The sequence below is a fragment of the Sylvia atricapilla genome, chromosome 16 (genome assembly GCF_009819655.1).
Source record: "Sylvia atricapilla isolate bSylAtr1 chromosome 16, bSylAtr1.pri, whole genome shotgun sequence".
NCBI classification, from domain to species: Eukaryota; Metazoa; Chordata; class Aves; order Passeriformes; family Sylviidae; genus Sylvia; species Sylvia atricapilla.
The window spans coordinates 1,370,818-1,502,527 of record NC_089155.1 but is presented as its reverse complement, the minus strand read 5'-3'; the positions used below and the strand labels follow the sequence as shown (position 1 = coordinate 1,502,527).

The 131,710-nt window shown below is 44.5% G+C and overlaps 4 protein-coding genes, 1 long non-coding RNA gene and 1 other non-coding gene across 20 annotated transcripts; 3 read left to right on the top strand and 3 right to left on the bottom strand.

Moving 5' to 3' along the window:
• Nucleotides 1–9,000: 9,000 nt before the first annotated feature.
• Nucleotides 9,001–21,663, bottom strand: NFS1 (NFS1 cysteine desulfurase). Its single transcript, XM_066330529.1, has 13 exons — nt 21,398–21,663; nt 21,266–21,333; nt 20,404–20,520; nt 18,997–19,080; nt 18,192–18,344; nt 17,168–17,261; nt 16,147–16,281; nt 14,633–14,790; nt 13,327–13,432; nt 13,074–13,155; nt 11,626–11,709; nt 11,409–11,498; nt 9,001–10,765 (listed from the first exon to the last, which is right to left on the bottom strand). Exons 1-13 carry the CDS (start codon nt 21,543–21,545, stop codon nt 10,702–10,704), a joined length of 1,383 nt encoding a protein of 460 aa, XP_066186626.1. The 5' UTR covers nt 21,546–21,663; the 3' UTR covers nt 9,001–10,701.
• ROMO1 (reactive oxygen species modulator 1) lies at nt 21,592–24,047 on the top strand. Of its 2 annotated transcripts, none has more exons than XM_066330527.1 (3): nt 21,592–21,662; nt 22,232–22,362; nt 23,857–24,047. In XM_066330527.1, exons 2-3 carry the CDS (start codon nt 22,232–22,234, stop codon nt 23,963–23,965), a joined length of 240 nt encoding a protein of 79 aa, XP_066186624.1. In that variant the 5' UTR covers nt 21,592–21,662; the 3' UTR covers nt 23,966–24,047. The 2 variants fall into 2 exon arrangements, with proteins under 2 accessions (XP_066186624.1, XP_066186625.1); XM_066330528.1 differs by having other exon boundaries at nt 21,600–21,673.
• Nucleotides 24,048–25,525: 1,478 nt separating this feature from the next.
• Nucleotides 25,526–55,904, bottom strand: RBM39 (RNA binding motif protein 39). Of its 14 annotated transcripts, none has more exons than XM_066330520.1 (17): nt 55,597–55,903; nt 52,354–52,416; nt 50,440–50,493; nt 47,357–47,551; nt 42,483–42,548; nt 42,323–42,376; nt 40,780–40,897; nt 40,030–40,182; nt 39,352–39,489; nt 37,767–37,832; nt 36,547–36,751; nt 36,267–36,344; nt 30,710–30,742; nt 29,620–29,695; nt 29,367–29,472; nt 26,619–26,697; nt 25,526–26,525 (listed from the first exon to the last, which is right to left on the bottom strand). In XM_066330520.1, exons 3-17 carry the CDS (start codon nt 50,466–50,468, stop codon nt 26,425–26,427), a joined length of 1,497 nt encoding a protein of 498 aa, XP_066186617.1. In that variant the 5' UTR covers nt 50,469–50,493; nt 52,354–52,416; nt 55,597–55,903; the 3' UTR covers nt 25,526–26,424. The 14 variants fall into 14 exon arrangements, 12 of the variants coding, with proteins under 12 accessions (XP_066186617.1, XP_066186620.1, XP_066186611.1 ...); XM_066330523.1 differs by having other exon boundaries at nt 55,702–55,903; XM_066330514.1 differs by having other exon boundaries at nt 50,444–50,493; nt 55,597–55,902.
• Nucleotides 55,905–58,655: 2,751 nt separating this feature from the next.
• Nucleotides 58,656–58,727, bottom strand: TRNAE-UUC (transfer RNA glutamic acid (anticodon UUC)). Its single transcript has one exon. It is a non-coding gene; the product is annotated as a tRNA-Glu (tRNA).
• Nucleotides 58,728–67,530: 8,803 nt separating this feature from the next.
• On the top strand, nt 67,531–68,791 carry LOC136368276 (uncharacterized). Its single transcript, XR_010744816.1, has 2 exons — nt 67,531–67,693; nt 68,020–68,791. It is a non-coding gene; the product is annotated as an uncharacterized lncRNA (long non-coding RNA).
• Nucleotides 68,792–75,725: 6,934 nt separating this feature from the next.
• LOC136368360 (rho GTPase-activating protein 39-like) lies at nt 75,726–130,973 on the top strand. Its single transcript, XM_066330513.1, has 10 exons — nt 75,726–75,841; nt 103,559–103,957; nt 112,817–114,125; nt 116,689–117,235; nt 118,494–118,574; nt 125,188–125,261; nt 126,583–126,782; nt 127,811–127,902; nt 128,409–128,578; nt 128,782–130,973. Exons 1-10 carry the CDS (start codon nt 75,831–75,833, stop codon nt 128,974–128,976), a joined length of 3,078 nt encoding a protein of 1,025 aa, XP_066186610.1. The 5' UTR covers nt 75,726–75,830; the 3' UTR covers nt 128,977–130,973.
• The last annotated feature ends 737 nt before the right edge of the window (nt 130,974–131,710 follow it).

The following is a 131,710-nucleotide window of genomic DNA, read 5'->3' as shown; positions in this document are numbered from 1 at the left end:
TCGGTGTCCTCTCACATGCATCACCGCAACAGCCTGTGGCTTATGGATAGCTTCTAAAAGAGCTTTTACTTCTTCCCGGTGTTTAATTAATGATCCTTGGGAATTCAGCAGGCCCCTCTCTTTCCAAAGGGCACCATGTACATGTACCACCCCAAAGGCGTATTTAGAATCTGTCCATATGTTTACCCTCTTCCTTTGACTTAATATGAGAGCACGTGTTAGGGCCCAGACTTTAGCCTTCTGGGCCGAGGTCTCAGGAGGCAAAACTTTGGCCTCTATCACTTGTTGCAAGGTGACCACCGCATACCCAGCATACCTGGTTCCATTCTCCACAAAGCTTGATCCGTCCGTGAACAGTTCCCAATCGGGATTCTCCAAGGGCTCATCTTTTAAGTCCTTTTCGCTGGCATATACTTGCTCAATGACTTCCACACAGTCATGTGCCAGTCCTCCAGTTTCCTCTTCTGCTCTTAAGAATTCTGCTGGGTTAAGATGATTAGTCGATTTTAATTCAATATCATCCTGCTCTCTCAGCAATGCCTGGTATTGTAACATCCGGCTTGAGGATAACCAATGCCCCCCTTTTTGTTCTAAAACAGTCAACACCATATGGGGAACGTATACCTCCATTTTTCTTCCAAGAGTTAATTTCCTGGCTTCTTGTATCAATAGTACTGTTGCAGCCACTGCTCTCAAGCATCCTGGCCATCCAGCACTGAGTCCAATTGTTTGGAAAAGTATCCTACCGGGCGTTTCCATGATTCCAATTTTTGGGTGAGCACTCCCAATGCAATTTCTGCCTCTCGGTCACATAGAGTTGAAAATCTTTATTGAGGTCAGGCAATCCCAGTGCCGGAGCTTCTCTCAGTGCCTGTTTGAGGGCCTGGAATGCTTTTTCCTCAATCTTGCCCCATTTCAGTTCGGGATTTTTCACAGCCTCGTAGAGAGGTTTGGCCTTTAATCCAAAATCAGGGATCCACAGCCTGCACCACCCCACCATTCCCAAGAATGACCTCAATTCTTGATGATTTCGTGGGGTCGGGATAGCACAGATAGTCTGAATTCGATTGACCCCCAACTTACACACTCCTTGAGAAATTTCACATCCTAAGTAGATAACTTGTGGTCTTACCAGTTGCGCTTTTTCTTTGGACACCCGGTATCCAGCCTGACCTAGCATGTTCAGCAGATCGATGGTCAACTTCAAACAAATCTCCTTATCTGCAGTAGCGAGAAAAATATCATCTACATATTGCAAAATCACAAATGAGAAAGGTGACTCCTTTACCTGTGTTGTCTTCCATTCTTCTAATTCCCGAGCCAATTGATTCCCAAATATTGTAGGTGAGTTTTTGAACCCTTGAGGCAGACGACACCAAGTGAGTTGTTTCTTCCTCCCTGTCTCTGGGTCTTCCCACTCGAAAGCAAAATATTTCCTGCTTTGAAGTGCCAAAGGGATGCAGAAGAACGCGTCCTTTAAATCAATTACTGAGAACCACTGAAATTTTTCTGACACAGATGTTAACAAGGTATAAGGATTAGCCACCACTGGATGAATGTCCTTAGTGATATTATTAATGGCCCTTAGATCCTGGACTAACCTATACTTACCATTTGGTTTTCTTACTGGGAAAATGGGAGTATTAAACTCAGATTCACATTCCTGCAAAATACCTATGGTCAGGAATTGGGATATCATGGGGGCCACTCCTTTCTTTGCTTCCAATTTTAAAGGATATTGCTTTATTCTTACCGGGCTGGCTCCTTCTTTTAATTCCACTACTACTGGTTGTGCAGCCTTAGATTTTCCCGGAATACCTGTTTCCCATACCCAGGGGACCACAGCCAACTCTGTTTCTTTGGGGACTTCTACTGACTCCACTTCCCTAACCAAAAACAATTTAGATATGTTTTCTTCTGGTATTTCTAATTTCGCCCTTCCTTTTTCAAATGTTATTTTTGCTTGCAACACAGACAGCAAGTCCCTTCCTAATAAAGATTCAGGGCTATTGGGCATATACAAAAACTGGTGGTCAAATTTTTTCCCCTTCCAACTTTTGTAATTTCTTCCTTATATCCTCCTGTGACTGTCCTGTGAATATCAATGCCAGCTGTAACTTCCCTGATTCCTCCTCTACTTCTAAATTAGTAAATCGCCTAGCAACCTCTTTCAACCGTTCCAGGAAAGCCGATGGGGACTTGTTTTTTCCTGCCACACTGAATACAACTTTGACCAATTTCATGTTTTCGGGATCCCCGCCCATACCCCTTCAATCAATAATTCCTGGTAAGCCTTCAACCTCTGGTATCCTCTGGTCGAATTGGGATCCCACTCCGGATCCTCCCTGGGCACTAAATCATTTAAAGTGCCATCTGCTACTCGCAATCGTAGCATTTCCCGAGCCTTTTCAGACATTACTCTAAATACCATTTCTTTCTCGGTGGAGTCCATAACTGTATCTAACAATACCTGCAAATCATTCCAGTCAGGGTTTTGAGTTTTTATAACCATTTTTACCACTCGTGCAACCCGATCCGGGTCCTTGCGATATGAACCAGCTGATTGTTTCCAAATCATTAAATCATTCGGGGAAAAGGGCACTTTTACCATTATCCTGTCCCCCTGCAGTCCCACCGCTTCTCGCAAAGGAGCCATCAAAGAGGGTTGTACCATCCTCCCCCCTTTCCCTCCTACCCGACCTCTCCTGGTCCTTTCCGATAAAGGAGTTCTAGGCTTTTCCTTTTCCCTCATTTTCTCTCTACCATCCTCTTCCTCTGAATCTCCCTCGTCTGAAGATTCCAGAGGAGGAGCACTGGGTGCTACCAGCATTGAAACATCCTCCTCAGGTTCTTTGAATGTGACAGAACAGCACTTACAATTTTCCCTGCTTTTACAACCTAAACATTTGTCATCTGCAGTAACGTTCAGCACCAACAAACCACACTCTTTCTGCCACTCCGGCTTTCCTTGCAAATAATAAAACAAATCTAAATACGGTATCTCATCCCATTTCTCATTATTCCGCAAAAAGTGCATCAAAGGAGTAATAATATCAGAATTCAAAGTACCATTCCGGGGCCATTGCATTCCCCTAGTCTCATATTGTGGCCAAACATGATTACAATAGTCCATTAATTTCTTTTTGCACAGTTCTTGCCCAAAATTACCCACTTTCCAATTTTTCAGCAAGCATCCAAGCGGAGAATCATTGGGGATCTCCATACCTACGGACGCCAATGCTTTGAAGTTTTTAAACGGCATCATGACACACTTAATCAACAAACACTCACTCACAATTTTATTATCTCACTCACACAACTTGATTATTCCACCAATTCCACCAATTCTTGCCTTTTCTCATCACTACGAGCGGCAAGTGCTGGTCCTGCACAGCTTCCTTGCCGTGTCTTACGGCCAGCGCCTAGGCTTTTACCACAACCACAGACGTCTTTTTACCCAGCCCTGCGGGAATTACTCTCCCGTCTTATAGGGCGACACCCTTATTAGAGGAATAAAGCACTTGTCGGGCTTACCTCACAGTCGTCCATCAGGCGCGGGGTCGGGCACGGGTTGATGTCTCCCCAGAAATCACCTGGTGCCGGCGTGGAGTTGATCAGCTCGCGAACCGCCCCAGCAGCCTTCGGAGTCCTGCCGCGGTCGCCAGAAAACTGTTGCCCGGAACGAAGTTAAAACACAAACTAACAAGGAGTCAGTTTATGTCGTGCTTTATTCGGGGCCCGGGGACCTGGGGACCAACGTCCCAAATCAGGATTCCCAAAGACCCTCATCAAGACTCAGGTTTTTATACCTTTTTACAAAGATTACAAACAGAAAAATTTTTGATAAAGCAATGACGTTCAGCTACTAGGTAACAGGCTTCTAAAGTAATAAATTCTACATGCTTGTCTTATTTAAAACTATAGGTTAATTACCAAAATTTACCTTCCCCCGTCACTAGACCCCCTCCTAGTAATATTTCAAACTTTATCTTTAAGACGGTTTTCCCTTTCAGCATGTTCTTCATGCTTTGCTAATCCCTTTGATTATTGTTTCCACAGACCCAGCATATTCCCAGGCTACCTTCCCAAGGCCTAGTGCCCTAATGCTAGCCAAGAAGCCTTAGCATAACTACTGCTATACAATTTTCTGGTATTTTGGTAACATTTGGAGGAGACCCATCTCTTTTTGGAGCCACCCTTCTTGGTTGCTTCCCCTGTTCCTGGCAGAGGCGGCACAATTCCCTAACACCTTTATTTCTTGCACATAAATGACTTTATACTGTATCTTAAAATAAAACACGAATTAATTCCATAACATATATCACAAAAACCAACTATTTAGTCCTCTGCAAGAATCAGATAAAAATAAATAATTGCCTCCCTTTATAAACACTTGCAGTAAATGTTGGAGTTCAAAATCTCAGTTAACTTCCACCATGATTTCTGTTAAAGGGTGAAAACCAACAAATTGTCATGGTTGTGCTCTCCTAAGGTAGAGGAATCCAGCGTGGGGCTGCTCAGCAGTACAATAATCCTCTCTCCATAATTTGTTTTCCTGTATATCTCCTCTTTCTACTCCCAAATTCTACTTTACTACTTTCATCCTCTCCCAGGCAACAGCCCACACTTGCTTATCTTCTCCCTATTAACTCCAGTTTTTCAGATTTTGTATTCTATTTGGTATTTATATTAGATGGCCTGAAAATACCAGTTCTGCCAAGCTAATATCTCCTTGTCTTGTAAGTGTAGGCAGTATCCAGTAATTCACCTTTCTATAGCACTAGTGACAATAGACAGGGTTGGCTGTCACCATTCACCCTGACATAGACCAGAAAAGCAGGTAATTGAAGTTACCAGAGGCATCAACAGCCAGGTTTGCCAGCTCCCCTTGAAAGCTGGTTGCCTAAGACGTGTGAGGGGTAGCAGGAGCATCTGCAGCTCAGGGCTTTACTACTCTGCAACACCACAGCACTTCCCAAGCTGCACCGGCCACCCTGCAGTGGGGAGACAGTGTAGGATAACAAAAGGACAGTGCTGGAATACCACAAGTCAGATGAGAAATAAGACCTTTCAGCTTTTGTGCAATGTGATGAGTCACCATGTTACTTTTTGTTGTTCAAATAAAGTATGGTGAAGAGACTTGTAAGGTTTACTGTGTGGACCATTTAGGAGCATGCTAAGGGACCAAGGGTACCAAAGACAAGTCAGCAGCACGGTCAGTTACCAACAGCAGGAGGAAAGTATCTATAGAAAGCAAAACATTGATAAACAGAAGGTTAAAGGACAATGGATCATGTAACCATGACCAATGTTTTCCCTGTAACATGCACAGAGAGGGGGAAGGCAGACGGAAAAAAATAAAGCATTACAAAAGAATGAGATTTGTCTTTATTAGATACTAGGAAACCATTGGGAGTACACTCATTTATGTACCTCCTTTACCTAAACCAAAACTGAAGAAAGGTGTTAGGTATGCAACTAGGGGAAGAAAATTTACAGAAGACATTTTAAAGTAAAGCTTGAGCAAACCAGCATCCACTGTGGCAATTCCACATATGAAACAAATGTATTTCCCTCCTTGCAATATTAGTTTTGCTGCACCATTATTCTGGAAGTATTACCCCAAATCCAAGGTTCTTTGCTTCTCTAGACCCTAAAGGTACCATTCCAAAAATACACCCTCTGATTCTATTCCTTCATCTGTGATTCTATTCCTTCATCTGTGATTAGGATCACACAATTAGCTCAGTTTGCTAAATGATTCATACTACTTTGTATTTTCCTTTCCAATAATTACATGTCAAGCACAAATCTTAATTGTTTCCAGATCATTTAGAAAACTGTTCAACAGAAATAATCCTCACAAAGACTCCCAGAAACACTCTCTTAATTCCTCATCCCAGTCTCTACTTAAAACCTGTCAGTCAGATATGATGTGGCTTAATATCTTAATGGCTGTATAGTTACTCTTAGAATCAAACACTTTGTTGGTTTTACTATGCCTATGCCGCACAAGCCCACTCTGATTGTTCATTAGTATGAGCATTGCTTCTTATACAAGCATCTTGTACCTGCCTTTTTTATGACTCTGATCTGGACAAATCAGCGGAACATCAGCTGTCAGAGAGATCATTTCTCCCAGCCGATATTGACCACTTTAAAAACTTGCATTTTCTTCCTTCCTTCCTTCCTTCCAGTGCAGGACCTTATTCACCAGCCAAAAATTTCATCAAAGCTGTCGGTGGTAGACGTCTCAGGCCAGCTTTTTGGGACTCAGCATTGGGAAACTGAACCATTTCAACATATCGAGCATACATGTTAGCAGAAACAATTTGACTAGAAACAGCTCATGACAGATGTCACAGCAGAGAGAGAATTGCCAACCAGTCAGGCAGGCAAGTGTAGTTCCCCAAGGCTTCCACATTTCCCTTTTTAAAAATGGGGGATATTTTCCAGTCAGTGAAAACTTCACCAGACTGCCACGACTTCTCAAATGGATGAATTGTGCTTAGCCACTTCCTCTGTCAGTTCCATACACGCCTCTTAGGTTGCTGCCTGACTTTGTCTTTGTTGGGATGCATTGCTTCTGAGTTCAGAAGCACTGATTGTTTAATATCAACCAGCTTTCTTGGGCTCCTCTTCCCAAGTCTGCTCTCCTGAAGTCCAGCACCTGAGTGGGCTTCCTTCTCACCCATGTCATTCCCCAAGGATCACAAACTCAAGTTTGAGAGCCCAGGCTGCCCTTGAGCTTCACATTCCCCACTGGCCTGTCCTTGTTGGTGAGAATAAGGTGCCATAGCACTGCAGAAGCTCAGGACTTCTGGATGACCAACCAATATGATTAAGCAGAAGCCATTTACTATTTACATTAAGCTATATTTATACATTTGAAAACTATTCTTCACGCTATCATGCATTTCTTGATTGGTGCTTCTATCTTGTTCAAACATTCAGCATGCACCCTTCAGGAAATATGATTGGTTACATGTGTTCATGGCCCTCTTTTATCTAGTTCTCGCGGTCTTGGTATTGTGTTTCTCAGCTTCTTCTTTCTTATTTTAGAACAGTTTATGTCATAGTAACCTTGACATATTCCAAAGGGTTCTGATAGGAATGACTAAAGATGGTTTGGCTGAGCACACTATGGCCTAAGCTGTTCAAATACATTGCTACATAGCACCTCTCCTCCCACACTACTGCATCAAGGAAGCTGATGTCAGTGTATTCCATGAAGTTCCTGGATTGCCTGTGCCCTGCTGGGTTCTCCCCCCAGCAGATGCCAGGGTGGTTGAATTCCTCCAGGAAAACTAGGACTTGTAAACATGAGGCCATCCCAGTTCCTCTGTGATGACCCTCATTGGCTCATCTTTGTGGTCAGGTGGCCTGTAGCAGATCCCCACTGTGATGTGACCTGTCCCTGCCCTCCAATTAATCCTGACTCCTGAACTCTCAAGTCACCTCCTCATTCATCCCCTGGTGGAGCTCCATGCACTCCTGCTGGTCACTGACATAGAGAGCAACATGGCCTCTCTTGTCCCCTGCCTGTATCCTTCCATTCCAACCCTCCAGTCACAAGAGTCATCCCAACACATCTCCCTGTTGCTAACGAGATCACGGCCCTCCAGGCACATGGATGGTCCTAACTGAAATACTCACTTCAGATGCCTTTGCTTTTTTCACTGGGTGAAGGGCAGAGCCTTGAGGAGTGGGGAGATCGGCCCAGGATCCATCCTTCGGGGATTCTAGGAGTACAGCAAATGGGAGAGTTCCCAGCTTGAAGAGGCCCCAGCATAGGGAGGTCACTGCAGCCCAGGAGAGCTCCAAGGGTCTCTGTTTACAGGGCCACAAGGGATGGGCGTTTGTCACAACAATGTTTCGTCCTGGCCCCACTTCAAGTCAGGAACTTTCTTTGAAAGTGGGAGAACAAGAATATTATGCTATTCAGGGGGAAAAAAAAAAGTTTCCAAGGCTGTTAAAAAAAAAAAAAAAAAAAAAAAGGAGCTCATTGGATAGCACCAGTTCCTGGAGCAGTGTTTCTGATAAGCTCAAGAGGAGTTGAACCCAAAGGCTGTTAAAGGCCAAGGCCTAGTGAGCATTTTTCAGTTCATGGTGCAGCCTTGAAGGGGGGGATGGCTTCCAACTCGTAAGAGTGGGACACACTGAGGTTCTCATCCTCCAAAGGTTTTAACTGCATTCACTGAGGTACAGCTAGATGTTTCTTCTTGGCATTACTTCTTTCTGTCATGGGGGAAGTACCTGCACTATGTATTTTTCCTCATCTTGTCCTACAAACATTTCAAATAAACATTTGTTGTCACAGTACAGCAGATCTGTAGCTGTTAAGATAAATCTGGCTATAATAAGAAACCAAATTTGGCTCTCCTGGTTCGATAAACAAATCCTTAGGTGAACCATAGGATAGATTTGAACTCAGAGACCTCAACCAATCCCTTCCAACCCTAAATGGAGATGTATCACTGTCCAGGGAGCCGGGTGGTGTTAAGACCCAGACCAATCAGTGTCTAGATCCAAGAGTTTTGAACTCCCTATATAAGAAGGTTCTAAACAATAAAACAGGCTGTTTGTCTTATGATCAAGAGGACTCGAGTCATGATTTCTGTCTCCAACTCATGACCACATGTAACAATTTGTTAATAGTATGAATGTGTTTCCCTAACCTTTACAAGTAGAATTTTTATTTTAAATCTTATCAAATAAGAGGCGGTCAAAATCTTCAAGAATTGAAGCTCTCTTTTTTCAAAATAACCACAATTTAAGCTATTCGAGTTAAAAAAAAATAGCTCAGATCAGGCATTAAATTTGAGAAAAATGACTCTTCAAAAGTCAGATGTCAACTCAATGACAGTGAACTTCTAACAGTGTTTACAGAAAAGTTTACCATTTTTGGTTTCCTAATTAAAGCTGCAATTCAGCTACTTACCGATTGTCCAGCATGGTTCACCCAAGAAGGTGCATCCAAAAAGATTGACGGTAGCCAAGTTTAATTCTTATCTGTAATTTTTTATCATTCTCAAAACACAAAGAACAATTCATAAACATCTATTGCTATCACATGCTTAATCCAGAAAATATGTATGGGCCGAGGATGAAAAAGAGTACATACAACACTGCTAAAATGTATTTATGCATATGGTAGTTTAAAAATGTGATGAAATATAAGGTGCCAGCACTACAATATTCAAATTGATAAAGCTAGTCATTTCAAATAGAACAACCAAGGATTAGGTTTGCATTACAAACAACTAAATCTGTCCTTACTTACAAAACATGCACAAGCTTCTGTATTACAATCCATCTTGTGAGATTCAGCTTCAGTTTTTACATGCCACAGTTGACACTCGAGATAGATTCCATCCCAAACTGAAGGTGAACATATTGTCTATGGGGTATACCAAATTCAGCAGCTAACACACCATCCATTAATAAACACACTAATTTGAGAGCTTTTTGTTTATGCACTGAAAAAAAGGCACTTTGCTATACAGGGTTCAGTTTCTTATTGGAAAGATCACCAGAGGTAAGAAAGGAGAAATACTGATAGTAATGAATCTCATCAAAACCTTTTTTAAGAGATACTACCCCCAGCATGTGTAGGGAATGGACTGCCATGTGAATCTCTAGTCAGACAGTACAGTCTGTGAGACAAAAAAAACCTTCAGTGCCAAGTGTTCTTATCTCCCAGACAAAATATACTGGCTGGGCTGGGCAGACTCCTTGCAGCAATAGAAACCAAGGGCCCATAGGCAAACCAAGTAACAGCAAAGGTCTCATAACAAGGGGAGGAAAAAAAAAACAAAAAACACCAGACTGCCTTAAGACATTGCACTATATCTGCTCTCCCCACCACTGCTACCACTCACTCCCACCAAACTGGTGCTGCCACCAAAGCTGACATATTCTGCCTATCCCCTCCCCCAGTCATTCAAGTTTTCTTACCTCACTGACAAAAAATTGCATGGATAAAACCCGATGGAGGGGACAGCAAAGTACATCATGATTGTATCATAAACTCTAAAACACAGAAGAATCTTTTGGATTAATGCACACACACACACACACACAGAGAAGATGCATACACAAAAAAAACTCAAGGAAAACTGGCCAAAACCCACTCAATTTCAGAAAAAATTTTGTTCTTAGTTGCACATACAACTTATCACTGAAGGCACATAGCCACAATCAGGCAGCCATCTCTTCTGGAGATCCAAGTGTCCTCCTATCTGAGAATTTCTTGCAGTACAAGGCATTTGAGAGGCAAAACACAGCTGATGTTGCAGGATACCCACCTCAAACAGAACAAACTGGCAACAGGTCTGCGGTACAAACACGACAGTGACTTGGGATGTGTTACACTGAGAAGTAACCTCTTGCCAGAATTCACTGGCCTGGAAGTTAACATACTGATTTAATTTTCTCATCAGAAAATACATTTTTGAATAAATTATGTTTTACCATAAATTTCTGTGTGTCAAACAGAAACACAGTGGGTGTCAGATCAGCCTGTCTTTCTCCATGATAAAAACTAGTTTCATTTTTGGCTTCTTAGATTTTGTGATTTGAAAGGGTAGTTCTCTGGTCAAAATGCAAGTGTCAGAAAATGGAAGTGCTGCATAATTTGCTCAAGACTGTACAGAAAAATATGTTTTAATCCATCTCTAGTCCATGGATAGCCATGTTTTCTCAGTGCTGAGTCCATTTAATGCTTTTGAGGTCAATTCCATCCTGCACCATTTCCCAGAGAGGGCTGTAAAGAAAACGAGAAAACTGAGGAAAACGAGAAAACTAAAATGCACAGGGCATCGTCAATAATAATTAAATAGCTTTTATCAATGACACAATGAATTAGGAGATATCTATCTGCCTGTCTTGCCCTTCTGGAGGTCAGTGAGCTTCAGATGATCGACCCTCAACTGTGTTCTCAAGCAAAAATACAAGACATGACAGAGTAGCTGCTCCACCTCATTTCCTGCTTCCACTTTCAGCACAAACCACTGGTGTCTTTGAGACTAAACCCTTGAATTTTCACTGTCCAGATTAGTCACCAGTCTTTCAGTTTTACTAGAATAAAATGACTTATCAATACATTAACTCAGTAAAAGCTATCTGTGGTTTAAAACCTCCTAGGTACTGCCCTACGTGCCTGCCCTACTCATATTCTTTCTCTGATAAAGGCCAAGAACAGGGAAAAGGTTTGGTGTCAGGTTTGTTTTCTTAGAAATTTGCCACTAATGTTAAAATCAGGCTCCTACCTACTTGACACTGTTGCTGATATAGTGAAACACCATCTGATTTTTGAAGCAAACAATTACTTTCAACTAAGTAAGTGCAATTCTTTCCATGATTATCACACCTAAGCAGTCTTCGTGTTCAATGAGATAGTGTCTCACCTCATTTCCCTCAGCCTTTTCACATGCTGTATGCACTTCTGCACTGTATAATCCACTTCTTCTTCTGTAGTGAAACGACCAATGCCAAACCTAAACCAAAAGAAAATCATTAAGGAACTGAATAATGAGCATATGGAAAGGGTGGAACAAATCTACCATTTGCTTTTATCAAGAAAGAAAAATATTTGGAAGCATTAGGGCAGACCACATCACATACCTTATAGACGAATGAGCCAAGTCTTCATCTGTTCCGATTGCCCGCAAAACATAGGAAGGCTCCAGAGAGGCTGATGTGCAAGCACTAGGAACGGGAAGGCAGGGAAATGTCAGACTTGCTTTATCTCCTCCAGCAAAGAACAGGTCACTTACCTCTTTACAACACCCTGTATCAGCTTTCCCAGCATTCTAGAAACAACAAATAAATACAAGCAAGTAAAGTGATATTTCTGCTACTGGAGAAAAAAAGAATACAAGAGGGAGGCATTATTGCGAAATGAGAGTAATAAATTAGGAGCATAAGGAAAGGAGAGAGAATACAGATAATACACAAGAATAAACATAGAGGCAGCAGGAATGAAGATTAAGAGGTAGGTGAAGTAGAAGCTGCGAAAAAATGACAAAGAAAGAAACTATCCAGAGAGGGTAACACACCAGGAACATAAAAGAAAAAAAAAAAAAAAAAACCACAAAAAAAACTTCACAAGCTGCTGTTTGGCAGCAGAACAAATAAATGAAAAACAGTGCACAGAGGGATAGAGCAAGATGACTGCAGTTGTCAATGGAGAGCTTCTACCTTGGAGCAGTATACAGAATTGGTTACACACTGTGACTCAAGTTTTTACAGATAGCAATACAGCAGGTCCCAACTGAAGAGCTGTAAATAGCTCCCCAGTGCACAAAGGAGAGACTCAGAAGAGATCTTCACATTACAGAAGTGTTTGGCTTCAGGAACGCTCATGTGGAGACTTGTTCTTGCTGCTCATAGTGCCAACCAGTTTCTAATTAGGATATGCTGACCACTTTGTTCTCAAAGGTGAAGTGAAGGAAGGAGAGGAAGGAATTACACTCCATTCATTTCATCATGAACATCAGGTTTGTCTTGGTAACTGAAATATTACTTGTTACTCCTGTAGTCAGGAGAGCTCCAAAAGCACATGCGCTATTCTTTCTTGCTTTTGCATTTAACACAGGAACTATGAGCTGATTTAATTCAGATACATGCTCAGCCTCACTAGTTGCAGTTAAAATCTGCCAAAGGACAGAAGCTGTTCAAATCTTGGTGGCCTTTAGAATAAAAGTGTCACCAAGTAAAAGGCTACTCAAATAACCAGTTTACAAGGCTAGTAGGTAGGAATTTCTTGGGTTTTGTTTTTTTTTTTTTTTTGTGGGTTTGTGGGGATCTTTTTATTAGGATTTTTTTGGTTGGTTTTTGTTTAGTTGTGGTTTTGTTTATTGTTTTTTTCTTCCAGTATAAGTAAATTTGACCTTCAGTTGAAATGTGTGTCTTAAACACCACTGCAGAATGTAATCAATGCCAGGCTGACTCATTAACTAAATATGCAAATACGGGGCACAGAGCAGACTACTACTTAGATTTAACTTTCATTAGCACATGCTATTTTCTCTCAAAAACACACTGCTATCGCTCCCATACATTCCACATACCTTCCTGAAGACAAAGCCACATCTTTCAGAGCCATCAGAAGACTCTCCCCTTCCACATATGCAAAAGATAAATTGATGCATCCTACATACAAATAAATGAAATAGAAAAAAGAAACCATCAACTAAAATCTCAGGCAAATTGTCCCCTGCAAGGCAGGACTTTCATCATGTGCTCAAGTGCATTACTCAGCCACAGCCATTAACACCAAGGAGTCAGACAGTACTAACGGGCTCAGAATTTTGCCTGAGTTACCTGGATAGCGATGCTCTCGATCTCCATTCATCACCACATCAGGAACTTCATTCATTATTTTTGTAACCAGTCGTTCTGCCAGTTGTAAGATTCGCTTATGGTCATACTAGCAAAGAAACCAGAAAAGACACAAATAATAAACAGTGTAGTCTGACCTCACTTCAACTGCTTTGTGTCACCAGCTGCAAGCAGAACTAAGTAACTGGGTTTGGCCAGACAAGGTAAAGAACACAGCTGAAACTTAACTGTCAAACTTAGCCCACTCCAGCCACTGTTTTAAAAGAGAATAACCCCTTGGCTCCTAGCTAGCTCAGTCTTAACAAATGTGTCAAACCATTCAGAAAGATCTACCTACACAAGCTGCCAAACTGACTTGTGCAGTGTCTTGTTCTAGACTGAAAAATGAGGTCACTTATATCAAGAAAGCAGTAATGTCTGGGATCAGCTTTGGCACACAGAACTGGTCACATGCACACATGAATTCATGCTTGTTTACACTCGAAAAAGTTAAAGAAAACCAGGCTAGTTTCAACACCAGTTGGTTCCAAAATGCCATAGCTCTGCCAGGCAAGGAGAAGAATCCAGATCTGAGGCTTGTGCAGAATTCAGACACTGCAGGCTCCCTAGCCTCAACTTCCATAACCACACAGCTCAGATGGTGGAATTCTGCCTGTCTCCTGGAAAGAAGCTTGATTCTTTGGGTGCAGATATCTGGCCTATGCATCCTATTGTCACTGTAAGTATTTTTACTTCCCAACTGTAAGGAAGGCATTGGTGCCCACAAATCAATGTAGCAGCATACAGAGGCTAAGACACTAGACCTAGCAAACAAACTTTATTGTCCAAGCTAGGAAAAAAGAAAATAAATTCTTAGTTGCAAAGCTGCAGTAAACTTAAACTTATACTTAATAGGTACAATACATATAATAACAGACTGGGAAGTTTCAATTTCCAATATACATTACATAAACATAACGGTCATTTCAAAGATGCTGCTAATACACCTGTGCATAATGGAGAAGTAAAAACAAGCACATAAAAGCCATATTTCACTAAAACTGACTGTCAATTGTAGCCTTGTGACTCAGACCACTTCAAGAAAAAAGAAACTTTTAAACTTTAGAAAGCATTTACAATTACCCAAAAATATCCCTTAAATTCTTAAAACATTCACTTAATGCTAAAACATGAGAATCAAATTTAAATCAATTACATGGATGCAAAAAGACCAAAGGAATCCAAGACCTAAATGGTGCTGTTACACTATTTTTTCTGGAACCCAGGGCAAGTATCTTGTTGCACATACCTCCATCTCTTGCTGTGCCACTTCACATGCTGCCCCCAGTCCCACTGCTAGAGGTGTGGGCACAGTCCCAGACCGCAGACCTCTCTCCTGGCCTCCCCCACTCTGCAGGGGTTCTAGTCTGACACGTGGTCGGCGGCGAACATAGAGAGCACCAACCCCTAGGAAGCAAGGAGAGCTGTTTTACCATATGCCTAGAGTTCTGAAATTATGAACAGGGACTCCAAGCTTTGCTAACATTCCTTATTTCCACAGCAAACACACACATGGACACTTAACTGGAGAAAAATAAAGTGAACAAGCACAGTATTGTTTTCTAGGAAATGGTGTTTGTCCCCAGAGATCATGTTCAGGCTCACAGAGCTTCAGCCATGGGAGCTCAGCTTCTTCCACTCTGCTTCAGTCACTCAAGGACTCAGCGCTTCCCTTCCTTTCCACAGTTCCTGCACACAGCTGAAGTTCAGGCCCCTGCACTGAAGTTTTTATGTGCATTCACTAATGTTCTCTTACTGACTTCCAAACTCTTTCCCTGGATTACGAGGCCAGCACCGGTCCCAAGAGTCCTCTCCCTTTTTTCTCATTAGGAAGACCCATTAGTGGCAGAAATTTTCAGCAGGTGGATTAGATGAGCCAGTTTTGCTAGTCAGTTAATTGAATGCTCTACTCTCCTCACCTAGAACCAAATTTTCATATGTTCAAATGCCCCAGTACACTTAAGGAGTTACTGTCACCACAAGAAGGACTATTGCTACTTCCAGGCATAACAAATAGTGAAAATTAATGGCTGTCATCTGGCCAAAACTGCTGAAAACTTAGTTCCAGAGATAATGTCTTCAGCTCTCAGCAGAACTCATACAGAAAAAAAATGCTGAAAAAAAGAGAATTTTGCCTTTTGTTTCCAAATAGCACATAGCATACAGCAAACTTCATCTCTGGCTCTCTAACACTCATTGTCACAAAACAAATAATACAAATCGACAATAATAATAGCTGGATTTTTAGTATTTGTGAGTCAACCAGAAAATGCATAGCTGCATATTAAACCAAATTCAGCAAAGAAAATGCACAAATGGAGTTGGGGGAATGAAGCCACTGGAAGTAAAAAACAATCAAAAATCACCAATCAGTTACCTTTTGGTCTCCTTGTTGCAAGTCACACTCTGGTCTAAACTTTGCTCTATAACCAAGTGATTTCATTTCAATCATTTCAGCATCAGTTCTGCTCCACACCAAGCAGATGACTCCTGAAAACCCCACTGCTGTAATGTTGCCACCATTATACAACACTGTTTTTTGTTCCTTCAGTGATGCCTCCTCAACCCATTTAGCACTGAAGATCCACTTAGTGCAGCTCTACGCTGGCAGCAGTGCCTGAGCTACTCTGAAGTCTGTCCAACACCACACAGAACAATTTTCTACAGCTTAAGTAACTGACACTATATGACTTCATACCTTGTGTAGTTGCCTTAAGGTAGGTATGGAAACAACAATTCCCTATAAAGCACATCAGTGAGTACCTTTGGGCCCATAAATTTTATGGCCACTGATGCTCATTAGGTCAATTTTCATGTTGTTGACATCCATAGGAATTTTTCCAATCGCTTGTGCAGCATCCGTGTGGAAGAAAACCTTACGTGCACGGCAGATCTCACCTGTAGTAAAAACACCAAACCAAAACCAGATTATCTTAACTAATTGCTATGATCCCGAAGATTCCAGTGATGGATCTAAAGCAATGGTGAATCTAAACCAACAGCAAGCTATTTAGGTATCTGAGGTGACAAAGGCAGAAATTGGAGCTGCAATGTTGCTTTTACAGTGAAGTGGCTAAAGCTGTGCACAGGCTACTGTAGCTGACACCTTGGGACAGGTTTAGGCATGTAAGACTACAGTAATTTTCTTCAGCTGAGAAGTCAAAAAGTCTTTTACTGTTAAGAATTGAGATTACCAAACCCCCACCAAACAAGTTTAAGAACAAATGGTTGCATGAAACATCAGTCTCCACACAGGAATGACTCCACAGTTGGACAATGTTTTTTTCCTTGGTTCTTTTTCTTCTCAACATCCAGTACAAGCCAGCTTTCCTTTCAAGTTTGTATTTGCCATGTATTTTTATGTCATTTCCTCTATTTTCCAAGTTTTTCAACACTCAGCTTCAAAAACATTCTCAGAATTGTGATACACACACTTATTACTACCACCTGAGGTCAGCTGAGCCTGTCACCAGGCTAAAATATATGAAGAAACAAAATAACATATTGTTCATTGGCAGCAAATTTAACTTTTATTTTTGTAATCAAAAAAATCACAATGCATGTTCCACAGAATCTGCACAGCTGCATCCAAGACCTCTCATGTGCATAAGAGGTTCAACACAATACTTCACAGGATAAGTAACCCTCCTGTGGTCCAGTAGGCCACAGGCAACAGATATATTACACCTAATCTTTTGCATCAGTACCATTTGGGAATGAAAATATTAACTAAAATGAAGCAGAAGCAACCTTAGCTGGCATCTAGAAGCCACAGTGTACTTACCAATGTCATGAATTGGCTGCTTTACTCCTATTTCATTATTTACAGTCATTACAGAAACCAAACTTGTATCCGGCTGGAATGCAGCCTCCAGCTCCTGGTGAAAGATTCAGTGGAACAACAGTTGTGACTAACAGAGAAGCAAGACCCCTGTGCATATCTTCAATTTACCAGCAACTCAACCACCAGTCCCTCATTTGCAACAAACACCTGCAGTTCTGACTAACAGCCCTGGGGAGAACACTCACCCAGGAGAACATTAAATGCCTGTAGAAGAGGAGTGGATCAATTGTGTTTCTGCATGTTTTAACCCTTTGATGTACCTGCCACCCCACTTGATTAATCATATCTCAACAGGTTTTGCTATATCCCTGAATTTTTCTGAACTACTTTTTTAACGAATTAACCACCCACAGAACAGCTTAAGCCTCTTCTAGCCAAGGTGAGGCTGGCTGTAAAGGGACTCCTCTTTATACAAAAGTCACATCACACCTGCAGCAACATGCTCAGAAAACACGACTCATTATTGTGCCCACAGGCTGATCCATCGGTCCCATCACACACACCACTGCTCTTCATGGCAGGTGAGGGACTGGGGAGTAAAATTGCTGCTGCCCTGCCCTACAGGATGCCAATGATGAACTAAATATATACAACTTCTACATCTCAGGGCGGCAGCCAGTACATACAGAAGGGGTGGCTCATGGACAGCCATAAGAAGTAATGTAATCACTGAAACAATGCCTCAAGTACTTGGCTTCTTATAGGGTACACAACAGCTCCACCTGCACAGCAGCAGCTGAACGATGGGATAGGAGGTGGATGTTCTGGTTGAGAAAAGGTGTAGGACATCAGAAAGAACAGAAAATCCTTCTCCAGATCTGACAAACTTGACTATGATTCTCATTCTACGTTGTGATATTTGTAATTTTTTCCTCTTTTTCATCTAGAGGACACAAGGTTTAGAGCATCAATTTGAAGCAAAAACCTCTTTTATTTTTAGTTTCTTCTGTCAGTAACAACTTACCTTCAGATCTATGAGCCCATTTTTTTTAACAGGTAGATATGTGACACGAAACCCTTCTGTTTCCAGGGAACGACAAGAATCCAACACACACTTGTGCTCTGTTTGCGTAGTAATGATATGCTTTTTTCTGGATTTATAGAACCTTGCAACACCCTGTCAGGCATAGTCCATGAAAAAGAAATCAGCCACTGAAGAAAGCAGGCATTACACACTATGACTGGAAATAAGAAATTACTACTTAGATATAGGTCATTTGGATCTTTCCTGTTTGACCCAAGCTGTGAATCTAAAAGGTACTGACACATAATCCACACTACATATCTCCATCAGCACCTGCTTTTCAAAGCATCTCACTTCTCAAAAATTGTGAAAATGTTTATTGCTGCTAAGTTGTAGAAGCCATTAACCAAAGCACTTTTTTGAAAACTCTTGCAGTGGGGTCATTAACACTGAGAAGTCCGAACAACAACATACTACATACACAACCTAGTCTTCATCAGGAAAAAAATTTCTAATCCACATATTTCACGATAAAGATTTTAATTACATAAGCAAAAGTATTGTATTTGGTGTATGCAAGAAAAACATAAAATATTTTACAATGCACTCAAAATCATGTTCTGAGCACCAAAACATTCATTCATGTATTTCAGCCACATATGTAACAGAGTATCACAAAAAGTAAATCCAGAAATGCAAATATGTTATATTCCAACATATTAACATTTAAATAGTTGAGAGATGCATACAGTTTTTAATTACATAATTTTAACATAACAAATAAGAATCAGTATAAAACTTTTACCTTAATTGCCATATTGTTAGATTCTGTTGCACCACTGGTAAAGATAATTTCCCGTGAATCAGCTCCTATTAAATCTGCAACTTGCTGTTTAAAAAGAAATACAAATTTGACTTGTTAAGAAAACATACAGTGAATTCACTACAGCAAAATACATGTGAAATGTTTTCAAGAATACTACCTTGAGTTTCAAAAGGATTACAGCTGATACCTATCAAAGTAATGCTACAAATAGTCTAAATATCTGTATTATAAAATATGCAAGGAATCCACAGTCATTAGGAGTGGTATTAAGCTTTAACCTGTTATAAAAGAGATTAAAGCTTAAATAGACAAAATCCTATTACATATTACTTTAAAGAAAAATTACAAACACCCCTACCTAAGATTATAAGAATGATAAAACATGGAGTTAGTCCAATGACTGCAGCAACATGCTTGTGACTCCAGAAAACCAAAAATACTGAGGCACTTTTACTTAAAAGTATTAGTTTCTGCCATTTCAGTTGCTCTAATTTCACTGAAGGAGCAAGGGCTTTGCACCTGGGACTGATTAACCCTAGGTGCCCAGACGGACTGGGGAACAAGAGGCTGGAGAGCAGCACCACAGAAAGACACCTGGAAGTTTGGGCTGAGGGCAAGTGAACAGGAGCCAGCAGTGCCCTGATAGCCCCAAGGGCCAGTCCTGTCCTGGGGGACATCAGGCCCAGCACTGCTGGCCAAGCAGGGGGTGACCGTCCTGCTCTGCTCTGGGTTGGCCTCACCTCGAGTCCTGGGGCAAATTTGGGACAAATCTATATAAGGATATGAAGCTATTAGAGAACACACAGAGGAGGACCATGAAATGGTTAAGGGCCTGGAGGACAGTCTGTAAAAAAAACAGCTGAGGTCACTTGGTTCTTTTCAGTCTGAAGAAGAGGAAAATGAGGTCAGACTTCACTGGGGGCTGCAGCTTCCTCATGAGGGGCAGCAGAGAGGCAACTCTCTGCTTTTGGTGACTGACAGGGCCTGAGGGAACAGACAGAGCTGTGTCAGGGAACTGTAGGCTGGATATTAGGAAAAAAGTTTTTTTACCCAAAGGGTGGTCAGGCACTCAAACAAGCTCCCCAGAGAAGTTGTTACAGCCTTAAGCCTGCCATAGTTCTTTCAAGTAGCAAGTGCAATTGTTGGGGTATCCTGTGCAGGGCCAGAGTTGGACTTGATGATCCTTGTGGGTCCCTTCCATCTTCAAATATTCTACGATTCTATTTTTTTTCCTGCAATAAATCTACTAAAGTATAGCTAAGCAAAGAGGAAGCTACTAAATCCAGCCCACAAAGAAGAGGGTTTGGGGGCTTTTTAGGTTATTTTGACCCTGAATTTCCTCAGCAGCAGGAAAACCAACACGACCATGGAGAGACAAAGACTCACCCGCCTCGCATTCTCCATGGCGGCCTCACTCTCCCAGCCATAGGCGTGGGTCCTGGAGTGAGGGTTGCCATAGTAGGCTGTTAGGTACGGGAGCATGCTGTCCAGGACTCTGGGATCCTGTGGAACACAAACCACCCAGCCTTAAAAAAGGAGAAAGGAAACTATATCTGTTCCCTCTGGACATGCCCCCTTGCCATAGGATCAGCAGCACTTCTGTTGCAGTGACTTGCTTTAGCTTAGGCCTGATCTTGAAAACTTGAGGCTATTACATGCTGCAGGTAACACAAGAATTTGGCAATTATGTTCTGTGCATGTAACCGTGATCTGCACTGAAGGTCAAAGAACAGCATCATCTAAGAAAACTTAATCAGAGAACGGTTTGGGTTGGGAAAGATTTTAAAGCCCATCTTGTTCCACACCCCTGCCACAGACAGGGAGACATCTTTCACTAGATGAGGTCGTGCCAAGCCCCATCCAAGCTGGCCTTTTTCTGAGCAAAAAAAAATACAAGGTCCTAAAATGTTAAGAAAAATGTCAGATCAGTATTTTGGTTGAATTCACTTCCTGCTTCTTGCAACTGTCCCCACTCCCGTAGGGGTTGGTGCGAGCCCCTTGGCGGCTCCGCCACGCTCCCGCCCTGCTGCGCTGGGGCTGCCAATCCAGGGGGCTGCCCGGCGTAGCTACAGCCTTTCCGGGGGATGCTCGGGCTGTCCTGTGGTGACAAACAGCCTGCGCGGCTACAGGCGGCGCCGAACGCCGCCTCCGTCCTCCACGGCAGCTCGGGGCACACGCGACCGCTCGGGCGAGAGAACTGGGAGTGTGGGGACCTCGCTCGGTTTCCCATGCTCGGTGCGGCCCTTACCAGCGGGGTGGTGGCCTGGACATCCATGTAAAGCGGCCGAGGAGCACCGCTGCCATCGCTGGCTCGCCCTGAGGGGAGAAGATAGGGAAAGCTGCTGTCAAGGGCTGGGAGTAGCGGGGGAGCTGTCCCTGCCTGGACAGGGGCTCTGTCCGACTGCGGCCTCACCCGGTCCTGATCCCGATCCCGGTCCCGGTCCCGATCCAGGTTCCGATCTCCCCGCCCGAAGCCGCCGCGGGGCTCCTTGGCCCCTCAGGGCCGCCAAGCGCCGCCACAACAGCATGGCCCCGCACCGGGCAGAGCGTGTCCGTGCCCGCCTCTTCCTCTACGTCATGGCGCGCGTCGGAAGCGGGGCCCAGACAGGCGGAGGCGCGGTGCGGCCTAGCGAGATACGGGAGAGGCGCGGGAGAGGTACGGGCGAGGCACGGGCGAGGCGGGGCGGGGATCTGGGATCTGGGATCTGGGATCTGGGAACAGGGTGTGCCGAGGTGCCCTCAGCGCGCGCTCAGGACCCCGGTTCGCCCCCGAGAGCTCTTGCGCCGGACGGCAGGCGATGGCCGCCGTTCCCCGGGCGCCCCGTCCTGGCCTCGGTCTCCGTAAGGGTGGGTTAACTGTCCGCTCCTCTACCTCCGAGACCGGCGGCAGTCGGGAAGGACGGGCCAGCAGAGGAGGCTCGATCAAGTGCCACGTGCGCTGTAAATTAGGGGCTGATAGCACACAGGGTACGGCCCCGAAACAGCCTCGGCAACTACAGCGGCGCTGGCAGGAGCTTGTTGCGGGGAAACGAGGCCGTCGTTCCCTCCTTGTCCTTACTACCTGACAGGCAAGGAAACAAGGCCAGGAGCCAGCACAACCTCCAGCGCTGCACACGCGAGAACTCTGAGCTGCACGGGCCTGCCTGCCAGGCCAGTATAGAAGTTTGTTAAACAAAGCAGTAAATCGGTGTGGGTATTGTCCTTTCTTTTTTAGATGCCTGTGACCGTGGGCCCGTATGGGCAGTCGCAGCCCAGCTGCTTTGACAGAATAAAGATGGGTTTCATGATGGGCTTTGCAGTGGGCATGGCAGCAGGAGCGCTGTTCGGCACATTTTCCTGCCTCAGGTACGCCGAGGAAATGCCTTCTACAGACAGATGGTGACAGGGTGATAGCCAGAGAGAAATGGTCCTGCTGTGAGGTTGGAAAGGAATTGGGTCTGGTCCTGTGTCAGTCCCATGAGTGGAACTTTGTCTGTGAGTCCAGCTACTTCAGTAAGCTCTGGCCTCCAGCAGCTTAGTCTAGTGCTGGCAGGGCATCACCTCTGGGTGCCCCGTGTGCCAGGAGGTCACAGTTTCACAGACTTTTTCTTGCCTCTTGTAATGGAGGCTCAGTGGGAAGCTGAGGCTGTGGAGGATCAGCTCCAGGAGGAACTGGATGAATTGTGCAGATACATGTGCAGTCCTCTTCTGGCCCTAAATCTTCCTTAGGTGCTCTGTAAGCTCTCAGTGTCTGCATCATGGTCCCTTTGCGTGTCCCATACCCTGCACAGAGGCAGTTGCCAAACTGACCCCGAGTCTGGCAGGAGTGTGGGTAGAACCAATGGCTGGCATTGGCACAGGCCTACTGTGCAATGGAGAAGGGCAATATTCCACCTTCCCCTGCGGCTCACCAGCATGCTGACATAAAAACAAGCCGTGCTTGCTGCCCTGTGTTTGCTGACTGGCCTTGCACATCATCTATGACAAATAATCACTGAAGTCAGCTCTTTCATACTTTGCAGAACTCTTTCTGTTTGATGGTTTTTACCTGTGATTAAACATGGGCAATGATTTGGTAGTGAGATGAAGGAGGAAAAGGCACAAATCCTAATCCAGTGGGAGTTTCAAGTTTTTTAATATCTCTCAGTTTCCAGAGGGTAAGCAGCATGATGCTAGCAGATGATACGTATTATGGGCATTTAGAAGAACCAGTGAGAGTGTTTTGTTGTACTTGAGTGACACAGCTACAGTATTTCTGCTGTTCCATTTTTGTGGGAAAATCTCATGTTTAAAGAATAAAGTGCATGAAATTCCTCAGACCCTAAAGTCATTGCAGTGCTTAAAAGCCAAATATTACAAGAGCTTACAACAATTCTTTTTATTTTAGTTTGACCTCAGGCAAATGAAAACTGGAGAACAGAAACACCTTTTGAAGTTTCTAGGCCTTTCAAGTGTCCTGTATTAAAAAGTCAGTAGTAAGTAGAATTTTAAATTGGTGATATTAAAAAGAGTGCCACTGCAGCTAGAGAGGATGGCAGGACAATAGCTCAAGCAATTCTTTTGGTACTCTGGCAAGTGAAATACTTGGACAGCTTTTTTTTTTCCATATGAAGGGTATTTGGGAGACTGGGATACAAAGCTGTTGCTGCTAAAGGTGTGGCAGAAAGGTTCCACTGCAGGAAAAAATACACGTGGGTCATTGGTGAAGGCCCCGCAAGAGCTGTACAATTCCAGAAATTTAGACTGAAGGAGTGTTCAATTTGCAACCATGAGTTAATTGTCTCAGATGTTTTCTGCTGCATGTCTGTGACTTGTCAGGTTTCAGTTTTTATGTAACCCCTGTGGTTTTCTTTATCTCAGGATTGGCATGAGAGGACGAGAGCTGATGGGTGGAGTTGGCAAAACGATGGTGCAAAGCGGTGGGACGTTTGGGACATTCATGGCCATTGGTATGGGAATACGCTGCTAATCTGGAGTTTGGGATTTATCCCAGAGTCGCCCCACACAGCCATTCCTCCACTGTACAATAATAAAATCTTTAGATACCTGAAGTGAGAGCTCTTAATGATACAGCACAGTCCTACTCTTTGTGCTCTGCTGGTTAAAAGCATACTTTTTATAATATTTCAACTTTCTTCCCATCTCTTAGTCCCAAAACAATGAGAATTAATAATCATTTTTACTACAATAAAGTTCCTGTTTCACAGATAAAAGTACACCACACAAGTTTCTCCCTTTGGCACTTGGCAGCTCACATTTTCTATTGCAGGTGTGGAGCTGCTCTGTTCCTTCATGCCTTCCTAAAGCTAGGAAAGTCAGATGGTGGGTACTTCAGATTCATGATCAAATTTCTGTCCCCTTGTAAAAAATAGGTGAGGTGAAGCTGGTCCTCATCCTGAGTTCCAAGTGTCATAGGGCGGATGCCCTCAGCAGGGTAAGGGACCCCCAGGATTCAGGCAGGTCCCATGAGCTGCGGCTCCCCAAAACAGAGCCTTTTCTTACATTCTGGTTTAGCAAGGTGGTCAGTACTTCCCCAGGAGAGCAGGGGGCTGAATTCTTCTGCTTCCCACCAGGCTCAGAAGCACTGTCTTACAGGTGACCTAGGAAAGGGTTGTTGTTGGTGTTGTATTCTTCTATTACTTGCCTTTTGAAACAAGGCCTTTCTCTGCTCCTCCTTTAGTCTTGTGTAAGGAGAACACATGAGCAGCAGCACTATCTCAACTGGCACCTGTACAGTCTGGACATAGTACAAGTGCCTTTTCCCCAGGTTTTAAGGCAGAAACGCAAATTCACCATTCAAAGCCTATCCTCAGATGAAGCATACCTAGAGAACAGATCTACTTCTTCAGCTGTATTACTATTCCCAGGATCCTGCTGTATTCCCAGCCCCTCCCCACCTTTGCCTTTCACCTGCTCCCAGTTCCTTGATTAAGGACAGGCCTTTGCCCCTCTACAGCTCAAGCACAGCTACAGCCCCAGGGACAGCACAGCATGTTCTCTCCCCACAATACCACCACGGGGGAACACCAGCAGCATTGCTGCCTGCCCCACCTTCACCCACTCTGAGGAATTTTCTGTTCTCTCTACTCTCTCCACCTTGGTCATTTCTTAGTGGTTAAAAAGTCCAAGGAGATGGGATAGGGGTAGAAAGGACAAAGCACAGGGGCACTCTAGAAACCAGACTGAAAGCCAAAATAACTGACTCCTGCAGCCCCAGGACTCTTTAACCATTTGTGAAGGATGGGCGTGGAAGTGGGACAGGAGGGGGTCCTCTCTAGACTGAACTTTAAGCATGCCTGAGAAGGGCAAGAGTTGCACCCAGATCCTCAGCAACCATGCCCACACTGTACAGAGGGCTGGGAACACCTCCTGCACGTACTCTCTCAGCACATGGTATTCCCACAGCTACCTGGATAGAGCGCAGTGGGATCACAGACACTGGGCATTGCACATCATCTGTCAGCTCCAGGCCTAAGCACACATTGCTTAAATCAAACTGGGAGAACAGAGAAATAAAAGTTTCATGAAGGCCTTTTTAAGAGAATTTTATTTGAGTGGTTCTTACAAAGATTGTTGCAATATGAAAGTCTTTGATAGAAATATCAAGCTGTCTTGTCAAACACACTGAAGTAACCCAAAAATATATTTCAGAGCTCACAGAGCTTAAAAAGAGCAAAGATTATATGCAACCAGAACAAAACACATTTCTGTATTTCCTACCCATTTTCAGACTTGGCTGAAATCCTTCAGCTGTGCCCCAGCTGCACACACAGAAACTCATCTGGAAATGCAGAGATGTTTTGTTTGGAAACTTAGACACACCTCACACTATTTACAAAGAAACTTTTACAGATACAATAATCAAAAGTTACCATCAAGAAATAAAACCCTTCAATCCTTCTATTCTTACCAATTTTTCAGCACAAAGCAAGCTGAGTCACTGTCTGCAGTCAGCATTCAGTAGTTTTTTGGACTTTCCATTTATACAAAAACACTAAATATGTCCCTTCATCCAGTCCCTCTCTGATACTACCCCATGAGCAGATCACCCACATTTAGTGAAATGTAAAATGTTTTTGCTGCATTAAAAGAAAGGCTCATGAAACATTAAAAATGTCATTATGTCCCATCTGCCTTTTACACTGTACTCGTTATCTATGAGCTACTTCTCAGTTTCTATAGATGACCTTGGTCAATGTACAAGAATTACAAGGCAGAACAAGAAGTCAACAGCTTTGTATACAGTGGAAATGCTAGTTAGGGAGAATGAACACACTGCATTTCTGCTTATTTAATTTTATTTTTAAAGATAGCAGGAAGTGTACACAAAAAATGACATTAAATCCTTTCCTTTAGTTTTATCTAAATAAAAGATAACTCAATCTTCCTCCAAAAAATACCTATGTACAAAACTGACTAAATTAATCTTCATCGTCGAACAGGAACCAGTAGTTGGGTTGCAGTCATAGAGTCTGGGAAAAGGCTGTGGTATGTTGGAAGAGGTACATACGCTGCTGTAATCATTTTACCTTATCACAAGAGGGAGAAAAAAGTAAAAAAATCAGTGTTTGGTCATTTCTGTAATAGATGACTAAATGTAGGCATATACATGGAACACTCACCTGCAAACCACCTCCCATGCAAAGCATTGACAGCTGCGATGGCAGCAGCAATGGAGGGACATTTGACATACACATTGCCCTGCAAGACAGAACAGTGCGGCCTGTGAGGAGTTGGAGGTACTTTCCCTACTTTCCCCAAAGCTGTTCCTCAGCCAACCCTGGACCTGGGTGTGATGGGGCACACCTGCTCCATCAGGCACCCACTGGTAGTCATCAGTAACAGGATGAACACAAGAGAAGTGGACAGTGTACTTGCAGGCACTACTCCACTGTGGCAGTTACTGCAGCATTCCATTTTTCTAAATAGGATTTTGCAAGACAGCCCAAACATGCATTTAACGGCAATCATTGAGCCTTGCATGGATGGCTGATCTGCTCCTTAGAGCCTTTTAGAGAGAGAATCTAAAGGCTCACAATCATTAACACCATTGGAAAGAGAAGAGCACAAGGGGTCTGGCTGCCCCAAGGCAGCCCAGCTGCCAAGGTCTATAAGCCACTAACCTCAACCACACATGCTCCACTCACCATGCAAGCTCACAGCCTGGATTCCACAAGAACCAAGCACTCCCCCATTCCCCCAGATGGGAAAGGACAAGCAGCACTTCAAGGGAGACTGATACCATAAAAATTCTCCTACATAAACATCAACATGTCCGTCTTTACTTGAACAAGAATTGAGGCAAAAGGAAAATCCCATCCCAGCAGAGCAGAAAGAGCCTGAGATAGTTCTAAGGTGAATGACAGACTGATCTTTGAACTTCACCAGAAACACCTGAAGTTTCCCATCTGCAAATGAAGCATTGTGCCCTCCCTTTTCAAGAGAACTGCAAGACTCACATGAAACAAACAGATGCCCACATTATTTTTCTGGCTACCTGCTTAAAAATAGACCATTAGTATTACCCAAGAAGATCAATTCTAGCTGAAACAGATTTTTTAGGAAAACAGTGTATTAAAAAGCAGGCTCCAACCTTTCCTTAGCAGCTTTAGTCAGCCTGTATGAACTCTTCCCACTGCAATCCAACTAATTCCTTTCTCATGGGGTGAACCTGAGCTTAGGGGCCGGTGATTAAGGCACTAAGCAATCAATTAACACACACAAGACTTGATCTCAGCCTCCCCCTGCAAAGGCACCCAAGTTGCTTAAATGCCCAAATGAGCTGCAGGAACACAAAGCTGTGGTTTTCCTTTAACACCCAGCAGTACAGATAGGTGCAGTACTTGAGCCATGCACTCAGCTGGGACTCCAACTGTTTCATCCGCAAAAAATCACACCTTCATAAGCCAACCCCTGACAGTCTTCAGCACGGAAGTCTGTCTGGGACAGAGCCTTGAAGCTGCCCAGAATCTAAGACTGGAAAACAGAATGGTACAATGGAAACTCTATCAGTGGGTATTTTATATCTGGGTCACTGCTGTGACAAAACAGATTTCATTTTTTATGAAATATTCATTCATTACATAGTAGCTTGTAGTTTCTTCTTTTAAATTCACTTGATAATGTGAAACAATTTTCCAGCTCCCCATGTTCAGAACCTATGTGAGATACCTTGAAGGCTGCTGTAGTTTTGGGGGTGGTGTTTTTTTTGGGAGGTTTTGCAGTGATTTTTTTTTTTTGCTTGCTTGTTGGGAGGGTTTTTTGGAGGTGGGAAGTGTTCTGGGTTCTTTTGGGTTTTTTTCCTGTCAAAGAACACTTTGTTTTCTCTAAATAACAAACACATTGTAGGCAAGGTTTCTGCCCCTCATCAGTCCAGTGGTCCAAGATCACAGCTGTGATCTTGAAGATTACAAGATGCCAGGTAAGGCAGCACGCTGTTTTATGTGCTAGACTGCAGCTCCTATCTAACCTCTCTGTAACCCACAAGAAAGGGTCTCAGGTGACATTGGGGCAGCTGCACTAGACAACGATGGTTGGTGAGTGCCAAGTGGATCTCCACAGCAGAACAATCCTACCTAAGCACACCAAGAAGAACATAGGTTTCAGCCTTGTACCTTAGCATGGAACACAAGAGGACACTTTTAGGGTCTGATTAACCCAACTGTGAAACCATCTGAAAACTGAACTTCTGTTTGAACTATGAATTCTTTAAAAAAAGGATTCAAGAGAGTTAATCTGTTTACAGACCTTCTAGAGTTTATACATTCTAAGAGCTGAAATACAGAAGAGGTAACCAGTCTGGGAATTACATAAACAAGGTGAAGTCAGAAGAAAAATATATTCACCAGTTTAAGAGGCAGGCATGAATCTGGAATTGAGTCAGCAGCAGCAGTCTTTCTCTTCCCTGTTCTAACTCCAGGCCCTCAAAATGCCCGCCACTAAGTCTTTAATGTCATGAGTGACAATAACTGTTTTTAAGCATGAGATGAGGCACACATTTACCTGTACAACCTAATTCTGTTGGAGCAAGAGCCCTTTCTACTAAAGCCTATGCTCTAAAATGAGGAAACCAAAGTCCCTTGACATGTGGAAAAGGCACAGCTTAGGGGAAATGCCAAATGCCTGAACTGGTCACTTCTCTTCTACAGGAACTTCAGCTGGGTAAATAGAGCACCAGAAAGCTGCTTGTACATGCATCCAAGTTAGACACAATGATTTACAATAGGAGGGAACCACCTACATTCTGCACAAACTAAGAAATTTAGGTAGTTTAGGGAAAGCCCTATATTTGTAAATGCTCCCCCTAGACAAAAGATATCAAGAGAACCCCTAACATCTGCTCAGTGTGTCACCCCCAGAAGCAGGCAAACCTGAGCTGAGTTTTTGTCAACGTAGATGTGGATAACTCCTCCATGTTTGTTACATTCCTCAATCACATCGTCTTTAATTTCTGTGTCCCAGCCAGCTTCTTCTTCACTGTACAGGAAAAGGAAAAACAGGAGATATCATTTAGACAAAATCCACCCCCAAAACCCATTAAACACACTCCTGCAACATTCTGATTTCTTTCTTACATGCTGAAGTCATTGACAAATGCCAGACAGACAATGATAAATCACTTACGTTTGAGGATTAAACATGTTGGAAAGCTGGAAGCACTGTGTTGCAAGTGGTTGTACGGAAGCAGCTGCAGCCAGAACTGTTGTGATAGAAAAAAACCCCGATTACTTATGCATGAACCCGCTATGCATGGTTCTAATTTACTGAGCATAATAGAAACATCTCTGACTAAACAGAAATTGAAAGCAAAACTCAGAACCAGACGCTACTGATGATGGATACATTTAAAGTGATCAATCCAAAACCCAGCACATTATGAATCATTGTTGAAGCTGAAAAGTGAAAATATAATTGTGTACATTGATTTTGGCAGATTTTCCATTTAAACATTAAAAGGCATACATCTCATTTGCATCTAAGATTTCTGCCCAAGTTATATGTCAGCAGTCCCTTTAATGTTTTGTTTGTCATGGAAGCCTGGCAGCAGCTCAGGACACTACCCCAGCTGACTGCACAGCAAAGGACAGATGCCTTGGAGAATTCTTAAAACCTGTTTTAGGCATGCTGAATTATGCTTCAAAATGTACCTGCACTTTCATCCCTTGAAAATACAGATTGTATGAAACATTTGAAAACTGAAATTGCTCTTTCCCTCTAACTGTGAAATTAGTACTTGTCATTTATTGGTGTTCATCATCACAGTACACTGTAATAAACACTATTTCAGACTGCCCTTCCAGAGGCTTCAGGCTTTTGTCAATGGAGCTGCAGTAACAGCCCCCTTCCCCACACATTCCCAGACATTAAGAGCTGTGCAGTCAGACAATGAGCAACTCAGAGACAGTAAATTCAAACTCCTGATTATCAAATGACCCCTTTAAGCCAGGGAGAACACTCCTAACCAAACCACAAATACCAGCCCACACATTTTCTTGGACTAGCACATGGCTGGGGAATATTACCAACACTAGAGAAAAATGCTACAAAGAATTTTCAGTCAAAAAAATCAACCACAGCATGATTCCCCACAGACACTTAACCTAGCAGTACACAATTCCTCAGGCATGGGCAAACCCTACACCAAAACCATTTCCCCTACAGACACTGAAATAAATCCTACTAATTAAAAGTCAAATCAAATGCTAGTTTTTACCTTCATTCTGCTGAGACAATCTCGTTTGTAAATCTAAAGAAAAATACAGAGAAGTTAATTAGTATGCTTTCTAGCATCACAGTATCATTACCTGCCAGCCAAGTTGTTCACCTTGCATTTTTGTGGTTAAGAGCTTATTCCAGTATCCCTGTTGCTCTCTAGTAGTGAGTAGTTTCACTAATTTCAGCTTCTCTACTGGAATATTCTGTACTTGACACATTCCATGACAGCAAAGCATTTTTAAGAGAAACAATAACTTAAAATGACAGTCATGACCATGTCCTTTAAATCAATGTTTCACTCACAACTTGCTTTTGCTGTGATTGAGCTCTTTATAATACATGTTTACTCCATGACAAAAAATAATTACAGCAATTCTGACACACATTAGAGGTCTGATATCTTTACTACGAGAAAAGCAGTTAAGCATACAGCTATCCAAACTTGACATTCTTAAAGCAGTTATGAAATTTCAATTTATGCAGAATAAGGCAATACTTCATCTTGCTATCCTTTCATAGAGATGGCATGATACAAGTAACTTCGGTATTTTCAAATTCAAAACGTTTTCAAATGTTCAGAACATGTAGTTTGCCTAGAAAACATTATTTACTTGTTTACAACATACAGTTGTCTCAACTCAAAGTGGTGAGAGCAAACAAATGCAGACTTTCTAGCCATTTCCAAGTACATGACTTCAATACTTGACATCTTTGAAGTAACAGAAAACTTCAGAATTCAAGAACTCTAATATAAGCCCCCTTCCATCATGGTTCCATTTAACAGACACTAGGTGAGAAAATACTGAAACAAAACCATCACTTTAATTCACTCATTTAGAGAACAGCAAAGTGATGAGCACCGAGTAGGCTTCCAGGCTTACCTGGAAATACCTGAAGGCACCAGGTATCAATATACTTTTTCCTTTTCTAATAAAACCTCCTTCACAACACTGAAGAACCAACAGGAATAATTTTTTTTTTCTCTAGATTTTCCTCATATGCCTTTTCACTATGCAAGTGCCTTGCAGAGAAGAACACATATCAAGAATCAAACTGAAAAGCAAGAGCTGGAAGGAGCAAGCTCTGAAGGCTGAGTTGTAAAAAAAGCTGGCTGTGTTTGGCATGTTTTTCACCCAGATCTGAATACATAAAGTCCTCACCTCCACAGAATGAGAAATATCATAATAGCAAAGGCTGCCTCCACCTGTATTCTCTGCAGAAACTGCTTGGTTTTGGCCATATCTGTAACTAATTACCTAGTTAAGTAATACTCAGACTTTTCTGAAAACAAAGGCATTTTAAAGAAATCCACAAATATCTGAACTCTCTCAATTTAGATGAGAACAGACTTTTTCTGCCGCAATTCCAATCCATCATGTCCAGCTGAAATTGTGGGTCAGCCTGAGGCTCCACAGCCAAATGCTCCAGAATTCCTGCACCTAATGTGGTAAACCTGCACATATCATCAATGCAAATTGTGTCCAGGGCCAAGTAAGATCTGTTCTAAACACAGCCAAATCAGCTACCACTATCTTATGCAACAGTTTCATAAGTTAATTATCTACCATCTTTGAAACATAACCTGCTGTTCCCCAGATTTTTTTATCAGCTAACTGGATTCTCTTCTTGCTCATGACTGAAGAACTGTCCTTTCCTCTCACTTCTAAAATCACTGAGAATTAAGAAATTTATTGTCACTCTTCACTGACATGCTTCCCTACACACAGTTTTAAATAGTATGTGGAGACCACAATTATTACATCTGTCAAATTCATATCAAAGCAACTTTTTCAGTATGTTCTTATACATCACATGTAAGAGAGGCAAGTTTAGCATGATAGGAGTACATGTTTAGTGTACAGATAAAGCAGAAATACAGATATATCTATCAAAGCATTGTGTGTCTCAAAAAGTTTATTTTGAAATCCAGATGGCTTTAAATAGGCCAAAGTCTGCCAAGTATTGCCCAGGGTCCCAAGTCATTATTTAGAACAGAGATCAAATGGAGGTCCAGGATGATAATACCTATCCCTTCCTCTTTTGCAGCACACAATCTCAATTTTTTCCATAAACAGATAGCTCTTTTCACAAGTAATGAATGCTTTGTCCCACACAGCAGAAGAATGTTCTATAAGCTCAGAAACAGAACAGAGAGTACACAGCTACAACTGTTCAAATTCTTTTTCCTGTTGGAATCTTTTCCATAGGAATAATGGCTAAATAATAAGGTGTCCCCAAAAACTAATTCTTTACCTTCCCTGCTTCAGTCTCATTGACTCCCTCTTGAACATGGATTATGGGAAGTGTTTGTGGATGTATACATCATACTTCAGATGCTCAGGTGTACTTGCCTCTAGGAACACAGCTGGTATTTTAACAATGCATCATGCTGCCCGGTCATATTCTGGCACTGATCAACTGAAGTATTGATGTTTCTCTCCTCCATGGCCATTCTTCCACTGCTAAGCTCCCAGACTATGTGACTGAATTTAAGTTAAGTTAACTCTGAAGATATTAACAATATACAACACTCCAAGAATTTGTCAACGGCACCTATGCATTTATTCACCTCATTCCTACTGCTGACCATTTTTATTCACGCAAATATTACACAAGACCACCCCAATATCTGAACTTTGGCTTTAACAACCTCCACCTTTCCAAGCTTTCACCTGTAAAAAAATCCTTTTCTCTGAGTCAGCTTCTTCACACATCTTGTACTTCCCATATCACCCAGTTCTCCAGTTTAGTAACTTCCAAATGACAGAAGTCTAAAGATCAACAAGAAGCTGCCCCTCCTCTGCCAAGAAAAGGCATTTTTATCAAAGACTGTTGGTCATTAAATGCAGTTTCTGACAGTATGCTACACTTTCGTAATATTCTCCAGTTTACCCTTCTTTAATATGATTTCTGACAAGCAAAATCTAGTCAGTAATGGGACCAGAGTCTGTCCTGACCACATTCTTCTTCCTTCACATGTATGTAATTTAGTCACGTGTTTCAGCTATAACCACATGATCGACTTAAAATGTTTATTGACAATATCAGAGATGAGACCTCATGTTCACACATGTATTCCATCACTCATTTCATGGGAGTTTTACTCCTTTGAACTGTTTACATTAGCTCCTTACTTTTGCTTTGTTTCTACCTTGGAAGTAAATTGGGGTTTTTTTTTTCATTTTTGAACTACGTATTCCTAGAATACCTTCCTCAAATTCCAAACTTTATGACCAATATCCCAACTACAAATTGAGGCAATGAAATACATACAAGCACCTTGGAAGTAGTTTTTCATTCACCTGAGTCCTACTTCCTTTTTTCTTTTTTCCTCAAGAGTTGATAACCCCTCATCTATTACTTTCATGACTTTTACAACTCTAACTCAATCTGACTGTTGGCAGACAATTATCAATTATCTTTTTATCTGTTTCTCAAACTAAAAATATTGTTTTATTATCAAGCCTTTTTCCTATTCTTCATAGGCTGTGTGGTCATTCCTTATTTCTTTTGAGGTAGCTGATCACCCAGGTTTAGCGTAGGGCTCACACTAACAGGATTATTTACTTCTTGCTCTAGAATACAGATCCAACACAGCATTAACAATATGAAACAGAAGAAACTTTTCACATCCTGCCTGTTCAAACACCCAAGTTGCTCAAACTAGATGACTTAACTGCCTTGCTTCTTCAACCGTCAGTTAGACCTGTTTGTGTATCCTTCCATTTAAATGTGAGCAACTCATGATCCCTCCAGTAAATGGTCATTTCTATTCTCATCCATAATATCTTCATTACTTACCAAATTGAGTTTAAAATAGCATCCCCTCTTCATGAGTCAGTGAGTGTTTGATGAAGAAATTTGTCGGATATCACATCCAGGAATATCTGGGCCCCACCATTATTACTAGCAATTCTTCTCCAATCTGTATCGGGGAAGTTAAAGTCTCCCACAATGACATAATTCCTGGTAGTAATTTTCTCTAACAAGAGTAAAGAGATCTTTAATCCATAACCAAATCTCACTTTGGGGATAGCTCACGATTCTACAGCAGCAAATAGCTTTATCTTTTTCCAAAGTTATTTAAGTTGCACATGTCTGCATTATCTTTTTTGTACAATACAAGTGGAATGAACAATGCTACCCCTACCACCTTTGTTTATACAGCTGCTAAACATGCATCTTGTTCGAACACCTGTATTCAGTCTCATCATTTATTTCTCCACAGCCACATTTTCTCATGCTGATTCCATACTACCTGAACCATTCAGCTGTGTCACACTTTTTTTGCCATGTTCTTGATATAGCATGCTTGGATTTTTTTTTTACCTTCTTTGTTCCAAATGCAGGGGAGGAAAAAGACTGGTGTTTTTTTAAAACACTGTTTTGATTTCTAATTGCCTACATGTGCTTCTACACAACACTGCCACACCACTTTATAGCCTGCATTAATGTTGATCTAACTTCAGTGGTGGTTACCTTTTCTTCTCTTTCTGGACTAGATACACTTTTTCCTTGCCACCATACATTTCTCATCCTCCTCAAACAGAAAACTGACATTTTTCTGTCACTGGCCAGTTCTTTTTCCTTCCAAGGGCACATCTCTAGAACAACTCTATTATATGCTTTTAGCAGCTGTCTACAGCTTCATATGTATGCTCCTCTTAAGACTGCACCTGACCTTCACCAACATGATTCAGGCTTATCTTATCAAGGCTGAATCATTTCCATCACAAACTCTGCTAGAAGGCAAACAACAATGCCACCTTTTCTTTGCTACTTTCCTGAGACTTCCCACACATTTCAGCACCAGGTTCTTTGTGACATTCAGGTCTTTTCTACTGCTATGACAGTTTCATACCCTTTGTTTATAGTATTAATCAAAAGTAGGGAAAAAAAAAAAAAAGGTAACCTTCAGGGAGATTACTCTTTGTTCTAGCTCTGAAGACAGCATGAATAGTTTGCTTTTCAGGTCAGCTATGAACTAAGCAGCAGCAATCACATCCCTCAGCCTCATTCCAGCATACCCACCTGCAGAACAACCATACAACTATAGCCAAATCCAAGCAACACACATATATTCCCTGACATAAAATGTCTTTCCTCGCAAGGACATACGCTGTAAAAACACTGCTGCCATCTTTGTGATGTGTCCTCCATAAAGTCCTAATAATCTTCCTGCCCTTCATACAGCTCTGGTTTTTCTAAAGGGGTCAATCCCCTTCCAATTCTGAGCCTGCCATTCGTAACAGTCAACACTTACACTGCAGTAAAGCACAGAAATCCCCACTAGCACAGAGAATAGTAAAGAAATAAAGGTATGGGATGAAAAGCAGCAGATTTGGAAAAAATACGCAAAGTGAATCACACCCCTCCAAATTGTGATATACTGTCAGTATTTATTTGCCTATGGATTTGAAGTGTTTTACTGTTTGTAAAACATGCTGTAATACCTGTGTTCTCATTTTGAAAGACCAAAAAAACATAGTTAAGTATCTCCTGTCTGAAATTCATAAGGTAATTTTAAAAAATATACATAGGTCATAACTTCTTACCTGTCACAGCTCCAAAGGCCAAAGATCCACTCATCTGCAGAGCCTGCTGTGCAGCTGGAGGAATCTGCAAACCAGTACCTGGAACAGAACACAGAAAGACCTTGGACCCTTTCACTCCATTAGGGATGCAGTAACAGAAGTATCAGAAATCTTCCTGTTGTAAGATTAAAAATACCAGGCATATACAAGTTTCATACATTTATCCTAATAGTTCTGTGGAGTGTTTTAATTTAAATTCTGCAGATTTCTTCACACCAACGTTATCCAACACTGCACACACCTTCTGCAAGTCTTGCCATCAGCTGAAGGCGACCAGTTGTTCCCAAGTCAATTCCAGTCCGTTCCAACTCATCACTATCCAAAAATGAGCTAGCACTGGAAGCATCAGTACGCTCAGTTACATGTCCAACTTTCATTGGCCTCCCAGCCAGTTCAAATCCATTGAGTTGTTCCAGGGCCTTTTTGGCACACTCAGAGTCTGAGAACTGTAGATTGGAAAAACACAAATTCAGTAATACTTACCTACAGGATTCAGCAACACTTCTCCTGTATGTAATAGCCACAGTTATGCAAATAGGAGAAACTAAGACAACAGCAACAAGCTAATGTAAACGTGCTTGGTATTTTTTATTTAAACCAAACATATACGTATTTTGGTATTTGCTTTCTCATAGTTAGGTACTATAAATTTAAATATATTGTTGAAATTACAGCATCTAGATACTGCAATCAACAGAAGTCATGGCTGTGGTTCTCTTTCAAGAGTAACACTCAATTCCTCTGCAACCTTACAACTGCCATGGTATTTACTGGTTATTCCTAACAGATGTTCTGCTTTATGCTGTGAAACATCAAAATAAACATACAAGCATTTTATCAGTGTTAAAACCGTCAAGTATGAACTATATAATAAGTTTGGTTTCATTTGTGTCCACGTGCCAGAGGTCCCAGCCGAGACTTTTTTCCCCATGACAAATTGCCAGGTCAGTCAAGAAACTCAAGTTCACAAAACTGTGTACCTGAAGGTAAAGAGGAAAGATGTTTTCAACTGAAAGCTTCAGCCTCTAAATTTTTATTTCCCCTAAAAAGCTCAAATTCAATTATTTTCAGCTATAAAAAACACGAGTCTTTACTAGTGCCTTTGTCTGCAGAAGACAGCATTTGCATTTGCAGACACTGACTACAGAGGAAACTATTCCCATCTACACACATTCATTGATTATTCACAATACCTAGACAGCTGTCAGAAACAAAGAAAAAAGCCAGTACGGCATCCTGCAACATGACACTTCTACAATGAGATACACAGAGTTATCAAGTAGCAATTTAGTCCCTCCAATTCACATGTAACAAATTTAATTATCTTTAATTTATTATGTTTAGATTGCTACTATATAACTACACAGATATACACAGGAAAGTTCATATATAGAGAGATTATCCTACATGGGAAGGTTACACGCAGGAATTGTCTAAGAAACCTGGCAACTCTAGTCATACCGTAATGAATCCATATCCTTTTGAGCGTCCAGTTTCACTGTCCATCATGAGCTGAATACTTTCAATCTAAAGATAAGAATAAAGTTATTTATTATCAGACATTTTGGAACAAATCCCAAGATACCAGAACATGAAAACAGCTCAGGTCAAATACACATATATCCGAATGTGAAACTATTATTTTTATTTTTTAAAATTAGTTTCTCATTCCTTCTTCATTTCAAAATTCGCATACAGCCAGCTAAATAGGTACTTGGATAGTAAGACAGAAGCAGGTGAATGTACAGGTTTTGAGTTCATCTACAGGTAGAACCTTGGTCCTGATGCAGAATTCTAGCAGAATGAGCATGCAGACATGATGAGATCATAACTGAAACACGCTCATCATGGCACCTCTTATGCAGAGAAACTGTTTTACAAGCTAAGAACAGCAGCATGCATTACTGATTTAAGAAAAAGTTGCGTATTTTAAGAACTGTTGGTACATGGGAACACCTAGAAGTTTACAGCTACTGAATTTAAAACACATCACTGAATTATGCATTAGCCATGAAGTAGTATCGGGAAGGACTGGAGTATATGGAATAAGAAGGAAAGATCTTCACAGGTCTCCATACAAGCCCCCTAAACTACCTTAATCCTACTGCCAGATCTTGATGGAAAAGAAAAAACCCCAAACCACCCTAAGAGCAACCATATGGATTAAATTTAATCAACTGTATCCATTTTCCAGGGTTTTGCACAAGAGATTTAAAGGGAGATGCAGAGAGTCTGAATAAAGCATGTGAAAAACATTGCTACTATTTGTATGAGGCAGAGTTCATATCCAAAGACAGTCAGCAAAAACCTCAAACATTAACAGACTTCTTTCTACCCCTTAAGAAGCATATTCAATATCTAACTTTTCCCCATCTAAATTATATATATCCCAGCACACTAGGGCTAACATATTGTAACTCCACGGGAAACTTCAGGTTTTATCTGCTTACTTCCAGAATTCTCTCCACATAAACTTCATCCTTCTCCATGCTGCATCCTGCTGCCCAAAGCTCAAGAGTGAAAATGGGCCTATGTCAGAATTGTACAGGACACAATGCTAGTTCAAAGTCTTAGTATCAGCTAAAGATGCTGCAAAAAGTCACCAGAAACATATGACAATAGTACTATTTTCAGAGACCTCAGCCCCAGTTCTGTGTTTAGTGCTTTAACCCATGAAATGGGGCTTCCATTCACAATCCTGGAAGGGAAAGGTACTACAAATTGCTGGAGAAGGACACAAGAGAACTGGTCTGGTTCCAAGGATTTCTTCCCCTGTTCTCTTATTTCACGTATTCATTTAATTCTGAACTTTTTAAGGCCTGCCATTCAAATTCACTGGATATCAGCAAAAATCCAAGTTGTCATCTGCTCTCCAACACTACCCACATACCTAAGGCCTGTGGATGCATGGGCAGAGGAGTGCAAGAAAGCCACAAGTGTTTTCTGAGTATGAAGCTGAATTATTTCCAGAAGCTGCCAGTGCTCTACAACGAAGCTAGGGTTTCAAATAAACTACTCTAATGCAACATGCCAAATTAAAGCTTACCCTGCCAAACGGCTCAAAGATTCCTCGAAGCATATCTTCAGTTATGTTGAAATGTAATGATCCCACATAGAGCCTCATAGGACCAGCACTGCCCTTCTGCAGATTATTTGCCATTGCTGCTGCTCTGTTTTTCTCTGCCTAAGAAGAAAATAAAAATTCATCTTTAATAAAAAAATAATAAAAGCCCCTAATGTAAATATCTCTCACACCCAAACTAGAAGATTCACCAAACATGCAGAAGCTGCTGTATGATCTGCAGTCCATTCATCAGACTTGAACATAAAAGCTACAAAACCCAAGACTATGACCAAGTACAGAAACAAGAGATTCCAAAAGCCTTCAAATTTAATACCTTCATGCAGAATTCTGGCTTCTACCTCATCAATTATCTGGAAAGCATACACAATATAGCCTTCTCATCTGTAACACTATTAAGAATTTTTTTACTATTACTTGCTTAAGATCTGTTTTTCCTAATGCCTTTACACAACTTTAAATCACTTTAATTAGCCAGCTATCTATGGGAAATGTAAGTCATTATCACCAGCTTTAATAATCATCCTTGTTAAGGTTTTCCAAACATTCAGTGGTAACAAAAATTTTAAAACATTAAGTTTCTCATCAAGATACAAGAGGCATAACTCTGCATGAACAAAAATGAGGTTTACAATTCCCTACCTGTGATGCCTGTACAATGATAGGTACACCCAGGACTCTCTGTCCAGTCAGTCCTATTGCAAGGGGCACTGAACTAACATCAACAAATTCAACATAAGCAATTCCCTTTGAACGTCTGGAATTTCTATCTGAAATCATTCGCACATCACGAACCTGAAAAGCAAGAACACAGATGAAAATACTTTAAAAGAAAAAAACCTAATGCAGCCTATTTCCCAGACATGTATTAATACTGAGATGTATTTGCCAAGCCAGCAGCTTTAATTCTACAGCAGCATACACCGTTTTTAACAAACATATCCCAGAGGCAAGCTGGCATTAAAGTGGCTGTTTTGTTTTTGTATGTGACAGAACTTGCAGCACTTTAATGCTTTACACCAGAGCCTTACAGCTGATAGAACAAATTAGGTTTTCCCAACTTAGTTACATGAATTTTTGAATTGCACTATAACTGACAGACCTACCTGAAAAAATAAGAAAATTTGAAAAATAAAGTTGTTTGAGTTAGAACTGCATCAACATGTTCTGCCTTACATCACATGAACAATGAACAGAGAAACTACATTTTTGTGTTCAAAGCTTTTAATCATCATTAGCTTTTAGTTCATCATTAATCCCCCTTTGCACAGCTACAGAAAGCTCCAGAAAGCCACACGCTTACAATTCTGAAAAAATACTGAACCTGTACTCAGTTGTACTAGGACAGCTTGAAGTAGAATTCAGAACGATTTTAACCTCCCTATCAATTACCTTCCCTACTGTAGAGAAAAATTCTTCCAGGTCTCTTGGTCGAATTCTTGCAGCCAACTGCATACAGAACACTGTTCGAGCATCCCTCTCTTCAGGGGTAAGATTATCAATAGGTTCTCTGGAAGAAGTGAATTTCAGTTAGAAAATCAACTGAGTTAAGATGACTCATCTCCAGACCACACACGAAACATTAAATAATCAGTACTTCACAGTCTGATGGGAAAAAATATGCCTGCTGCATTTACAAAAAAAAAAAAAAAAAAAAAAAAAAAAAAAAAAAAAAAAAAAAAAAGTGAAGAACCGAAGGGAACACTAAACATTAACATGGTAAGATATAACACGATTGAATACCTTATCTCAACCATGAGCATCCAATATTACTGGAATATTCTATTTTATGTACATAAACTAAACAGAGGTTTAGTTTTGCTACTGTCCAGAACTGGTACCAGCTACCACTATGGAGCTTACATGTTCCTTTTATCAAAAAGATGGAAGGACAAGAACACAAAGGCAAACAGGGTGAACTAGCACAGACCAGCTGCCTGAATTCTCAGACAAGTAGTGGTGATCCAAGCTTTGCCAATTCACATCTTGCATTTACGCAGTCACTTAGGAGCCACTACAGCCACCACATAACACAAGACCGACATCCATGTAAATAGAACTCCCAGCCCTCGTTTCATAGTTTCAGCTTGTTAACCCAGGAAGAAGTATGACTAGTGAATTACTTTGATCCTTGACACATTAAGAACTAGAATAATCTTATCTCAAGACTGAGCTATTAGCTGAAATTAGATATGCCATAATGTCTATTTTAATATTTTAATGTATTAAAACTTTGAATCTAAACAAATCTGACTTGTATTTAAGTACAAGTTACACAAGAAGTAGTATGGTGGATTCCTGGACTAAGTTTCCAGCCATGTAGTATGTATTTTTATTAATATAATCACAGAGATGTTAATCACTGAGAAAACACTATAAAAATTTAAACCTAATTATCTCGGTAAGAATTTGCCAGTCATTGAAAAACAAAATGAGATTGGTTAAATTTAACTACATTGTAGTAAGAGAATAATCTCATTAGCAGCTATCTAAATCCCATTCCTTTAAATGAGAAGCCTAAGAATGGATAAGCAGCTCCAGACTGCAGAGGCATACAGCCTCTCAACAAATAACACAAATAAATACTGGACAGCAAAACTAAGCATTTGTACTTTCCCAATCCATACTCTAGATTATTAGAGTACAATTCAGCAGACAGCTAATTTGAGTTATGATTAATGGGGAAAAGACTGAGAATACAGAAACTCAACAAACAAACAAATCGACTTGTTTTGCAAACTGACATTATTTACAACCTTTTATGACATGGGGAGAAAGCAACATATTGTCAGTGCTCTTCTCACTGGCTTTCTGAATGAATTCCAGCATCACTTATGCGTATAAGCTGGAGAGCAAGTAGTCATACATTACTTCACCATTACTTTTCCAACTTAACTGGACAAAACCAAGCCCAAACACACGAGAAGATACATACCTAACAGGGCTTTTGTCTTTTCTGAAAGGGCTTTTGCTTCTGGAGCGACGTCTGCTAAAAAGAAAGATCAACGAGATTACAACAAAACCTTTCAATATACCACACCTGGTTCTAAATAAAACCTATTAATGATGCAATGAAAAACAGAAAAGTCAAAAACCTTAATTTGATGCTGTGAGGCAGACCAATCTTCCCTCTGATGGCACTGTTGAATTTTGGACCAGAACTACGGCAGAAGAAAAGATAAGACACCTGAGTACTTGAATTCAAGATTTCTGTACACACATTACACTGCAAGTGTTCACCCACCCTTGCCTCTGAACTTGTCAGCATTTCCATTACCAGCACCCACAGCATGCATAAGATTATCAACTAGTTATCAATATATGCAGCACTTCAGACCATAAGGCACAGAATACGATCCTCTCTCACTTTCACCTACATCACAAAATCCCAGAATATGCAGGACCCTTCCATGGGCCGTCAGACATGGCACATTTGTATGTGCAAATTATTCCAAGCTACAGTTAATGTTATAACCATTTTCACCTGTTTTTTTGTCCACGTGCAAGTTCTACATAGTGATACTGCAAAGCATAATATTCAGGGCCTGGAACTCAGCCTCAGAGCTGTATTCCAAGTGGCACTGGCAGAATTACTTACTCAAGTGTAACACTTGAAAAAATCAGAAGTTCCATGAAATTTAAGGTGCCAAGAGCAAACCAAGTGGCTCCTTGCAGACACCTGCAAGGGTCACATTCACTAATGTTGTCTTGGCTCTCACCACTGAAGTGCTGCAAATATGTAAATGAAGCTTCCTAAAAATTCCTAATGGCCATCAAACCACAGAAGCAGTGAACCCAGCAGCCAGCTGTATACAGACACGTAACCACAAAAGGAATCCAATTTCTTGACTGAATCTAATTTAATACTCCAGGCATCACAGAGTCTTTCAGAACAAATTGTAATCTGCCCTGTGCTTCCATGTTAAGGACAGTCCTCTTGCTAGTTACTGAGGCATCCAGGAACTGACTGTGACACAAGCAGTAAGATTCATCCTATTGTGTTCTCCCTGAATTTGATCTCCTGGTAGAGAGTTGTTCAAAAGGCAAAGAACAACACCTGTTAACATTCTTCCTGTATTTCCACCAAGCGCAGAGGCACTGCTGCACAGACTGAATGCTGTGCACTGGGCTTTGGCTTTCCATCTGTACACAATTGATTCTTTCTGCTGTGGCTACAAATTGATGTGTAACACCCTGAAAGACACGGCAGGCTGAAGACATTAAGTAGTCTTTCACTAAATCCATTTGGCCACGCAATTTGTCTGAAAAATGTCTTCTTGCTCCTCAGTGGAGCAGTAATGCTTATAGTTAAACTCAGCATCCACCACAAGGAGGAGGATGCCCATTTTTAAACATGTCAAGACACAGGTGGAAGTAGTGGGCCAAGATCCAAAACCGTGCTGGCCAGGTTAAAGCAAGGGAAATATGGCCCTGTACAACACTGGAAAAAAAATAAAAAAAAGACCATTTAGAAATTACTTATTAAGAGAAGATAGCTACTTATTAAGAGCAAATAAGACATAAAACACAGGCATATGTTGAGATGAGATCACTATTGATCAAAACCAGACTTTTTTGCCTTAAGATAAATTACTCCATTTCTTGTTTAAGTCCAGACAAATTACTGCTGGGAGTGTCCATTCAGGGTCTTCAGTATCTATGGCACAACTGCCAAAAGCTACATCTAGAAATACCGGCACTAATTTCAGAGGCTACCTTCTTATCACACATGGGATTACTTTGCACCTTCACATCATTGTAAAACATGGTGCTCTCCATTTCAGTGCAAATGCAGCCAGACAAACCAATTACAGTGACTCCAGAATACTAACATGCAGACCAACTAAAGGATAATAAATAATTAAGACCACGAGTTTTCAAGGAAATGGTTAAAGAAATATTGTAGGTAAATATTTGTCTAAACCTAATGAATAACATTATTCAATCCAAACACAAACAACTGAGAAGTAACAGTTTTCAAATACATGCACAAAATGGGGAGGGGGGGGAAGGGAAGAAGAAAAAAGGCCAGGGAAAACCCACAACCCACCACAACTCCAAAAATCTCCATTTTTACTCTTGACTAGTACTATCTTATATACAGAACTCCATGGGATCAACACTAAGAAACCCCAGACCACTGAACAGACCAAGCAGAAAGCTGCCTAGGGCAAGGTGAGAGCCCAAGTTACCTTCTCAAAATCCCTTTTCAACAGTATTCTCCCCTGTGTTTTTTTAAGGAGACTTGCTTGTAAAGCTATAGGTGTCAAGTAAGAGTTTCTTCTTTGTTTCCATTGCCTCTACAATTGTTGCCCAGTTCCTGCTAACCTGTATAGAAGCACCATGTCACAAGCCATTAATCTCTACGTCCAGGAGTTAACTTCTTTGTAAGCCAAAGTCCCACGTGCAGCCAAAGTACACACTTGCACAAAACCTACATGATGCCACTTGGCCCAACAATTAATTGTCAGGTCAGATGACAGCCAGCAAATTATCAGCTTTTATGTGCTCATTCACATTCAAAAATTTGACAAAATAATGTTGGACAAGGCAAACTTTGACTAACAAAGTCCAGGAGAATCTCAAGAAACTTTCAGTCATCATTGTAATAAACCTGTTTTCCTAACAGCTTTGTCTAAATTCTTGGTTTCAGAACAGAAATAGAATGGTCTAAATGACTTCTACTGTACGTTAGCAGCATGTGGGATTTGCCTGACAGATGTCTAAGCAAGACCACTCAGTCAAGTTCTTTCTCCTAAGAGACCTTAAGATACAGCTATGCAACATTCAAGGGACAACATATGTGAAAATAACATGAGAAAAAAACCCTGTGAACACTAAGCAGTGCAAACCATTCACAGCATTTAACCACAATTTCAAGCCTAAATTTAGAAACTCCAAGTTTTCAGGCTCTCTCTAGCACTCTTTTCTCCTTTTCCTTCAGAATTACCTATAATAAATTTTTTTCTCACTATTGTTGAGATGCCTCCTAATTGCTTCCAGCCGCAAGACATTTCAGTTTACAGATATCAGCTTGAAAATGAGCCTTTATAAAGCTCATGAGAAAGATCACAAGGAGGAGGAAGAATAAAAAATAAGATCAAATAGAAGCCATAAAGCAATTTGATCTAGATGCTGCAATCAGCTACAACTCTGTCAGCAGTAACTCCAATCCCGAACCACCGGAATAGTCTCACACGGAGAGATTCCAGAAATAACTCTCCAGCCAGAAAGAGTACTGCAGCAGTCAGTGTCAGGATAGCAAAAAAGACCCCTTGCAACAACTTACCTTTCTGGCATAACGTATCTCAATTCCTTAAAACAGGCATGAGTTATTGTAGTAATATCAATACTTTCAATCTCTACTTGCGGAAATTATTCTGGAAGACCAGAACACTGGAACTCCCAAATTTCTCCAGGTGAAAAACCTTCTCACCCAGTGACAACAAGAAAAATGAAGAATAAAACCCTCCAACACAGCTGGAAGCATGCAGCATCCCAACTACAAGATGATGCAAAGGACATTCTCTCTACACAACACTGCACTGGAGGGAAGGAGACCAGCAGACTCCACATACACAAGGCTGAAGTTCTTGATCAAGGTCTTCCGTCCCTTGAGCCACAACAATTGCGCCTGCATAACCCAACCAGCTACTGTAATCTTACACGTGCAGAGGAGTTCTAGGAAAACAACTCTGCGCTGCTCAAATCTTTACAGCTGAAGCCCAGAGCAGTGTACAGAGGCTCTGATACTCAAGACAAAGGAAAAGCAGGGCTGATATATTATGATCCCCACATACACAGGACTGATGATGCACAGGATGCTACTGCAACTTAGAGGACCCAGGAACTGAAATGGGTTTTCTTTACAAAAATGCCAACATTCAGGTGACTTAGCACAAAATGAGATCCTGAGACCTCGGGAAATTTTGTTTGCAGTCCACGAGTACAAAAAGCCCCAAGAAAAACATCTACGTGCACAAAATTGCAGAAGCCTACAGTTTATAAGAAGGTAAACACTGTCTGCTCAAACGTCTTGAGATATTTCTCTCATGGATGGCATTACATGTCATGATTAAAAAACTACATCCTTTACAAATGCCTTCTTTTTACATGAACTTGCATTCCAAGATTTGACAATGGTTGAGAGGAGACCCAGACAACAGCAGAGACAAAGACCAGACTCAGGTAATCAATGACAGTCAAGCATACCAGCCTAGCTCTCACTGTGCTTCTGCAGAAAGAGGCAATGGGAAGCAAAGGGGAGAGCTGCAGTACAAACAATCAGAAAGGATAGTGATGAAAAAAATATTTTGAGAATTGATTTACAAATACCTGGAATTACCTATTGCTGAAGTTCTATCAAGCTAAATATCTCAGAGGAACAAAAGAATTCTTGTCAGCATCTAAACAAGTCTGAGAAAAAAGCAGGGCAAATATGCAACACATGGGCACTGCTAACACAAGATGCTCCCCAGTCTGGATGCATGAACATGGAGTATGTTTGTGTGAATGCCCATTTATGGAGTTAATGTTCAAGAACAGCAAGATAGTAAAAATCTTTAGTAATAAAAAAAAAAAATAAAAGGGGGAGTATGACCCTGTAACCAAATAAACAGACTACTACTAAATTTCTGACAGTTAAACCATCAAGTTCATATACTTCAAGTAGTTGAGACATGGAGAGAATTTGGTTGTTACACTGATTTTGTGATAAAATCTGTTCTCCAGTCAGCAGTACACGTCCTTTCACTTGCTTTTCCATCTGTGTTTGGCTAAGAATTAAACTAGAAGATGAATATCTCCCTCCTCCACCTTTTCACTCTGTATTTATTGACATTCTTCAAACTTAACCTCTCACCTTCTTTGAATGATAATATTGACCCATCTAGAAAGCAGAGAGCAAAACTTTAACCTTCCATATTGTAACACTGAAGCAGCACATAAGCAATTCTGAACAAAAACCTACTAGGGACTTCTATAGCGGCCTCTGAATCTGCGATCTCTGCTCCTAGATCGGCTGCGTCTGCGTTCCTTGCTTCTGCTCCGTTTCCTTTCCCGACTTCTGCTCTTTTTCCGTTCCCGATCTCGGCTCCGTTTGCGTTCCTTGCTTCTGCTCCTCTTTCTGTCATGGCTTCGACTTCGGCTCTTGCTCTTTTTTCTCCTGGCAAAAAAAAAGTGCAACTTCAGTTACACACATAATTCAGTGTTATTTACCCCACATTCCAGTTCCTCTGATGTCACAGACACTAACAGGAAAAGCTTCTACCTGTTGGTATCTATAGTTTTTTTTGTTAAATGAGTGGCCAAATGAGTCAGCAATCTTCTATCGTAAGTCACATGAAGTCTGTAATAGCACATTTTTATTTTACATTTTTTAATTGCTAGAGAATGCTTCCAGAAGTGTAAATGGACTAAAAACTCATTTCCCGTGTTAGACTAGTACATGGCAGTTGCAGTACTTCATGCGCCATTCAAACACACTTTAAACACAGCTTCATGATTCTAAGAATAAATTATTTAGCAAAGTAAAACAAAACACAACAAAAATAGAAAGGAAGAGGCAAGTCTGGGAGAAAGGAAGGTTGCTTCCCCTTAATATGCCCTGGCAATGATCTTGACATGCTGATTAAGAGTTTTGCTTCCTACTTGCTACCCTCACTCATAAGCCACCTGCTTTTTTAAGTCTATGGCTGTTACCGGTTTGGGGCAAACCGCAGATTTTTGTAACTTCACCAACTTACTTAGAAAATTTAATCTTCTAAAACCTGTATGTTAATTATATCCCATATTTGAAAAACAGTGAGCAACTGTTCCATTATAGCATTTGCATTGTTTACAATTTTTCTCCTCCATCTCAGCCTCAGACAACCAAAGCTAAGCATCTCCTAGTTTCTAAAATATATCTGCAAGTATACATAAGACACATGTTAAACAGATGCTCAAGCTATTACCTAAGACAGCAAAATAATCAGCTTTGCTGCTAAACTTCTGAAGTTCAAAACATCCTTTGTCATTGATTTTTTTCCTCTTCCTCCTTTTGGGCCTTCTGATTCCATATCTATCATCTTTTTTTAACATGACCACTCATACTCTTAAAAACTCTTTAAAAAAAAGGGCATGTGGATCAGAAAAAGTTCATCCTTGTGGCTATGTATAAACTAAAACTTCTAGTTAGTTTCAACTTCTGAAGTAAAAAAATCTCTCACTTGCCTTATCTAACTGAGCCTAATTACTAATAGCTTTTGCTCTCCAATGTCTACCCAGGAAGACCCATTCAAACTATCTTAGTATTCATCTTTATAGACAGATACTTTACAATTACATTTTAAACACTAGAACATTTAATTTTTTTCTTATTTGTGATAGTCCATTAGTTTTTTTTAATATTTCTGTATGGACACAGAAGCTGCTGCATCAAAACCTGATATTCAGAAGCTTCACAATTTCTGATAGTCTCTATTTCTGGGTGGTGCCATCAGCATCACTTAACCACACTTCCTAAGTCCTGCAGTTTGTGATGGTTAGGCTCATGTTGTCCCTCTCCTCTAGGATCCATATTTTACCAACATTTCCTCAAGATAAAACTCTACAACATTCACTATTAAAATAGCTCTGAGAAACACTCCCTGGAGCTCACTATACTGGCCAGTACCATTAACTGCAGCCACTCTTCACCAATGACAGCAGTTATTCCCTATCCAACAGAGTGAACCTGCTTTGCAGGGAAGGACTCCCACCAGTCCAGATCCATGCTCTGCCTTCAAATCATGATTGAGCTGGACCTACAGAACAGACATCTAGTAAAAACGCAGATCCTTAATTCTTCTAATCAATTAAATGGAGATGTAAATATGATTTGACAATTACTGAATGCTACACGTTCTTTTTCCAAGTTTTTGATGTTTGCTGTGGATTTTCCTGACAGTTTGAATCTTATTTCAGTATTTGCCCAACTGAAGGAGATAAAAAAATGCCATTTCGACCCAATTTGATTGTTTTAAAGCGAAGCAAGAAGTCTTGCAAACTCTACATACACCTTTGTCTTCAGCAACAGAGTACACTATCACACATCACAAACAAAGTACTTCTTAAAAGATTATGGAGGACAAGAACTGTATCAAAATTAACTTCTAGGGCTTAAAAATATTGATAGCAGCTGCTTTTGATGGGGTTTTAGAGGTCTCAGTATTTCGCATGAAAATTATTTTCATGGTATTATTTGGAACACAAGTAAAAGGTACAATCAATTTTGGATAATTTGATTCCAACCCAAGTCTGACTTTGGAATGGGATTTATAATCTCCCAAATATTTATAGATCTGAGAAGAAACTTTCTTCGGAGTCCTTCAGCACGTCATCTGTATGATTTCAGAAGGTGACAACAGCATTAATTCTGACTTCGGTGCACTTCTCTAATACACAGCTAACTTGTTACTGTTTAGTCAACTATCAGCTTTGTAACTGTTCTTTTTACATCAATTACCTCTTCACCAAATGATGCTTGTAAGATAAGGAATTTATTTTACAGACTTAATTTTTTTTTTGTATCAGCAGGTGTTCACACCCTGGAATTACACTTGCTGAACAAGGTGAGCTTGTACTCTTGTCTTTAAAAAACTTTGTATTATAAATTCCGAAGTTTTCAAAAGGCAGCGATGCAGAGAATAGAACAAGGTGATTCAACACCCTAAACCTTTTCAAGAAAGCACTAGTCTCTTCAACTGCTTTAAACTGCTCCAAATCACAATTCTACAACAAATAATTTTTAAAATGCAAAATCTATTGCAGGTAAAGTAACAAAAAGAATTTAAATATGCTGAACACACCAAGTGTCTATTTTATCTGATGCTACATGAATGTTTCCGCAATTTTGATCACACCAGTTGCAAAGCGTATTAACTACACTCGCAAACAAAACAAAATTTCCAAATTGCTGCAACTGCAAATACCAAGCTTTTTCAAATTATTTCCTTAAACACTACTGACATGGAATCACAAGTCCACAAAAATCAGCAGCCTCCACCCAAATGTAGAAAACTGAGAAAATACTTACTTCTTGCTGCGCTCCTCATGGCCATTGGCACTGCTCAGTTTGTTCTCATCCTAAGCAGGGTTGATAGAAGAACATCGTGAGGACGAAGCGGAAATATTTCAAGTGGTCAAAGGGTAATGGGAATAGGAATAAGAAAATAAAAAAAAAAACAAAAATTTTAATACTAAATTACTTGCTTACAGTTTAATGTGGAAAGCTTTAAAAATTTAGGTAGGCGTATTTAACCACTTTGCTGCTTAAATTTAAGTCATACAATTACAAAACACAAGACTTACATCATTAAAAAGTGTGCATTAAATTGTAGATACTTCCTTACATGGTTTAGAGAGCAAGTTATCCTGTAGAATTCAGCACTCAAGTGGCTAAATGTTATCTCTATAAAATTTAAGAGGAAGTCTGAGGTGTTTGCGAGCCCCTCTGATTAGTACCAAGGCTACATCTCTGCCTAAGCCCCGTGGCTACACTAGCAGCCAGCCACTATGGATTTCCTGTGACCGATGCCATTCCCGAGATCTTCGCTCATTTTCGTTGAAGGGTTGTAAGAGCTTGATGTCACCTCTGTCACACATCTCGCCCTGAAGCAAACAGGGATTCACACTGCTTTAGTAACGTTGACTCCCAAGAAAGCCATCAATAATCCACCAGTCCAGCCTAAACATTCCCTATTTCCATACCTGTTTACATGGAAAATATCCATGTTAAGCCAGGACACAAGAATTTTAACACAACAGTTCACAAATATCTCTTCAAGATGTAAATGTAATTGCTAAATATTACATAAACTAAATACACCACTTTAAACTTACAAATGCTCATCCAAAATTCACCACATGGTTGTAATAAAGACTGCAAAACAGACTAACAATAGCCACTACATAACTTATATACTGGCTTTACAGTGTAATCACATTAGTTACATCAAAAATACAATTCCTAGGCAACTTAAACTTCTATACATTTCTTTCAAAACGGGTGCTAAATCATGCAGTCTGTTAACACTTCACCACCACCTGGTGGAAAACAAAAAAAGACAGTATTCATTTGCTGCTGGTTTAAGTGAAAGACATCACTAAGCTAATTAATAAAAATTTACAGAAAAATTTGCATTTCCTAATTAAACAACTAGGACAGAAGGATACAAGAGCTTGTATTAGAATGACACTGCAGACTGTGATACTGTCTTTTACTTGCTAAGAACATTCTATTCAGGGATCCAAGAATTTCTGTAAAATTGTTCACTCAGCAATTGATTTTCATCTGCCCTGTTGAAAGATTAACCGCCAGCAACCTTCTGCATTAAAAGCAAGTCCCACTCTTCTCACACTGAGCAGACTGTTCAAATATTTACTTGCCATGGGACTGGTGAAAAGGTTATTCTTGGAACCCTGCTGTTTTTCCAAATCACTGCATTCACCTTGTTGCTATACCAAACTAGACTTCACAATTTTAGAGGAAAAGTTTAAGGATTTTGGTTTCTGGGGTTTGTTTTGGTTTTGTTCTGGTTTTGTTTAGTTGGTTTTTGGGTGGATTTCTTTTGTTTTGTTTTGATTGTGTTTGGTGGATTTTTTTTTACCTAGGGGACCACGGTACAGCGATACGTCACTCAATTACTACCTTATGATTGACAGTTCACACTGGAATCAAAGGTGAATTCATGGGAGTAGAGGTGAGATATCGTTAGGCAAGTCTACAAAGAGAGATAGATGGGCATTTATTCATCACGCTGAAGTGAAACTACTGCACAACATAATTACATTAACAGTATATATTAACTTGAAAGTTACATGTAATGTATGTCCAATAAGATAAATCATGAGGGCTCCAGGGATGTTAGTTTACAGTTCAGCAGTAGTTTCATGAATAATGCTAAATTAAGGTAAACAGGACCTCACTGACATATTTTTTCTCACCTTCTTGTAAGGAGCTTCAAGCATTGCTTCAATATCAATATCATCGGCCATTTTTCAGGACACCTGAAAGAAGCAAATTCCACCTGAGTCAGAAAACACCCTTACACTTCATATTCCAAAAGCTTTTATTTAAGCAGTCATTGCTGCATTGGCTCAAATTCACACAACGGTGCTTCAGTAGATACTTCCCAAAAACTGGAATGAAGTTTTGTCCAGTGAAATGATAATAAATGTGTGCAAAGTAATTACAGCTGCAAACAACAAAGTGTGATTGAACACCATTAGTCAGAGGAAACCCCAGAGGTATTCCGTCAATTTCTTTCAAAACAAAGAGGACAGCATATTTATGACACAGAAACACAGCTCTGGTGGCCATCTTGAGAAGTGCTAGAGCTTCACCAAAGGACACCGAATCAGGCAAACCTATTCACAGGTCCTAGCCTTTGCCACCATCATATACCAATCCCAGCATGTGGACATCATGGTGCTTTAACAAAGGCTGCCTCATGCATAACAAGGCATCACAGGAAAATGGATAAAATCCCAGCACTAAGAGCTACTAAAGCATGTAAAAAGTCCATCCAGTATGGAACTTCAGGTCTCAAAACAAAAAGATCAACCACACCAGGTAACACTTGAGACCACAGACATTTTGGTTTTAGCTGCCCCTCTTATATTCCAATTTCAAGCTCTTACATAATTTTATGTTCCCTATACTCTGAATCACTTTGACACTTTATTTCTTCTCCCTATGCAGCTTTGCTGTTAAACACCTCTCAAGACTCTTGGCATTAAACTTATATATTCAACTTTCTCAAATCTCTTAGTGGAAGTTGTTTTGTTTTTGTGGGGTTTTTTTGGGTTTTTTTCTTAAGAGCAAGAATGGCCAGTCCTCAAGATCCAAGTCTTACAGCCCAACACTTAAGATTTGCATGTGCACAATGAAATGGCTTTTTAATCATACAGGTTAGTTCTTGCACCTTGTCTACTGGCACTGCTGCAGAACTGTGCTATCCAAAGCCCTGGGCAGAATAATGAAAATGCTCCAACACATCAAGACCCTTTACACTGGTCACTTATAATGTCATAACTGACACTGCTTTACAGAGCTGAAGCACATCTGACCCTGGCTCAGGTATACATTATAGTATAAAACACCATCCTCAAGCAGGATCACAGCACTGGCAGTACACACTCAATTACTTAACTGAGGCACACTAACCTCATTTTCAAATTATTACCTGTTGGGCTATAGTGCTATCACTTACAGATATGACCATCCTTCGTTAAAGTGTAATGGTTAAATTTTATTTTTTACACAGTATTTATATTCAGCTTCTCAAGCCAACTACATACATGTGATTTAATTCACAGCTGTTCTACCAGTATATAGTATAAATAATACATCAGTATAATCAAGGGCCATGAAAAAGGCAAATCCAGAAGTCTACAAAAATTCCCACCAGTGACAATTCTCACCCAAAACTACATTTTCAGATGTGTAATTTAGCCAACATATCCAGCTACACTTAGGGAGGAATTCAACCTAAAGAGGGGTGGCTGTAATAGGGATCATCAAATCCTGAATGGCATGGAAAAGTGCAGAGGGAATAACTACTACTGCATTGACCCAAACACTAAGTGAATGAACTACCACACAGTGGATTCAAAACAATGGTCATTATTCACAAAGCATTTAGCCATTGAATTGAATTCACTGTTGAAGGGCACTGAGGATGCTAACAAAGAAAAAGAAGCACATGCACTGTTTAAAAGGAAAAAAAAAAAAAAAAAAAAAAAAAAAAAAAAAAAAAAAAAAAAAAAAAAAAAAACATAAAAGTTTAAAGAGAATGGTTTGCATTAAACAAAGGCATGCCTCGTGACGCTGAACCACAGCTGACAACTAAGCGCACACAGAAAGAACTATCAATGTGTGACTTCGCTGTTCGTTCTTTTTTTGGCATTTACTGCTGGCCACCATGACTGACAATTTCCTGAGCTGCATGGACCTTTGGCCTCACCTCAGCAATCTCTACCCTTTGTACTCTTTACACTTCCACTAGGACAACACCACGTTATCAGAGTACCTTCTCTCTACGTGCAACACAGTCTTGTTACCAGCCCTGCAATGCATACATGTAATGCACATAATGCTACACATGAAGCTGAAACTATTAAAAAAAAAAACACCACAAATGAAAGCTCATAATAATTTCAAACTACTAGAAGCCCTAACGGATTTTCAAGTATCTTTCATTAAACACCGACGCTCCAAATAATTTTCCTAAAGGCCTTTCAGCTTTCTCAAAAAGGCTACGTATGACAAACTTGTTTGTAGAGAGGGAAAAAACAACAACAAAAAATCCCAAACCACCAAAACAAAAAAGGAACTAACTACACTTGGAACTTTGTGGATCTACAGAAAACGTAAAGGGACAGAATATTCACGGCAACTGAGCTAGTCACGATTTTGAAAGAAAACACTCTCTTTGTGCCGCACTACATACAATAAAAGGAATTTAAAAAGGGTCTCGTTCTCAAAATTACTTGTTCTAGAAATCTCGTGAATGACAATTCGACACGTTTTGCATGCAGCGTCCTGAAAAAGCATCAGAAAACTTTAAAGGGGACTCCGACGCCTCAGAACGGAAGCTCGCCTCTCAGCAGGACCCATCCATCTGCGGGTAGGTCCCCAGCCAGACTTCTCACATGTTCCCGACACGATCGAGCGGAGCGAATTCGGTTTCCCAGAAACAGTGATGCGCAGCGCTGCCTGCCCCACCGTGGCTACCCTAACACCTCGCTCCTTCCAAAGGCCTCCCACTCCCCGCCCGCCCGCGACGGCCGGCGCTGCCCCACCTCCACCACTTTCCGCCCCGTCTTCCAGCGCGGACAACCCCACACAAACCCACAGCCGCTCCCACCCGGTCTCTCCGCACAGCGCCATCGCGGGAAGAGACGAGGGCTGGAGCGGGGGGAGCTGGGGCGGGGCAGCGCCGTGCCGAGGGCAGCCGGGCCTGCCCGCGACGTGGCCAGGCCACGGGAACAAACGAAACGCACAGGGCTGGGCCGCGGGGCGGGGATGGCAGGGCGCTCTGGCCCCGGTGAGGAGCAGAGCGGCCCCGCGGGCACGGCCGAGGCGGCCACGGCAGCTGGAGGGACGCAGACGCCCAGGCCGCAGCACTCCCCGGACCAAGCTGTTGCTCACCCGGCGGTGAGGCCCAGGGCCCACCGACAAGTTACCTGCGCCGCGGGCAGTGCGATCCTCGCTAGGGCCCCGAAGTCCGGCAGCGGCGGCTCCGGCGTCACTGCGCTGGCGGTAGGGACTGGGCCCGAGGGCTCAAGTACCTTCTTCAGGCGTCCAAATCTTAAATGGACGGCGGCGCTCAGGCAGCCCCGGGGAGCGGGCGACGAGGGGCGGCGCGGCCGTCAGTCGATCCCAGTATCGGTCCGGCCCCGTCTATGGCTCGGCGGCTACTCCCGAAATGGCGCCCGGCCGCTCGCGGATCCGCGCACGGCACGGGGGCGACCAACGCACCGCGCAGGGGCTCTCGCGAGACACCCGAGCAAACAAGCCCCTACACGCCCGTGCTCGCCGTCTCTCGCGAGGTGTCGCGCCCGGAAGTAGTGGCTCAAATGGTCGCGAGATTTGAATAGACAGGTGGCCTTATCACGGGCCTTTGCGGTCTCGCGAGGGCTTGCACGCCTGCCTGAAGGGGTCGAGGGCCGGGGGGTCCAATCTGAGGCTTTTATGGTGGGGCTGCGCCTGCCTTCGGGGCCTGGGGCCCAGCGCGACCGCCGCGGTAGTCCCGCGGCGCGGGTGCCTGCGGGCTTGTGGAACTCCCGTGCGTTTGGAGTACCTGTTCCTTTCCTGGCTCTGGAAGAGCTGTGTCCCAGATCCTTCAGGACATTTTGAGCCCCATGCCGAGGCCTTGTCATAGGCACTTGCTTTCCCGCAAACTAAAGTGGATTAGGTTATGGAGTGGACAGGAGGGTTAAGTTACTGTGTTCCTTCACCAAAAATTGTGCTGACGTGATCATTTAATGAAATGAATAAAATGTAAGAAGCTCCCATTTTTGACACAGTCTGTCATTTGTTAGGAAGGTTATGCTGTTTAAAACGTTATGCCAGTTGTACCCGGTCTGTTAAGAAAGTTATGCTGTTTGTACCAAAATTTGTACCCTCAAAACCTTACTCCAAGTTCTACATCCCCCTAAAACCCCAGGTTCCCTTCCCCTTCCGTCGGGCTAGGCTATCGCCGTTCCCCGCCGGCTCCTCAAACTGCTGGCCCCACCTGATAGGAAAATCCGACGACTTCCATGGTGCACCGCTCCAAGCGGAAGTGCAGTTACTGGCAAAAGGACCCAAAAGCCGCGACCCAGCACAAAACCCAGATAAAAGGTAGAACTACAACACTGAGAAGACCCTCAGCTACCTAGAGACTGAATTCTGCTTCTGCCGCCTCGCTATGGACCACAAAAGACTGAGCAAAGGTGACACTCCTAGACCACACGCGCCAAGTGAGTTTATGGGGATTCCCGCGAGGCCGGAACTCCCGACTCTGCAGCGAGAGCAGCAGATTCGACTGGCACCTCGTCGTCAGCGGCGGCCCGAGCGGGAGCAGCGCCGGTGCGGGCGACTCCTCGAGTTCCCCCTTGAAAGAGCTGACTAATAATGGCTTTTCGAAGGAGCAGGTTTCCTGGCCCATTTTTAACATTTAATAGTGTCTGTGGTCTGATCTTCGTACTTTTGGCTGAGAGCTTGATATGTTTCAGTGAGATTAACAGTGTCCGAAGGTGTTTTGCCTTACTCTTCCGCCAGAAACTACACCTCCGTCGATGGGCCAGCAGTATCTTGCAGATTTTTTTAGCCACTTCAATCCCAAGTAAAACAATCAGTCAATGACCTGCCTTTCTAGTGCGGCTTTTGGCCCAAGCCGCTGCAGATTGCTAGAGCCTTGAAGCTGAAAGTTTATCTCAGAAGAGAAGCAGTGTTTTGTGAAAAAAGTCCCTCTTGTCTCATTAACAGTGTTTTGTTTTCTTCAGAGCTCACAGAATGGCTCCTTTGTATTTAAATGTAATAATATGTAGTAAGTTTGGGGTAATTGTTCCAGGTAGGACAGATAAAGTGGGTTTCCTGCTGGAATCAGCGTGAAATAAATTGTTGCTGAGGAATTTTAGGCTTCGTTGTTGTTGTTCTACTAATAAGCAACAATGTAACAAGAAAATCTAAACAAACTTTCCCTCTTGAAATGATAATTTTTCTGAAAATCCCAGGCTACTACCTCACTTAATGTAATTTCTAACAAAGTTCCTGAAATGTTAATAGCAGAAAATGATCCTGGGGCCCTTGCCCAGAGTGTCCAAGTCTTTCTAAGATGAAGTGGTCAACCAGTAGAGTTTGGAACATTTTGGAAAAATTATCTGTTTAAAATAAAGAACAAAGCATGACTATAATAGGGTGTCTTTTCAAACCAAATAATTTCTGCATCATTTGGTTGCAAAGAAAATTACTAGTCTTCTCAGACAAAACGAGGTTGATTATATTTGTTCCTATGCACTGCTCTGGCTGCCTGTCCTTTACCCCTCAGCTTCCAGTCAGCCACCAGGTCTGGTCTAACCACCTCCATGTTCCTTGTTCCCTCAGCTTGTGATTATGACTGAAGTATGTGCATAGGCTCATATTCTTGTATTTGCTTAAGGCTTTTCTCTATCATAATTCGTCTGTGGAGCCAGGCTCTGGAAGGAGTACACAGACATGGGATTTTTTGTCTACTCCACTAACACACCCCTTGCCTGTGGCTGGTGCCCAGGCAGTGTGGGAGAAAGGATGCACCCCTACGCTTACAGTACTCACAGAGAGGTGAAGGTGGCTAATAAGGGGTCTGGAGTAGAAAATAGCTGCACAAGCTGCGTGTCCAGCGCTGTTGCCAGACTTAGCATATCACAGCAATGCCCTGGCCTGTTGGCTGTCAACGTTCAACTCCGCAGGGCTGTTGTTGTGGTCACTACGCACTTGGCCGGATTCACGTTTGGAGCTGAGGGGAAGCTCTCAGTAACATACTTCCAAAATAAGTTTTCTTGCTTGTGAGATGGCTTCATCCGGAGGAGAGACTGGTCCTAGAGTGCTCTGAGGCATAATGCCAACTTATGGCGAGTGTTCCTTCCTCTGAACCTGGCTCTGTACGCATGCCAGTGCGCCGGGGTTAGGAATTCGTTTGTGCTCGTAGGGGTAGGAAGGATCGCGAAGAATTAACAACCAGAAGGCAAGTAGGCGAACGAAATGGAAAAATAGTACTTTTTTCCCACACCGGGAGTCGAACCCGGGCCGCCTGGGTGAAAACCAGGAATCCTAACCGCTAGACCATGTGGGATTACCCATCTGGTCTGCCTTCCTGCGCTAGCTGATTCCTGTACTTCGTTCCTGCGCCGTCTCCGGGCCGCGCTGCTTTCTCTGCATTGCCTGCCCGCGCTGCGCGCTGGCCGCCGGTCACTGCTCGCTGACCTCAGCCCACACCGTTGGGCAGGATCAGGGCGTAGGGTGAGGCGTGCAAGGCCGCTCGCTCACTTAGTTAAAAGACGAGGTTGGAGGTTGACAAAACCGGAGAAGTAAGAAATGACTAATGGGAATATGAACAAATGAAGTCTGGCCTAAAAAGGCACAGAAACTTGGTAACAGCCACCAATGTACTCCAAAACAAATTTGAGCAACCACAAAACCAGGCAGAACAACTGCACGGTATACCGGGTTTTGACTGAGAACAACGTTATCATACACTGGCACAAGGCAGGTAATAGGTGACACACTGCAGTAGCTAGCCATGCAGGAAGAACTCACTATTGAGCATGTGGAGGCATAATGTTGGATATTGAAGAAACTTCAGAATCAATGTGCCTGAACCATTTTAATCTTCCAAGATGTAACACTTTCCCTTTACGTGGAAAATTCGCTCCTAAATAGGCAAAGGAGAGAATTAGGACTATTGTAGTGAACACAGTGTAAAACCTGTGGTGGGTGACACTGATGTATTTAGGAAATCAGAGTGGCAACCAAGGCAGAAAACATTATTATGATAAGTCTCCAGCCCCCCACACAGAGTAAATGTCACATCAGCATATCATGTGGTTGCTACATTTAGATACCACAAAGGCTTGATTTTTGGAGCAGCTGGTTGGACAACATAAAAGAAGCAATTTGGTTTAATGCTGAGTTGTGTGAGGGGCTATTAGAACAATCATGCATAGCAGTGAGTATAATGTATTCAGTCTGGTGATACTGAAAGAACAATATCCACGAAGAAATTCCTCCCTCAAGAGGAATTATAAATTAATAAACTGAAAGGATAAGATGGTTGTAAGAAGCATGGAGTTTCTAGAATTACTCAGAACCATTGTATCACCACAAATAAAAAACTATGGCTACAAAGCACGATAAAAAGGCTATATATACAGAAATATTAAATTAAAGATAAAATACCATTCAAAATATGAAGGTGGTGTAGACCTTGTCCATATGCCAGCACAGAAAATCCTAAATAGGTTATAAACTATCAAATTAATGTGACAGTAACTACACAAGGAAGATTTGAGCATATTCTGTTTATTCGCATGGATCTCAACTGCAGCCCACTGACCTGCATGAGGTTTCTGAAGACATGGGCAAGGACTGGCTGACAGCCACAAGATCGAGCTCTTTTGGCACACAATGATCTTGGTCCATCTCTGACATGAGGGGGCTCTTTGCTCCCCAGCGACTCTACGCCACTGGTGGAGAGATTTGAGCTTCTTCCATGTATCAAACTCCCTATCCTCAGCATCTCTTCTAGTTTTAGTACTGGATGAATCTCTCTTTCCAGAAGGCCTGGTGACATGTCAATATGAGCAGCAGTGCCAGAATCTATGCCCCTCCACTTTTTCTTGCTTAGGGATTGCATGTGAGGGAAGGGTGAAGGTTTTCCTTTGTCAAACATCCCTGAAGATGGGGACCTGGGGGAGGCAGACCTTTGGCTTTATTTCAACTGGCCATGCTCATGCTGTTATCTCACTGCCTGTGAAGCTGTTCCCAGGGTCCTAAGAGCACTAACAAGCCCTTAGGCCAGCCTCACTTTAGAGCTTGCACCCCAGTGCTGCCCAGGAGCCCAGTTCATCTTAGCCCTTGACCCTCAATCCCCATCTGAGCTGCGCTGAGATGTGCTTGTCTGCAATGCTCTCACAAATGTGCCTATGCCCATGGCCATGCCCAGCCCTGAGTCTCTCTGACCCTGACCTGCAGCCTGCCTGCCTAACCTTAACTCAGCTCTGCCTTGTTACTACAGACCTGACAAGGGCTGGGTCTGTCTCTGGTCACCATCACTGGCCTCGTGCTGATCCCAACCTGCAGACTGACTTTCCAGGTTGACCTCAGACCTGCCTCATCCCTATGAGCTGCTCAACAGTCTGGGCTGCCCATGAGACATGGCCTCCTGCAGATGTACTATTCTGGGGGACTACCTGCAGGTTGCATGGGGTGGTCCACTGAGACATTGCTCTGGTGTAATTGCAAGTGTTTTCTCTCTCCTCTAACAGCAGCTGTTCACAATGAGCAGCCCTAGAGGAACATGGACAGAGATGCACAAGTCAGCACTCAAATTAAAAAATAAGAACCTATTTGTTGAGTTGATCTGCTTAGTAGATGTCTGAGATGCTTAAAAAACTAGCAAAGAATGCAGGGGGGAAATGGGTCACAGAATAAATGAATCAATATGATTCCAACAGAAGGTGTTTATTGTTTACAATTCATGGCAGATATAGATACTAGGTTTACTGTCCATGTGGACACACATCTCTGGGTTGGCTAAGCTGCTTCTTCATGAGACTGGCACACATCCTTCAGGACATCCAATTGGTCAAGCGTCCATCATCACACTGTGCTTCCCCTATCTAGGGTTTGTTTCTTGCAGACAGTTTCTCAGGCTCTCTGCTCCCATCTTTGATCCTGTTGTTTTCCCAGTAACTTTGATGAATTCCTGAGAGCTCTAATAACAAAATTGCAGGTGGTTTGGTAAGATTACTCACAACCAGTTTGGCTGGTGCATCAGAATGGCCTGTTATACACATACATTGCTACAATTCTCCCTTCATTTTTTTTCTTGCACCAGCCAATCTCTCCCCACTGCACTCTGCGCCAAGCGAGCCACCAACTCCACAACGCATAAAATAATAAAAAGCAGCAAAACAATGACTACTAGTAACAACAAAGCTCCCTTTGTAATGTTTTTCCAACATCCAGTGATTTCCCACCCCTTAAACCATTCATCCAAACCCCAACCATCAACAATCAACCTCTTCATGTTATCCTGTAGTTGCTCAAGTTTCCTATGAATGGATGCAGAATGGTCAGAGCGGTTCAAGCAACACGTTCCTTCAAAATTTCCACACCCATGCCCATAAGCTAATAGCAAAACTCTACAACAGCTCTATTTTGCAGTTGTGTCTAATACTATCTACATCAGTGAGCATCCAATTCAAAACAGCTGAAGTTATATTCAACTGTTTAGCTGTCCACCATCCTAACTTATTAAGTGTAGTCAAAGTCTGAGCAGCAACAACACCTGGAGTAAAGATTGATGCCACCATTTGTACTGGAGCATCCTAAGACTTCATGTGATTGCCACAATCAGGTCCCAAGCTTGTGATCACTCCTTTAGTTCTCCTGCCATGTCCCACTCTCCGAATTGACCAATCCAGCAACTCGCCCCCTCTAGGAACAAACATAGTTAGTCTCCCCAAGCAACATGGTTCACCAAATGCACTACTCAGGATTGCGCGCCATGCCCCATCTCCACAGATTGAAAAGACACCTGGTGGATACATTCTTACAGTTGCATTCTCACCAGCACTTCCAGAATAACTCCAACTGTGGCAATACACATTCTGATACCATCAAAAATTGGGGTCAAGGATGATACTACTACCCTTGGGATGTGGGACTAGTACATTGCTCATATGTTCTGCTGTTAAAACAATTTGCATCTTATTAAGGCTATTACTGGTTATCTATTAAATACGGGACAAGATACGTAGAAAACCACCTACAATCAACCAAACTTACTAAATCAAATCATGTCACTGATACAGGGTCTTGCAGCATGAGAAAAATAAAAATAATTTCCAATATCCCTAGGGGAAATTGAGATAAATTACAACTATTTTAAAGTCCAAGTAGTTGAGACTCAAGAAAAAGTCCACTAGCTGAAAATGTTGATTCTTGACATCACTAAATGTCTTTTTCGGAACTTAGAACAGGAAGCAGCTGAAGAAGGTTAGTAGGAACACTATACCATGATATTGATATAAGGCTTTTGTTGACAAATTTCCTCTGTAAGTCTCTAGACACAGCCATCTTCTGGCAGTCCTACTTTTGTTCCTGTACGAAGGCTGGGTGGTGGTGAAGTCAATTCTCACTGGACCTCATTCTTCTCAGAGGCAATTCATGTCTGATGAAACTAATAGATGACTATTTTTAATCTGCTAATGATAAAAACACATGCACCTCTTCTCTTTAAGTTAATGAATCAATTGGAAAAAATATTCTGAAAAAAATTGCTATATTGATAAAGTGGATTTTCCCTTAAAAGCCTGGAAACTCTTTTGGGAAACTATGCAGCTACACATAGGACTATGTGTAACTATGCAGGTTACACAGTGTTTTTTCACTTACTTGTTTTCCAATTACATGTAGATTACAACTAAAAACTTGGTGGATCTGAACACACAGAGCCTCTGGCAGATGTGATCTGAGCTCAAAATTGAAATTTAAGTTTGATAACTCTTTTTCCAAATTGCTAACATAACTATTACATTATTCAAAATTACCTGTTGTCTAAAGTTCTGATGCATATCTTGCATCATTCAATCTTCTCAAGGCACTAAATTCCCCCTTATTCCCCTGGTTTTGGTGTTAAAAACAGCATGCATGTCTCTTGCTAAGAACATGAAGGGAATAACAAAACAAAACTATGTATGTAATGAAACAAAAAACTGATAGCAATCAAGAATAAGTCAGGTACAACCCTTAGAAATATTTCAGATAATACACATAATCAGTAACACATGTGAAAGTAGGTAATTAGCAATCTCTGAAATACTGTCCCATCATCCCAGAGTCTGTAACAGGTGGTAACCCATAAATCAGTGAAGATTTGGACAATCATTCTCTGGATAATGATTCTCCAAGCTCTTGTCGAAGATAGGTTCAGCTGTCATATCCATAGGGTCAAATAGCCAAGTCAAGGCGACTTAAATATTGTTTTAAGGCAGAAAACACCTGGGTCTGCAAGCACCTGGGTTGGCAAATTTCTCATCCACATAGAGCTAAGGCCTGCCCACTGCCTGAGCTCTAATTGGAAGAGAATTCCCTAGACATATTTCAAAACAAGGCTCCTAAGAATCTTAGGGTGAAAGACTAATTGAACCATCTAATAACTGGTCTCCTCCGGAATTCCCTCAGGACAGGGATGCCTTAAACATGGCAAATTGTCAGAGTGCTTCTGTAACAAGAACTAAAGGTCACAACATCATCAGTTCAAAGGAGGTTTTTCACAAAGTTCAGATATCATTTCTTGGAACTCTAAAAAATACTTAAAAATCATGAGACAGCACTGGGTCAAACCATGGAGCTAGTGGAGAAACTAGCATAAACAGATGGAGAACAATGTAAGACATATCTAAAACAAAGTCCTGAACAATAGTAGTTACGAAATGCTGAAAGAAATTAAAGAAAAAAATAAATAAAATCTTGAAACAACACATTTTCTAAGAAGCTGGCTATAACACAATAATATAAAAAATAATATCTGAATAACACCTATCATCATATCAGTAAGTTCACACCATACAATTAATATTCAGATCTCATGTTTGAGATATAAATGGTCAGGCCACAGACTCTTGTCCAAAAGTGTGAAAAGGCCCTGGCTTATTCTTTTCTATAATTCAGCCATCCTGATCCTAACTATTCAATGACTTTGACTGCAGTAAACTCACACCGTAGGGTTCCTTTTGCAGTCTCTGACTGCTGGTTATTTCTTACTTGAATATGTTCTGTACTAGACTGTGTTCTAGTAGGACTATGACAGTAGAATACAGTATGTATTCCCTTGCTGCCTCTGACCATAGGCCTTCACCTAGCTCAACTATGACTGCAAAACTCCTACTGCAGGGTCTAACTGCAGACCCAGACTGACCTCGCAGCAGATTCCTCACAGCAGTAAGTGTCTCTCCCATTTGGTTAGTCTTCTAGTCTTCCCAAACCATTCTTGCAATACCTTCAATTCCTTTTTCCTGAGGATCTTGTCCTGACTAAGCTATCCCATTCCTTTATCACACTCAAAACACAGCTGTGACTTATCAGGGGTGAAGTCCACAGTTCTCCAGACCATGGCCCACACTCGGATGCAATACACTTCCCGACTCTTGGCTGTTCCCCATGGCTCAAGGCTGTGCTCTCCCATGACTCAAGATTGTTTCCACCTGTAACCTTTTCTCTTAAAAATATATCAGTTGTAACTGTCTGAAAAAGTTGAGATAATACATTCCAAACATTCATATATTTATAAGAGTAAAATGAAACAAAAGAGGAGGTAAAATTATTCCCACCAAATGAGTTGGAATCTGAAAAACAGGATGGAAGCAAAAAGAGACTGCACTGACAAGCCCAATCCAAAGCTGAAAAGACATACAGCATCCCACAGCAAGGATGGACAACAACACTCCAAAAAGAAAAAAGATCAGAGAGTCTCTCTACCATTCAAAATAAGGTCCCCAAAAGCTTTCACCTTCTGCCCAAACTCAAAGACATCAAGAGGCCCAAAGAACCCCTGGAAAGCCCAAACAGTCCTGCCTCCTGCACAGCCTTCACAGCTACAACCCATAGGTATCAGGATGCATAAAAAAGAAAACACTGAACAGTTGACCAGGAAAAGCTATAATAACTCAGACTGAATAACACTCAAGCCTGGTATAAACAAATTTTGACAGCAATAACGCTTAACAAGACTAACTCAATAGAACTCTGCCATAAAAGGGCTTCAAATTAATAAAATGTAGCTCAATTATTACTTCAGTAAAACACAAGGTACGCTTAAGAAAAGTCAAGTCAACCATCATATTCAATACAACTATAAATATGACAAGATGTAGCTTATTCTACTATTACCAACAAAAAATAAATTAAAGAGTGAACAATCCATAAGTAGAATAACAGCATGATGGTATACTAGAGGGATAAAAGTCTCAACAAGCAGATTAGATTTATAAGTAAATCAGTTATGAGAAAAACCCATGGCAACTGCAAATTTCACCAAAACAAGAATTTGGTAAACTTCTTAAAGTGCAGGGTTACTGAAAAACAAATATAATAATATGTAATTTGGCAGACTGTGGAACAGATGAGTAGCTTCTCACAACTGTACCCTGTGTTTTCATCTGGCAAATTTGCCAACATTCTTGTTTAAGAAATCAAATTATGTTGAAATCTTTGATAGGTAATAAGGCATTGCATTTGTTGGCTCTTATCTCTCCAGCAACCTTAAAACTGTAAAAATTTAGAATTCATTCAAAAAATAAAATTAACTTAAAAAAACCCCCAATATCAATGTGTTTCAAGGCATATAAAGAAACTGCATCCTCTTCCATCTACAAACAGGTGTTCATTAGTAGGTCATCACAGTTCCTTCAGTCGGAGTTGCCCTTTGTCTAAAAAAAAAATCATACTTTGAAATTTAGAGAAGCATCTTTTAACAAAAGTTAAGAAGAATTTTGAACTAAACGTCTCTTAAACTTGATAAAAATTAATCTGAAGACAACTTAGCATCCCAATACTAAAGCAATAACATACAACTTAACAGTACTCTAACATAAACATAGTGGAGCTTAATCATGCTTAGCTCTATCAACCCTTAATTTATATTAAAATATAAATACAACCTAAAGTATAATTCATAGTAACTGCAGTTTTACTAAAAAAAAAACAAAACCCAACAACTTAAAGTTTGGTAAACTGCTATTCAACTCTGCAGCATTTTGCAAATGCCTGTACAATATATTCAAATTTCTTCTATTTCCTCCTGTATTTCTTAATAAGTTTTCAGATTGTTGGAATTGCTGTTACTCTCTTCTCTGAGATTTCTGACAAGGTCTTTTTATTTTCCTGCAAAGCTGTCTGCTCTTGGCTCTTTTCTACCCAGATATACCTAAACAGGATTAGTTGTCTCCCAAGTTAGTTTTAGAGTGGTAAATGCATCCATGACTCCAATTAAAAGTTTTGCTTCTATTTTTACTATGCATTGTGACAGCAGGTCTCTTCCTCACACTAGTGATAGGGTTTTGCACTACAAGGGGATAAATCGCTGCTACTTTCCTTTCTGGCCCTGTAACAGTAGTCGTATATTCACTTCGCAAACGCAACGCCTCTCCTCCAGTTCCTGCGCCGGTATTCGATATGCCTGTAGCTGCAGTCATCCTCTCGTGCTATGCCAAGCGGCAGGTTATGTGCGGTCGGTGAGGCATGTTTCCCTAGGCCCGGGAGGGACGGCAGGCAGGGCCCGGCCCGGGCTGGGCAGGCACGGCCCGCGGGCCCAGCGCTGCCAGCGGAGTCGGCCCGGCCCCGCTCCGGGTCCCTGTCTCTGGCCACCGCGGAGGAGGCGAGGGGTGTTTTTTGAGTTTCGCGACAAGGCACAATTAAAAGCTGTTCATTTACTACGTCAAAATCTCTTTCTTTAATCCTCTTGCACCTTACTTCGGTCCAATTAACTGATTTTCAAACTGTTTCCTGAAATATTACGTGATTTAAAATTTGAGGGGTCTGTTTCTGGGTTCAGTGAGCCTGCATCGTGCAAATCTGTCCCTTTTGCCGGGATAGAAAAATTTCCTCGCTGTTGTATGCCTTCATTCGTGTATAACTTTCCGTTCCGTTCTTCTCCCCTACCTACTTAAAATAATAGAAGCGGCCAGAGGTGTCACTCTACTCGGAGGCTGCGAGTCTCGGTGGTCACAAAACGGTGTCAGTGGTAATGCGCATGCTTCAGATAGAGCGCGTCGGCATGTTGTTGTACGGAAAGGAACAAGAAGCAGCCCTTCTGCTGTACGAAAGGTCTTCGAAGGGTTCCGCCATTTTGTTATTCGGACGGCCGTGCTGCACATGCGCAGCGCTACTGAAGGACACCGCCCGATTCTGCCCCGCGTTTAAAATGTGTTACCTGCAGGGGGCAGCTGCCTGGGCCGCGGCGCCTCTTTATATGACCGAGGGGAACCTCTGCAGGACTCAGCGAGCCACGCGCGGGGGCGAGGGAGCCCGGAAAAGGTTCGCCGGGACTTGGCGCGGGGTTGGTCATGGGCTCAGCGGGGCCGAGCGCGGCTCCAGTTTCAACGGGACTACCCGCGGTTTCTGCGGGGGGCGGGGGCAGTCACACGATTTGGCACTGGAACCTCTAACTTTCTCGTAACTTCATAAAATACGTGGCACGCAGGAGCAAAGAAGCTGTAACTTCATCTGTCCTTATGTAGATTCTGGGAAATTTTTTAATTACCCTGAGCAATAAATCTCTTATTTCTTGCTTGGAAACCAAATGAGAGTGCAATCCTATCAAAATCTTTACATTACAATAAACTTCCCGTTGTTATTTTTAGATTTTTGGACCCAGTCTCACTTCCTTCGGTGCCTGCAGAGCCCTACGGACAGGGCCCGCTCCGGCAAAGCTGCCGAGTCTCTTGAAAATGTCCGTGCACCGAGACTGGGAGGGAAGGGCTTTGGAACTTCAGCTGCGGGAAAGGAGTTGCATTTCAGGGAATGTTGTCCTGTTCCTGCCGTGTTCAGCGCCCCGCATGGAGCCGCAAACTGATCAGTGCCCAGAGCTCCAGGTTTTCTGGGGGATAAAACTCACCTGCGCGGAGCACCTGGGGGTGGCAAAAATCCTCTCTCCCGGCCCTATTTTAATAACCTCTTTAAGACCTCCTGGTGATATAAAATTCCGTTCTCAGAAAGGATAATTTGGAGGAGGCATAACGTGGCTTCCACCTCCTTGGACAAAGCCTTCCCCATCTCCTCTAGCCCCAGCCTCTCACCAGTTTTATCCCGTGAACTGGCTGCAGCATTCTGAATTTTTGTTTCTTCTGGAGCTTTTCCTCGAAAGGTTTCGTGCTTTCATACTCCGAGTTTTCTGTCCGGAGTCTTTCCTCGAGAGGCTTCATGCCCCGTACTCCGAGTGGAGTCCCGCGGCGAGCCGCGGAGGCGTCAGGCCGGGCCCGGCCGCTCTCCTCCTCTGACCCTCTTCGCACCCCAGCAGAGTTCAAAGAGTCCTCGTCTGCTTCAACATCACGAGCTTGTAGAAACGTCGTGGTCACCATTATGCAGAGGATAAATGGGTCACAGAATAAATGAATCAATATGATTCCAACAGAAGGCGTTTATTGTTTACAATTCATGGCAGATATAGATACTAGGTTTACTGTCCATGTGGACACACATCTCTGGGTTGGCTAAGCTGCTTCTTCATGAGGCTGGCACACATCCTTCAGGACATCCAATTGGTCAAGCGTCCATCATCACATTGTGCTTCTCCTATCTATTGTTTATGTTTTTTGCAGACAGTTTCTCAGGCTCTCTGCTCCCATCTTTGATCCTGTTGTTTTCCCAGTAACCTTGATGAATTCCTGAGAGCTCTAATAACAAAACTGCAGGTGGTTTGGTAAGATTATTCACAACCGGTTTGGCTGGTGCATCAGAATGGCTGTTATACAGATACATTGCTACAAAAGAACAGCTTTCAAAGGGGTTTGCCTGAAGCCCAATACCTCCATGCTGAGGGGAACTCAGCTTGCCTGCACAGGAGGACATTGAGCATTGCAATGCTGGCAATAACCAGTTTGGAAACTTCACTTCTACAGTTACATGGTAGAGGAAAGAATTTGCTTATGTTCCCCCTCAGTTCAGCAGCAACATGGCTGGTCCTCAAACCCTTGACTGTATAAGGATACCAGATAAAGAGTTATACTTCTAGTGGTCATTATAGGATTTCTGGTTTCAGTATGTATTAGTAAGCAGGTGGTATGCAGGGAGAGCTCAAGACAATACCTGATAGCAAAAGGGGTTGAATTTTTAAAAATGAAATCTGTTTTATTTTATAGAAAGAAATAACAACAGTAAGAAATAACAACATACAAAAATTTCAGATCAGGACGCCAATAAACAACAAAATGGAAGATTTTTATTTTTTACTTAAGAAGAACAGTATGAAAAACGAGGTTCACTTTCTTAGAAAAAATTATAAGTTTAATAAAAAATAGACAATTAGGAGACAGAATGAAAGCAAATACACTTTCTTGGCTAAGGGTGCCTGGCACTAAGCCAGCCAGCACACCCACTCCTTCAAAATCCTTGCTTTTAAGGATTAACCTTTTACATATGAATTTTTCTAACATTCTTTTGAGTCCAGATGTTCCCTTGGACTTTGGCCCACCTTTCTTCTAAACTTGCCCCACTGTACCAAATTAACATTTTATTAGGTAAAGTCCTTGTTGGTGCCTGGTAGTCTTTCTTACACCAGGAGATCAATGAATTCTTTCTTGTAGCTTTTGTTCCACCACTGCCTCCATCTAATCAATTCAGGAATGTAGGAGGATTCTCTCCCTGTATCTTCTGGTGAGAGTTTGATTCAGTTTTGGTCAACTGGTTTGACTGGTTTTAAATGTTACAAAAAAATCTTACAACTCAAAAAGAAAATATAATATTCATCACATTTCTAAGACTGTTTGTAATAAAGGAAAATACGTAATAATAGAAAGTAATAAAAGAAAGTTAAACTTTCTACATTATACATATAGCATTCGTTTTACTATTTGTGAAAAGCCAACTATATAATATGCATTTATAACAACAGGAATAACGGGATGAAGCTGAGAATACTTAGGAAAAACACCTTGGTGGGATTTCAGATATATGTCTGAATGGTCACCCCAGAGACAACAAGGCCAGAAAGAAATACCCTCAGTGGCTACTCTCCTCATTCTCATTCCAGTGCTTGCCAAATCATCCATCAGGCCAATACAGGTTCCTAACTGTCAAAACACCACTCACTTTTGTTCCATGCCAATTTAATGAGCTGATGGGGTCCATCCAAGCTCAGATGAACAGCAGAGCCAGAACTCAGAGCAACAAGAGAAGCAGGACTTGTTGCATGGGGGGCCCTTGTCTCAGTTCAGTCATTTCACCCACTGCACCCTTCCTTCCCATCCAAGGGCATGTTGACATTGTATCTAATGCCCTTCCTCTCTTGGCAGCTCTCCTCAAAAGGACACAACTCTCCTTTGCTGTCGGGAGATGTTACCCATGCTATCTAATTCCATGGCTGTGTCAGTAGCCAGGGAGCCACCATAGCAGGGAAGATGGCAAAAACTCCCCTGTATGTTTTTACTCACAATCTGTTTTGGAAGGCAGGAGGGGAAACAAAGAGCATTTGCTGCTCCATCTGTTTCTGTGTCCCATGCTGCACAGTTGGGTTACAGCCAGCTGCTGCATTGCCAAGCAGTAACGCGATAGCACTGCTGCTTACTCTGCAAAGGAGCTAAAGATAGTAAGGCAGAAAAAATTAGGACAGGATGATTTTTAAAAGGCCCCACTGCAGAACACCTGGCTAATTATATAAATTTACATCATGCCTGCAATTAAAAAAAAAAAAACCAAAACACAACAACCTGCTGGTTGGTGCTTAAAAACATGTATTTTTACAAATGGCCAAATACCTCCAACTATTATTTTCCAAAGGACTGTCCTGGGCTATTGAATACCATCATCTTCACAAAACAGACAGGATTAATGAAGAACAGGGGTGTTTTTTCTTTTCCTCATACTTCCTAAGACCATTTAGCAGAGAAAACTCTCACAGCAGACAATCCAAAGAACTTCAGCCATCAACACCTGCACCCAGGTCAGCCTGGTTCCATTCAATAAGGTCTTTGAGACACAGATATAAGATGTCTGTGCTGAAATACTGGGGAAATCACCACATATGTCTGCCCAGCTTGAACCTCTAGCTCCCTGATATGGAGTTACAGACATGTTGGTTGGGAGGGACCTTTGGTGAGCATTAGCCCAAACTCTTGCTTGAAATAAGACCGTCACTAATACTAGATCAGGTAAATCAGGCTTTGCATTGCCACACCCTGAAAATCTCCAAGGACAGAGATCACCCATCTGAGTGAACTGTGCCCCCCAATCAGCCTGGCACTTTATCTTTGTTGCAGCAAAGAGCTCCCCATGGTGAGCCTGTATGTAAACACTCATAGGAGTATCTGTGTAATAGCTTGACCTATTTAACACAGGGCTTTCACAGAATGTCTTTTGGTATTCTTGCCTCCCTTATCACAAGAGCACTCTGAGCTGCTCCTGTTCTTGCTCCCCCTTCCAGCCATGGGGGCCTTGGGTGCTGGATGCAGGAGAGGATTACAGGTGAGCTGGAGACAAGGTGACAGCATGACAGCACCATACTCACCATGCAAGAGGAGTAGAAAGTTTGGTGTCAGTAACCAGGGTCAGCCAGGGTCGAGTGACTGCTGACCCAGTGAGTGGGCCTGGCAGAAGCTTCATTGGAGTACAGCTGAGTTGAGGTCAAGGCTGAGGACCTGAGCTCAAATGCAGCTCAGGAGTAGCACAAGGAATCCTCAGTGAGACATCTCCCATCTTGTCCTCCCACCATTGCTGGTGCCCTGGAAGGTGGATCCAAGGCTATAGCTGTACTGGGGCAGTGCTAGCTGTAAGCCTAGCCACATAGACCTTGCCAAGCATTTTAGGCATCTCCTCCCAGTATCACCAGTCTCTCAACAAAAGGCTGTCGTTCCTGACTGGAGCTGTTACTCCACTCCTTGCTGGGTATGGAGACAGTTACTGTGGGTCTGGTGCTGGACTGGACTGGTTCCAAGCTGTGCAACACACTTTGTAAACAGAAGCAGAGCAAGGGCAGTGCCTGCTGGACCAAACCTCAAGGCCAACGTTCTGGCTGTGCACACACCTGTAGCATATCTGCCTGGGGATTGTTACAACTGTCAGCCTGGGACATAGGAACAGGACAGCAGCACTGCAATATTAAGTTCTCCATAGCTTTAGCATCACTGGTTCTTCCACATCCCCACATGAGGAAGACCTCTCATGCCAGGACCTCCACCTGCCATTTCCTGACATGGAGCACAGGAAGCTGTGTGATCAGATGAGCAGCTTTATGAAAGGGTGTATAACTCCAAATGCAGTTACTTCCACTTGGGAGCAGTATCTGAGGAGCAATTTGAACAAGATCTCAGAGAGCTGCCTCATTTTGCAGTTCTGCAGTGACAGTTATACAGTATATCCTTCAGCCAAGAATAGGCAACAGCAGGATGATTTGGCCTGGAAACATTGATCATATATCTCTTACCTCATCTTACAGTGGGGTCTGGTGTTCAAAGCCTTACAATTCAGGAAGGCTGTTTCTTCTTTTATTAGCAAAAGAACCAGGGCCCTCTGTTCACAGAGACACTGCAGTGTCTTTTCCATGCTCTCAAGTTATTTCACATTCATCTCCTGCTGCCACTTTTGGTGTATTGATAACAGGCCTTGTGACTAGTGGGCTTCATCTCCCAAGTATGTGTTACGGTGACCCACCTGTATCTCTGGAGGAGAACTGCCTGGTGTTATTGCACCAGGTAACACTAACAGAAGTTTTCCTTAGCCCCTGAATGTCTGAGCTGTGAAGGTCTCTGAAAAAGTTCCCACAAAAAGAAGCTTTTCCTTTAGCTGCTTCATTTTTCCCCTCTGGAATTACTCACCCCTCCCTGAGTCACTAGTGTGCCTTTGTGCAAGGCACAGTCTCAGAGCTGACTGTTGTGCCAGATAATTGAACCGCCTATCACCCAGCTTTCCTCCCGCAGCAGTGGGGATCTCTACTCCCAAGAGTGTCCTTCACGTCAGCAGGTGTGTTACCCTTCTCTAGTGGGGAGGTTCTGCCTTCAAGGTGGCTTCCTTGCTTCCTTCCTTGCTCTGCATTCTGATGCCCTCCTGCTGTGCGACCTTTGTGCAGGTCAGCACAGAGCTGCCAGCTCATGAGTGGGACTGACCTGAAATGTCATGTCAGTGTGTCCTCTGTGTCCTTGAGACCCTCCAATTTGCCTGTTTTGGCCTGAAGAGAGACAGGATCTCTTAGTGCAGAATAACATCCCAGCTTGAGCTGCAACAGCCAAGCAACGATGTTTAGGTTCTTCAGCCAGGCCTGACAGAGGTGTAGGTGGAAAACAGCCTACACATTATCATCAAACCCTGAAATACACACAAAAAAATGAGAATGTTGCAAAAAAATTGAATATTTTGTCTGGTCCTTCCTGCAGCCAACTTCTCACTTATTGTGTCAGGTCACTCGTTTTGGGGGGCCCCGAACCTTGGGCTTCCAAAACCTCCCATGTTCCCCAGTATCTATTTTCAGCATGTCCAAAGGACCTTGCTAGGACAGAAAAGACAATCAAGCTGTTAAAATTCTTACACGGTAAGTCTGAGTCTACTGAAGCCCTTGAACAGAGACTATTGAGTTGCTATAAGCATTTTCCCAGTATTACGATTTCCCTGAGGACAGGTATAGCCTGTATTGGGAAAGGTAAGCAATATCTGTATCTCCACAAGGAGGGATGCCAATTTAACCATGGTAGAGCTACACCAGCAAATTTTTGTTTTCAATGCAGACCTGGTGTAACTCCTCCTTTCCTTCCCTGCTAGCCTGTGCCTCAGTCCCTGAGCTTTGCAGTCCCACAGAACTCAATTTCTCCATCCTGCTTTCCCACAGCACCTCAGGCATCTCCAACAGCTTCACAGCCCCTGTGGGGGCCCCACTGGCCCTGGCTGCAGGGACACACTCTCCTCCTCTCTGCCCTCCCATCCCGTAAGCACAGTGCCACTGTGTGACCAGCCCACAAAAACTGCGGCCATGATCTCACTGTCTCTCTATTTGCTGTTTAAAAATGCAGTTGGACTTTCATGAAAATGTCTTCAGATTAAGTTACCCTCAATTTCTCAATAGTGCCAAAACGCCATTTCCAAAGTGAGCGCAGTGTTGCACTGGGTGGGATCCTGACCATTGGCTTGCATGGGGTCATTAATAAGCTGAATGGTCTAATTTCTTACTGTAGCAGACATTTCCTCCCTGGTGTGACATGGGCCCCAAACCGTTCTGTTAGTGGCAAAATCCACCAAGTATCTGTCAAGTCTTGCACCCTCAGTTATAAAGTCTGAGGAATCTGGGCAGCTCAACCCCCAGGATTTGCTTCCAGATGGGAATGTTCCTATTCTGGAATAACAGGACCGATTAAAAGATTTCTTGGGAGTAGTGCCACATTGCAACAATTACTGAGATAGTAATAGCTCTTCTGTGCCACCATGCCAAATGACTTACTTCATAACAGTGGCTGACAGAAGCTGATCTAGCAGGGCTGACCTTTAGAGCATCACTTGTTTATTCAGACTACTTATGCTGGCCGAGGAGCAGAGCTCTACTTGTTCTTTAGGTCTCTGAACCTATGCTGTTTGTACACCGCTGGTGGATCTGTGCATCTGCTGGAGACTCAGCTGATGTTCCTGCACAGCTTTGACCAGTCTATTATGTGTTCAGGATAGAGAAGAAACAGAAAGTCCACAAAATCTGTCCAGACAAAGTTGCTGGGCAGAAAAGAGAACACATCTGGGCAAACCAAGAGCATGGCAGCCTTACAGCTCAGGCTGACCCAAATGTCTGTACTTTCCCACCTGGAAGCCACGACAGCATCCAGCATTGGCAAAAGAACTTTTCCTCTCTCAATGCTCCAGGCTGGTTCAAGTCCCCCTTGCCACTTTCCATCCATGCTCTTGAAAGATGTCGGGAGTACCAGAGGGCAGACCAGAACCAATAAAGCCCCACGTGCTCAGGGCAGCGGGAGGCAGCGTCGGTACAACACCGTTCACCGGGGCAGCTGAGATCCAGCGGCGCGCGCAGCCCGCAACAGCAGCGCTGCCAAAGGGTCCCCAAGGCGAGGGCAGGATGTGACATGCCTGACTGCAGTTTTCCTCACAAAACAGATCACGACCGCTGACTTTTACCATTGACTTGTAGCTCAAATAAAGCTTCAGCGGCTCCAAAACGGATGTCCCGGCTCCGCTTCCACTCTCCTTGTTTCCACCCCTCGGGCCGGAGCTCCGCGACGCCAGGGCTCGGCGGACTCGATCGCGTTCTGGAGCGGCCGCGCCCGCCACCAGGGGCTGCCCTCGGCCCGCGGCTCCGGCCTTACCGCCGGCATCGCCCGTTCCGCCCCGCCCCGTCCCGTCCCGTCCCGGCACAGCAGCCCCCGGCAGAGGGACCCGGGGAGCGGCCAGGGGTCCCGGGTCGGGGCGCACCGCCCCCGGGCGGGGCCGGCATCGGGTTTCACATCCTGCCCCGCTCGCGGGCAGAGCGGCCATGGCGGAGAGGTGAGTGCGGCCGCTGCGCACCTGTTGAGCTGCGAGAGAAGGGAAAGAGGCTTTGCTGCTCCGTGGGGCAGTGGGCCTGGACAGGGGCTGGGGCCGGCAGCCCCCCCCCCCCCCCCCCCCCCCGGCTCGGGTGGACGCGGGGCCGGGCAAGCCGGCGTAGCAGGTGAAATGCAGCCCGGCCGGGCCGGGCCGAGTCGAGCGGCCAGATTCGTGCGGGTGGTGGTCCCGGGCCGCCTCCCGTCGTACCGGGCTGTCTGTGGAGGGAACTCCCTCTCGCACCGTTCTAACTCCCGCCGGGGCTGCCGCCTGGGGCCGGGACTGTGCTGTTTGCGGCCTCCGAGCGAGGCCGGCGTCCGTGAGCTCGGCCGAGGGAAGCCGGCCCGGCCCTGACTCGCGGTCCTCCCTCCCGGCGCCTCCCCGGAGACCGCGGCCCGGCTCTGTCGGCTGCCCTCGCGGCCCCGACGACGGGCGGCTGGTCGGGAGCACGCCATGGTTTTGTGTCCGTCCTGGGCCGGGCTCGCTGGCACTGGACTGGGTGCCCCCGTAGCTTGTTTTCTTTCGCTTAAAAAATAAGCGTTTTAACAGAATGGTGGTGAAAATACCATCGAGCGTGGCTGTTTTACTGTGACAAGGAGAGAGTTCGGTCGTCTCCTGGAAGTGGCTAGGGAGCCAGGATCACCTGTTGGTAGTGAAAATGGAGGGCCGGGTAGCCAGGCTAGTTTCCCAGGCTGCATCCGGCTTCCGACAAACGCAGGCAGATTTTACGGCTCGGATGAATAACCCAATTGAAGGAGAATTCCTCCTGGTCTCTCTGCACCTGGGAAGTGTCGACCTGCAGTCCGCCAGAAGTGGTTAAATTAAGTTTGGTTCTGCCAGGAGGAACGTGCAGAGCCTGGCAGAGGCACCGTCCTCGCTGTTGCCGATGCCAGTTGCTGTTGCGCTGGTTTGCCGGTCTTTTTTTTTCATCCTAGGTTAAAAACTTGCCTGCTTTAAAATTCCTGCAGTGTGACTCCGTACAGGGATACCAGATTTCAGCTGGCTTCTCACATTCTCGTTGGCTGGAGGAGAGCTGCACTGTCATTTTGCTCAGTCCTTCATTGATGATATAAGGTGTTTGGAATAATTTTTTTATTTCTCCTATTTGAAGTTATTTATTTCTTTTTCCTTCTGTGTCTCCTGTAGCAGACCAGGGTTTGAGTTCATCTCTAAGGAGCATCTTGGGAAGGGATGGCAAATCTCATTGAGGGTGGCCCTAGAATACCAGAATTCAGCCAGAGCAAAATGATGAGCAGAGCCAGCATTCTCTCATTTTGTCAGCAGCAGCAACTCATAGCAGCTGCTTCTGCCTCCCTGCTTGTGGCAGCTGAAGGTGCTTGGAGAGCGAGGCTGTAGGTTCCTCATTTTGGCATAAACTCTAAAACCTGACAAAATCTTGTAGATTTGAGGCTATAATTCTGCTAGCTGGTGCAGAGTAGTACAGAGCTTTTTGTGCTGGATTTCACTGAGTTTTACCTGTGTATCCCTCACTGGCTGTCTCTTAAGTGCTTTTGAATTTGGTTTTGCTGGGTTGATGAGACAGCTCTTCCTGTCATTTGGATGGAGGCTATTTGGAGGGATGCTGAGATTGTAGCAGATTATAGGAATGCAGATTTAGAAGCCAGGGTTTTGGTCAGATAGTTCATGCGCCTTCTGTATTCACAACAGGTTTGCGTAGCTGAAACTGATATCTTGGCCTTAGCTGGGAGAACATAAGCTACAGTTCAATCTCAGTCCACAGGTCTGGTGCATTTTGTAACTGAGAGAATTTTATGATTGTCTTTGTGATGCAAAAGTCTGCTTTCAGTCTGATGCTGACTGGATTTGCAGCAGAAATCCTCAGGAGAGACATGCATGCATAACATGCCATGCAAAACTGGGCTTGCAGAGTGCTGTCTTACTTTAGGAAAACAAAAAGGAAGCCTCCCATTCAACTGATTACTTGATTTCTAGAAAATATAATGTGCTGTGGTGCAAAAATGAAAGGAGAGCCTGGAATTCCTGTAGTGAGGTGCCTATGGGGTAAGAAAATTTTGTGGATTTCATTGTCTTAGTGTCTGAGCTTTGAGGCATTTATAAAATTAATTTTGCCATTCTTTGGGGCTGCATTCACAGGTTTGGGGTAACTGTCTGATAGCAATCAGGTAAAGTTTTGTAAACCAGGGAACAAGGAGTTTTTTTCCCCTGAGAGCCATGGTGGGGAAGAGTTATTGTTGAGGGACTGTGGGAAGAGCTTTTAGATACATAGAATCGACTTTAATGGAATTACTTCTGCAATTAAAGGCAACAAAGCATAAACACCTGTAGGATTCTGACTTCTTTGGCCTGTGAGGCTGCGTTGTTTTTCTCTGCTGGCACTGCCATTTAATAAATATTATTAACCATTTTTTGAAGTCCTATGTGTCATATCTATATTTCCTGATTGGTAAATGCTTTAATAATGACACTACTTGGTTGGCATTTTACTTACAGAGGAGAAAGCTTTTCAGTTTGGACTTGCTGTTTTAGCAGCATGCTTTTGGCTGTTTGAATTAAACAGCCTCAGGATGGGTGCAGAGGGAGATCTTCCAGCCTACCCAGAAATACTGAGGTTGAAGTCATGTTAGCTGGGTGGAAGGACTAGGAATGGTACTGAATGTGCTTGTTCAGCAGGAATCTTGCTGTTCTGGCTGGCTATTTTAATTTGATTAATAGAAAACGCAAGGGTTTGATGTGTTTTGTTGTGATTACAATGAGGACTGTTATTGAATCTTGAGTTATTTTAGTGTAGTTTGTTGTTTTTAGTGAATTCAGATTAATTTAGGCTTTAATTTGTGTTCACATGATTACCACTTTCCATATTTATAGCAACTTTAATTTAGGAATGAGTGAAAACTTTGACACTTCGTCAGCCTGTCCTGGAACTGCTGATGGGCTCTGTGTGTCTGGACTCAGCCATGGCTTTGCAGCAGAGGGGTCTGCTGGTTTTGGCAGGGCACCCAAGCCCCTCACTGTTGTGCAGTGCAGAGCCTTCCACATCCTCTGAACTGGATCCATGCTTGCTATTCTGGTTTACTGTCTTCTTAGCTGGCTTAAATAAGGCCATGAATAAACATGTCTTCTCTGTAGCTAACTTTGACTGCCAGAGAAGCCCGTGCCCCCCAGCAGGTCATCTCACTCTTGTCTCTGCTGGATGAGCCTTTTCTTGGGTGGGCTGGATTGTGGTAGTTCACTTGGCAGTAAATTACCTGCGATAGCAAAGGTCTCTGTTAGCTCTGTAAAATCAGTTGAAATAGGTGCAGGTGAGAGAAGTTACTAGCAGGCCTGATCTCTGCCATATACTTGTTCCTGTCATCACCACTCCTCTAAATATGCCACTGAGGTGGTAAGTTTATCAGGGAAGATACTTTAGAATGAAATGGTTTATGGGTGACTGGCTTTAAGTGAAGCCAGGAGTTTGTTTTCCTCCAGTAGCTCTTCTGGCAGAAGGAGAAGAGGGGCTGTAGAGACAAAGTGGTTGTCCTGTCTACAGTCACTACCAGAACCTTTTCAAGCAGCTTCCATCAGCAGGTCCAGCATGGCCTGGAGCTAGCTCCTAAGAGGCAGTTAAGCCTTCCAGTGTTTGACTGTGCAGATAAAGCTTGGTGTCTGGGAAACACCTTCAGACATATCAGTCTTCTGATGGAAACTAATCAGAAGTTCAAAGGAAAGGAGTGTGTTCTCCTTCCTGTAGTCTCTTTTTCCAGTGTTTCCATCCATTCCTGCTGTACTCCCCAAATGGCTTTCTCGGTGCATGATGCAATTAGGAGGAGATGCTTGCAAGCATCTTTGCATTTTTTGCAGAAATTGCAATGTTTCATTTAGGCTCTATCAGTCCTTCCCAAGAGGAGTGCAATTATTTGTGCTTTGTTGTGATGTGTATATGCTTGTGTTTCTATGAAAAGCCCTCAGGCAGATTCAAATAGTTCAGGAAGTGCCTCTTATTTGTAATAAAAAGAAATTCTGGAACAGACACTGGAATTTGGTTTTAGTTGGATTCATAGAAGTTTTCTGAATTCTGTTGTCATTACTTACATATTTGATGTTAATTCCTGCCTTTGCCAAGGAAGGCCATTACCATGTAGGAAAGACACCTTTAATGAACAAATAATTTCTTGTACTTTTTATTAGCTCAGCTGTGAATATCCATTGAAGCAAGCTGTCTGATGGGTTTTATGCTTTTCATGAGGAAGAGTAATCTGCTTTGGACAGTTTCTTAAAGTGGTCCATTCTTGGAGTGGCAGGAAAGTATTGACTAAAGCAGCAGCTGTGAGGTCCATCTGGCTTATACATCTGGAAGAGGCATGGTAGGTCAAGAGAAAATTCTTTTGCAATTGGTCCTTGTCTCGTGGGATGTTGGAAATACCATTACTTGGCATGTATTCTCTCATACTAATTACTTTCCAAGAGTTTGAGGTTACTGCTGTAAGGATTAAGTGTTTTTTATTTCCAGTTGAGCGTAGCCCACTAAATTCCAATGTAGCTGGTGTCAGCTATCTTCCAGCTACTCTCCTAAGCTTTTTTCTTTGTGCATTGTTGGCTGCCATTTTTTGTTTATGCAGCTCACCCAGCCAAGAGATATTTGGAAAACTTAAAATGAGGATGCTGGAGGTCCAGGTCGTTTGCTTGCAGCAAAGCATGGGAGAGGGAAAGGACTCTTGTGATTCCCAGGCCGAGCGTTGGCAAGGCAAGGAGATGTGGCCTCCCCCTGTTACATGCTTTAGGCAAAACAAAGGGCTTGAGTTAGACAATACCAGCTTTAGAAAATTCTTCCTGAAAAAGGTACAATGGAAGATCAAAGTGCTTGAGATGCTGATTTTTTTTTTATTCAGGCTCTTTTGTCTCTTTGCATTTTAGGTCTTACCTGAAATTCCAGCAAAGGGTCTATGCTGCACAGTGCTAGAACTTCTGAAACAAAGAGGTCTTAATAAAATTATTTGCTGGCATCTTCATAAACCACTAGAGGCAAATAGAAGTCTGCTTTTACAAGGAGGGTGTATTTTCTTAGCCCCCTTGTATTCTGCTTGTGCCCAGCTCCCTGAGCCAAGCCAAAGCTGCACTTTGCCTTCCTCAGTGGCAAGTGCTTGGACACGGATGAAGTGAAGATGAACAGGGAGCACCCCAGACTTGCTGTGTGTTCCTGTCTCAACTTGAAGCAGAACAGTCCTGGGCCTCTTTAAACCAATGGGTTTTTTTAGCTGCAGGGTTTATGATCTACCAAAACTAAACAAGCCTAGAAGGAGGGGTCCCCCACACAAACCTGTGCTGGGTTCACTTGTGTGTGTATAACTTCACAGCTGTGGGACACTGCCTTGAGGCACTTCGCTGTGACGCATGGGGCTGTTTCCTGCCTGGGCAAACAAGGTTGCTGCTTTTTGCCTGGAAACCTGTTATAGAGGCAGAAAAGACTCAATATAGTGGGATTTTGTGTTGTCATGGACACCATAAACTTGTGGCCCAGAGCCGGGTGCATTGTAGCAGGGATAGCCTCTTTGTTCTGTAGATCTGTTTCTTGTGTTTGCTTTTGCTTGTGTCATTCATCTGGGAAAAAAATAAACAAAGAGGCTTACTGTCTCCATCACTAGTGATACCAAGAAAATCTCTGCACAGTGCTGCCTGATGAGCTGAAACTGAGCTGAGCGAATCCCCTTTAACTACATGGAGTTCAGCTGTCTTGATTTTTTTCTGACTCTGAGGTAGTGCAGTGTGTTGGTTTTGAGCTGCCAGGGCTCAGGTTAGAAGGACAAATTGGTGTAAAATACTTCGAGTCACAGAGAAAAGTCAGAGCAAAACTTACAGGAGACTTTATAGCTGAATAATTAAATACAGGCCCAGAGAATGCAGTGGATGAGCTGTGCTGTGTAGGCTTGCTTGGCAAGGTTCCTCTGCACTGGCTGGAGTGCCTCGCATATTGTGGGAACTCCTACCTGGCCATCTCACCTGCTCCAGCACCTGCTTCTCATGGCCCTGCTAATCTGCTGGCACAGTTGTGCCCCACTACATAGTCTTATCTGGCTTGTCCCCTGTATGCTGTTGGTGCCATATCAAGTTGCTGTTGGTGGGAAATATCAAGTGTAGGGCTGTTTCCAGACATAAAGTAAGGTGTGAGTGGTCACATAGTGATCTAGGCACTGTGTCTTCCATATAGGTGTTTCAATAGTAACCCAAGGTTCAGCTGTTAGTTTCAACATGGTCAGTTTGCTGTAAAATGATAAATGCCGTATGTGGGCCTCTTCTGGTCCTGAACCCATTTCTTGCTTGTGTATATTGTACATAGTCCTTTGATATCTACAGCTATCCAGCTTGTATCAACTACATTGTTTAACTCTTCTTGGCTCCCTAAATCAAGTAGTTATGTTTGGGATTTTTTTAGTAGACCTTCCAAGTATTGCTTTAAACTGGGGTGAGAGGAGAAGCTCTAAGTGTTTTATGAGTTCTTGATCGTCACCAATAGACATGAAGTGAAGCAAAGAGAGACGGTGAAATAGTAGCTGTGAGCTGAGGTGCAGAGCCTGGAGTGTAGCCAGCATGAGGAATGTTTAATGTAGGTCTGCAGACGGATGCTTAGCACGTTGTAATGTAGAGGCATGTTATCTTAACAATTTATACCCTTGTGATACAATGAATAGTCTGGCTGGGGTATGGCTGAGCTGTATTTAATCAACCCAGTAAAAAGAGTGTGAAGGAAGTAGCACTGGGGCTTAAAGGACAACTTTGTTCTTGGGTTGGTGCTGCCCTTGGGCTTTCATCTGCATCAATCCTAAGTTAGAGTACAAATGGCCAGAGAATTGCAGTTTTGGCTTGGAAAATCCTTAGGGAGTTTGCCCCTGAAGTAATCTACTCTAATTTTCATTAAATTAGTTTTAAAATCTCTGAAAAATGACAGTGAAAAGCAAATAGGCTCCTATTTGTGTAGAGGGTTTAGAAGCTGCTGAGGAAATGCGTGGTGGTGGTATGACAATCCAGCCTAAGTTCACTAAAGCTGTAATTTGAAATTAGTCTAAGACACAGGTTTAAGATTCTGGAGACTTCCAGAGTAGAAGTCTGTTTTGAGATGGCAATAAGCAGAAAAAATAAAAAGACAGTGATGATCTGGAGGTAAAGCTGTGCACTGCAAGAGAAAATCATCTGCTGTTAATTAGGAGGCTGAGATATCTCTGGGGGATTTGAGAAGCTCTACTGTCCTTGTGTGGTGAGTGCTAGGGGTGGGGAAAGAACGGGAGGGGGTCATGGAGACATACATTTTATCTTGGAGGGACGAAATCACTTACTATTTTCTCTTTAGAAAGCAAAGCTGCTGCTGGGCTGTGAGAGGTGTCTGTGTGTGGGGAAAGGCTTTTTGATAACCTGGTGTTCAGTGAAGTTGTACTTGCTTCAGGACTACAGGGAAGTTCACCTTGTGCTGGTTTGTCCACCTCACTTTCCCTGGAGCAGGAAGCAAAGACTTCAGGTGGGGAAGAGTGAACAGCACGGTGACCACCAAATGGTTTAGTGAAAGTACTCAGAGTTTAGCTTGAATTGCAAAAATGAACGTCTTCCAGTAGTTGTGCCCATCCCTGCTTGGCTTGGATGGCTCAAGTGGTGAGCTGTGCTTGAAAGGTGTTGGTTTTGAGCTGCTGTAGAGTCTCATTGGGGAGGAGCAAAATTTTCTATTTTAGAGTGTCTCCTGATACAAGGTACATCTTGTACCCTGGATGGGAAATAAAATAGCCACTGCAGCTGGCCCAGATGGCTCTGTTACCCTGGTCTTGGCAGGGCACCTGGCGCCAAGTCCAAAGTGGAGCTGAGCCCCCAGGAATGGCACCTGGTGGGCCCTTGGCACCAGCAGAGGAGGGCATGCAGTTAATTCCTATTGCCTTGCTCCAGCCTCTGCTGTTTGCAACAGTAGCCATTTCTTCAAGCAAGGGCATGCGGTTGGTCAGAGAGCGGACAAATTTTTCGTGGAGCTGCCAGCAGTTCAGCTTTCTTGCCTTTCAAATTCCAGCTGGACCTGGCTTAAACCCAGAGGTTTTACGGACTTCAGAGATTTGAGGACTTTACATGAATTAACAGTATTTCCCAGAAATTACCATTTTGAGTCTGTTTCTTATGATAGGAACTTGTACAGCTTTGTCTATAAGTCTGTAGTTGTAAACCCTCCTGAATGGAGTGACTGTTTACCCTGGGAAAGGCAAAGTGAACTGTGGCATGAAGAGCTTTAACACTGAGATGTGTGATGTGTCTGTGGTAGAGCTTGGACTGCTCCATTGGTCCTCAGGGAAGTGCAGCCTGTCATTAGGAGTATGTGGGTCCATGGACAGAAAGCAGTATTAGGGTGGCTGGCTGTGAAAACTGAGTGCTGCTACAGGGCGCATTCATCCAGCCCCTCCTTGGGTGTGGCTCTGCTGTAGCAGAGCTCTCTGTGCTGCTCAAGTGCAGGACAGTATTGGGCTTCATCTTTCAACTTTACACCTGCTAAGCTGTGAGAGGATGAGAGAAGGAATTAACAGCTGAGAGATGCAATCATCATTTTTACTGTGCTTCAGGCAAGGATTGATCCATGTTTTTATTTTTTAGATTAAAACTTGTTGCTGACTGAACTTGTTTTGCAGTTTGTTAGCCATTGAGCCCAGCCTCTTGTCTCTTGCATGTCTCCTGCCAAGGTCCTGCTGGTCTCAATCTTGGCTACAGCTATGCGCTCAGTAGTGCTGAAAATAAACAAGGGAGAAGGTCCAAGCTGTGGAAATTCTTTGGAAGGGAAATGCTGTTGGAGGGTGCTACTCTCCTGGTATCCTGGTTGCCTTTTGATGTCATCCTGTATTCTTCCCAGGAAGGAGTAGCCTTGACCCCTCTACCTCTCACCTGTTGGGTGCCTCAGGAGGCGATTTGTTTGTGTAACGTGTTTCCAGCTGGAAAAACATCTAGGTTTGGGCATCTGGAAACTGTGAATATGCAGTTACCTGTGAAAACTCAGTACATATGTGCTGAATAGTCATAATAATGTGAAGCCTGGGGTTATGATGGGATCTTGATGACTGGCAGCATAAAAACAAAATAGACTTGTCTCTCTGGCCCAGAGCTGCTGTTTACTCCTGAGTCTGCTAAAAAGGGGCTGTCTGCTGTCTTCTAAGAGCCTTGAGATCTGTTCCTCCGGCTAAAGAGGAGTTGATAAGAACAGATGTGGCATGGGAATTATTTAGTGATGATATTGCCAGCTCAGAAGGAATGGTACCTCCACCAAGAGCAGATTTTTTGCTTGGCCTTTTAAAAAAAGACACAAAAAAAGGGACATGTGCAGGGGAAGGGCAGGACAGTGGAATGAGAAGGATGTTGACCAAAAAGGGAAAGTGGTATCCAAGCAAGAAGACCAAAAAACCTATCTATTTTAGCAGATTACATGTAAAATCAAAATAAGGTGGGCCAGATTGAGACTTTTGAGGAGTGAATTTGCCAAATATAATTGATTTTCAAATGCATCAGAAGCCTTTTGGAACTGGCAGCAGAAGATATTAAAGTGTGAGAGGCACAGAAGATAAAGCTATCACAAAAATTCTAAATCATTATTGGTTGTCCTGTCTCTGTGGAGGAGCTTTGCAAACTACAAGCTTGCTACAGAAGAACTGTCTGAGAAGTTGTCTTGCATTGAACATCAGTTGAAATAGCTTTGGAGCAAATAGAGGAACTGATAAGAAACTAAGGAATAGATAGCGTTTACTCAAGAGTGCCAAAGGATCTTGAATCTGAAATTGCTGAGATACTTTTATGTGTATCCTGCTGCTAAAGTGCTCTTCGTCCTCACTAAATTGGTGGTGACAAATGGAATCACATTTCAAAAGTTCAGAGTTTTGAGGAAATTGGGGAAGTAGCTCAGTGTTTGTCCAGGTGTGCTGCTAGGGAAGGGCAATGAAGAAGTCAGGGTTCTGAAGCTATGGCCAAGCACATCTACTTGGAGCAGTGTTAGCAGACCTATTGTAAAGGCAAGCCCTGCCTCTGCTTCATGGGCCTGCTGGAGGTGGAGTATGCTGAGAGCATCACCACTAGGCTTCGTGTATCTGTGTTTTCAGACAGCCTTTGGCAAGTTTGTCTGCTAAAGGCTTTTAAAAAAGAGTCTCCATGGGCATGGAGGAAGGATCTTGTTATGGACCAGGACCTGGTGAAAGCATAGACTGCAAAAGGTAGGGCTTACTGGTCGTTTTTCAGCCTAGGGAAGTCAAACAGCAAGACCTGAGAAACTGGTGCTGGGAGTATTTTGTTTGCACCTTATGGGTAACTCAGGTATAGAGCAATGCAGTAAATTCCCAGGTTTGCAGAGGATCCTCAGTTCCTTCAGTGGGTTGAATAGCTCACTGAAGGTGAGGAAATCCATAAGAATCTCACAGAACTGAGGAAGTGGACTAATACGTGACAGATAAGCTTCAGTGCAGGAAAACATGGTGAACAGGGGAAAATTACCTGTACTGGGCCTGTTTGATACTCAGCCTGGAACTAGTGGTTATAGCTTGAGAAGGAGCTTGGACTCATTGACAGTTCTCTGAAATCATCAGTTCTGTCTGTCCTGTTAGCCAAAGAAACCGGTCAATTTTGGTCACCATCAGCAAGTTAATACCAAAGCAGAGGGCATCAGTTTGGCCCTCTCTAACACTGTTCTGATTGCTGCACTGTGAGAAGAACAGTGGTGTTAGAGAGACTGCAGTAAAGATAATTAAAATTACAAAGGGGCAGAACAGCTGCCATATGAGGAGAGAGCATAAAATTTGTGACTCATTTGTTTAGAAAAGACTTGCATAGCAAGATCAAGGTATGCTTGATCATAGTCATGAAGATCATAGAATCAGAGAACTGGTTTGGGTTGGAAGTGATCTTTAAGATCCCTTCCAATCCCCTTCCATGGACAGGGAGATCTTTCACTAGGCTGGGTTGCTCAGAGATCCATTCAGCCTGGCCTTGAACAGCTCAGGAAAGAGGCATCCACAATTATTCTGGGCAAACCATTCCAGTGCCTCACCACCCTCACAGCAAAGAATTTCCTTCTAATATTTAATTTAAACCTACCCTCAATTTGAAATCCATTCCTCTTTGTCCTGTCACTACATGCTCTTGTAAAAGTCCCTGTCCATCTTTCTTGTAAGCCCCTTTTAGGAACTGGAGGGCTGCAATTATGTCACTCCTAAGCCTCCTCTTTTCCAGGCTGAACAAACCAAATTCTCTCAGCCTTTCCTCCAAAGAGAGATGCTCCCTCCCTCTGTCAAGTTGGTGGCCTCCTCTGACTGGCTCCACCAGGTCTGTGTCTGTCTGGTGCTGAGACTCCAGAGCTGGATGGAGCACTGCAGGTGGGGCCTCACCTGAGGGGAGCAGAGCAGAACCCTCTCCTTTGACCTGCTGCCCACTCTTCTTTTGATGCAGCCCAGGACGTGGTTGGTTTCTGGATGCCAGCACAACACAGGGCTGCTCTCATCTGTTCCTGCCCCAGTCTGGATCAATTACAGGGATTGATACCCAACCCAGGTGCAGCACCAGCATTTGGCCGTGTTAAACCTCATGAGGTTCCCATGGGCCACATCTCCAGCTTGTCCAGCTGCCTCTGGGTGGCCCTGTCCTTCATGTGTGTCATCTGCAAACCTGCTGAGGTCCGCTTGTTCCCTTCATGTACTAATGAAGATATTAAATAACATGGCCCAGTACGGACCCCTGAGGGGCCCACTTGTTGCTGATGCCCATTGGGACTCTGAGCTGTTGAGCACTACCCTCTGGATGTGACTGTCCAGTCACTTTTTTATCCATCTAACAGTCCACTCATCAAATCCATCAGTCTCCAATTCAGAGAGAAGGATGTTTTGGGGATTTGTGTCAAAGGCTTTACTAAGTCCAGATAAATGTCATCTGTGTCCCCCTCCCTACTGAGCTATGCCATAGTAGAAGGCCACTGGGTTGGTCAGGGAGGGACTTGCCCTTGGTGAAGCCATGCTGGCTGTCCTGAACCACCTCCATGTCCTTAGCAGAGCTTCCAGGAGGATATGTTCCATGATCTTCCCAGGCACAGAGGTGAGGCTGACAGGCTGGTAGTTCCCATGGTCCTTCTTCTACCCTTTAAAGGATGGGGACAATTTCCCCCTTTTTATGGATAAGTTGAATTTTTTCTACCAAGTCTTGTGGTCCTAGAACTACGGGCACTTGGTGAATCCTAAAGGAGATTAGTTTATAGCAGATAAGAGGAAGGCCATTTATTTACACAATCTGTATGACATCGATTTCAGTGTTCTTGGGGGTTGTGGCTGCAAAAGGCATCATCAGGTTGAAAAAGTATTTGGGTAAACTTAAGACAGCCAGTCTCAAATAGTTACTAGGAAGAACAGCCAGCCATGTGCCTTTAGCATCTAAAATACACATGTTGATTTTTGAGCAATGAGGTAGAAGATGGAGAAAGGGCATGATCAGCCTTATGTGTTTTGCTTAACAAAACCATTTGAGTGTTTCATCTGTAGGCAGAATGGAAGGGGCACTTGGTTTTACCAAAGGTACATGTCTTAGGCTCTTCAAGTTTCCAGAAACCAGTATTAAGTGGGAACATAAAATGGATGTGACATTTTGAGGACGAGCCAATATAGCTTTTGTAAACCAAAACTGAGTTACGTGACTCCACTGGTATTTGGAAGGTGTTTCCAAGTACATGGCAGGGGTGATCAAGTGGGGTGGTCTAGTGGACCTCACTGAAACATTTCAGCACAGGGTATCAAGGAAAAGTCCATCATGAGTGAATAAATGATTAAAACGTTGGCTGTAAAGATCAGGAGTAGATGGTGAAGACTTTATTGAGGGGGGAAGTCCTGGGGGAGCCAGGCTGGGATCTCTGCTGCTCACAGTGTTTGTAACCTATTGATAATGGGGATGAAGTTGTTGGCTGGGGAAGAGCAAGGAGGGAAGAAATCCTGAGAACTGAAATTCAAGAATGAGTTGAAGGTAACAGGTGGTTCTGGAAAGTATCAGCACCCTGTGTGTGCTCGGTGTTCAGCAGTGCTGTGGGAAGGGAGGTGGAGGCTGGGAACTGCAAAGAGGGAAGCGAAGGACAGAATAGCACAACACCATTGTGATCTGCTGCCATGTTGGATATTGAATGTCAAGTCATGCCATCTTGGAAGAGGCCTTGCTTTAAGTGCCTCTACAGTTTTTTGCTCTTGGTTGTTTGGTTTTTTGTTTGTTTGTTTTTGTTTTGTTTTGGTTTGGTTTTTGGTTTTTTGGGGGGGGTTTTGGGTTGTTTTTTGTTTTGTTTGTTTGTTTTTCAGTAGCAAATACTATACATTGGGTACATAGTATTTGGCAGATGAAAACTGTCTAGATGGATATCAAATAAAAAGCCACGTTGAATGTGGTCCAGGTTCCTGCCCCAATCCATCAACCATGCCATTGCAGAAGGACAGAGCATGGTGCCTGCTTTGATGTCTTTCTGAGTTTTTCTCTTTTTTGCTATCTTCCTTGCCACTGCTGAAAGTGAAAAGCTCAGTTTTGGACTGAACGCAAGCTAATAAATGTGTGGGTTTTGGTGGGAGAAAACAAACTTGTTTTGGGCACCAAATCAAGGAGTGTATTGTTCTCTCACCCCACTGTTCACTGTTACCATGTATAGCAGTTACTGCCATGGCAGCACATATTTTCATGAACCAGCCAAGATCTTCCAGGGCTGCAGCATAACTTCTGATACTTGCTCATTGTGATGCTATTAATAACTGTGTTTCCCCCCATCGTAGCCAGGAAGCTGCTTCTTCCTTATGTACCAAGTGCAAGGAATAAGCTCATTTTAAATCAATTGTGGGGAGAAGTGACACTGCGAATTTCCTTGTTGTTGTTGTTATTGTTCTGGAGATCCTGTCTAGTGCTGCCAGCTCTGCAGCCACCCACTGAGCTCTTTTGTCCCATTTATAAGAAAGTAAAGTCTCAATTTTCTTTTAAATTCCTTTTCTTTTTTTTCCTTTTTTTTTTGTTTCCCTTCCTCCTCCTTTCTTTAAACCAGGACAAACAGATGACACATATTTACTTCTCCAGCTATGCAAAGTAGCTTAAGTGTTTATTTCAGACTGACTTGGTCAAGGGAGGAACCTGGCGCAAATCAAACATAATCTGGGCCAGGCTCTGGTCTTCTGGTCTACATGATTTCTTTACTTATCTCCTGGTTATTTAAACAAGATAAACCCTGAGTATTTAAAATTGCAGCTCAACTGTTCTTGGCACTAGTTGAATTTATCTGTGTTTAAAACCTTAGAGTGCATTAGCATGACTGCATGAATCTGCTTTGAGTTGGAACTGTGTCAAAAATACCATCACCAGGATGGTGTTTTGGCCCCTTCTGAAGAGCTGTGGAAAAGGCAAAACCTGGGCTTTTTCTTAAGGTGATGGTTCCACTTGAGCCTGAGCATCTGAAGGGCTGCAATGGGTTCAAACTAGGGTCCTGAGTCTGTCCCCAGTTCTGGTTCTGGATGTACACAAGTCACAGCTGCAGTTCTCCAGTTTCATCTCTCCGGAGGCAGGAGTTGTTTTGCCACACCGGTCTCCTTTCATTCAGTGAGTTCACTTTCCTTCTGCTGAAGTGTAGTTATTAACTGTAAAACCTCCTTCCCTTTCCTTACCAACTTGAAAGTTTTTTGGCAGTCTTGAAACTTGCAGCTTTGGATGTTACTGTCTTTGATATTGCACTTTCCCTGATCTCCCTGACCTGCTGGACTTATAGCCTACTGTCATTGACTGAGAGAAAAAGATACAGTGAAAACAGGGAATTCTTCAACCTCCTTGGGGAGGCTGAAGAAATGAGCGTATGCCCTGCAAAAGATTTGTCCAAAGCAAGGAGTAATTGTGATGTCCACAGTGAGTGACTGCATCCTGCTTTTATTACTGCTCTCCCCATTTCTTGGGAGGGTCTGTTCAAGATAGTACCTCCAGAGGTGCTGCCAACGGCTGAGTCTTCCTGGGGAGATGGCACATGCTATACAGGACTATCTCCTTCTGCAGGCCAGCTGGTTTTTCCTGGGTATCTTCAAGACTGAGACTCTTTTTGAGAGCCTTTGGTGCTTGACAGAGTTATTTGTGCAAACTGCCTTCTTGTGGACTCTTGGTAATCATAGAATATGCTGAGTTGGATGGGACCCATCAGAGTCACTGAGTCCACCTTCTGGCCCTGCATAGGACACACCAGTTATCCCACCCTGTGCCTGAGAGTGTTGTCCAAATGCTTCTTGAGCTCAGACAGGCTTGGTGCTGTGGCTGGTACCCTGGGGAGCCTGTTCCAGTGCTTGGCCACTCATTGGGTAAAAAACTTTTTCCTGATAACCAACCTAAACTTACTTACTCTAACTCAGCTTCTTGCTGTTTCCTCAAGTCTGGAGAGAAGAGATTGGTACCTGCCCCTCTGCTTCCTCTCGTGAGTGTGTTGAAGACTACAGTGAGGTCTCCCTTGTTAATCACACCTTTGTTTCTATTACATGGTAAGAGCAAAGGTGAATTTGGGGCTTTCACTAATTGCGCTTTGTTTTGTGAAGTCTTACATCTCTGAGATTGAAGAGATGTTCAGTTTTTAAAAAAGCTGTGACTGCATTTTAAGGCAAGGTCAAGCACCTAAGTCATGATTTCTCATTACATCAAGCCAGAGCTTGTTAGTGACAAAGCATTGGAACTATACATTACTCGTACTTAAGTATAATTGGAGTTCAAGGTGTTATTGTAGTCACTGCTGGTCTTGCAGATGCAAGTGTGTAGCAGACAAAGCAAAGGCTAAAATACAGCTCACGGGGTGTGACTCCTACTCACACTGTAATTTGTAGAGACAGGAAAAGAATGTCAGTTTGGGGCAACAATTAAACATGCCTTTCCTTTTGGAGGAAACTTTTTTCAGGGTTTATTACACCAGAATAAAAACAATATAAAATAGTCAAACACGGGCTGTGTTTTTCATCCCAAACTGAGAATTCACTCAGGGATAGGTGAGCTTTTCAGATCTGGAGCTGTGCACAGAGCAGGGACCCATTTGCTTCCCTGTGGGGGAGACATTCAGGAGAGGAGGTTCTGGGGCTGCAGGAGGGACCAATGCTGTGGGTCCAGTGCATTGGCATTGCAACATCCTGAATCTGTTGTGTCTGAAGTGCTTGTAGTTCAGCAATTCCTGTAGGCAAAACAAATGGAAGGACCTCTTTTCCAGGAGATATTTTCTTACTTACTGTTTTATGAAGAGTTTATGAACTTTCTTGTGCCTGAAATTTTCAGCTGTTTACCTACTACTTCTCTGTCTTTGTCAGAGGAAATTGGTGTGCTTTGGGCTGGAGAAGATGATGACCCTGACGTGGCTACTCTGCGCAGAGTTGTGTTGAGATGAGTTTCCTGATGGCAGCTCACAGTATGAGAGAGAGTTGTTTGTTTGCAGATGGTTATTCCTTTGACTTGCTTCCAGTTCACTCCTATTTTTTGCCTTTGACTTGCCACCAAATTCCTCTGCCAGCCTGACCTTGTTGTGGTGGTTAACTTGACTCACATGTAACAAGCTTGGACAGCTAATACTTTCAAGAGCCTCTGCATTTCTTTCTTCATGTTTTTTTCAGTGGAGTTGGCAGAGACAACTGCAGTTGAGAGATTTACTGAAGAGTGAATCAGCCTAAAAAAGTTGTGATGAAACGCTGTTAATTTTTTTTTTTTTTTTTTTTTTTTAGCCCCCAGTGTTTTGTGGACACTGCTATCTGAGAAATTACTTGGTCTCTTGCTGTGGTTGTGTCATGCATGAGTTTTCAAGCAACCCTGTTTTTCAGCTCATAAATGACTGGCTGCCCTTTAAATGAACAGAGAGAGGGGGCCATTATTTTGCTAATGTCACACTTCTAGGAATGTACCTGCCTCAGGTATCTAGCTTTGCTGAGTGGTGCTTGAAAGCATTGTACTCTGTGATCTGGGTGTTTGTAGGGCATCCGCTGCTGGCACCTGGGGTGACACTGTCCAGTTATGCATGGCCTGGCGGTGCAGGTTCTCCACCCTGTAATTACAATCTTAATCTGCTCCTGTTCCTTACCAGCTCATGTACTGCATTTAGAAAAGCTAAAGTTACTATGTTTTTTGATGGTCTGGTGGAGTTATTTTAGGTCAGAGGTGGGTGTCTTGAGAGGTCCTTAAGTCCCCAGCTGCATGCTTTCACTATGGTGAGAGCATATGGCCATTTAGTTCTGAGGACCTGGCTGATGGGTTTCCCTTTGCTGGTTCTGGAAGTTTCTTTCCTGTTCCTGTCTTGCCCCTCTTCACCCTCTGACACTGTTCAGAAATCTCTGCAAATATTTTACTGTCCTTGCTCAGTGCTGCCTTCTGCAGCAAGAAAACATCCCTGTGCATGATGCAGATGATCCTTGGGAGTTGGCTATTCACTTTGTTCTGTTCTGGCTGCTATGGGCTCTCTCTTCCCTTCAGTGAGGATGGCACAAAAATTGTTGGTTTTTTGCACTCCTGTATGGGAAAACTGTGCTGCACTGCAGTGTGTTTATTTCTGTGCTGTGCTCGGCTTCATGTCACTGAGCCCAGGATAATCCATGTACAGAAATGACGACGATCAGTCACTGCTGAGTCTTGCTCCTTGCACAGTGTGCAGGTTGTGGGTTGCTCCCAAGATTATGGAGTAATTGCTGGATTTATGTGGTGATGCAGCTTTTGTAAAATAGCTTCTGATTGTGGAGCCTCCTATTTCCAGACTACTTTCCTTGGCATGCTGTCTGGGGCAGCAGCTGCTGTGTTGGGCCCCTGGCTGCCAGGACTTCGTGGCAGTGCTGAGAGGAATCCCTGAAACTGGTAGTGGTGACATAGGAGGTGGTGAAGAGTAAATCTCAGTTCTGAAGCAACTGGGCAGCAAGCTCAATAAATCAAGACCTTTGTCAGTAATTGTAAGATGACAGGGCAGCAGGTACTGCTGTGTCCTCAAAATAGCAGGCATATCACTGTTGTGACATTACTTGCATTGGCCCAGGGAGAGCACTTGACATGCTGTTTCTCCAGGGCTCTGGGCTCTTGCCTTGTGTCATTCTGTCAGAGCAACTTCTTGACCTCATTCTTGCAGCTTAACAGCACAATGCTCTCCCATCCAGGGCACAGCTTTGTCAGCATTGGGAAATGCCATCCTGTTTAGGTGCAGTTTACTTCTGTTGAGATGTGAGGGTCTTACAGGTCTGTGGAACCATGTTCAACTTTCTAGTCACTGACCAGGGTTTCAATCAGCAGGTAGTGCTAATCAGCAAGTGCTGGGGCCTATTCAGAAGATGCGGGGGTTCTATCTCCATCCTTTTCTTTTACTTGTATACACCCCCCTTAAAAAAACCACAAACAGCCCAGGCCTGATTTTAGAGTTTCATTCATGCTGGAAGGCTCTCAGATGCTTTGAGTGCCATTGTGGGCAGATCCTGTATGACTTGGTGCCTGCACACACAGAAGAGGTTAAAGCTCAGGTCTGCTTCAACTGGCATCATTTGTCCTAGCTTGGTGTGTCCCAAGAAGACGTGGAGAAAGTACATCTATGACCTTGGATACCTGCCTGTAGAGATTTACACTCCTGGAAGGATGTGGCTGGTGCATCTGGTCATGACCTTGCATGAGTCCTGCCCCCTTTGTGGGGGGACCTGTACATGTGGGATGACCATGGTGATGCTCATCGAGCCATGCTTGCAGCGTGCCTGCACAAGTCCTCCCTGAAACTAGGGGCATTACCATGGGGGTAAAGGGAGGGCATCTGGCTACCTCCTTGGAGCTGAGCCCAGCATGCTCCCTTGGGGGAGCACCAGGGGTCAAAGGTAGGCAAGATGCATCCCAGCCATGGTCATCATTTGTTGCTGAGCTGGCAGGTTGTCCTGTAATGCCTTCACCTAAGCAGCTGTGAAATATTTCCTCTCTAGGATATTGATGAAATTGAAGTTTTCCCATGTAAATCCTGTTTGCTGGAGACAAAGTCTAGTTCTGAGCATGTTGAGGTGGGATGCAGTCACTGTCATTTGCTAGTATCGGTCCTAATCCTGGTACCAATCCAATGACAGACCTGACCACGTATCACAGTCGGCAGTGTGATTCTGGGTCCAGTCTGGTGGAGCGTGGCAAAAATAAACGGGACTGGAATGATGGAGTGCCCAAAAGTAGAACTTTAACGGTGGTCTGATTGCAAACACAGTGACCATGTGGTTTGGGAGGCAGCATCCAGAGACCAAGGGGCATGGTTAACTTAATGATATACTTGGTTATCTGAGGGCAGGGTGCAATCCTGAATAGGAGATAGGGGCTTGACTTCATATGTCAAAAGACCTAAACCAATGGAGCACTAGGACTAGAGACATGACCTATTTTGGAATGATGCCATCAACATCCTAATTTCCATATCCCGCCTCCCATGGTCTCCGGTTTATCGTTTCTGCATTGGCTACCTGGATTAAGGTATTATCCATCTCAGCTAGCCCATTTGCAACAACCACATGTCCTGGGATTGATGGAGCCTAAGGCTGTGCAGGTAGGAGGCCAGCACTGAGCTGTGCCATGTCTCAGCTCCCTGCCAGGGTACCTCATGTCCTGTCCTGCTGGCACTGAGCTTCCCCCCAGATCTGCCTGCCTTCCAGTAGCTGTGATTTGGGTGCAGCTGTGGATGCATGCAGCACGTTTTGGGAGGAGAGGGGATGAAAACTGTCAGGTTTTTTTTTTTTTTCCTTCTGCAACTTGTTCTTAAATGCTCAGCCCCTTAAAAGGAAAAACAACTCTGCTGAAGCTTTCATTGAGCCTAGGAGGTGCCACTGCATCTTGGCCAAACCAGAGCTTTGGGGAGGCTGTTTAAGTACAGGAGTATGTATCCCACCCAAGGCTCAGGTACTGGTCTTGGGCTGTTGGGCCTTATGCCTTTGAGACTGTTCGGGACTTTATTTTGATCTGATTATCATTGGGGCCTGGTTAGTCATGGTGTCTGTCCTTCCTTATGCCTCTCCTCTCTCCTTTTGTAGAGACCCCAGGACATCTCACCTGTGTTCTAAAAGTCCTTGTTTCTTACTTCTTTCTCTCTGAGGCAGGATCTTGGCGAGATTTGCTGGTAATTTTGGTGTTGCCCTAACTCACTTCTGTAGAATGAGCTACCCCTTTGGTGTCTGTTCTGCTCTGGATTTGGGGTGAATCGAGAGGCTGACAGCAGCAAGGTGAAGCCAGCAGTGTTGGTACCTCGGCTGGGGGCAAGTTTGGGAAAGCCAGGAAAGAGGCAAGTGCTGACAGAGTCCAAGCAACCAGAAAGCCACTAAGTTTCCCATCTGACATCTTTGTCTTTGAAAATACCACCTAGCAGAAGGCTTGGAGCTTTGGTTGTGCTTGGCGGGTTTATTTTTGGTGTTGGGTGTGTGTGTGTGTGTTTGTTTGTTTTTAATTAAGAACACCAAAGTAATGAGATGCTTTTTGTGATAAGACCTTTTCCAGGCTCTTTTGTACCCATAACCCATGCAAAGTATGGTGTTACTCTCTCTTCTTGATGCAGTGTGTTGCCGGGCTGGGCTCTGCTATCAGAGGCCTGCCCCTGTTCTGCTCTTGCTGGTGCTAAGCATATATGCTCAGGCTTTGAGCAATCAGCATTTGTTCTGGATTTTCACAATGTTGTCTGTCTCTGGCAAAGCAGAGGTTGGTTTGTTTGCATAATGCTTATTTTCAGGAGCAGCATTTTTATGAACAGGCTGATGTTATATTTGTTTTAGTTCCTCTATGATTTTTGTTAGAAGGAGGCATGTGTATTCGAAAGACATATATATATATATATATATATAATGTATAGATGTGTGTGTGTGTGTGTAGGAAGGAGATGTTTGTTTTGGGTACTTTTTCGTCCCAAGATGTAAATTACAGCTTTTCTGGACTCAGCTGAGAGAAGGCAGTGAATAAAGTCTGAGTTGTCTAACTCAGCTGAAGAAGGATTATCATAAGGAGCCAATGCTAGAGACCTTCTGGAGGATCTCTGCAGCTCCAGGATAGAGATCTTAGAGCCTTGTCCTGGCTTTGATATCCAGATCTGAGTAAATTGGAGCCACCTGGAGGTTGCACTTGGTTTCTCAGCGTCTGTACCAAGTGAATTTTTCTGAGGTGGCTTTGCCTGTTGTGCAGAAGGTGAAGGGGCAAGTGTGATTATCTTAAAAAAAATCTGTTGTGATGTTTGATTTCTTGAACACAGCCCTGGCTGTTCTTCACTCATCCAGGAGCCTGGACTCACAGAGAAGCAGCAATGTCAGCAGCAGTGGAGCCTCTGGGATGGTACCCACTCCCCATTCCTGAACTGGTTTGCCATGGTCTGCTTTGGGGGCCTCCTTTTAGAGGACTCAGGATGGTGAACGTATCATTATCATTCTCCGTAAAACTGCTTCTGCTCCTTTTCATGGGTCCTTTGTCCTATCCTCTGTTAACAGCAAATGAAAGAGGATTTGAACTCGTCTCTGTGGGGCAGATAATTTCAGATGACCATCACCCCAGTTGTTTGCTACAGCAAGTAGCTCTGCAGCCACTTCCCTGCCTTTGGCTGGTGTCACTCCTTTGCCAGTCTCTGGGAATTGTACTTCACTCTGAGTGTGATGGCCAAACTTCATTCCTCCTCCCCAAGGAGGACCTGATAACAAGGCACTTAGTTTTGGCATTGGTATATCCTAAGCTGAATGATCTCTGATGATGACAACAACTGGCATCTTTGTCTTGGGACTGGCTTTGAGTATGCTGCAAGCTTCCATTGAGGGCATTAGTCTTGAAAAATCCCACTTGGGTCTGGAGCCATGTTTGGCCAAGAAGGACAGCCTCAACTCTCTGCAGGGCTCATCCCAAAGTAGGAAAGTGAGAGAAGGAGGTGGTATCTTGGCTTGAAGCACAGAAATCCAAAAATTACAGAGCAGAGAAGTGAAATGGCAGACTGTTCTGGGTTGACCTGCCTCCTATCCCATATATCCCATATCTTGGGTACGTTGTTGTGTCTGGCAGCTGCCCCTCTGGCGGGGCAGGGCCTGCTGTCTGGCTTGCTTTGCTGCTGCTGGCTTGCTCGCGCTGGCTCTCTGCTCTCTGCTGCTTGCTTTTGCTTGGTCTGTTTTTTTTTTCTTTTTTTTTCCCTCTTGTTTCTCTTTCTTCTTTTCTTTTTTCCTTCTTTTTTCTCTCTCTCTCTCTCTCTCTGTTTGCCGGCCTGCCCCTGCCGCTGACTCCTGCTGCTTCTGTTTGGTTTTTTCTTTTTTCCTTCCTTTCCCTCCCCCCCGCCCCCCCCCCCCCCCAAGGTTTGAACCAGCTCCAGACCTGACCTGACCTGAGAAGTTGGAGAAGTCCTGGGTCTGCAAGAGAAGCTGAGTACCCTTCCCGACAGTAACGCAGTTCCTTTTCCCACTTTGGTGTTGGGGAGTGTTCTTTCATTGTCAATAAACCGGGTTTTTTCCACTTTTCCTCCAAGGTATTTTTTCCTTCCCAAACCCAGGGCTGGGGGGAGGGGTGGTGGAGGTTTGGTTTAGGGGACTCCTTTAGAGATTCTTCCCTAATTTATTCCAAACCAGGACACAGACCAAGTCATAAGAAGTCTCCTTATAGCCATGTAGAGGGGCTTGTTGACAGCCTGGTGTGAAGCTCCCTGAAAGCAGTTGATAGCACCATGGCTACTTTGGTGCTCTCTTCCCCTTGGTGGATGTTGCCTCCTCAAGCTGGTGCTGAGCAGCTTCCACAGGTGGGGCTGAGGATCACATCAAGCGGATCTTGAGCTGACAGCTCCAGATAAGAAAATATCTCTACTAGTCTTAACTTTCTACAGCCTTGAAAAGAACTTGTAGTGTCCTGGGGCTGTACTTGGCTGCCTAGGCTGTGTTGTCAGTTGGGTGCTGGTGGCAGGAAAACGACCTCTCCTATGAGGGAGTGGCTGTTTGCTTTCTTGGGGTTCCTCAGCTCTTCCTGCAAGTGACTCTTTTCCTGTACCTGGTCCTTTCCATGTCTGGTCCTGCTCAATTCTCTGTAGTTTAAAAAAAAAAAAATTCCTTCCTAGACCTCCTACTAAACATTTACAGTCTTTGTGAGAAAGATCTAGTCAGGAGATGCTTGCAGATGCCCTTTCAGGATGAAACACCTTTTCTTAAAAATTACTGCTATTATTTTTTTTTATTCTGAGGCTTTGCCAAGCAGGAGTGGCAGCCAGGTGGAACTCAAGCTGGTTTTGAAGGGGCAAGGTTTGTACATGTCCGTCCCCTGCATCCTTGAGGCCAGACAGAGTGCAGCAGCTTGGCTCTTACCTGTACTGTCTATTGCAACACTACATAAAAAAAAACCAGCTGCCCATCTATGAGGCAAAGCCTTCGTATGGGACCAAACCTGTCTGTCTACATGAGATGTGATTATGCACAAAAAGCCCTATGCTTTGTCCTGCTTTTTGCGTGCCTGGTGCACCATCCTGTTCACAGCACCCTGCTGCTTGGGGGCTGACCCTTGTCATGGCCTTGCCACTCCTCCAAAACATCAGCACGCTCAAGGCACAAGCCTTCACACCCTGGGGGACTTTGCTGGAGTGAGCAGCTGGAGCAGTGTCCTGTTTCCCAGCTATGAGGTCTGGAAAGTATTATTCAGGACACACAGGAAGTTCCTGGAATTTCTGACAATACAGGAGAATGCACATTGGGAATGTGGGTTGCTTTTGGAAGCGAGTGGGGATTTTGTTGAAATCCCTCCACCTTGCAGGCTCTGGTGACTGTGTTAGTCCCCTGGAGCCATTGTCATGCCAGCAGACTGCCTGTCCTGTGCTCAGGCAGCAGAGGGCTTTGGTCTGGGACTGCAGATGGGACCTGCAGGCAAGTCCTGTTTTGGGGACACTGGGTCCCACAGACCGAGATGAACCAAAACCACTGCCATAATCTTGCTAGTGGGAGCAGGCACTGCACTGCTAGTGGGAGTGGGTGCACACTCTGTGGCTGCTGCATCCCTCAGCACTTGGAGTTGAAAGGACAGGGAGAAGCATTATTTAAATCACGCCCAGGAAAATTCTTAAACCTTGTAAAGTGGAATATGAATTAATTTTTTGTGTATCCAAGTAACAGCCTTATCTCTGCAATCCTAGATTTATCATATCTTTCCAGAGTTCCTGATGTTATGTTTGAGGTTTGTGTGACAGCCTGGGACTGGCCCTGCTCCAGGAATATCCTCTTTGCCTTTCCTCTTCTTTATGTGAGTGTGATTGTACCAAACTCTTGAGTATTTTGATGTGCAGATTTTTTTACCTTCTTAAACTCCACTTCAGTCATCCTCAGCCCCTTAATTTTAAGGACAGCAAAGAGGTCACCCACCCAGGTCATCCACTTAAGTGTCTTTGCGCACAAAGAATAAATGTAAGCTTGTTAAAATGGAGAGCTGTGGTTAGCAACATACACTGGATTGTGGCCAAGTGCTATGAGAAAAAATTATTTTCAATAGCTTGCAATTAATAGAAAATAGCTCTCCACTCCTCTCTGCTGAGGAGTAGCAGTGTGGATACAGCCATTGGTGTTTCAAAGCTTTGCTAACCCATTTGCTAGCAAAACAGCTCAAACACAGTGTGCTCTTGGGCATTAAAGCTGATGGCTCAAGTGACTCTTGATCACTCAGGGTCTTGCAAGGTGTTTTGTATGTTTTCTTCCTTGCCAGGCAAATCCTCCACAACTGTCTCTGGTCTTTCTCCTGGGCTCATCTCCATGTGTGTTTTTGTGCTTGCTTGGAGTTTGATATTGCAACTGTGGGGGAAGAACAGGGCTGGTTCTGCAGTTCCCAACCTGAGCCATGGCATTGGGGTACTGGTATGGCTGTTGTGTTACACCTTAAATGAAATAGAGGAACTGATGTTGTTTTGATCCAAAAGCAGCAAACCACAAACCAGATGTTTTCTGAACACAGGGTTTTCTAAATAGGGTCTATTTGCAAGCACACTCTTGGCAGCACCTTGTCTGGTGATGGTGTGAGACTAGCAGGAACTGGTGCAAAGGTGGGCAAAGGTGGTGTGCTTTGTTCCCAGCTCCTTGTTGGCCAGTATGAACAGTTGTGATGGCGGTAGTCTGGGGTGAGCACATCTGCCTGAAAACTGACCTATGGCACAAAAGAAGTGACCTTCACCCAGATGAGCTTTCCCAACCAGCATGTCTGTGGTAGCTGTCAGCCCTCCATGGGAATGTATGAAGGTCAGTACTGCAGAGTGTCTGTGCCTGGTATTGTGGCAAGGGAATTGCACCTTTTCAGAGAGAGGTACAATGTCAATTCAACACAAAATAAATGTGAACTATCAATTTTGAATCCTCAGAGAATTGAGGAATGGCCTGCTTTTTGTGGGTGCATGCCAGACTGCTCAGCATTGATTGCTGTCAATCAAAGTCAGTTTTCCTAGCAAGGAGGTGCAGTGGGCAACTAAACCCTCACCTAGACTTGGCTTGTGATAGGAGATGTGCTGACCTTCCTCAGAAAGCCAGGGCAGAGCCAAAGACTGGACTACCCTGCCAGGAACTGCCTCCTCTCCCATGACCATGCCAGCAGGGCTGGGCACAGGAGGCCAGGCTGCCATTTTGGACATTGCAGTGCTGCCACCGTCACTCCTGACCTTTCTGAGGACCTGAAGGCTGGCAGCTGATGGGTGTGAGAGGCATGCGGTGGGATCTCCCTTCTCCTGCTTCTGGTGTGAGAATGGCTTCTGCTGTCATGCCCTTGCTGGAGAGCAGCTGGAGATTGTGTCAGAGTGAGCCCCTGGGCCAGAACAGGTTTCAAGGGGAGCCTTGGACCTGTCCTCGTTCATATGGCTTTTTTAACAAAAGCAGCTTTGGTTAACTAGGGCCTCCTTCCTGTAGCCTCCACCAACATTGGGATGGAGGCCAGGCTTTGAGGGGTGGGAGCAAGATCTGAGGGGTGCACGTTGTTTTTCAGCATGCTGAGCGTACAGCTGGGTTCAGGTTCACTTTTGGCAGCATCTCTCCTTTGTGGAGGGAAACCTTGCTGGATTTGCTGTCCAAAATGGTTTGCGGCTACTGCACTGGGGAGGTGTTGGCTTTGCTGAGCTCCTCAGGCCAGCTCTTTAGGCTTGGTGTGTCAGTGATAAGGTTGATGTGCCATGTGTGATGGCTGTGCAGCCCAACACCTCTGCATTGCAACCACTGTGCTGGTCTGCCTGAAAACTAGTCCTATAGCACTACCTGCCTTGATCTCACTGACTGGGCCAGTGTGGGTGCTGATAAAGGATGCTGGGGGTCAAGGGATTCTTTAGGGCTGCAGAAGGGTTGTGGATCAGCAGGGCCTGTCCACTGGGTCACCTTACACCCTGCTGAAGGCTCTGTCCTGTCAGCCAAGGGGGAGGGGGAAGATTCTGCGATGGAGATGGTCTCATCCACCAATCATTCCCCACATATATCTTTTGGACAGATAAGCGTGGGCTCCAGGTAGGGTCCACAGGACCCAGAGGTCCCTTCCAGCCCTGCAACATGTGGGGGCTTACAGGCAGGCACTCATATGAAGCAGGCTGCCTGCATTGTTGGGAGCCAAGGCTTTGGTCTCCCCAGGTGGAACATGCAGCTCTTGAAAGGAGCAGATCCTGCTCTGCAGACGCTCCCTGCTCCTGAAAGTCAAGTCCCTGCACATCCTCCCAGGCACTGGCACTCCTGTCACTGGGCCAGGCCTTGATGTGAGTCATTCCAGCATCAACAGACAGTGCTCACCATCCCTGTGGGTTAGTCCTGGGCCTGGTGAGTGGGGAGTGAGGGGGGCAGGCTGATGGGAGTGTCAGGATCCGCAAACATATGTTAGAGACCTGATGGTTCGTTTTAAGGATCTCAGAGTGCAAAAGACACAGCGGGGGACAACTCAGTTTATTCAATCAAAAATGCACCTTTATTTAGTGCCAAAAAATGTGGTAGAGGGGAGAAAAATAAAGGATAGTAAGAAAGGTAGAAAAGAGGGGAAGGGGATTATAGCTACCAACGTGGAGGGACGAGTCCTAAAGGCTGAGATGCCCATAGACACGATCTTCTCCAGTGGGGTGATCACTAAGGTGAGCAGGGGTCTCCAGGGTTTTATAGGTTGGTCAAGGCGGGGACAAAGCAAGTGGCACAAAGCCAAAGCAGGAGGCACCTGTGTTGAGGCCAAGCAAGTGGCACAGAGCCAGAGCACGAGCCACCTGTGTTAAGGCAAAATGTAGGGCACAGAGCCAGAGCGGGAACCACCTGTGTTGAGGCTGGGTGATCAGGAACAAGCTGCACACCGTACATGTCAGTACTCTGCTATGGACAGACCAGTTTGGGCAAAGTAGCCTTGGCTCAGTCCACTGTGACCAGTTCCATTGTTCTTGCACTCCGTTCTCATGGAGATGCAGACCAGTCCTCCGAGACTTGGCAAACGTTCTGCCTCAGCCAGGCCAGGGCTCCTTTCAGAGTCTGGGGTCTCAGTCCTCAATCATTGGAGGCTGTCGTGAGGCATATCACATCCTTGGACAGACTCTGACAGGGGGTGACCACCCCTTCCCTGTGCCAAAGAACTACTCTTTTTGCCCCATCTCAGACCCTTGCCCTGCCTTCTCCTAAAATCGTTAGATTGCTGAATAGCTCCAAGCAATGCTTTGATCTGCAAGCAGGCTGCCTGGCCCACAGCAGCAGCTCTGTAGGATTCTTCAGACGGCCTGTTTGCTTTGGGCCTCTGGCCCAGACTAATGTGGCTCTTGTGTCCCTGCAGCTCGGACTGGGTGGAGATCATCGAGCCCCGCTCCCAGGAGCGGATGTATGTGAACCTGACCACTGGGGAGTGCAGCTGGGAGCCCCCTCCCAACCTGAAGGTGCGCCAGTCAGACCAGAAGCAGTGGTGGGAACTCTTCGACCAGAACAACAGCCGCTTCTACTACTACAATGCCATCACACGCCAGACAGTGTGGCACCGGCCCCAGGGCTGTGACATTGTGCCCTTGGCGCAGCTCCAGGCCATGAAGGGCAGCTCCCAGCCTGACTGCTGTGGCCAGGAGCACCGAGGCAACACTGGCAGCGGTGGCAGAAGCATCCCCATCCAAATGGCAGTCCTGCAGGAGGTGGAGAAGGGCAAGTGGGATAGTGTGGTGGAGAAGAGGAAAGATCCTGCCAGGTAAGGGGAGAGCTTCAGCCTTCTCTGTTTATATCTAATGCGTGAATTTAGCTGCCAGGCAGGCCCTGTCAGGCAAGTTGAGAACCATGCTTGCCCAGGAGGGTGCTGTGCTGCCCCAGGAGGGGAGTGAAGTACTGCCAGGCTCCAAATCACTGCCATATGCCCTTCTCTTCTTGGAGGACAGCTGTCTGCTTTCACAACTGCCTGAATGTCCCCACCTTAGGCCAGGCCATCTTTGTGCGAGACACCATAAAAATGCACATCAAAAGATAATTTTCATTTTGGGTGCTAAAACAGAAGGAGAGGAGACAGGCAGGAGTGTCATGCAGTGGTGAGAACTCTCTCAGAAACTTCCAACAGGGTTCGTTGGAATGGCGTAGCTCCTGTGTAAAGGGGTCAGGCTGCTTTGGGGTGAGGGTGAGCCCATCTGGTCTGGCTCCTTCCTTTCCCACTATCTCAGCTGCTGATGTCTTGCACCTTCAGCCACGGCAGGAGGTAGGGCTGCAGGGGTAGAGCTCCTGGGCACAGTTATTTGGTCACATCAAGCCTGAAATAAAAGACCAATAACAAGATGCTATTTTGTTTGGCTAAGAGTTTTTTTTTACACTCAAACTAGTCTGACAGTAATCGGTGGTTTTTTATTGTATTGAAACCGTTATTTCAGCTTCAGTTGCACGAAAGTATTCCTTTCCCAGTCTCTGTTGGGTTGCCCCTCTGCCTGGGGTACTGTCTGAGGCTGCTCTACCTCCCTCCTGCTCTTGTCTGGATGTCATCCTGCCCTGGAGGATGTGGTACTGGCAGCTGGAGAGGCTGTGCAGCAAGCAAAGTTGGGTCATACTGAGAACTGACCTAAGGGCTAGAGCAGTGCTTGAGTGAGCCTGACTTGCCTGCCATCTGTGCTGAGATGCCTTGTCCTGGTTCTGGGCCATGCAGCAAGTGCTAGCACCTTGGTTTTTGGATCAAGGCTGCCTCTCTGTGTGCCTAGTGCAAGCAAGGATAGAAAAAAAAAGCCACCTTAATGAGAACCACATAGGATGGCAATTCTGAAAAGTATATGCACCCTGAAATGAGACTTATCCTGTGTCTGCTGCTCTCTGCAAGACACTCCTGTATTTAGTGCAAATCTTAATGGCTGCAAGACAATGGTGATTCACATAAAGTGCACCAGAAGGAACTCAACACTCTACTGGTGCCTGATGCTCCCTGTGCCTCCTGCCCAGAAGCAGCCCCTCTAAGCTTCATATCCATCCAGAGAATGATCCCTGCCATGCCTTGAGAAATCTAGTAAATGTCTTAAGCTGTACCTGAGAAGTTCCCAGTTCCCTCAGGTCACCCGCAGTGACCACAGTTGAGCTGCAGGCACATGGGATTTGACATGAGACAGGTGACTTCCCTTCCTTGTCTGTCTACACCCTAGCACTTCAGGGCAGCTAGGATGAGCACCATCAAAACTACATTACATGTTTCCAGAGAAGTAAGTGTAAGAGCCCTGATAAGCGTGTAAGATATCCTGAGCTTCACAGAGTCCAAAGTATTCCTGACTGCTGGTTTTAACACCAGCTGGAATTAAACTTCAAATAATCCTCCCCTTCCACTTGCCGTTTCAGATAAGGAAGAGACAAAGGCAGAGATTATGAGTTGAATTAACAATTTACTGAAAGCAGAGAGCAGTGGAATAAGGCATGCACAATAACAACAGGAATGTTAATAGTAATAGTATACAAAAAGAGGATGTGTTTTGCCCACAAGAAGTTGTTCACCATTGGGAACAAAACCAAGATGTCAAATGCTCCTTGTAAGCCTCATCTGCATAGCTTCCCGGACAAAGGCAACGTGGTGGCCATTTGTGTGCTGCCCATGTGGCCGCTGGCAGCAAAGACATGATGGTGGGAGAACTTCTATGACGAATGTTTGCTACTCCCAGCCAGAAACTGTAAAAACCAGTGACAAACCCCCTGAAAGCGGAATCATCCAAGTAGTGTCACGCAGCTGCTCCGCTGGGCTCAGTTCCTCACAAGTGCCTGTGCCAGCATTTCTATCGCTCTGCTGCACTAAAGGTCAACCCTGCAGGCCACTACTGCTTTGTTATCCTACTGCTCAAATGCACTCCTTTTGGCTCAGTTTGGCAGGGCTCCTTTCCCCTCAGCTTGAGGGGCTTAGCGGGGTTGAGATCATTCCCACTGCTGCACTGTTCCCTGCCAGCGGCTGCCTTGCCCATGCTGTTAGTTCAGCACTGCAAACAATTTGCATCTTCACCTGTCCCTTTCAATGCCACGTTCCGTAGTTGTGTACTGAGAAAACGAGGGAATGGCAGGGGAGCAAAGGGACCGAGTCCCGCAGGGGTTGATGCTGACAGTCCTTCCACTGGAGAGAGAGGCAAAATGGCATGCTTCAGATGGGATGCCTGCTTGCTTTCCTGAAACCATGGCCCCAGCCATGATGTTCATGGTACAGAATGACTGCAGCACTAAGCTCTGGCCCTGTCTGCAACCAGGACACTGACCCAGTCTCTCAGGCAGGAACATGGCTGCCTCTGCCTTTGTATGGCAAGTTGGTGTGCCTCTAGGGAAAAGTGATGCCAGTTATGACCCATCCCTCAGTTCTTCAGCCCTCTCAGTAGGGTAGACCTCATGCACATCCCCTCCTATAGAAGGAAGAGGGGTGATGCAATGTGGGCAAGGGTTTCCTATACCTTTTCTTGCCTGCCAGGGCAGCATTACCATCACTGCTGAGTCTCCTGCAAGGAGGGGAAGGAGTCCTCCTTTTTTCTCTCCCTAGCTCAGGTTTCTGCATTAATCTTGGGGCACCTTGAGCCTGCAGTTCATTGAAGGACAAGTGCTGAGAAAGGCATGGGAGGCAGCTTGCTTGGGAACTAACAGGTCGCATGGATACGCAAAACTCTTTCAGATTACAAGGCTCATACCAGTAAGCTGACAGTATTTGTCTGTGAAATGCGCTTTCTTGGAAGCAGGAGACTGGGTACTGTTTCCTTGCACATCAATGTGTCCTCTCTGTGGTGTGAGCAAGAGTTGTGCAACTGGTTATAATGCAGAGTTTGATTTCCCTAGTTGAGCCCAACACCCAAGGAGAGATTTCTTGCCTTTTGCTAGCTTGTAGAATGGGGAGCAAAGAGCTGAGCCAGAAGCAAATGCTCTGAGGTGGGATCTAATGCCATTGCTGGGATGTCTGGTATACTAACAGCATGGGCACACTGAAATTTTGAGCTCTGTTGTCTGTGTTCTCCAAAGACAACCTCGAGCATGTCCTCCTCTCCTCGGGAGAGATGCAGCTGTGTAAACAGAGGGTGAACACATTGAGTGCTGTTGTAGCATTTGACATTTTATAGCTGCCTGTGCCCAAGACAGTTTCACTTTTGTCTCTTAATGCCAGCTCAAAAAATAGTGGTTTTCTTTCGTTCATATTTGTCATCCTGTGATAGATGGAGAGGGTGTCAGAGACCAGTGTAGTCCTCAAGAGGGCACTCCTGCAAGACCATGCCACAAAGATCTGGGGGTAGGGATTTCATTCTTTTTTTAGTTATACTTTGTGGTTAAGGTTTTTTTCTTTCAGTAAACTGGTTTTTACCACCTTTTCTCTCTTGTGCCTTCTATCAGCACTGCTGAATTTGTTGTGTCCCCTGCCACATCTGAGTGCTGCCAAACCCTCAGTAGCCTTGAGAACAGAGAAGCTCCCCAAACCTTGCTGCCTGTTCCCTTTGTCTCCATGCCCATGCCACACCTCCCTCACTGCTCCACAGCTTGCTGCTGCTCTTCCAGCTCTCGCAGTGGCTTGGAGCACCTTCTCTTGAGATTGGCCTTTGGCATCCCCCGGCAGCACAGGAGGGTCAATTCCCTAGGGAAATGGCAGCTTCTTGCAGCAGGGTAAGACTGCTACCATTGACCATCTCTGGAGCCTCCTGAGGAAGCTCTTTTGCCCTTGCTTCTTGCTCCCATGTTGTTTTTCAGTTGTGTTTTCCTGGGGCTGCTCAACCCAGTGCTGACTCTACTTCTCCCCTGCTGGACAAGGACAGCAAACAGCACTTGGCTTACAGACTCTTTCTGAGGTCTTGCAGTCCTGTTAGGAAGCAAGATAGACTCTTTCCAGGGGAAATGATGTCCAAATTATCCTTTCATACACTGGAAAGCTCTGCAAAGGATGGACATGTTCCCTTGGGGACTGTGAGACCAGCCTGGGACTGAATGCAGCATTTTGGAAGTATACTCTGAGACACTACAGCCATGCAGTTCTCTGGAACTCCAAGGTAATGGGTGAAAAACAGCTTAGTGGAGGGCCAAGGCCTGAAGAAGGCAGTCTTTCTGGGAGCCTGTGTGCTCATCTGCAGCATTTCAGCGCACTGCAGGTCAGAACTGTGAGTAGGCTCTGCTGTTCTCAGCCCTGCTGTCCATGCAGGCCACTCCTCTTCCCCTCTTTCTCATAGGGTTAGCAATGAGAGTTTTGGAGTGCTTTCTCCGAGGTTCTCTTTGCCATAACGCAATATCTTAAAATCCTCCACAAGAAAGCCACTTTCATTAGGAACATTCTGTCCCCCAGAAGAGAAAGGTGAGGGTCCTTTCTGCATGGGCAACAAGTTGTGCTGCCTATCCACTGCTCACCCACCTTTCCCACAACTCAGCATCCTCAGCTGAGAAGGAGCAGGGGCTTGGTCTTAGAGTCCCAGGAATATGTGCTAGAAGAGGAGTGAGAGGGAATGTGTGATGATAAGCCACCTTACAGAAGGTGGCTGTAAGAATACTTCTGCCTATTCCAAGTCAGATTTGTCTTGTCATGGGCTCATGTCTCTCAAGGCACAGCATAAGTAATTCCACTGTTAAGTTTTCATAATCAACGAGAAGGACTATCAGAATCCCTAATACAGGTTTTTTTCCTTCTTGTGCAGTTGGCCTTGGGGTAGGATATCCAAACGCAGTGTTCTTTGCACAAGTCTGCAGAGCTTTTGGTTTGGGCAGGTTGTATTCCTGCCTCCAGTGTGGGAACTGGGGGCAGAGCAGCAGTGCTGCTGGAATACAAACATCCGTGTTCATTCACCTTTGTCACAGCACCAGGAAAACAACTGCTAGAAAGGGCAGAGCTAAGGTGTAGGGCCATTTCTCCAGGCATCTGGGGGGCAGAAAAACAAACAATGGAGATCTGGAGCCTGAGAAGAGCTCCTGGATATGCTAGGACTGCTGGAGCTGGCTGCAGGCTGGGAAAATCAGCATCAAGTTGAGGCCTTTATATTGGAGCTACTTGAAAACTTCCCTCACAGGAGCAGTCCCAGGGGATTCATCAGGGTCTGATGCTGGTGGCTGAAGAGCTCGGCTGAGAGGCTGCATAGGGACACTTCTCCACCACTGGCTTTGCTGTTTGTCACAGCTTTGACCATTCAGAAGGACAAGACTGAGTCTTCATGCTGGGAAGTCAGGAAGTCCCTGTTCTCCTCTGCTTAGTCTTTCCAACAGCCTGGGGATGGAGTTGATGGAAGCTGTATCCAAATATGGTCCCAAGAGATCATTCATGGCTGTGGAAATGGCCTTTTCAAGAGAGCCTTGTCTTTTCTGTGATGATGCTTCTTTCCTCTCCTCTCTGGCAGCCAGGGAGGCTGGAATTGGCATAATGTGTCCACAGTGAGACTGATGGGTGAGGTGGGGTACAGCACACATCCAGAAGTTTCCCTTCACCATCACATTCCTGGGTGCATGTTCCTGGGAACACGATGGCCCTCGGTGACATTGGAGCGGCACAGCTTCCCAGTTTCCTCTGGCCCCTGCAGGGCATCTAGGTGCTTGACTCTTACCAGTGTCCATAGCAGCCTAGCTGTGGCAATCCCACATGTTTGTGCTTTTCCTCAAAAATAAGCAGTGTCAGTTGGTGCCATTGGTGCTGGGCTCTGCCCACTGCAGGGACTTGGAGCGGTCCAGAGCAGGCTGGGTCCCAGTGTGCACTTTGACCTAGGCCTGAAGGAGGGAACATGTTTGGGCGTGGACTGCAAGTGCCGAAATCCTGCAGCAGGGAGGCTTGCTGCTTGTGGCAGAACCACGTCTTCATTGCCTTGCTGTGATTGTCTGTCCAACTTGTCTTGTTGTCCTGCCACCTGGGTTCAGGGCAGGTACAGTGCTAGTGCAAAGCCGCTGCCGCTCTCCATCATGTCCCACCCATGCTGCCAAGTCTGTGCTAAAGGCCCAGCAAGTATTTATGTTCTGGGCAGGCCCAAAGTGAGGGATGGCTTCTTTGCTACCCTGCAACCCAATAGCTGGATAGTGCTGGTCCAGATGCAATGATGGTTAGCTAAAATATGTCCCAGTCGCACACTTGTGACCTGCCTGCTGAGTCAGGCGCCTGTGGATGGTTCTGTCCTGCTTGCTCTTTGCCAGTCTCTACTCTGTGCCATGAAATGAGCCACTGGTACAGCCATGGGGGTGTCAGAAATCCTCATTTAAAAGCCTATCAAGTTGCTGTTTCTGGTTCTTCCTGTTAGTCCAGGCTCTTTGAGGAAGAGCCAGGTCTTCAGCAGAGCTTGGATTTGAGACTGGAGCTTGGTCGTGCACAGGAGAGATGCCCTGATGCAAGGATCAGGTCCTGTGTCCCCCAAGGAGGGATACCTGGTGGGTTGTGGAGCTGGCTGTCCTCATGAATGCCACCCTCATCCTGCAGTTACCTCTGGTGGTTCCCTGTGTGCATTCTCACTTGGCACTATTGGTGCTGGACCCCTGCATTGTCATGAGTCATCATGCCCCAGGAGGCAGCATGTGGAGGACAAACCACTGAGGGCTAAACAGGAGTGGGAGAGCAGGAGCTGTGCTGGATGGTGGCTTGGGCAGATGGAGAGAGGCCAATCCCAAATTCATCAGTGTTTCCCAAGCTGCTCTTGGCATAGGGCTTAGGTCAGCACTGGGCTGCAGTGCTGTGAAGATAAGGAAAGTGGAGGCTGGGAGACGCCTTCCTCATGGGAGTTGCATCACCATCCTGAAGTAGTGTCAGGAGCTCCCTTAAAATAAAATCCTCAGTGCCTTAGTGGGAGAAAATTAGGAGGTCAGAGAGTAAAGGGGACCCCAGGGTACAAAGCAGAGGAAGACAGCCCTTTCTCAACCCTCCATGGTTACACATGGGTAGTTGCACAAGAGAGCTGCATGGACTCTGTTGTAGGAAAGGAGCCAGCCCGGCAGAGATGCAGCAAGTGTGATCAGAGTGTGGTGAGTCCTTTGGACCCTGGCCAGGGACCAGGCACTGTGCCCATGGCGGGCAGTGCCAGCCTCATCTGTGCCACTCCCAGTGCCATTATGTCAAGATGCAATTCACAGCAAAGCATTGCCAGCAGAGAGCGTGTTTTGCCAAAGATATGGTAAGCAGTGGATGGGGAAAGAGCATGCCACCCCTTTAGGATGGCAGTGATTTGGAACAGGTGGGACAGAGGATGGGGGGAAAAGGTGACTGGACTGTACCAGGTGAAATAGGACACCCACAGTGGGGCAGATGTGTCCTGTTGGGCTACGGCGTAGGGAGACCAGGGAGTGTGCAGATGCACTGGCAGGATAACCATGGGCTAAGGACAGGCTTCCAGGGAAGCTGTGCTGAAGGAGGAGGCTGGCACCTGGCTGGGTGAAAGGGCTCTGGAGTATAGGAGCAGAGAGCAAGAGGGTGTCCATATATCTTGGGGTTTGGCAGTGAAGGCACAAGAGAGCCTAACATTGGTGGGAGGCAGCTCTGGACATGCAGCAGAGGTGGGTGTATCTGCCAGCAGAGAGGCCATAGAGGACAGGTCAGCAGTGTGGAGTGGGCAGCAAGATCAAGGTAAAACCAGAGCAAAATAGCTATGAAAGTGTTAGGGGAACATCTCCTGTCTCAGATGGAACACCTGCCCTCAGGTCTTACCCAGTGGTCTCTGGTAGCAGATACATAGAGGTAGGGCACAATATAGAATGAGATTCAAGTAGACCTTCTGGCAACTGTAATGCCTTGGAAAACGTAGAAGCTCAGCTGGTTTAGTATCCTTTCCATTCCCTTTTCCTCAGAGCTCAAACACAGACTGGCCATGCCAGGTTGTTGTCGTTATACTGTAGAATGTGCCCTGAGAGCTGGGGTGTTGCAGTGGGCATGTTGGATTGGGGTGCATCCCAAGTACTACCATGGGTCAAAGGATACTCCTAGCAGAGAAATGTTTCACACCCATGAGAGCTAAGAGCAGGGCCAGTTGGTGTGGCCAAGGGAACTAGATTTGAGTGCATCTGGACTAGACTGGGTGGAGGCTTGGCAGGTTGTGTGGCAATGTAAGCCATGAGTGGAGGACACCTACCCCCATATACCTCCCATAGACCTCATAGGTTTTTTCTACAAAATAAATTCACATCTGAAAACTTAAATTTTAAAAAATAGCATAGTCTGGAAGGACTGTTATCGTAGTTGGATAATCTGAAGGCAGGTACTTGGGATTATTTTCCAATTTAATACTTAAGTTTTATGTTCCAGAATAGCTTGCTGGTCTTCAGCTGGTTGTTTTGGGTGCCATGTTTTCTGCTGAGCCTTGAGAAGCGTAGGTTGTGTCCTATGTCAGTGCTGCTGATACCAGACAGATTATAGTATCAGGAACTCGTTTCATCTCGTTGTTCTGCTCTTCATGATTTAGAAATTTATTATGTGAATAACAACAATGTTTTTCTGTTTCAGCAAGGAGGATCCCCAGGAAAAAATAACTTGCTCATATAACTGATTGGGGAATGTTTAGGGACTCTCATTTTTTGCCTTGTTAGGGACTTGTTAGGAATTGTTAGGGACTAACAATTTGGTATTTAGGTAGATGTAGAAGGTACCTTAGTAAATATAATTCCTAAATAATTGTGTGTATTCGTATCTTTCTTCTTTTAGGGAAACTCCTATCCACTGGCAGCCTCTGCCAGGTACAAAAGCAGCCATGTTGGTCAAAGTGAACAGTTTGAGGCAGATGCAGAGCTTGTCAAACAGTTCTCTTCAGCTGCAGGGTGCTTCAAAGCCCAACAGTCCAAAATCTCTTCTCAAACCAGCTATATATGCTCAGCCTCAATCCACATCCCAGAGCCCTGGAGCCACAAAGCAAATGTCTGCTGGAGAAACAAAGCGGTCTATGCAGATCAAAAAGACAGAGAGTGGTGGGTTTTGTCTGGTGCTGATGAATGGTCCTACTTCTCAAACACCTCCAAGGAGCCAAACAGGAACCCCCCAGCCTTCATCCCCCACATACGCCTCTCCTGCACCTATATACGATGAGCCATCTTTAGAGTTGCCAATTTATGACGAACCACCAGTAGATATGGACACTGAAAGCATTTGTGTGAGTGGGATGTCTCCCCAAAGGTCACCGAGCAATAGCTTAAAAAAGCAGCTGCAACCAACCAAATTATTGCAGCATCCCGATATGCAACAGCAACAAGCTGCAAAGAAGCACGCAAGAAATCCCTCTTCCACTGAATACAGCCCAGCTGGCAGAGAATATATAAAACACATGGTCAATGTTGACCAGTCTGTCAAACTCTCCCACTCTTCTGCTGCAACAACTGATACCTCCACTAAACTGCCTGGTCAGCTTGCTTCAAAGGACAGCTTCAAGCAGTCTTGGAGGATCTTGGAAGCCAATGTCCTCAAGAACATGGAACTCCACCACAGTCGGCAAAACAACGTGCAGACTCAGGAGTACCCAACTGGTATAAGCCATCAGGATTCTGGTTATTCAACTGGCCCTTCTCCAAGCTTGAGAAAAAGAAAAGGAAGGAGGCAAGGAACAGGTCAAGCAAGACCTGGCTCTGTGGGTAGCAGCAGTGAGCTCACAGCTCTGAATGATAAAGTGATCGCTGAGATGCGTGCTGTGGTGGGCAGGTCAGCAGTTTGCAAAGCCAGCCTGGATGCTGAGAGCCTGGAGAACGGTGTCCCGTTCTCCCCAGCAGAGAGCAACAAGGTCAGGTTTCAGTCTGATCACTCGAAAAAATGCATCAGCCGGAGCTCCAGCGATGATGTCTCAGCCAGCAACAGGTCTCTGTACAGACAGGACCTGGAGATTAGGGAATCCTTTCCCAGCAAATTGGCTGCTCCACAGGACACAATGAGGCAGAAGAGAACTTTTGAGAAAATAGATTCTTTAGAAAAGAATGTGACCAGCCAGACAAGCTTGGCTTCATCAGGCGCTGCATGCCATTCTTCACAGGTACCTCCCCATCTGTGCCATGTTAATTTTTTTTTTCTTTGCTAGACTCATCATGCAGAGCCTGCTCTTGGTGGGGCGTTTCGTTCCAGGGGTGTGCTGTAGCCAAGACACATCTGTTTCTGCAGAATAGCAAACAGTTCATAAAGCTTCACAGCTTTGCAGGTAGAAACCCTATTTCAGGCCAATGGTTTAAGAGGAAGGAGAATTGTGGGATGGGGCTCATGTGCAGCAAGCCCTCAGCACTGGCAGTAGCTCTGCTCTGTTATTTGAGTAAATGTGCTTGTCTGATCATGTTACTGTCACTCATGTCTTTGTGGATAACACTTCCCTCATACATACTTTTGTCATTGGAATGGTCTGAGTTGGTGGGTATGGGACACAGGCATCAGGATTTGCGTAGTCACATGACAGCATTCTTTCTCTCTCTCTTCTTTTTCTAATGGCTCTTCATATGCTAGTCTCCCTCCCAGTTCCTGAACATGGAATAACAACATTTAGAAAATTGGTGTCAGTGGCTCTGGCATCTTGTTGGAAATAGGTCTTTTAAAGCTCACTAGTGTGCCTGCAAAAAGGGAGTAGTTTTTCTCTCTAACACAGTGCTTCTGCAGGATTTAGTTTGCTATCTTTTTTCCTATTTGGATTCAAAGGAACCTCCTGCTTCCTGGTTTTAGTTCAGATTTACGCTCTTTTGCATCCCCTGAAGCTTTTGTCCTTTTTATCTTTGCTCACTCTTCCGGTTATTTTGCTCCTATTTTGAACAGCCAGTCTCTGCATCAATTTGATGGGGCAGAGCTGATAACCATCCTACATGCTGAAAAATGGCTTGTTATTTTTTTCTGTTTTTTCTCCTGTTTGCTGGTATACAGTTTTTCATGAAGAAACTTGGGAAAGCTCCCTGACTATTCCAGATTGCTCCAGCAGACCTGAAAGCCAGGCTGGCACCTCTCTGCTCTATCAGATTTATCTGTATGTGTTCTCTGTACTGCCATTTTGGATCAATAAGTGCCTTGCTTTCATCTGAAACCTTTTGGAAAACTGTTTGAACATTTCTAACTTTTCAGGCACAGAAACACATCAAGTTTACATTACTTACATTTTACTATTAATATTTTAGCAATTTCATTTCACAGCCTCTTTAGACTTGGTAGGAAACTGTTCTCCAGTCTTCTGGCTGTGTTATACCCTGTCACATTGACAGGGAGAGCTGAAAGTTGATTATGCACAAGAGATGGTAGGTTGGCAGTAGGCTGTAAATGGCCTGGGAAGCGAAGAAAAATAATTCATATGTGGTAATATGGAGAAGCACATGATGAAAGGAGACGGATGTTGTAGTAAAGGCAAAAAGAGTTGATAAATAAAAAAAAATATTCACAGAAATACTCAAAAGTCCAAGTAAGGAGGGGAGGAAGTTGCAGAAAATACAGCAGCAAAATTATTGCCTCACCTGAAAATAGCTTCAAGTGGCTTGAGTGAGCAGTGGTGGCCTGTGCTAGGTTTGCATGATAGAGAGGAAAACCCGGAGACAAGGAAACACAGTATCAAAGGAGGGTGGGTGGAAGTTCTGGGACAGGCTGAGCAGAGGTGGCTGTGTACTGTCAATAGAAATATAACAACTGTGGAGTTATGTGAATGAGATATGAGAGAGAAACCTCAGAGAGAGCAGAGAAGAGAACCTGGAGTCTCCTGACCCTCAAGATAGTATAAGGAGGTGACCCCTCAGGAGGAACATGCTGAAGGAGCAGGTAAGGTGATAGGAGAAACAACAACTCCAGGCAGTTAAGGTGGTTTAAAGGAGACAGAGGATATGGAGATGGCAGAGAACTGCAGGCAGGGATTTTTAGTAAGTGTGTTGGGTGAATTCAGAGAGGGTGAGGAGTTAGAGGAGTAACTCAAGGGATAAAAAGAAGAAAATGAAAAGCCAGGAGAAATTATTGTGCTCCAGGCTGGCAATGAGGGGTGGAATGTGATATGTGCTAATCCCGTCATCCACATGCAGGGACATGTGGGGTGTGAGATAGGAAAGGGCTGGACTGCAGAAACCTCTGTCATGAATTCAATTACATGAATGTCATCATGAATTCAGGAGTTCCTCTGTACTAAGAAGGAAGCACTGTCTTGCTCTAAACTTCTAAGAACCAATATACATTTTGGGGTTAACTGTAGACCAGTGTTCTGTCGTCCTCCTGGGGTCCTGGAGCTCCATAGGAACTGAGGGGTAAGGAGTGCAGAGATATTTGGTTCCTCAGTGTATGCTTGGTGCCACAGAGCTACGCTGCTGCTCTGGAAATCAGCTCACCTCCTACCTGTTCCTGTAAACTCTGGGACACTCAGCCCTGTTGCGCCATGTCCCAGCGCTTCCCCTAGGGACAGCATTAGTGTGTGGCTGTGCCAGCCAGGCTCTTGCAGAACTACAAGTGTCATTCACCAATTCTGCACCAAGTCAGGTTTGTACAGACTGATCACTGTGCGGTTGCTGGTAGCTTCATATCTCACTGTGGATAAATTTCCTAGCTGGATAAGGAGTCACCTAGGCTGCTTTTAACATGTCTGTTCTTCTTTGCAGCCTGGGAGCATAGAGCTGGAGCCCAAGCAGGAGGGCAGCAGCCAGCGTGGTGGCTGTGTGGGACACCATTTCTCTTACAACACCCTACGGAAGCCCATCTCCCAGAGCAGCATGGCAGATTGGGCTTCCAAAAACCTTAATATGCACACACAAGGCATCTTCCGACGAAGGATCTCCATCTCCAACATGCTGTCCTGGAATGGCGGCTCCATCAAAAAGCCAATGCTTATCACTAGCAACCGGACCATCAAAAAAGAGGCATGTGAGATGTTCAAACTGGTGCAGAGCTACATGGGAGATCGTCAGACTCGCATGGACCGCAATCATGTGGCATTGGTCACGGTCACCAAGTGCTGGAGCATGCAAGGGTTGCGGGATGAGCTCTACATACAGTTGATCCGGCAGACAACAGATAACACGTGCTACAGAAGCCTGGCATGGGGCTGGGAACTGATGGCCATCAGTCTGGCCTTTTTCTCTCCATCACCCAAATTTCAGTCTTACCTGGAAGGTTACATTTATCGCCACCTTGACAGTGATGAAAAGAGTAAGTGCCTCATGCACCTCCTCTGTGTGCAGCAGCATCTTGGTTGGTTGTGCCACATCATCATGGTTGTCTGGGTTTCAAAAGTACGGGTAGTCCCCAGCTAGTGCTGTGGGCTCTGTCAGTGAGAGCGCAGTGTGTTGTTTGAGTTCACCTTTCATTGGTGGGATGGAGCTGCCACCAGCTTGTGTCTGGCAAAGAAATGTGAGCCCCACACTGCTCACCTCACCCATCAGCACTGAAATGAGCTGATGTCAACCTGCCAAAGGCAGAGTTTTTCTGGGTTCTCTGATGACATTATTTACTTCTAAGTTCCTTGAAGCCAGCAATTAAAAAAAAAAAGGCATTATTAGTATCTAACTTTTTAAGAGAGCCATTGCAAACACTGCGAACAGGCCTTGGCTGTTTGGGGATCCTGAGGAACGCAGACTTTTAGTGTGAAGAGATGCAATTTATCTGTCTTTCAGAAGTTTGGGGACCACCCCAGCTTATATTTTGTTATTACCCCAACTTTAAATTGCTGCTTTAAATTGCAGGGGGAGGGGTAGGATGTGAAGAAAAGAAAAGACGCAAAGTGCCAGGCTGGAGAGTATTAACTGATATTTATTTGGTTATTTGTCACTATTTCAGCTGCACTCACTGTTTCTTGCCCAATCTCAGGCCAGAAACCAGAGCACCTATTTTCCCCTTGATCTCTGGGGACTTGAAGCTGTGTTTGAAGCCCTCCCAAGTCACAGGAGTTCTACCTCAGCACCCCTCTGCCCCTGCTCCTGTGAGTGGGGCAGCAGAGGTTGGACCAAGGGACAAGTGCTACATGGGCAATATTGATCATTATGATTTTATGATTGTAGCCTTAATGTGGGATTTCTTCACTGAAGTGCCAGGTGTGAAGCACTAGTTTGGGTTTTATAAAGATCCTCGGCCCTTGTCACTTCTGTCCAAAACCATCTCCTCCAGTTGTGCTTTGCCCAGAATGCAGGCAGCAAAGAGGTGTACTCTGAGATACTGAGGTGATTCTTTTCCTGGTATTTAGGCAGCAAGTTCATTTAGGTATGAACTTTTCAACTGTTTGGCCATTTGGAGAAGCTGAGTGATATTCTGAGCTCCTCATTCAGGTTCTTTGGGAGCTGGCTGTGGTGCGGGACCTTTCCTCAGGCAGAACTTCTTATGCTGGAGTCAGGCTGGCTGCCACATCTAAGGGCAGTTCTGGATTTTGGTATTTTAGTATACCGCATTATTAATCCAGACCTTCTTCTTTCAGTTGCCCAGCACATCAAGGATCTGAAAAACAAGAAGATCACAAAATCTAGGAAAAAGAGGAAACAAAACACAGAGGATGAAGGTAGGGAAAGGCACGGGGAGCCAAGAGAGAGGTCTTCACTGACTTCAGGCAGGCACTGCTGAGCTCTGCTGAAAATCAGACATTTCTTTAAGTACAGAGACTTGGATTTGGGAAAATGTACTGGGGGGTGCTGGTGTGCAAGGTTAACCATGCTCCAGACCAGAGCATGGATCAGCAGCATGAGTGGCAGCTGGGTTGCATTTGGGACGGGTAGGGGCCCTTTCAGTCACAGCTGTGCAAATTGTGTGAGGGATTTTAAGTCAGATGCAGACCTAGGGCTGTAATTAACTGATCTGTGCATGCCATGGAGTTTCCTGGAGCATATTCTGATGCTAGAAGCCGTACGAGCCAGTGCATTGAAAAGAACCTGTCTCACTTGTATTAATTGATTTTGTAAATTGCTGCCTAACCCAAGGCTCTTCTGGGAAGGTGCTGGTACCTGGTATAGGACACTGCCTTTCTTTCTCCAGAACTGGCTTCCCTTGCCCACAGTTTCTGAGCTCTGCAGCCCAGGGCTTGCCCTGGCATCTGTGCGGAATGAACAAAAGCTCACACATTGCTCTGGACTCAGTTTAATTGCTGGCTGCAGGATAACACTTCATCTGGATAAAGTCTTACTAGACAAAGTCCATTCAATACATTTTTATGTTGCTTTCAGGGAGCTTGAGTTAACCCTGTCAGTTCCTCTCAGGCAGCAGTTTATATCAAATGGCTTCAGCGTTTTTAATCTGTGAGAGCTGGAGTCCAGAATCCAGCTTCCTGCATCCTGAGCCCTCCTTGACACCAGCAGACATCTGCTCTTTGTAGTGGCTTCCCTGTGTCATTGCTGTGTCACCCTGTGTCGTGAGGCAGCTGCAAGTCAGGGCAAGGACTGAGGACAGCTGTGAGTTAAAGCTCCTGCACTAACAGTGTTCATTTCTCTGTCTCTGGTGGGATTCAGAGCAGAGATCTATCTGCCCCAGAAGGATTATATTTCTGGTAGGAATATGTGGTTGGTTTTTTTTCCTGTTCAGGCCCAGGAGAGTTCAGGCCATTCTGAGGCTTTGAAAATTCATTTTGCTTGTGCTCAGAGGAACTAAGACATCTTTATGAGACAACTCCATGGAGATTGTTCTGTTCAGCAGAGTGTGCTGCCTGTGGACGGATCAGGCTGTTCTGTGCAGTTACGTGTCTAAATTGCATGTGCTGGAGGTATGCTTAGGAAAACAGATGTAGTTTTTACCTAAAAATAAACATTAAAAAAAAAAAAAAAAGTAAAACACAACAACAACATAACCCCACACACAAAAAAACCCACAACAAAAAACAACCCGAAACCCACAAACATCAGCAGTTAGACTCTTTGTAGGTCCCTTCCAGCTCAGGATTTTCTATGTTGTCTCTGATACATATTTATACATATATATGAAATGTTATTAAAAAGGCATGCCAGGATAACTTTATAAAGTTTCCAGAAGGAAGCACTTGAAAGTCAGCTGTGCCTGTGTGGTCTCAGCTGAGGCTCTGGTGACAGGTCACACACACCTTTCATAGAATCATGGAATCATTAAAGTTGGAAAAGTCTTCTAAAGTAATCGAGTCCAACTGTTCCCGCAGCACTGCCAAGACCACCACTAAACCATGTACCCAGGTGCCACATCCATACATTTTCTTAATACTTCCAGGGATGGAGGCTCCACCACTGCCCTGGGCAGCCTGTGTTCCGATGCCTAATTACTCTTGCAATGAAGAAATTCTCTTTTATATCCCATCTAAATGTCCCCTGGCACAGCTTGAAGCTGTTCCCTCTTGTCTGTCTTCTGGCCCAGGAGACTGCTCTGGCAGGGACCAGGCTATGAGTTGTTCTGCAGGCATTAAGCAGAAGAGGCAGCAGGGCTGGCAGCTTGCTCAAAACAGCTTTTTCACAGTGACTTGATAACTCTTGAGGACTTTCCTTGGAGACTGACCTCAGAATTGCCCCTGAAGTAAGGGGAAATCTTCCAGGAACATGCCAGCTTCTTTCTGCTCCTGGCTGAAAGGTCAGGTTTTCCCCTGAAACACCTGCTTCTGTTTCACCAGCCCTGCTTTCCAGATGTGTGAAGGGTGGGTGGGATGCACCTGAAGCTGCAAGGCTGTTGTGAGAAGTTTCTAAGTGCTCTGAAATATTAAGATCCTTATGGATGGTGTAGCAGCAATTTAACAGAGAAATCCATAAGGAAATCAAATGTAGTGATTTCCATCAGAACTGAATAGAAGATAAGTAGGAATCTATGTAAGTCTTTCAGTGAAAAGTTGAGTGGAAGCAGTGGTTCCCCACACATGCACACATACTCCCTTCAGTCCTGAAGCTCATAGGTGAGTAAACATTTACCATCTGACATACAACCAAAAAAAGAATTCTGAAGTTTCCCACACTTAACCTCTGCAGTCTTCATCTTCTAGCTTAATTCTCTGTGAGTAAATGAAATATGATTGTGGTGCAAGGTCTTCTCATGCATGAATAACCTGTTAGCAGGCAGAAGAATAATGGTAGGAATAAATGCTGTGTTTTCAGAAGGAGGATTGTCTGCTGATCCTACAGGAATATAAGCTGATCTTTGGGTTTAAACAAGGGGACAAATCATGAGCTGACAGCTCAGTGTTGATACAAAATTATTCAGGGCTATAAAAATGAAAGATGCAGAGGGATCTGGCAAGGGCAACGAGCAGAGCAATCAAGCAGCAGAGAATATTGTGTCACCAAAAGCAAAGTTTTTTTACATGGGGAAGAGGTCCCTGACTGCAAGTGCAGGGGGAGGCCCCAGCTGAGCCATTCTGAGGATGGAAAGACATTTTCCAGCTTGTGTATGAATTTCCAGAAACACATACATGTTGCTGGGAAGTTGTCAGAAACCAAAAGAAGGGATCAGGACCTTGTAGGAAAGGGACAGAGAGCAAAGCAGCACTTGGCTGTAGTTGTGCTGTGCCCTCTCTATATGTCCTGCCCAGAATCCCTCCAAAGCTGATGAGTGTGACAGGGAAGGTGACATGCAAGCTGGATGTGGAGGAGGCAAGAGGGGAGACTGTCAATGGGATGAAAGAAACTTAAGGTTACATAAAGAAAGCAAGAAGAAAATTTCTCACTGTGCACCATAGCAGCAGGACTGAAAGCTATCTAGTTTTGGTGTTGGGCAGCAGGCTAAGGAATGCTCTGTCCTGAAGCACAGAATGGAATCCTCAAGGGTCAGCAAAGCAGGGTGGTATGCAGGTTCAGAGCATAAAGCGGTTTAGAAAGAAATGGCACAAATTCAAAGAAGGGAAATCTGTCTGTTGATGGTTAATGGTCCAGGTACAAGACTGCCTTAGGGTACTGCGCACCTGCTGTTAGCTGAGAGTTTTTCGAAGGAGGATACTCATTTTTAAGACATACTGTATCTGTTTCTTATCTTGGTGCAGGTGCAGGCTGTTGGCCTGTCTGACTGATGAACATGGCATTTCCCCTAGAGGGAATGGTGATCGAGAAGCATTGTTGTGATGTAGAAGAAAGCACTGGTGGTGTGAGAAAGAGGAGCTAAAGCAGTGCTGTAAAATGGGGGAGCCTGGGCAGATCTAAGCCAGGAGAGCAGCACTTCTGGTGCTAAGCCCAAGTGACCTGCTCAGGAGCACCTAACCCAGTGCTATAGACTATAATGGGATGGGATCCTGATTTGAAAGCTTGCTCTGGTTGTGCCAGGCTGAGATCCAAGAGGCTCTGGTAGATTGGAGGAAAATCCAGACAACAGCTTCTCTAGGGCTAAAATACATATTCTGTGGCCATGTCCTATCTCCATACTGTTTGCTGCATTTTTAAGACTTTTTTTTCATGAAAGCATTCAAGTCTGTTCCAGAAGGTATATTCCTGCATGTGTCCTGTCTGGATTTTGACTTTTTCTAAAAGGCGATATTCTTTAAGATGCTGCTCACATGTGTTTTTAGGCTGTCATATGGAGAAAAATTTTCCTTTGAAAATTATTTTTCACTGTGTGGGCTGTTAGTAGTTGTCTGCTCCTGAACTCCTCAAGCTACCGTGATACTATAGGGAATAGCAGATCATCTTTGATTTCTCAGATTCATGATGTACTCACAGAAGTGGAATTGCCTTCAGGATTATCCTGTTCCAGGTGGTGCAGACAAAGCTGCCCAGTCCTGCACCAAGAGGTGGGAGCTGGAGGGAATACCTGGTCCATGTTTGGAGATGTCAGTGTGTGTGATGAGCTTAGTACTGGGAGTCAGTCTCTAGCTGAGCATTTTTAAAGCAGCAGATGGTTGGGACAGGTTGCTGGTTTGGAAAACTGAGGCTAAAGCTAAATTCTACTCCTCTCCCTCGTGTTCCTTGCTGCAGCATAGCATGTACCTCCTGGCCTCTACATGTCTCTGTCTCCATATTTTCTGTCCCATTCTACACATGCCCTGGAGCCAGGAGCACTTGTGTTGGAGCAGATGGCTTCTACTCTGGAGTAGGGAGGCTGCTTGAGAGCCATTGGTCTGTGCCCTCTGGGGTGAGTGCTGCTCACCCTGTTCCTCAGGGCTCCTGCATCTTTTTTGGCTATTCAGGTTTATGGGCAGTGACTCCTCCATCCTTTTGTGCATGCAGCAAGTTTATTTTTCAGTTGCTTCAAATTTGATCAGCTTCATGTGTGACCCGAACAGGCCCCATTGGGTCAGAGGCTGCAGCATGGTTGTCATGGGAGCAGGAAACCTCACTAGAGAAAGTGCTGGATGTAGGTTTTTTAGGCTTTTCCTGGGACCAGGGAGCTTCCTGGGAAAGTACAAAACAGACTCTAAGCTAATGGACTGCTGCCTGTGCATCAGCTATGCATAATCTGCAAGACACTGGTTCCTTTTACAAACATGTTAAGCTTTTAGGGTGATTATGTGTTTCATGGTCTAATTACAGTGTGAAAAAATATTTCTTATTATTAGTTTTGAATGTGCTGTCTCCTGCAAAATTGCTGGGATGCAGAGACACAGTCCAGCTTCTTTCCCTTCCCCTCTGAGAAAGGGGACACCTCACTTTGGGGTGTGTCTCACATTGGACAGCAGAAAGTAACCTGGGATAGTGAAGCATCACAGGGCAGCTTACTTGGTTTGTTTCCTTTTAGTCCTTAGATATTCCCAGTGTAAATCATGCCTAGGATTAGCAGGATTTTCACTTACAGTGAATATATTGCTTTAGATATTCCCTAGAGAGAAATTCCTGAAACTGGCTTTCCTTCCCATTGCCTGTGGGAGATGGGAATGCTGTTGTACCTCCTCTGGCATGACTCCAGTGGTGTGGAGCGGCTTTGCTCCAGTTGTGAGGCAGATTGATGGAGGCAGGAGGTGCTTGTTTCATTGAGAGGAGCCAAGGACAGTGGCTTATCTGCTGGCTGAGATGACAACACATCTCCCACCTCTAGAAATTGTTCTGCTTGTGAAGAGTTTGTCCTCCTCTGCATTGAGAGGATTTGAAGACCTCCAAGCTGCCAGCCAGCATACCTAAGCTATAGGGTGTGTGAAAGGCTGATGTGAAATGCACAGCATCTGACCAGAATGTAGACTTCGACAGCCACAAATATTTGAACTGTTCTGCAAGCTTTGGGCCTGGCAGGAAATAGGGCAGTTCTGTTCACTGCTTTCAGTGAGCAGTTTTGGGTTTTACTTGAACAAGAACAAAAGACCAGTGGTTTTGGAAAAACTCTCTCAGCAATCAGTGCTCCTCTGTCACTGCAAACATTTCTCTTGGTGTCATGGGGAAATTTTAGCTCTGAGGATTATGGCTGCACTTGCCTCCAGAGTTCACTGAATCAAGCACAAGCAGAGCAGGTGCTCTTCTGGAGGGCAGCAGATTTTGAGGTGCAGTTCCCAAGCTTTGGTGTGTCCCATTTTCCTTGTCTCGCAGAGTGTGCCTGAGCTGCATGGTACAAGCTTGGGAGAACGCTGCAGGCAGGAACGTGAGGAAGCCTTCTGCAGGTCTTTGGGAAGATAAGATCCCATCACCCCCTCACACCTCTTCTGGTGTTCTTAGGGAACTGTTGGTGCTGTCTCTCTGTCCCCACACAGCTTTCTCTTCTGTTCCCCTCTCACTAGCAAAGGAACTGAAGTTCTTGAATAATAAGCAATTGTTTTAAAACACCTTGAAACCTTCTCTGACAGAAGGCTGACTGTGTGCTCTGTGACTGTGCTCTGGCAGGATGTAATTACCTGGCCCTATCTCCATGAGGCATTTAACCCTGGCTGTGCCTACCAAGCCAGGACCCAGGCATGTGTATGTGCCCAGGCTGCAAATGCTGAATGGGTGCCATGTGTGGAGTCAGGATGGGGCAGGTGCACTCCAGGTACAAGAGGTGGAGATCTGCAGGAGCTGGGATGGGAGGTGCAGAGCTGTGAGTCTTCACTCAGGAGATGAATCTTTTTAAGCCCAAGCACTGGCTTGCACTGACACTGCCTGGCACAGGACTGGGAGGCTTCAGGGTGCTCAGTGTGAGTTTTGGAAGTCCTGCCCTGCTGCAGTGGGCTGTGCATTGATGGGGTTGCTTGTGCCAGAATGAGCTGCTGTGCTGGAGCTCTCCGAAGGGCTTCAGTGTGGGGGTGCATGGTGCTGTGGGCTGACCACTCATTTCCTCTTTCCCACCAGGTCTGCCCATTAGCACCTATGCCAAGTACTGCTACCGGAAACTGCAGAAAGTAGCCATCACTGGAGGCAAAAAGGTGAGCAGCTGCTCTGGCTGCAGGGCCTGGGGGCTGCCAGGGGGACTCTGGTGGTCACCATTGATTCAGTGATGGGAAATGGAGGTAGAGAGAGGGAGGCTTGCTTGGAGTACATCTCCCTATGCATGTGTGGGAGAGGGCTGCCCTCCACATCCTGCCATCCTCCTGGCAGATAGCAGTGCCTGCTGTGCTGGCATCTGCACAGCTGACTTCTTCCTGACCTCAGGGACAAAGACAAACCCAACACATACCTGTCTCCAGGGTAAAGCGAGCTGTCTGTGCAGGGAATACCCATAATTTTGTTTTTTGAGGTGAGGGAAGAGTCCCCCTTTACACTGAGGGCTTATACGGGCTGGATCATGCATCTGGTTCACTGCAGAGTTGTTCATTCCCAGTTTAAACAGTCATACAGCAGAGATGTCTGGTGCAGAGGAGAGTCTGTGCTGTGTTATCTGAAAATCTTCCTTTATTCCCTCTGCACAGTTCTGCATGTGGCCCTGAAAGCTGGTAGATGGCTTCAACCTCTCAGTTCTAGGTCTCTGAGCAAGACCTGGTCATTGGGGTGGTTTTTGGGGTTTTTTTCGCAATTCCTCTGGGGCCTTCCTGCCACCTGAACTTGGCGTAGTGAACAAATTAGCTGAAATAATTGAGAGAGGTGAAGGTTTCTGGCATCCTGGGGAGGCAGGACAGTAAACCTCCAAACACACATTGCACACAACTGCAGCCCTAGCTACTGACCCTCAGATGGCTCAGTGGGAGCTTCCCCCTGTTGTGGTCTCCACTTGGCCACAGGATCACTGCTGAAGGCCACCATGCTGAGCAGCCTGTCACCCCTGTGACAGCTCTATGCTTTTCGAACTGCTGCTACAGGACATTCAAAACCCCTTTCAGGTGGCGGTATGTGTCAGAAGCAACAAGTACCAATGCCCACTTTTCAGATTTTAGCACCTCTGAGAGCAAAGCTTTCCTTGGAGTTGGAAATATCTGGAATTCTCCTCTCCAAAGGACTGTTTTTCACCTGTCCAGTGGCTAAGAACACACCTGATGCTGGGCTGGGGTATAGGTGCTCTCTGCTGACCTCATCACAGCCAGGGCTGGGCCCAAGCTCTCCAAAGTGGTCTCCTCTGCTCCTCCTGGGCCTGATGAACCACCTGGGATTTTAGGCAGCAGAACAAGAACCATGCTGCCAGGAGGCTGATGAGGTGACCATATGCAGGGTCAGCCTTCTCTGTCCTGGTCACTCACTGTCCCCATCCCCAGGTCACTCTTTCTCTGTGGGCTAGCTGTGGCATTGCTGCACTAAGCTTTCCTCTATCCTCAGGGCCTCCGAAAACCAACAGTGGAAGAGATAATGCATGCCAGGAATGCCATCCTCACGCCATCGCTCTTTGGCAGCTCTCTGGAGGAAATCATGCTGCGGCAGCAGGACAAGTACCCAGGGAACAAGCTGCCCTGGGTGCAGACACAGCTATCACAGCAGGTCCTGGCCCTGGGAGGGGAACAGACTGAGGGGATTTTCAGGTGAGCTTTTGGGATGCTGTGCTACTTTTGAGCCACACTCATGTCAGTCCTCAAAGCCAAGGAGTCAAGATTGACTTCTACATGCTTCCTCTTCACTAAGAAGCACTACACTGTGGGCTGGATAAAATCTGACTTTCCCCAGGTTCAGCAATCACCCCTTGAAGTACCAGTAGCCAGTTTGCTTGTGCTAGCACAAAGGGGACTGGTGTAGGTATGACTTAACTACATCATTCAAGTCATGTTAACTTATGACTTATGTTATGACTTAACTACATAAGTTAAGCTTCCTGGGAACAGCTCATCTCTAGGCACAGCAATGAGCTTTCATCAGATTTGGCAGTGGTGGTTGGCCAGTGTAGGGGAAGGAGGAGCTCCGGCGTCCTGGCAGAGCATCTCATCTAATGCAGCACATCAGCCTTGGTGTTGTACAAGACACAAGGAGTCAAGAGAGACACAGAATCTGTGTGATGAATATGGGGGATTCTGGTTTGGGTTTGGGGTTTTTTTGTTGGTTTCCTTTTGTGTGGTTTTGTTTTGCATTTAAGATTCGAAGTAGTTTTTTAGTAGCTAAACTTGATTTAGGATAACCATTAAAAGGCTCAACTTTGCTATGTGAGGGTAAATTTTTGGTTAGATAGATATATGTGTGTGTATACACACACACACACGTATACATATGTATATGCACATATACATATACATATACATGTAGCCAGAGGTGCTGCTCATCTTTGGTCTGAACATGCTGCAAAGAAGTCTGGTTATAGAAAATAATCACTCCTGAGGACAGTGATAATTGGTATTTGAGCTAGTGAGAACTCCCACTTCAAGACAGTATGTAAAAATACGCACCCCCTTCTCTCTGAGCAATTGCTCCTGTAGCTGCCACTGGTGCCTGAGGCCTTCTCCCTGCTTTCTTCTCCCTGAGGCCCCAGAAACAGCTTTGGAGCCATGTTTGGCTGGCCACCTGCCCCACCAAGCACATTGCCTGGCTTACTCTCAAAAGGACTTTTTCTGTGTCTCTGCAGGATACCTGGTGACATAGATGAAGTCAATGCATTGAAATTACAGGTGGATCAGTGGAAAATCCCGAACAGTCTCAGTGACCCCAACATACCAGGTATAGGAATGTGGCAGGTGTGTTGCTGCAGCCTCAGGCTTGGTGCCGTGCAGAGGGGCCCGTACAGGAGCAGCTCTGTGGGTGTGCTGCTGCCTGGGAATGTGTACACAAGCTGTCTGCGCTGACTGGGGTTTTGTTACTGTCTTTTCACTGCCTTTCCAAACACTGCCCATAGAGGAAACACTGGTAGTGGGGAGGAACCTCTGCCTCTGATGCAGTAAGGCTGTGCAAGCTGGGCAGAGTGGTGGGAGTCCTTCAGGTCTCATTGCCCTCTTCTTTAAGCAGCCCCAGAGCTGCTTCCAGGAGGAGCAGGTGAGTAGCAGCCAGTATTTCTCACTAACTGGTCAGTTTGGGTGCCTGAGCATTTTCAGATCCAAGACTGAATTAAGGCGAAGCAGCACAAGCACAGAAATCCCTTCTCTGCCATCTCTCTCACTGTCAAGTTTGCCCTTGAAGGGGGTGGGGAAGTGACTGGAGCTGTTCTCATGCACCTGCTTTCTGCCCAGCCTCTCTCCTCAAGCTCTGGTATCGGGAGCTGGAGGAGCCTGTGATCCCACAGCAGTTCTACAAAGAGTGTATCAGCAACTATGAGAACCCTGATGCTGCCGTGGCTGTGGTGCAGCTTTTGCCAGAGCTCAACAGACTGGTGCTGTGTTACCTCATACACTTCCTGCAGGTAGGCAGCCCCAACAGTCCTGCACTGGGGTCAGGAGCTCTTCCCTGTGGATGTGTGGCATCCTGGGGCATCCTGTGACAGACCTGGGGCACTGTCCTTAAGGCAGGCTTTATGTCTGCTCTCCTTGTGCCTTTTCTTGGGGCATGTTTTTAGACTTTTCTTCCCCTTTTCCCTACATCTGAATGTGTTCTTGCTATCTGCAGATCTTTGCTCAGCCATCAAATGTGGGCAGAACAAAGATGGATGTGAATAACCTGGCCATGGTGATGGCCCCCAACTGCCTGCGCTGCCAGTCTGACGACCCTCGCATTATCTTTGAGAACACACGCAAAGAAATGTCTTTTCTCCGCATGCTGATAGTGCACTTGGACACGAGCTTCGTCAAAGGGCTGGTTTGAGCCACTGGCCTCAGGAAGCAAAACATTGCTCTGGGGAGCTGCTAGATATCTTAAGTCTTCTCTCCATATAGGTTTCTTCCATTGACCTTGCTGTTGTCATGTCCTGGGTTAGCCCTTTGAGCATCTCCCAATATATGATCACGAGGACTGGACATTTCTGGAAGGCTTAGTTCTATCAGCACTAGGAAATCCTTGGGCATGCTAGGTCAGTTTAGCAGTTCATGGCCTTTCAATGTGTGTCAGAGAGGGGCAATCCTCTTCCTGAGAGCCACAAGATTGGTTGCTCAGTGAAAGGGCTGTGACATGTATGAGGAACTGCTACATGGTGTAGTGAGACTCTCCATTTCCCTTCTGGAGGCAGAGTTGGCTTCAGGTAGGAGAATAGTGCTCCTGTGCTGTGGTATGAATTGGTCCTAAGGAAGATGCTGCTTCATCAGGAGTAATCCTACTACTGTCAGGGCAGCCTGGTTTGCCTCTGCAGAGTGTTGGCTGGAGGTGTCAGGGTTGTTCTGACATCCCACAATGCTGTTGTTAGAGGGCTGTGAAGGTGTGGAGGTTCGAGAACTGTAGAGCTGTGCAGCAACATGTGAGGCCAGCCCTATGCCGAGTACACACCCACACCATGGTGCAGGGTGCAACAGGAAGCCCACACACACCTGACAACAAACAGGTAGACGACCACTTTGGCATCCTCTTAATGAGGGCCATATCTTCTGGAGCAGTGACCGCGGTGGTCTTGCATGTTCTTTTTGCTACAGACAGCATGAGCTGACACCAGCTTTGCTGAGGAGCAGCTGAGCCCATGCTCAGAACAGCCTTCACAGCTCCAGCTCCCTTCCTGGTACCACACCTTCCCAGACCACCCTGCCAGGAATACCCTTTTGACCCATGCTTCTGGCTCAGCCCAGGTCGAAAGGAAGGCCTCAACAGTCAGAAGTGCTCCTGCGCTCAGGTACGCCCTCCCAGGCAGAGCAGTAACAGTCCTGTGTGCTTGAGAAATGCTGGTACTTCCTGTATAACTGGTACCTATGCTCTTCCTTTGAGGTGCTTTCCTTGCTGGAGGCAGGTCTGCTGCAAAAAGGTGTGTTTTGGGATTATTGATGCAGTGCTAAGTCTGTCAGTATCATGCAAGGTTGCATTTGTGTTTCTGCATCCCCCTTCCTTTCCAGTGGGGACCTGGGATCATCCTCTGCAGTAGACTGCAGTGAGAGGCTGAGCCCTGCCAACAGTGAGGTTTAGAGTTGATGCCTGAATCAGTACCAGTGTGGGCATGAGGTGCCATGTGCAAAGAGTGCCCCAAGCCTGTTGGCTTGCTTGGGGCTCTGTCTGAGAGGGTTCCCAGAGCTCATGTGCAGATGAGTTTGAATGAACTCCAGAACAAGAATTCAGTTTGTGCCCAGCTGAATAAAGGTTTTATGTACAGATGATTCTGTGGTCCTCTGGGCCAGGAAATCTTGCTCTCTTGTCAAGATTAGCTCTGTCAAACTTGCCCATGAAATGTGCCAGCATCTGTTTTACGTACACACCCAGCTCCATGCTTTGATGCTGCTCAGCTTGCTCTGTCCTTCTGCAGTGCTGAGCAACTTGTTCTTGAGATGTGGAGCTACTGCCCTAAAAGTGTAGAGATGGGCAGAGGTTACCAGCTCTGATATGCTGTCCTGAGATTTGAATTGCTGAACAGGCTCGGGCTGTCCTGTTCCCTGCCAAGGGCTGGACCAGCCACGTTGCATCTGCCCTCCTCTTTGGGCTGCAGCTGTCTGTGTCTAGGCTTTGTCTGCAGCCACTGCAGAGGTGATCCATGTACTCCTTGCACTCAGCTTGGCAGCCAGTCAAACCATAGGCATTTGCTGCTCATAAAAGTGAATGCTTCTGGCCGGGGTTGTAAAACATGCTCATAAAGGACACTGGATGTTATTGTTTTTGCCAACAGATTTGTAAATACTAATCAGTAAAGTAGCCTTTCCTCTCTTCTAATAGTAATAAATACAATTTCTCTGGCTCTTTTGTGAATTGTCTTTTTTGTGAATTTCTGCAGCATGATTAGATTTGCATGGGGCCGCACATTTCAGCCTGAATGTCTGTGCTCTTGAATAAGATTTGAGAATCAGCGTGAAGCAAGCACTTGTAAACCATACTCTGGGCTGGTTCTGTTGTTCTTAATTCTCAGCAGCTACCGAAGGACACTCAATCTTGGAAGAGAATGGGTTGAAACAGGTAAAAGATAATACTGCTTTCCACATATCTTCTGGAGCCTTTCAGGGTCATAAAGGTATGAGAAAAGTTTATGGGCAGTTGGAGGGTAAGAGGGATATTCTGCCTGTGTCCCTCATCCAGCAGCTGGGAGTGCTGCAGGTGGACTGCAGGAGGTGGTCACACAGGCATCCTCTGCATGGTCCCCTGCGGGGTCTCTGCTGATGGAGATGTGAATAATTGGGCTGTTGGGCAGACCTGATGGGGACATTCTTATGTTCAGACTGGAGCATTCTCTCATCTTCCTCCACTGGTAGTCCAAGGAACCACTTGGAGCAGTCTGTTGATGCTCGAGACTGGTGCTGGTTACACAGTGTGGTGGAGCTGCAGGGCAGGTGCCTGCTGTGCTACTTCAGCCACACAGGAATGAGCTCAGGCTCTGGCTCGTGTTGCTGGTAGTCTGGGGCTGGTCATTGTCCTGTCAGACTAGGAAAAGCTGATGCATTTCAGACAAAGCCAGTGAGGGCTGCTCTGTCACACCAGC

Excerpts from the sequence above, each read along its gene's own strand:
- NFS1 (XM_066330529.1), bottom strand. The coding sequence starts at position 21,545 with ATGCTGTTGTGGCGGCGCTTGGCGGCCCTGAGGGGCCAAGGAGCCCCG. Across the intron at positions 19,081-20,403 it reads CCATGGAGAATGCGAGGCGG|CAAGTTGCAGATTTAATAGG; the intron begins GTGAGTCTTTGT and ends CTTTTTAAACAG. Across the intron at positions 16,282-17,167 it reads GCAGCCAATTCATGACATTG|GTGAGATCTGCCGTGCACGT; the intron begins GTAAGTACACTG and ends TTTTTACTACAG.
- ROMO1 (XM_066330527.1), top strand. The coding sequence starts at position 22,232 with ATGCCTGTGACCGTGGGCCCGTATGGGCAGTCGCAGCCCAGCTGCTTT. Across the intron at positions 22,363-23,856 it reads GGCACATTTTCCTGCCTCAG|GATTGGCATGAGAGGACGAG; the intron begins GTACGCCGAGGA and ends TCTTTATCTCAG.
- RBM39 (XM_066330514.1), bottom strand. The coding sequence starts at position 52,404 with ATGGCCGATGATATTGATATTGAAGCAATGCTTGAAGCTCCTTACAAG. Across the intron at positions 42,549-47,356 it reads GGCCGCTATAGAAGTCCCTA|TTCTGGTCCAAAATTCAACA; the intron begins GTAGGTTTTTGT and ends CTTCTGCCGTAG. Across the intron at positions 39,490-40,029 it reads TCATTGTACAGGCATCACAG|GCAGAGAAAAACAGAGCAGC; the intron begins GTAGGGAATTGT and ends TTTTCTTCTTAG.
- LOC136368360 (XM_066330513.1), top strand. Across the intron at positions 125,262-126,582 it reads CCATCACTGGAGGCAAAAAG|GGCCTCCGAAAACCAACAGT; the intron begins GTGAGCAGCTGC and ends CTCTATCCTCAG. Across the intron at positions 127,903-128,408 it reads CAGTGACCCCAACATACCAG|CCTCTCTCCTCAAGCTCTGG; the intron begins GTATAGGAATGT and ends CTTTCTGCCCAG.